The sequence below is a fragment of the Pteronotus mesoamericanus genome, unplaced genomic scaffold (assembly GCF_021234165.1).
Source record: "Pteronotus mesoamericanus isolate MK-2021 breed Mesoamerican mustached bat unplaced genomic scaffold, CSHL_Meso_final contig_347, whole genome shotgun sequence".
Lineage (NCBI taxonomy): Eukaryota > Metazoa > Chordata > Mammalia > Chiroptera > Mormoopidae > Pteronotus > Pteronotus mesoamericanus.
Genome location: NW_026555137.1, coordinates 1,996,678 through 2,137,950, shown reverse-complemented (window position 1 = coordinate 2,137,950; position 141,273 = coordinate 1,996,678). Strand labels below are relative to the sequence as shown.

General features: G+C 52.1%; 1 protein-coding gene across 3 annotated transcripts; it reads left to right on the top strand.

The window, feature by feature from the left end:
• Positions 1–25,160: 25,160 nt before the first annotated feature.
• NEK7 (NIMA related kinase 7) lies at positions 25,161–100,710 on the top strand. 3 transcript variants are annotated; one of them, XM_054576551.1, is made up of 10 exons: positions 25,161–25,235; positions 55,584–55,668; positions 63,262–63,402; positions 68,724–68,786; positions 70,324–70,434; positions 80,553–80,661; positions 81,564–81,671; positions 90,790–90,884; positions 94,890–95,003; positions 100,310–100,710. In XM_054576551.1, the coding sequence occupies exons 2-10, from the start codon at positions 55,612–55,614 to the stop codon at positions 100,418–100,420; spliced, it is 909 nt and encodes a 302-aa protein (XP_054432526.1). In that variant the 5' UTR covers positions 25,161–25,235; positions 55,584–55,611; the 3' UTR covers positions 100,421–100,710. The 3 variants fall into 3 exon arrangements, with proteins under 3 accessions (XP_054432526.1, XP_054432525.1, XP_054432527.1); XM_054576550.1 differs by lacking the exon at positions 25,161–25,235 and adding an exon at positions 26,639–26,911; XM_054576552.1 differs by lacking the exons at positions 25,161–25,235; positions 63,262–63,402 and adding an exon at positions 26,639–26,911.
• Positions 100,711–141,273: the final 40,563 nt, after the last annotated feature.

Below are 141,273 nucleotides of genomic sequence, written 5' to 3'. Positions count from 1 at the left end.
CCAGACGGGGGGCTTCTAATCAACAGAAACGTACTCCTCACGGTCCTGGAGGCCGGGGCGTCCCCGGGCAAGGTGCTGGCAGGGTGGCCGTCGGGTGAGAGCCCCTTGCTAGATGGCTGTCCTCCTGCTGCGACGTCACATGGGGGAAGGGACAAAGGGACCCTCCTCGGGCCTGTTTTATTCGAGCACTCACCTGTTCGCGAAGGCTCTGCTCTCTGACTCAATGGCCACCCCAAGGCCCTGCCGCCCTCCCCACCTCCCGAAGGGCCGCAGACCTTCAGCCACAGCCGCCGCCAGCCCCCGGTGATGCGCGAGATCGGAGCGCGGATCAGACGCGACAGGGGGGCAGCCTTTTGATCAGACCGATGCTGACAGACTGGGAAACCCGTTCACAGGGTCCAGCCGTCTCGCCCCGACGGGGCTGGAAGGTGGCTGGCCCCGGGGAGAGCTGAGTAAATGCCGGCTGAGTTGAATTAAGAAAACACATGTGGCTCGAGCGCGACTCCTTCCCTCAGCAATGGATTTACGAGAAGAGGAGCCCGCGGTTTTCCTGAAGAGGCGGCGGGGTGACCGGGAGCTGGGTCCACACCGGGAGGCCGATTCGAATCCCCTTTGTCACACTTCTCTGACACAACAGAGCAACAAAGGGCCATTGTTTTGCGCAGGGGAGGCAGCTGCAGTGCAGACTCCCCTTGGCCTGCGGGCCGTGGAGACTGGTGTCTCCCAGTTTGCAGAAAAGCTGGGTTGAGAAACGCAGAATTCCTTCGGTGACCCTGGCCACACCACTTCCCGGAGGCGTGATAGGAATCAAGCGAACAGCCTCCCCTGCCTCCTCACAGGTACTAGGAGTATAAAACAACACGGTGCAGAGTTTGGGGGTAACGCCCTGTACTCCCCAAAGTCCAGAGCTGGGATGGGCATGGGCGGAATCCCTTTGTTTTTCTCAAGTGAACCAAATCATTCCTGGAAAGATAATAGTCATCTCTCCGTCTGACACCAACATCATCCGTCTTCTGCGGTTTGGAACCTCCGAGCACTGTCTGTCCAAGAGTTACAGCCGTTGCTCACTCCCTCGTCGCCGAGGACACACCCAGCCCCTGAGGGAGGGAGAGCCAGGTACATTTCAATGAAAAAGCAAAGAGCCGGACTTTACGAAGACCTTTTGCCAATAGAGTTGAGTCCCAATAATAACTCCTCTGAACTAAATGGCTATATATGCTGCAGAAAATAAAACTCGTTTGACACGTTACCTCTATGGCTTCTCTTTCCTGCTGTTATTTTAAGACACGTAAGAGGACGGTCAGAAACATCCACGCGTTCACGGGTCAGTGTGCCCTCCGAGAAAAGTCGCGGTTAGCCTGCGGCGCGACCCCCGGGCCTGTCCCGTCACCCTTGGAATGCCGTCCCCAGAGAGCGGCACAACGGGGGATGAAGATGCGGGCTCCCGCCGGCATAGGACGGCCCGGTTCTGCCGCCACCCACCCAGCTTGGGAACCCAGTCCTTCGCGAGTGTGCTGTGCATTGAAACCCAACACAAACTGCTTTTGCCAGCCATCTTTATGGTTTAGCAATTTCTCTAAGAATTTGAAGATCACACAGCAAAGGATGCAGCCTTTTTCTCAGTCGGTTGTCTCCTCCGTACTCCTTTCCCCCCCTCATTTTCTGCCTCATTCTTCAAGAAAACATCATTCTCCTTGTCTTCCGTGGACCGGCCCACCCGCTTGGAGCACACTGGAGGTCTCAGAATCCCAAGGGAATTTATTAATCATTTTTCCCAACCAAGATTCCTCACTCAAATTATCCCCGTGTGAGCCAGTAAGTGAATAAAAACATCTCTATCTGTAAGCATTATTTCATCCCAAGTTTCCACGGTATGAGCTGAAGCCTATGTTCTGTTTTATTCATCCAGCTTTCCAGTGGCATCTTATGAAAAGAAAAGTTCATGGGGAGTTATGCGCCCGTAAGATGCGATGTGGCCGTGCGGCAGTTTGTCGTGAACCCCAGCCCTTCCCCCCTCCGACACGGTCACGCTTCTCCGGCCGCCTCTTCCTTCTCACCCTCCGCCCGTGACCTTCTTTCTGAGTTCACAGAGAAAACAGAGGGCACGGGACCTCAAGCCCTAAACTCGGTGCTCCTGCCTCTAGAAGTGTATTTATATTGGTGCCCAAACCTTCCGGCTGGTGTCCTAGGAAGGGGTCCCTTTTCAGCTCAGGGTTCATTCTCCATTGCCCCCTTGACCCCTCTGGTGTAGTTCCCCCTCCTCGGACATGCCAGCCCCTCGTTCAAGTGTCTCCCCTGAAAGGCACAGCCAGACCTGCTCTCACGAGAGCACTTTCTTCCTGCTTCTGCAGCCAGACATCCTGGACGCCAGTTCCTGTCCAGGCGTGACTGACTGCTGTTGTCGCTAATGGCATTTCATCTTCTTCCTTCGGGGTGCCCTGTCTGATTTCTCTCCCAGGAACCCTCCTCCCCTGCCTGCTGGTGACTGCAGCCTTATCTCTCCAGTCGCTCGGTTTACACGGGCAGTTCTGGTGGGTTCAGCGACGGATGCGTCACCCAACTCAGGCCAATCAGAGCCGATGGGACTCAGCTGTGGGCTTTTGCTTGCCTTCCGGAGAAAGTAGATTCCCTGTTCCTAGGGCTCAGAGCTGGACGCACCCAAGTGTTGGGGCTGCCATAGGCTGTCCCCCAAGACCGGGGGCCGAGCCCGCGGATGACAGGAAGAAAGGAGAAATGGGAGCCGGGTGACATCACCTGGCTGCTGAGCCCAGCAGTGACTAAAGCCAGAAATACTTGGTATTTTAGTTACATGAGCCAGTAGATAGCTTTTTGCCTAAGTCATTGCAGTTGTGTCATTTTGCCTGTTATTTTTAAGCAAAAAAAAAAAAAAATCTTACGTGACGCTCCTCACTGTTTCCAAGTTCTTGCTCCTCCTTCGCTCTTCAGTCCTCTGTGGCCCATCTCCAGTCTGGGTGCCCACAAAACGCTCCATCGAGAAGGTCACCTCCTGTTTGCCAGAAATTATTTCACTTGCCCTTTTTGAAGAATTTGAAAACATTGGCCAATCTCCCCTTTTTAAAAACTACCTTATCCCTTGAATTTCGTTATTTTGTTTTTTATTGGTTTTCTTCCCGCCTCACTGCATTTTCTTTCCTCCTTTGTCCATCAAATCTTAACTATTGTCCTGATGAGACTATCACCCTCTTCTTATTCCCTAAATTGACTTACTCTTCTGGTGCAATTTCATCAACGGCCCAGGTTTTAATGATCATTTATGTCCTAGTAGTTTCCAAATTTCTATCTCCAGCTCCAAGTTCTGCTTGGACTCTAGACTCAGAGCCAAATGCTCTTAGGCTCCCTCCCGTGAAGGTCCAAAGCTACACGGAGCACCTCCCCCTCCCACGCTGACTTACCCTAACCCTGCATTTCCTATCATTTCCTGTGTTCTTCTATTTCTTGTCAGGCGATGACAACACTACCACCCAGTCAGCCACCACCAATGGCTCTGTCCCCTTCAACCTCTCTATTATTCAACATCTAGTCCTCCACCAATTAGTTATACGACCTTGGGAAAATGCTCTAGGCTTCAGGTTTCTCATAAGCACAATGGGATATTTGTACTGTTGGTTAAGAAGACCAAGTGAAATATTTGCACAAAGCACTTGGAACCGTGTTTATAATGTCTTACGTAGATACTAGGTTGTGTCGCGGTTATCTACTGATGTGTAACAGGCCACCGCCTACCTTAGTGGCTGAGAACCAACATCTCATGAGTTTACGTTGCTCATGAACCTGTAACGTGTTGGCGCGTGGAAGAGGCAGCTGTCTCTGCCCCGTTGAGCATCGGCTGGGGTGACGGCCCAGGGCCTGCACCGCCCACCCCCAGATGGCTCCCTGAAGCGGCCGGCACGGGGGTGTCCGTGGCCGAGCTTAGCTGGGACTGTGGCCCAGAGACTTGGCCTCTTCTCCACCGGCACCTCTCTGCCCCTTAGCTTCCCTCGCAGTAGGAAGCTTGAGACAGGAAGTGAGTCCAAAAACAAACACCCCAAGGACAGGAAGTGGGAGCTGTCTGCTTCTTAGGGCCTGGGCCCAGACACTGGCTCTCTCTCACTTGTACCACATTTGATCGCTCAAGCAGCCTCGGAACCCAGGTTCGAGGCTATGGGACGTCGCACTTTTTGAGAAGAAGTTTGTCAAAGAATTGAGGGGCCAAGTTATACAACCACCATAGTTTTTCCCCTCTATACCACCGCCCCCTCCTCTCCAGAGCTACCACCCCTACTTTGCTTCAACCTTTCGTATATTTCCTGAACTTTTGTTACTGCTCATTAACTTGTCAGCTGGCTCCTCCAGTCTCTCCCCCAGACGGATATGTCTAAGACTATGTCACTCCCTCCTTTAAAAACCCTTGGATGGCTCCCTGTAATATGAATATCATTGAATCCTTTAGCATAGTGCCACAGTTCCCAAACTGGGCACTTAGGCACCTGGGGACATTCTCTGGTGGGAGACTTAAAAATCTCAAGGCAAGCACAGAGACGCCTATCCGCTCCTGTACAAAACTCTAGCACAAGGTCAACAACAGCGTCAACATCAGGTTGAGCTCCCCTTCTTTACATGATGTCATACCTTTGCAAAGCTTGGTGTTGGGCGGTTTCTATTACAAAAAAAAACAAGTACTATGTGAAACTCAATGTGAAACAAAAAATGAGCGTGAGAATGTCCGATCTGATTCCAAAGTCCGAGATGTTGCTATTAATTAATGACAATGATATAAAAATTACTTTTTCAACGTTCAAATACCTGTTGTTAGGCCACAACTACTTAGGGAATTGTTTGGACCTAATTACTTAATAAAAGGAGCTGTTAAGTATTTCACATGTCTTAGGAGTCATTGGGGACTTTGCATATAATGTAGGAGACAGAAATGTAAGAAAAGATATTTAAAAATGGTTGGCCATCTTTCCCTTCTGAACCCTGCCCCCCAGACGCCAAGACCCCCAGCGGGGAGGAAGGATGCTGGTTTGTTTGGGTTTGTCGGGATCACTTTGCCGCCTGCCTCAGGGCCTGTTTCCTGTCTCTGCCCAAAATGTCACCCCCTCTGGCCAACTTCATTCTTCCAAGTTCCCAGTCTCGTAATGCTTTGTGCTTTCTCTCCTCTCATCTAGGTTCCCGTGCCTCAGTTCTTTCTTCCAGGGCACCCTCCGGAACTTCCTCTGTGGCCTAAGAACTGTCCGACATCGCGAGCTTCGTCACAGCGCGCATCATGCTCTTGAGTCACACCCAGCTTCTCCCTGAGCCCTGGCGTCACCAGCAGGCTTCTTAGTGCAAGTGTCTCATTCCCTTCTCTTAGGAATAACTCCTTACATATTCTCCTAGGGATCCCCTTGCTTTTCCAAGCCTTGACTTTCTAGTCTTTTGGGGACACTCCTGCCTCTGTAAGACTGTGGCCGTTGCGTCATAGCTCTTCCCTGCGCCCCGCCTCCCGTGATGGAACGCGCGTTGCCCTGTCCCCCTCACTGCCCCTCCCCCCACGCATCGATGACTTTGCCCTCTGGCTCCCTGTCCCTCACTCCACCCTGTCTAGTGTCTATCCTGAGTGACCTCAACGGCCGCGTGGGTGAGTCACCCCACAGCCAGGGCTCTCGGTTGCTTCCACTGTCCGTCACAGAGACGGAGCTGGAGTCCAGGCCAGAGTTCTGAGCGTGGGCCGGGGACCGGCCACATTGAGACTGCCTAGGAGGCTGACAAAGCATGAATTCGAAGGCCAGCTGCCCAGTTCGACTGAAGCACATTTTTGAGAACAGGTCCTGGAAATCTGCATTTTCACAATCTCCCCAAGCGATTCTGAGACAAAATAACCGTTGAGATCTACTGCGCTATGAACTTGGTTCTCATTGAGAAAAACTACCCCACAATTTAATTTAATAACTTGGAAATCACAGTCTCTAGCCAGAATCTCCTGTCTTTCCAGAGAATTCTCTCAATTATTCTGACTACAACTTGTCTTTAGAGAATGAGGCCCCCGCTTTTGCTTCTTTCTCCTTTCTCCTTGTGTGCTGACTTCATTTCCTCCTCTCTTTAGTTTAGACTTTTTAAATTATTATTATTAATAACAAGCTTCCCCTGAGCACCTACTATACGGCAGGTACAATTCTCAGTCTTATTCTGTATTAATTTCTTTAACCCCCTCACAACAACGCAAGGTAGGGACTCATTTTCATCCTCGCGTTTTTCTTGCCCCAGTTTTCAGTCGCTTTCCCCCTGTGGCCTTTCCTTCCTTCCATCTGGCCATTTCCCCCGCCCCAGCCCCCCGCAGGCCGCACCTCCCTCCAAGGCCCATGCCCCGGCCCTGCACACAGTGTCTGTCCAGGGCCACCTGTTCTAGTGGGCCCTGAACCCCAAGTCTCTGGAGCTGGCCCCCTCCTCTTCCTACCCAAGTTGGAGAAACTACTCTCTCATTTCTCATGGCCCTTTGATAAAAGGCCCCCTCTGATCCCAGCTTCTGATGCCGGGGCTGGGGGTTACGATCCGCTTCGTGGACCTTGGGGAATCCATTTGCTTTCTCTGCTGGTTGACAACCACAGGACCAATCACGGCAAAGATCTGCCGCGTCATCCTGGAAGCTTCAGGCCAAGTGCCAGCTCTCTAAGGCCCTTGGGGCTGATGTACCTGTGGTCTTTTCTCTTTGGTTTTCACTCTTCCTGCTAAATCCGTTTTTTCCTTCATCGGTCCAGATGCTTTAGTATGTGAAACATTTAAAAATCTGCAACAGCCAATGCGCAATCAAGCGTAAGGAAGTAAATACAAGACGCGCAGTCTTTTCAGCCACTGCCTTCCAGGCGAGCTGGGCGCCTCTGGCCCGGGAACCAAAGTTTGGAGAACTGGGCAGAGCCTGGGGCCCCCACCTGGACTTTTGTCCACATTCAAACATAGGGGTCACGACTTAGCGATTTAAGAAAATCGGGATTCCTCTTTCTTTTAGGTCTTTAGAGTGCTTGTTACTTTCACAACTAATTTACGGCTCGTATATAGAAAGGAATTTATTCTGTGGACCTCTTCCCTGAATAATCAGCTTCACTAGGTCATTAGCATGTGGTAAGCATTCAGGAGGGCCCTCCACCTCTGTCCAGGTGACTGCTTATTACTTGGGAAAGGTCATGCACGCAGTTCTGTGTTACTTAAAAAAATGTTACGGCCACACAGGAAGCTCCCAAAATAAAAACGTATACGATAATGTTTTATAAAGAGGAAACGCGAAGAGGCACTCAATCAACCCTCCGAATACGGAGCGCCAGCCATACGCCAGGCCAGCTCTGGGTGCCGAGGATCCGGTGCTAAAACACACAGGCAGCTTCTCTGTGACCTAGGAACATAGGCCCTGCTCAGCCCCAAATATGGTCCTGTTTGAGAAGGACGCAGCCCATCAGAAAATCAGTGCGCATGGACAAGCTTACTTATTTAAAGACTATATCCAGTAAGCATGGCCACGACAAAAAAATGCTATTCCTAAATATTCATATTATTAGGGTACAGCCCTTTCCGTGAAGCGTGATCTGCTTTGAATATTCATACTGAGTAGCTCAGCGTAATGATCCACGTAGATACTTGAGAATTCCTTTCATTTTTTATTTGCTCAAAGGCATACTGGGTAGCTTATTGAAATAAATCTGTTTTTTTAAAAAAAAATTTAAGTAGAAAGCGCAGGATGCTGTTCTTTTTTCCCCACCCTTGAACTGAAGCCTTTTTCCCCCAATGATTTACACGAGTAAAGGAGTGTGTAGTCTTATGAACTCTTGAGCGTTGAGGGATCATGCATGAATATTAGAACTATCACCATAAACTAGCTGCAAAAAAAGGAGAAGTGTTATTCTAAAAACATTTCAGATGTAAGACAAGAGGGAGGACGTACTTCCTTTACATACAATATAAAGAATGTTAAGTATGCTTCAGCCACTTTTATCTGAACCACAAGGTTTACTTCTTACAGTTTTGCTTTTCTGTCTCCTTTTTCTAATTTGACCTCCTCGTTTACTCTCTCTCCAATTTTTCGAACACATCCCCCAACAAAATAAATAATTAAACTGTAGATGAACTGTCGGCAGGGGGACATTATTTTAATGCAACATTAACATTTTGGTAATTAACATGGAAGTTAATGCATTTAGCAGATGTAACAACATTAGACTTGTAGATTTTAATTAAATTAATGGTTCGTGATGGCTGTAGGGAGCAGGCGTTCTCTCTAGGCGCCAAAAACACACCGAGCACGATTACAAATACTGACTGTAGAGAAAGGGTGTTACTGGGAACGACTCACCTGCGTTTTGTACAGAATCAGTTACTGGAAAGTCCTGCGTGAGAAACCGGCAAGCAACTAGAAGTTAGTAGAAGAGGTGATAATAATATTTAAAGGACTAAATCTGAACAGACCAACTGCTCCGGTGTACTTCCCTTCCTGTGGGAAGTTACCCGATATAATTCTAAGAAAAGCCAGGACAATATTTAGTAATTTTGACCCAGGACCGAGGTGCCATCTTTAATTCTTCCTACCATTCTAGCGGAGAGCTGCCATTCAACATTATATTCAAGTGGCTCAGTCTAGATTTTTTTTAAAAAACAGTCAGTTACTTTGAGTGGCAAGGAAACAGACAGAACCTCTCAACAGCACAATTTAGCTAAAATGATGAAAATGATAGTTGATAGGTAGTCACACTTATTAACCAACCAAAAGTGCACATAATATTCAAAGGTAGTGCCAATGATAGATTCTTCACACGTGAAGATCAAGTTTGTCTACTTACAAATGGGGGTCATATTCCTTTAATATTTCTCCAAGTATCTTCATGTTCACTCCTGCCCAATTAAGGTTACTAATTTTAACCAATTCACTTAAGTTACTGTATATCTTCAATTCTAGGACATATCCTTTCTATTTACTAGAATATAAATTTCTTGTCTGTCTTGCTCAAAGAGCGCTTGGCAAAAATAGAAACTCGATAGATGTGAGTTGAAGGAAAGACTGAATTGAATAAATTTAAAGTTAAATTAGAATGCCAAATATTTTAATATTTTTAGAGGAACTTAAATTTGTAAATTAGAATAGATTTACAATTAACGTCTACATTTAATGTTGGTTAATGCTTGCATACTTTGTACATTATTTTCTATATACAGTTAATATTGCTTTCTTCTTTTGTCTCCCACGCCATCTTAAAGTCCACCGTGCCTTACAAGGTGGTGGTGTGGAATCACAATGTGGGAGGTTAAACGTATCCATCAAGTAATTATTCTCTTAAGAGCACACGGAAGGCCCCAGGCAATAAATCATGCCCGCTCTCCAAGAAGCTCTGAGTGAAAAAATTTTCTGAATCTTCAGCGAGAGTTCAAAAGGCAGAGGGCTCAGTCGGGATAAGCTTTAAATGCCAGGGGCTTTAGCTGCTGGCCCCCCACCAAAGGAGCCACAGTCCGGGACATCAGGGCGTGCTTGTCACTGTCACATTCCTCCGCGGGGACGGCACGCCCGGGGCAGCGCCGACACCGGCCTCGCTCTGTGCTCGGACGGGGGCCCGGGCTGCGGGGCAGGAACTGGGGACGAAGCAGCGACTGACCGTTTCAACTTCTTTTCACACGAGCGTCTTGGCTTGGTTTCCAGCCTGGAGGTAGACAGGCTCGTTTGCTGAGCTAGTGAAAGCTGGTAGCCCTGTGGTTTATTGCGCATTATAAATCCGATGGAATGTTGAGAATTAAAACTCACCTTCCAATTGGTTACTCTAGGACTCTAAACTCCTTTTTTAAAGAAAATGACAAGCGTTGCAACCCGGACAGAGTCTGTTGGCTAATGACCATTCAGCTTCTCACATTTCAACACATAAAATGTTGATTATGTAATATTTTCGTTATGAATTTTAAGCCTCTTTCAATAATAACAGTCACCCCTAGGTCAGGTATTTTCTGGTAATTAGTCACTTGCTGGGTTAGGAGTCCAAAGCTCATAAAATATTGTTAAGATGATTTTACGTTTTTATAATTCAGAAAGGTCAACCCGTGGAGTTAGGTCGTCCTCTGTTGGGTTCTGTTTTTTTTTTGAATGGTGAATATGAACTTACATCTCACGTAACATCTCTTGTCATTTCATAAAACGTGGATTCCTACTCTCATTAGGGACAGAAAAATACAGTTATGAAAATACACATATTTGAAAACACAGTGAAGGTAAATAAGACATTTACTGGGCAGCAGAATTTTAAGCCAAAGCACAACGCATCGGCCCATCCAGCGCAGACACAGCGATGCCCCCAGCCGCCCCTGTCTGCGTGAAAACAATGTCTCAGCCGGGCACAGAGTTACCAGGTTTAGCAAAGAAAAACATGGATGCCCAGCTAAACTGGAATTTTTGATAAATAAAGGACTTTTTTTTTTTTTTAGTATAACACGTCTTACATCATAGTTATATAAAAAAAATAACCACATCTTGATCTGCCCATTTCTGCTCTCCTGTTAACGGCCGGCCAGGCTGTCCTTACAGGGAGGCCCGGATGTGCAAAACCTTCCTGGCCCGCCCTCTTGGAGCCACTCCTGGCCACTTCCAATGCATTCTTCCCTAATCAGCTGAAGCCATCTTTTAAAGATACTACATTTAGCTCAGTCCAAAATTAGCTGTGAGATCTGAAGGGTCCTTGGAAAGAAGTTTGAATTTTATTCCAAATGCGAAGGAAGACCCCAGAAGGGTTTGGGGATGCGAAAGTCACTCCGATGACCTAAACATGTCACCGCTTTCTCTGATTGCTGTGTGGGGAACCAGTGGGAGGGGACACGATGGAAGCAGGGACGAACCAGGGGGCTTGAGTGCTGGGCCAGCCCGATGGAGGCGCAGAGGCTGGGCCGGGGTACGAGCGGCAGTGGGGGGCTGCGTGAGCTCCCCAGGTGCGTTGCAGGGTTGATTGACAGGACTCTTCGGCGGGTGGGGTGTGGCCAGTGAAGTAACTTGGACTCTACTTGGCAAAAAGGAATCATTAGAATTCATTGCGAATCTAACACTGAGAGTCTAGCTTCAGAAGGGCTTTAAAAACATAGGCTTGAGGCCGTTCCCTAGAGAAATAGTCAAAACTTGTCACAGAACAGGTCTGATGACAATAGTCCTTGGTGCCACCCACCGGACCCTAGAAGGACCTCCCTCTGCTTTCCATCAAAGCACAATTGTGTGCCAGGAACTCGGGTACACAACGCTGGGAGACCACTGCCGCACTCAACACACACACACACACACACACACGTGCGCACACGGAAGCCCCAAGGAAGCCTGTTTCTTTTCCCTGTTGGGAAAGGTCATCAAGAAGACGTGACCAGAGGTTGACCCATAAGCTAGACCTGGGTCATTGCAGCCTCCTCCCCCCGCCCCTGTGCTGTGGAATGTGCCCGATGCTTGTCTTCCCTGCTCCCAGCAGCTGCTCCAAGGACATAACCTTGGGATAGAAACGTGGGGTTGACACTGCCTGGCCTGGGGACGTGACTGACCCCAGTTAAGTCACCCTGGGGACGTGACTGAACCCACATGAGTCTCCTATATAAACTTTTAAGATTCTGTTTAGCAGGTATGGAGACCTAGCTGTCTCACAGCCACCCAACACCAGCCTCATGAGCTCCCTTGCTTATCAGAGCTGCCACCTACCCATCCGCCAGCTACCCACCTCTCTCTCGGGTCACTCCCTGACCCTCCCGTATGGGGGCCTGTTTCAGGTCACACCTGGGAAGTCCCCCAAGAGGTTGCAACCCAACATTTGCTTGTGTTGTTCATGTACAAATCAGATTTAGAATAGATACAACTGATTGGCAGAAACTAGGTCATGTGGTTCTGTTATAGGTGCCAGGGAAACGGGACTGAATTAGATTCTTGTGTGGGAGAGGAGGGGATTCACCGCACTGGTGTTTTCCCAAATGTGATAGTCAGAAGTGTCCCGAGAGCGAGTGACAGTTGTCTCCTGCATCAATGGAACAACCCATGAAAGTACAAGTGCATTATTTAAAACTATGGGAATAATTTAGAGTCTGCAATTATTGCTTTATCATTTATTTGTCTTTTTCTTACAACCTGAACCCTATTCAGGAGGACACTCTGTTGGCTCCCTTTTCAAAATACACACAGAGAATGGCTTCCCTTAATGCCTTTACTCCCGTCCACGGCAGCCGGTGCCCAAAGTCACCAAAATGGCCTCCCCGCCGGTGCCCCAGCTTCATCCTCTGTCCCTTTGCAGAGCATACGAGCTCCACAGCCAGAGGATGCCTTTCAGGATGTAGGAAAGGCCCTGCGTGTCCCTGCTCACAGCCGCGCGAGGACTTCGCAGATGCTGCGGCAGGCGCCTCAGAGCAGAGATCCAGGCTCCTGAGAGCCGGCCAGCCCTTCGCGACCCGCCGCTGCCCCTCTGCACTGCGGCTCGCCTCCCGCACCCCTGCCCTCGCCGGCCTGGCCGCCGAGGCCTCTTGTCCCTCGTCGGACATGAGTGACCCGCTCCTCAGCACCGGCCCTGCCGCGCGGCCAGCTCTCACACCCGAAGGCCGGCCCGCCCCGTCCTCGCTGCCTGAGCGCGTGACTTCTCTCCCAGCATTCTGACCGCCTCCTCACGCACCGCAGACACTTTACTTAATTATGTTTATTTTGTGTCTCAAGAAAGGCAGGAGTTTGGTCTCTTCTACTAGCTGATATACCCAGGCACCTCGAAAATCTCCTTGGGATGAAAAAATAACGAGCACTTACCTTAATATTCCTTTGAACAAAACAACTTGCTAAATTTACTTATTTTATTATGACAAATTTCAAGTGAAGAATGAATGTGCGTGCACTCACCTCTTCGTCCGCTCTTCCTTCACGTGACAGTCATTTTTAGGCTTCTGTTCTTTATTTGCCTGATGTGAGCCCTAAATATGGGTCTAGATGCTGCATGAACGGAAGAGTTTGCCTTTGGAAGATTGACAGATGGCTTCACAAATTCTTAACAGTCAAGGGGTAAAAACCCACGTTCCCCTCTGAAAGGAATTTTACACATCACGACTAGGGTGTTGTTGTTGAGTTCGGATGGGCAAAATAATGGTTCAGAAATGTGTTTCTAGATATATTTATAAGACATACTAGTCAGATCCGGAAGACAGCTTTTTTTTTTTCCTGGCAACTCAAAAGTGTGCAGAGTCTATAAGCCATGGGTGCAGAGGGGAGAACAGGATGTGAAAAATTCTCGTGTGAAGATGTTACGCAGCCTTGCACAGAGCTGCAACCCAGCTGAGGACTCCAGAAATCTGATTGCCGGCTGTCAATCTATCCTTTCAATAATAATAGCCATTAATGTCTATTGTTTCCATGGAAATTTGCAAGCCTCTCTCTTATCTGTTCTGCGGAATGCCATTTTGATAAGAAATGTATGACAATGCTATCCCCAAAGTACCCTATCGCTCCCCGCTGCTCGGCACGCCTTTTTGGAACATTTCTGTTATCTGGTTATCATCCACCACTCCGCGAAGACGGTGAGGAGCAGCTGAGTGATTTGGGGAATGAGGAAGCCACATCGCTCTTCAATCTGTCCTACTTGCCAAATTAATGAGCTGTGTGAGCTGCTGCCTCAGGGGAGAGCGTGTGATCGGGTCTGATAGCGCTGTCAGGAGGAAGAACGGCTGAGGGATCGGTTTTGGGGAAGGAAGCATAGTTCAGTTAAGAAAGAAGAGCCCAGCCTATTTTAATAAGAGCAAAATTAGTGTAGCACCTTGAACCATTTTGACTGACTGTAATTCTTAAAAATATTGAAGGGGAAGTCTTTACATGCTGGCCCTTCCAGCGTGACTTACGCGCCCTCCCCAGGAAGGATTCTGAGAGAGCCTGGGTTTCAAGCCCCCTGCTAACTGCAGAATTGACTAGGACAGGGAAAGACGTTCCTAAGCACAGTATCCTCCAGACCCTCCGGTGAATGCTCAGTAGAACACTATTAACATAAAATCCTTGGGAATTATAACATTCGACTCAAGTTTTTCTAAGCTCACAGTAAGAAGCAAAAATTTGGTTAGAGATAAGAGAAAGCATTTTTTTCTTCTTCTTGTGGAATCCTTAATGCTTAATATTCATCTGAATGTGACCTTAACCTTTTTAAGGACTTCAAGTCATGTACATTTTTGATTACAAAATACCAACTTCATTATTTTAATTATTCTTACTGAGAAAGATCTAAAAACTCCACGGAACTCCAAAACTGCTTTTCTTCTAAGTATCGCATTTTCATGGGGGAAACCACCCAAACTAGCCTGCCATGCAAATAGAAAATCAGAGAAAGCTATGAACATTGGAAAGAGCTATCAGGGTTTACTGTAAAATTTAACTAGATGTAGATGAAAGACCAGCGAAGCTCCGATTTAATAACTCAGCTTCGCTGCAAGTAGGGCGCGTGCCTCAAGAACACGCTACACTTGTGAGCGAGTGGGACAGTCACGTGCCCTGGAATTTTCAGAGCTTTGTTTCTCTCAGAATTTGGAGACAAAAGTAAACAAGTTCATTTTTATTCATTTTCTGAAATTCTACTCAGCATCTTATCAATGAGGGCTAACGGTTTTTATCGTGATTCTTAAAATACCATGGTCCCTTTGGGTTCCTTTAAAAAGGGCAGCTGCATCTGCTTATTTTTTAGAAAAGCTTCTCTAGAACAGACTGAGAAGTGGCTTAGCAACACTGTAAGATTTCCAATGTACCCCAGCTACAGTCGAAGCTGCCATATTAGTTGGCTAGAGCCGCCGGGGCAAAATGCCCCAGGCTGGATGGATTGGGCAGCAGAAATTCGTTTGCTCGCGGCTCCGGAGGCTGGACGTCCAAGGCCAGGAGGTGGGCGGGGCTGGCTTCCCGGGGGCCGTCTCCTTAGCTTGTGGATGCCACTGTCCTCCTGTGTCCTCCTGCGGCCCCTCTCTGGCGCCTCTCTTTATGGGTCTAAATTTCCTTTCAGGAGGACACCGGTCAGGCTCATGCTCGCCGCCTTATTTTAACTTAATCACCCCTTTAAAGGCCCATCTTCAAACGGTCACCTTCTGAGGCCCCGGAGGTCAGAGCGTCAACATTCGAAATGGGGGTGGGGGGGGTCTCAATCCATCCGGGAACAGGGGCCGAGGCAGCTCAGCATTTCCTAAGTAACAGCTTTGCAAATAGGCTTCTCCGCGCCCACTCCTGTTAAACACCTACCCACTACCTATCGATGCCACTTACGTTGAAAAGCGTTATCAATGGCCCTTAGGAAGTTGTGTAAGGAAATCTTTATAAACATTTTAAATGGGTAGTGGTTAGCATTTCCTCGGCAAATGAACAACACTTCATTGATCCTGGGATTCGGCGAATGGCCAATGAGTGCGGGAGCGGACAGATGCCCAGGGACGCCGGCAGGGACGTGGGAGCTTGGACACACGTGGGAAGCAAGGGAGACCCGTGACAAAGGCTGCTCGATTCTTTCCCACCCAGGTCTTGGTGGCCTCGGTTCGTGGCAGACTTCATTCAATGCAGGGAGTCTTTCGACGAGCCCCTTTACTAAAGGAGACTTCTGCAGGCTGAGCTGTTTTCTTCGACGCTGGAAATGGATGCGTATTTTCACGGGTGGGACCCTTCGGCACAGGGCAAAATTTTTCAGTGTCACCCTCCCATACTTCTCCTGCTTCTCCCCTTCCTTCCCCGCCTCCTTCTTCCATCTCTCTCCTCCCCTTCTTTTGCCATTTTCTTGGTAATTCAATAATTCAAAGTCTAGTTAGGAAATTGTAGAAGAAAACAGGACAGAGAGTTTTAAAAACTAAGGTTTTTTTCCAGTGTTTTGCTCTAAGTCCACATCTATGTCTTCGAAAGAAATCACAATAAATTTGGGGCTCAGGCAGTACTTTCAAGGGCTTGAAAGTGTTGGGGGGGCCCTTGGCCTGCACGGGCAATGGCCTGTGTGTCTGGCTACATGGAATAGAAAATAATTCTTTAATCACGTAAACCTTTCCTGGTATTAAATTTTCATCACTTTACTGTGGTATTTGGAGTCTTCCTGTTTAAAATGCTAGCGGCGTTACTCAGTTTTAGGGAAAAAAAAGAAAAAAAAAGAACGAGTAGAACTTTCTCAAGAGTGTCTATCCTGTGAGGTCAGATTGTTTCTGAAGCTGAGATTCTCCTTCCTGGTTCCCTAGCATATCTGGCAGGACTGGTCTGAAAGGCGACTGGCTGAGCTTTCACTCTTGACAGGGAGCCTGCCTTTCATTTCTTAGCCGCAAATGTCATCTTGCTACTTTGTCTGAAGCTATTGCCCTGATAGCTTTAAATTTTCTAGTGCATGGCCCAGGAAGTTTTCCTGAATTATTGATAAATCTGCATAATTTGGGGAAGCAGAAAATGGAAAATGTGCTAGAATTAATAGTTGTTCTAATTCTTTCTTCAGGGATACAGCATTTTACACATGTTCCACGGAAGGAAGATCTCATAATGAAACAGTCCATTGGTAGAAGGTATATTTGTGTAGACATATGTGAAGGATACTTAGAGGGGAAGTGCTGGTTTAAGATGAATTCTTCAACCTTGAATTTCAAATTTGGAAAACTAATATTAGAACTAATTGTTATAATAACTTTGATAGAATATTTGGATGAGTTTAATGATAAAACATGACAACTTGGGAATAAAGAGAAATAGTTTATTGAAGCCACAGTTGAATGTCACTGTATAGCCATTAGAATGGCGGAAAGTAAAAACACTGAAAATGCCAAATGTTGGCTTGGACGGCAGCGCCTGGAACTCAGAGAGATGGCTGGCAAAAGACACAAAAGTACAGGGTTGCATCTAATGGGAAAATATAGAACACGTAATACTAATCTCGGGTGAGAGAAGTCAGCTGGGGTAAGGGGATCGGCTGAAAGCGGTGATGAAAGGTATATTCTGGTTACACAGGTATAGACATTTGTCAAGAACCGTCAGTCTGTACAATTACTTTCATATATTTTACTGTTTATAATCAATCCTCCATACAGTGTATTAAAATATCACATGATCCGTGCATAACTATTTCATAAAATAACAAGGCAATAATTTCATATGATTTTAAAATTGGGGAAACCCAATATATCTATTTTTTATTTAGTATACTAGGATTGATCAGGTTTTATCTCATCCAACCCTCATAATCACTACCTGTGCTGAGCATCATTAAGCCCGTTTCAGTAGTGAGGAGGCTAAGATGTGGAGAGTGTTGCAGATTCCGGCTAATGAATAGGCGATGCATCCCAGCTTCATGGATGTTAAATGTTTTTAAGTGAAGTACATTAGAAACCATGAAGGGCCACCTTTACAGAATGCCATAGGGTCTTAATGCATAGGGGGCACTCAATAACTGTATCTGGGGAAGGAAAGGAAAGGCAAGGAGGGAAAAGGGAAGGAAGAGAGATTGTAGGAGGGGAGAGGAAGGGAAAGAGGAATCAAATCAAGAAAAAAGGCAGAAAAGAATAATTACGTATGCTCCCCAAAGCATCGGCATAATTCCGAGACTTTCTTGGCGGGAAACTTTTCCACTCTTGTCACTGATGAAAATTTTATTCCTTACATCGATAGTGAGTTGACTATTTCTAAGTTAATAAAAATGCAGCCACTGAGTTGCCATCTTTGTAACCCTTGATCTTTGAGCTCCTTCCTGCATTCCTTTCTTCCACGTGGACGCAGCTCCTTCACTCAGGTGGCTCCTGCGTATCCTTCGGATCCCACTTTAAATGCCACCTCCTCAGAGAAGCCTTCCTGGACTACCCAGCCCCCCAGGGCATCGTCTCCCTTGTCCTCTTCAGATGTCTCCCCACAGAGTGCGCATCGAGTCGGCCTGATGTGTAACTCATTTTCAAAAGCACATGTACTCTGACAGAGATGTCAAAGATCAAAAGAACACTTAGGAACCAAATGAATGAAAGCCTGTGTCTTCATTACAGAATTCAGACTGAAAAATAAATGCAGTGCCATGCCCTGCACTCATTAACCTCAACACTGCAAAACTAAAACCTTCTAGTTGCCGGGGCAAAATGCCACAGGCTTCTAGTTAATCTGTGATGGTAACTGAGAGCAAGGCTCAGTCCCAGGGACGTGGGAGTGAAGGGAGGGCTCTGTCTCCCACGCACTCCTGGGGCTGGCTGCGCGTCAGCTCACGTGCAAGTCCGTCGTCGTCTACTTGAGCTACTGGGTGAGCTTGCGTGATGGCAGCTCAGCCTCTTGCTTGTGGGCAGGTTACATGGAAAGCAGGCCGGAGGGATGAGCTCAGTTACATTGAAAGATTTTATGGGAGGACATTGGACATAAGAAAGCTCAGGAACACTTTCTTGCTGTTAATTCTGGGCCTTATCTCCTGGGTTTCATGTTTGACTGGAGACAGTGTCTTTCCAGGTCCCCAAGCTCATCCCAGGTGTGCAAGTCTCTTCCTACAGCAGCTGGGTTTCTCAGCGTACATGCTTAGCAGATAGGGGTACTCAGTCTGGGTTTTGTCCAGGTTATATACACCGGGCTTTAGAGGGTCATGAAACAGGAAAATACATGGAATATGATAAGAGGCATGAAAATATTAGATTCTGAAAGTGATGAAGGTACAATCCAGCCTTCAGGGGCCAAACAATCTTCGCCAAACATTCAGAAGATGTGACTGTTCTGACTTAACATAACCTCTCTACAGATCCAGGTTGCAGGACGAATATTCTCCTAGAGTGGAGCCAGCGGGGTATTCGTAAAACAGGTTTGGTTTTGTAATAAGGACAGAAATGTATTTTTAAAATTTTATACAGGAAATTAAAACTTCCCAATGTTGACATGACATGATTAATTTTCATGTTTATTTTTTTCCAGTCACCTCTAATTTACATTGTGATATTTCTACCAACTTCCTACGTAAAAGAGCAAAACATACTGAACTACTTAGAAAAAAGTTACAGGACGTAGACCCGGTGGAGTATTAATTTCACTTAATTTAGAACATAAAGAAGTAATATTTTTATTATTTACTTGTCTTCAGAAAAAGGTGATAATTATCTTTCCATTTGAGCAAGGCAAGGACAAATATAAACAAGACAGGATTTTAAACAGCTGCATACTTTGGTTGCCCAAATGGTACATTATGTGTGTGTATATTAATATACTTTAAAATAATGTGTAAAGGTTATTTACCTTAGTTAACTTGAAACATAATTTATATCTCAAAAATAGCAAATATTTAATAATAAAAATTATATAAAATAATTGTATTTTCTATAAATAATTTAAACGTCCTGCAGGTTAAACAAACTTCCTAGTTATAGAGCAATAAGCCACCGTGATGGGCGATTGTGACAACATTTGTCCAATTTGGACTGCCGGCGGGTGGCATTCTGCTGTTTGTTTTCCCCCATGCTTTCAAAGAACGGATTATCCCACCCGTCTGTAGATAAACGGGGACTCCCCCGCCCCAGGCCTCGAATGGCTGATGAAGTCACAGGACCCTGCCCTGACTGTTAAGGATGGTCACTTCATCGAGTGTTGACTATACACGTCTGATTTGGGACCCCAGTTCTCAAGCTTTAGAAGTGGCACCGTGTTATTCTGCAAAGCGTTGTTTCAGCTGCCCCCTACCCTGCCTGGTTCTACCTTCTGCGTGGAAACGCTGATATAGGAGAGTGAACAAGGAGATAAAACGTCTGCATCCTTCGGTTTTGCTCCGCAGTGAACTCGGGCAGAGGCGAGGCTGCGGGCCGCACCGGGCGGGCCTGCCTTCCGTGCGCCCTGGGCGCGTCGTGGCGCAATTCCGACACCGGTCTCGCTCAGACGCGCTGGGGTGTGGGCCGTCTCAGACGGACGACCTGTGTGCTGTAAGCAACCCGGGCTCAGGGATGAGCGCACAGGGTTAGGAAGCTGGGAACGCCACTTGTCACCTCTCCCCGGGGCTTTGTTAGAGAGGTGCTTTGGGACGTGCTGCCGCAGACTGGCCTCTTCATGTGACTGTGTGGCAACACGGAAGGTAAACGGAGATCCTGAATAATTTTCCGTTTTCCTTCCCAAGTAGGAAACACACAGCTGCGTTGGGCGCTCCAGCCAGAGTGCAGTCCGTGTGTCCCAGGAATGAAGTGAGGCGTCGGGAGAGGGACAAGCGGAGGGGTGAGGAAGGGCCCTTCCAGAGCAACCCGCCGGGCGGTGTGAGATCACAGGGTATCAGCGGGGAGCCGTGCACAAGGAATGTTCCAGGCACTGTTCTGGATTGTCGTTGGGGTTCACACTGTGGTGGCGGGAACATTGAAGAAGCGATCGGGCCGGCACCGTGAAAATGCTCCTGCGGCTGAGGACAGGGGTCCTGTGAACCGACCGCCAGTCTGGCTCAGCCTCCAGGATGCGGGCACGAGCGCGAGATCAAGAAAAAAGTCGCGAGAGAAGGGAGATCGTTTCTGGGCGTATTTCCTTCATGGCTTTGCCTTGCGGCCCGTGGCCAGTGGCCCGCTGGCTGTTGGGCCAAGAAACAAAAAGCATAAATGTCGCGGGTTTCTGGTGACCATAGGCCATCGTGACATGGGCCTAAACTGCTAGTTGGACTTCCTTTCCTGTTGTGCAACTGATGAGGACTGTTACATTTCCGTACACTTTATATACATAGTTTATATATAGGACTGAAATGTTTCCTCAGTTTTCTAACCCCCGCAAATCGAGCCGGGGAGCAGCCACCATCAGGCTGCCGCTGTTCTTACCCATGACCCCTGTTCTCAAAGCACCGCAACTAAGTAACTAATCGGGACACAGCAGGCCCCTCTTTCTGCGCTTCGGAGTGCCAGCGATTTGATGTAAGGACGCAATCGGGGCTCAGCTAATTGTTTTATTTTATTTGATTTTTCTTCCATATTACTTTTTAAAAATTATATTCAATTGATTATGCAATTACATTTCTCCTGATTTTCCCCCTTTGTCCCCCTCCACCCAGCACCCCCCACTCCCTCAGGCCACCCCCCCCACCGTTCATGTCCATGGGTCACGTGTACAAGTTCTTTGGCCGCTCCCTTTCCTATACAGCACATCCCCATGGCCACCCTGTAAGAACCTAGTGGTGCTCCTTAACCCCCTCCCCTCTCACCTGTTCTCCCGGTCCTGCCTCCTGCCTGGCAGCCTTCTGGTAACTAACTTATGTTTTCTTGCATTTAAGAGTCTCTGTTTCGCTTAAACCATTGGCCTGTTAATAATGACATGTCTTGGCGTGGGCCTCTTTGCATCCATCATAATTGGGATTCTCTGAGCTTGGACTTGCATGTCTATTTCCTTCACCAAATTTGGGAAGTTTTCTTTCACTATTTTGTCAGATAGATTTCCAATTTCTTGCTCTCTCTCTTTTCCTACTGACACCCCTATGAGGCGAATGTTGGACCTCATAACGTTGTCCCAGAGTCTGTTTATACGTACCTCGTTTTTGGGGATTCTTTTTTCTTCTCATTGTTCTGATTGGTTGTTTTTTGCTTCCTTAGGTTCCAAATCATTGACTTGATTCTCGGCTTCATCCATTCAACTGTCGTTTCACCATAAATAGTTCTTTATTTCAATTAGTGTATCCTTTGTTTCTGACTGGGTCTTTTCTACGCTGCTGAGGTCCTCGCTAAGTTCCTTGAGCATCCTTACAAACATCCTTATAAAAGTGCATCTGATAGATTGCTTATCTCCATTTCATTTAGCTCTTTTTCTGGAGTTTTGATCTGTTCTTTCATTTGGGACATGTTTCTTTGTCTCCTCATTTTGGCAGCCTCCCTTTGTTTGTTCCTATGTGTTAGGGAGAGCTGATTTGACTTTGTGTCTTGGTAGGGTGGCCTCATGTAGTAGGTGTCCTGTAGGGTCCAGTGGCTCAGCCTCCCCAGTCATTTAAGCTGGGTAGTCAAGGTGCATCTTTTGCGTGGGCTGAGTATACCGCCCTCTTGTAGTTGAGCCTTGATTGCTGTTGGCAGATCCATGGGAGGGATCTACCCAGGCCAGTCAGCTGCAAGGACTGGCTGGGACCACTGACCGCCAGCCTCCGCCCTCTGCAGAGGATCGGCTGCGCAGGGGCAGGGTGGCGGTGCTCTGACGCGGTCTGTAGCTGCTGTGTTGGCTCTGGGGTTTCCCAGGTGGTGCAGGCCAAGGTCGGCTTCTACCAGTGTGTTGCCCGGGACACCCTGCCTGAGCTGTAAAGCAATCTGAGACGGCTGCTGCTCCTGCTGGGCTTGGAGATTCCCAGGTGAAGTCAAGCTGTGATTCTAATCCGATTAACTGAAGCCAGCTGTGGCCTGCGTGAGGGGAAGTGGGAGCCGAGGCCAGCCATTGTTGTGGAAAAGCAGCTGCAGCCGGCCAGCAGTTGGGTGGGGCAGAGCCTCTGCGGGCCTCCAGGGCGGGCCCCGCCGCGGGAGCCAGGTTGACGGAATCTCAGGTATGGCACCAGCTTGCCATCTCTGTGGGGGGAGGGTTTGGAAAAAGGACAATGGCCTCTGCTGGCCTTCATGCCAGACACTTCCGTTTCTCCCAGTAGCTATGGGTGCCCTTCAAGCTGTCACCGCAGTGCTGGAGCCCAGAGGGAGCGCGTCTGAGTAGGGGAGTCCGTGTGGGGGGTCCCCAAGAGGAGCTGCCTGGGGCTCCAGCAGCCTCCTCCACCGACTCAACCCCTGCTGGTTTTCACAGCCAGAAGTTGTGGGGACTTACCTCCCTGGCACTGGAACCCTGGGCCGGGGGGCCTGCTGTGGGGCTGGGGCTCCTCGCGCCTGAGATGTCCCTCCCGAATTTTTATCCACGTGGGTGTGGGGCCAGCCTGTTCCGCGCCCGCACCCCTCCTACCAGTTTGGATGGATGTGGTTTCTTTAGTTCTGTGGTTGTCAGACTTCCATTCAACTCGATTTCTGACGTCCTGAGTGATGGTGGTTCTACATTTTAGCTGTGATTTTGATGTGGTTGTGTGAAGAGGTGAGCCATGTCTGCCTGTGCCACCATCTGGACTGGAAGCCCTGTTATTTTATTTTTAAATCTCTTTTTAATCCTCACCTGAGGATATGATTATTGATTTTAGAGCGAGAGGAAGGTAGGGGAGGGAGAGGGGAGAGAGAGAGAGAGAAACATTGATTGGTTGCCTCCCAAACACACCCCAACTGGGATCGAACCCACAACCTTCTGGTGTACGGGATGACGCTCCAACCAACTGAGCCACCCAGACAGGGCTTATCTGACTGTTTTAATTGAAAGCTCATCTTCGTGATCTGTGAACAATGAAACGCATGGGGCCATTCGCGTGAAAACGTCGCTTTCTAATATTTTTCATGGGTGTTTTCAAAGCAAGAGAAAGATTTATTTTCTGACACTGTGCAGTGCCCACAGCCAGGGCCAGACAGAAAGAAGTGACCTCGCTTGGGCTGTCTGTCGTCTGCACATTGACTTCCTCCTCTTGGCCGGGCTTAGTCCAGACATTTCAACAGCTTGACGAAGCCTCATCGCGACGTAGCTGCCAAATTCAGTGGCTGCCAGTATCCCCAGTAGCTTTTTAAATCCGCGTGTTGCCAGCACTGTGTTTGAGTCTGGTCTTACCCTCGGCGGTTAGGATCTTTTTCAAAGGAGAATTATTTTTAATATTACCTCATCAGCCTTCATCAGGAAAAAATGTTTCCAGCAAGCTTCTCTCCTTACAGAGAAGTTGCATTCATGCTGAACGAGGGCCGGGTTTGCCTATGGATTAAAAAAAAAAAAAAAAAAGGTTTTGGTAATTAATGCTTCCTCTGATTTTTTATTTTTAATTGTGTGGGCCCAGCAAGCTGTGTAATTAACAAAACATGGTGACTTGCTATAAATGGACAGGGTTTTAGTGCAATAATCAAGAGCCATTTACAGCGAAGTTAATCTGATAGTGAATGGTATGTATTGTATTACCTGGCAGTGAGGTAAAGCACTAAATTGCTCCTATAAAAAGAACTATTACTAATGCCTTTTGTGGAGCCAAACAAGCATTTTTGGAGTGAACTTTGTGGGGAGATAACTAGAAAAGAGTTAAAGCTGTACTCGCTGGGACCAAAGGAGTTTCCTTGGCCAGACTTCTGTTTTTCCATTAGCACTTGCTCCAGGCCAGGGGCCAGCGGCTGGGGACAACATTCCCCACCCGCCACACAGGTGATAAAAACGTCACAAAGAGAAAGTTCAGCAGATTCCGTTTTGACAGTCTTCACAACTTCGAAAACACTATCCTACTACTTAGCTGTAACTTTGTGGTCTCTCAAGGTGAAGAATAGGACACGTGTAGATGATTTCAACACGGCGGCCGCCCCGTCGCCGCTGATGGGCAAAGTCTGCGGCCACGAGGGCCGCATGAGCTCACTTTGATCCAGTTGCCTGTTAGTGTTCAGAAAGGGCATGTTTTCCTTACACCAGTGAAACATCTGGTCCAGAGATAAATATGAAGGTTATTTAAACGGGGCTGTCTTATTGGCCCTCTGTTGATCTACATGTTCTAAAGGTACTATAATAGATAAATACTTTGTGTATTAGCTTGAAATGTTTCACCCTGGGGATGCCTGGTTATTTTCCCTGTAGGAAGTGCCTGTGAGGGACGCAGGGGCACTGTTCATATCTGACTGTCCGATTTTGTGTGACCTGATAGATGATCCGGTTCAAAGGCCAGCGTCACCAGCTGCATCCTTGCCTCCTTTCTACCCGCCCCCCCCCCATCTGGGCCACTGGCCCAGTGTCTTAGAAATGCATTTGGAGTCTGACCATTCCCATCACCTCTTCTGTTAGTGCAAGAGCCTAGGTCCTCAGTGTCTTCTACACAACCATCGGAATCGCCTTCCCTTCTAGCACTTTCTGCCCCAGGCTCTTCTCCACGGTACAGCTGTGCTCTCCCCCAGCCAGGCCCTGTTGGGTCCCTCCTGCTATGATTCTCCCTGTCATTCAGAATAACTTCTGAAAGTTTCAAGGTCCTGCATCTGTCCCCTTTCCGTACCCCACCCCCTCTTCTGATGTCACCTGCTAGTGCTCACCCATTGTTCACTGGATTTCAGCTACGCTGACCTCTGTCCTCAATCATTTCTCAAACAAGCCACACCTGCTCCCAGCAGGGTCTGTCCTTTGCTGTAAATGCTCTGCTCCTGGACAGAAAGGGGCTCATTTTCTCGCTGCCTTTAGGTCTCTGCTCAAACATCAGATAAACATTCCAAATGGCATCCTGCCTCTCCAGTCTCCCTACCCTGCTTCATTTCTGTGTGAGTCACCCTCTGACATAGTACGTATTTACAGGCTTATTATCATTCTGTTATTGCCTTTTCTACTGCGGGGGGTGGGGGGGCCCAGTAGGGCAGGCACTGTGTATCTTGTTAGCAGTTGGAACTCATTGATCTGGTGCTTCTTGAGCAACTGGACTCAACATCTCCTCTTGAGATCTTTAACTATTTTCTTTCTAAAATTAAACTTTCCAAACCTCAATTCCATAGTCTTAACCTTTTAAGTGTTTGAGCTGTAGTCTACTCATTCGCGGCTCGGATCCCCTCGGTAGGGAAATCAAACTGGTGAAAAGACCTAGGGTCAATAGCACCTATGGAATCGTGCCCTGTTTCATGTGCGCCCACATTTTTGTGTGCATCATGCACAGGATTATTATACGCATGTATAATGTGCATTCTTATTTTTCCCTCAAAAGTTTGGGTAAAAAAAGTACGCCTGATTCATGGCAAAATACGTGTATATACGTGTAATATATAATGAGTACTTACGTGCTGGGCTCTCGTGCTTACTGAGCACTTTGCATTATCTCAGGTAATCCTCGCCAGATGCTCAGAGATAAGTGTTTATTACTACTGTGGTCTCCTTTTGCACGGTAGTGAGAAGGGAGAGAAGTGAAAGAACTTGCGGCCGGGTCACAGAGTTAACAATCGCTGAGCTGAGATTAGAAATCAAGGCGTGGTTGACTCCACACTGCCTCCTAGCTGTTCCCCCCGCTACTGCGCATCCAGTGATTGAAGCAGGGAAGGGGCTGGAGGCGAAGCCTCCCCTCCGCGGCCCCTGTGCTAGGTTCTGGGCTATGTATGTGCATGTATATTATACTATATATTATGCACAGCCCCCTCCCTAAGAAGGCGGGTACAAGCCAGGTCGTTCACAGCTCTGACACGTCCCAACAGCCCCTGCCCTCCAGGTTGGGACTCCAACGCACGTTCGCTCAACGCACAGGTGGTTGAAACCCTATGGTAAGAGAGGATGGGATCCCAATGCTGCGACCCAGAAGAAAGGGGCCCTCACCCATTTGGTTCACCGCTTGCTAGGGGGGACATTTAAATATAGGTGAACAAAAACCAAGTTGTTCGAAAGCGGGAGGCCCGCCCCTCTGCCCCCCGACTGGGAGGAAAGTTGGCCCAAAGGCTGGGCGCGGGCAGAACGACGCTCCCCGCACCGCCAGGCGCGACAGCTGCAGTGATGTGCCGAGGAGAGGGCTGCCTCGGCTCCGGGGCAAAGCTGCGGGTCTCCCTCTGCTCTGCAGGGCGCTGGGCGGGTGCCAGCGGGGACCACCCGGGAGTCTGCGCTGGGCTGCGGGGTCGGGGTCGGGGGACGGAGGGGGCGTGGCCTGCGCGTGGTGGGCGTGGGCGAAGGACGCCCCGCCCTCTCCTCGGGGATGCCGGGATGTTTACACTCCTGACAGCAGCGTCCACCGGAGGAGGAGCGGGAGTCGCAGGAGGATGGGCTGCCTCTAGGCTCGCGCTCCAGACGCGTCGGGCTGTGAGAGGGTGGGTGGTCGCGCCTGCAGCGTCTGCGGCGGCGGCGCGGCGCGAGGTGGCATTCGGCTCGGGCCCCGCAGTCTCAGCCCCCGGCCCTGCGGGCCTTTCCGCGGCGCCGCCTGGCCGGGCCGCCTGGCCGTCTGCCCCGGGCCCCTCGCAGGCGGGAGAACGGACGACTCCGCACTTCCTGGTGAGTCGCTGCGGGGTCGCGGGCGCGGGGCGGGTGGGGATGGCGAGTCCGGGCCAGGCGGGCGGCCTCCGGGGCCCGCAGTTGGGAGGCCGGGCGGAGCGCGCCTCCCTTGAGCCGGGGGCTCAATCGTGCTTGTGAGCGGTACCGGCGGAGGCTTTGCTCCTGGCACCGGCTCTGGCTCCGGCGGCTGTGGCCGCGGTAACTAAGAAACTGCGCGCCCACGGCGGCGGCGGCGGCAACAGGTCTTCAGTTTCAGGACCTGAGGAACTTGGGTGAAGTCCCGCCTCCTGCCGCCCGGCGGATGCTGATTGGCGGCGCCGGTTATTTTTCCGTCGCTGATTGGTGAGGCCCAGCTGTCAGGATTCGGCCGCAGCCAGACTTGGCAGAGTGAAGTTCAGTGGCAGAGGGTGGCTGGTGGGTTCCCCAGTGGCTTGAGAAACGCGAGATGACCGGCCTGTTGGATAGCGAGTTTCGTGGGACTCCGTGAGGGTGAGGACTGCCAGAGACAGGGATGGCAAGGCCCTAGCCAACATGGGTGGCGATGGTGGCGGCAGAAAAGAACGAAACTGAAAATTAAGGCCGAAGCCAGAGAGACGAAGGGGAGCGCGAAGGAAGGAGGAGGAAAGTGGGAGGACCACGTTGCCCAGGACAGTGCCAGGAAGCGAATGCAGCCCTGAGGATGCAGCAGCCAGGTCGCCCCTTTCCTGCACTCTGTAGGCCTTGGCACATGCTGTGTATCCAGCAAATGAATTGTGACCTCACATGGCTGTTGTCCTTGTTAGGGATAAGTACTAACGATATACTTATTTGACAGTAAGATGTGCCCCCACCCTTGAGCAATGGTGGTGACGGAACTGAAAGTCAGAAACACATTACAGAAATGAAATGATTTCCCTGCTCCTTTGAGACGACCCTCAGGATGCAGTTGGAAAAGAAAAAAAAAAATCAGATGCCCCTAGTTTGTAGAGCATTGTGTACCCGTCGTAATTACAACCGCTGTTTCTAATTCCCCTTCCGAGGAATTCTGAGTTTCAACGAATGTGCACACTCCCGGCAGTTGACAGCAGTGTCGTGCCAGGTTGTACAGGATGCGTGTCGATCGGTCTGTTCAGGAGCTTGAGCCGCTGCGGGTCGGTCGAAGGGTGGCACCGGGCTTGTACTCAGCAAGTGTGTGGCGCGTTTGGACCACCCGACAACCTGGCAGCGGTGAATCATTAACAAGAGGCAATTAGCCCTGTGAGACTGGCTCAGTGTCCCTGGCCGCAGCAGTGGGGAAGGCCGGGTTAACGTAAAACGTCGTTATTTCGTGTCCCGGGGAAGGAGGCTTCTCTTGGCCTCGGGGAGATCTGGGCCACGCTGGTTCACTGCTGAGACCGCAGCATCCTCCGGCCCTGGCCTGGGAGCTGGCTGGGGTCGGGGGAGGGAGGGTGGAGCTTAAAAACTTTGCCTCCGTGAGGAGTCCAAGTGCAGAAACTGGGGGGACGATGGGAGACGGGCCCGAGAAATAAAGGGGTGAAAGACCCTCTCGTGAAGGCTGGTTGATTTCTCCCAGGTTGGGGAAGCCCCGGCACCCAGCCAGCTGCGGGCCCGAGATTCCGCCCTGCCTCGCGGGCCCCGCCCCCTCAGCACTGACGGCCTCCGCAGCCAATGAGTGGCGAGGACGGCGGGTTCCCGCTGGGGGCGGTACTTCCGGCCTCAGGCAGGGCGGAGGGAGCGAGAGGTCCCGCAGGAGGGAACTCTGCGGGAGGTGGGAGGTGGGGCGCAGTGCAGTGGGACTTGGGGCCCACAGCGGGCCTGTGGGATGTAACGTGGACGCGGGGGCGAGGAGGCTCCGATGTCCTCGGGCCCCGCCAGCACGTCCCGTCCCACAGGTAGGCTGCACGCACAGGAAACCGGGCTGGTCAGCAAACTACACGTGGCCCCAGGGACCGACCTGGTTTTCCTCAGCAGTCATCGCACAGGGTCAGAATCCGAATCCTTAGGCACTTCCACAGTGACCTGGGCTTCTTCCCACGGCTCGGTTAACCCGAGCGCAGACAGACCCATCCTGCGATCGGTGTGCCCTGTCCCGCCGGCGCAGGTTCCTGGTGGGCGACCCTCACCCCCTGCGCTCGGACGCGGTGGAGAGGGGCCGGGCCGGCCGAGTCCCCAGCCCAGGGAGCGGAGGTCAGCGTGGCCGGGGCAAGGACCTGAGTGCAATGCCGCGTGAGCTCCTGCTCCCCTCCCCCTCAGTGGACAGTTTGGGGCTCTGATTTATGCCAAACAGTTCATTATTCTTAACTATAGCGCATTTACTGTCGTCCCCCCCACCTTCCATATGTGGCTTGAGGTAGCATTAGAGACATTTACAATGTATCTAGAACCAAACACTGTTTTCCTAGGAACCGGAACTGATGTTTCAAAAAGTATCTGTATTGTATTAGTAATGTAGCCACCGCCATTCAGTGCATCTAAAGAGTGATGATTTAATGCAGTTTTCGAAGAGAAGTTGCTTAATTAGACAATGAATTCCAAAATTTCTTTCAGGTTTTGTTTCCTTTGATTTTTTTTAAAAATAGGATTTGGTATTTTAAAAATGTGCAGTGTAGCTGCGGCTGCACAGAGCAGCACTCTGTCCACGTTCCGGGTGTCATTAAAATTAAAATATTTGTCCCTTCAAATATTTGCTCGTTTAACGTGGTAGGTATTTTAGTACATTATATATAAAACATAATAGCAAACTTAATCTGATGCTTGAGGGTGTCTCAGAAATGACATGTATGATAACTCTTCCGTCTGAATTACTTTATCAGCAATTCATCAGCATTTCTATAAATATATAATAAGATGTTTCAGTGAGTGTTTCTTCACACTTTTAAATGCTTCAGTTTAATTCCTTCTCCCTTATTTTTATAGGGTATATGGGTGAATAACTTTATATAATTGGAATCAAATGTGTTTTATGTGCAGATAGTTGAGAATTTTTAAACTTACAATACATAAAACAAATGTAGGGCCATCCACTCAGAGTTATGAGACTTCTAAATTGCTGACTCCTTTTTTTGTGATTAATAGGTAGATTATTCTTATGTGTTATATATCTTCACCAAGTATTTTTTTCATTCTAAAGGAAGTACTTAGCAACTGTTTCTCATGATTTTTAGTAGCAGTGGGAAGGGGACATTCCTAAACTTGGAGCAGGTGACTTCTTTTTTTAACCTTTGTCAAAATAACAGCTCTGTCATACTATACATATTTTTATAATGAGCTTATACAATAAGCTATTTTGCAATAGTTATATATGCAGAGATAATCAGAATAGTGTATAAATGAACAGAACTTATTTAATTGGTCGATAAAATTTAGAAGTATATGTGTTTTCTGCTACTTAATGGAAATATATCTTTCTGTAAAAGATCTAAATATGGTTCTAGGTCATTGATATTTGGATCAATGTGGATTCTCCACAGCAGTGTTTTATAGCCGATTTTGTTCCTGAGGCAACTTGTGACGATCTCTCAATCTTCTCTAATCACCTCAGAAGAATGCGCAGTTATTCATTCCCAAATTTTGTGTTTTATCTCAGAGATTTCATAAATATATAAACCTCTTTCAGATGTATCCACCTTTGGAGGGTTTCCCGTGGTTCTTCACTGCTGGGAAACCCACCCCGCAGCCACCCGTTGACACTGAGTGAAGGCGCCGCTCGCCAGCCCCCTCCGTGCCAGACCAGGGCAGACCCCGGTGTCAGACCCTTATTTTTTCTTGGTTGGCTGGTAACACTTTAATACAAACGTTTTGGTGTGTTTCTTTGGTAGTTGTCACTTTAAGCTCACAGCAATGACTATTCCTTTCAGGGGGAATTTCTGGTGTGAGCAAGAGGGTGGGCTTTGAAAACAGTGACTTAGTCTTTCCTAAAAGACCCTTTTTCCACTAAAAAAATAGTCCCGTGAAAGGCCCATGTCTGTGGGGCGGGCCTTCGCTCAGGGCGCGCGCCCAGCCTCTGGTCCTCATCTGGCCCTGTGTCCCCTGACTGTCTCCTGCTTGAGGACCTAGGCGTCTGTTGGGACCACCGTTTCCTCGGCTCAGGCAAGGCTGCTGTGAGGGCAGGAGGGAAGCGCCTTTGTTGGGGGGGCGCAGGCTCCCGGGGTGTCAGCGGCGTGTCCTGTGCTGGGCCGCCCTGCCCCTGGCCTGGCCCTGCTCTGCCCTCCTGTTCTCCTTCCACTTCTCTCGCTCCCTCTTCGCTCTGTGATTTCCATATTCGTAAGCGAATGGCTTCCACATCCGAGCCAGGATTTTGGTGATTTCTTTGGTGGGGTGGCAAGGAGAGGCGGTCACCCTCAGTTCCTCAGGCCGGAGAAAACCGCAGACATCTAGGGGTTATATTTTAGACAACAAGCAATGGGAGACTAAAAGACCCTTAAATACTGATTACAAAATAGTTAAATTAAAAATACTGTTTCTCGTATGCTCCTAATGCTGTTATTGTTAAAATGTTTTCCTCATTGTTTCATATTTACCCAGAAAATTGCTCTTAGTTTTGTTACGGTTGTAACCATAACAAGGCCATATTGCCTTTATTATATTTTGAGTGGGAAAAATAAATAGATATGCTTATTAAAAATGGTTATATTTCTGAAATGTAACGCATTGAAAATCTTCCATGAACTCTTTTTTTTTTTTTTTTGAGAGAGAGAGAAGGGGGGAAGGGATGGGGGGGGGAATGTCAGTGCGAGAGAGAAACATTGATCAATTGCCTCCTGTACACACTTGACCAGGACTGAACCTGCAACCTGGGCATGTGCCCCGACCGGCAATCTAACCCGAGACCTTTCACTTTGCCGGATGACGCCCAACCGAGTCCCACCAGCCAGGTCTTCTGTTGCCTTTTCTATCTAACCGCTGGACTCTATATTAAAATAATGTGGTAGGTTTGCATACTGTCATGAAGCCACCCAAAACAGGACAACAGATCATTTATTTGAGGCAAACAGCATGTCCTTACTCTGAAGTTTATTTCTAGGCATGATTTGTTGTGCGCCAAATACAGGTAAATGGAAAGATATTTATTATACAGGAAGCATGTTTACCGATGGATTGATTTTATGGAAAGGAGCCCATGCCCTTGGTAGTAGGCACTGCGTCCTTTTTCTTCTCCAGTTCTCCTGAATCCGCAGGGTCTTGCCCCGTTCCTGACGCACGCTCCCTGCCGACCTGCCGGTGGAGCGACGACCCTGTGCCCCGGTGGCCCGCAGTGGGGCTGGGGCTCCAGCGGGCAGCTGCTCGAGTGCCTGGCAGTCCCGTGCCGGAGCGCTGCTGCAGCCTCTGAGACGACCCTCGCTGTGAAATGGGATCAGAGAAGGAGCAGGAGTTGGTTCCCGTTGTGGAGGCTGGTCCGAGGAGGAGCCCTCAGGTACAGGCGGCCGACAGGACAGGGAAGGCCAGGGGTCCCGGCTGGCCGCAGGCTGGTCGGGCCAGTTTTTCATAAGTACACATTTTGTTATACCAGTTACCCTGACTCATAAGAGCCAGCCTTCCTGTCGTTTTTCATCTTGGTCTCTGGAGCATAACCGACGTGCCCGTGGCTCCTGCCGTGCGCGCCGGAAGCGCGCGGCGAGCCTGCTGGCCGGCTTCGCGTCCGGCTGCTGCTCCTCTCGGGTTCAGAGGTTCCTCTCACTCGCTAGCCGCGCCGCTCCAAAAATGAAAAGTTGCTTCTCATTGATTGCATGCGTTCCCTGTTTCCGTGAAAATTCAAACTTACAAAGCAGAACAATTAGCGTTTAATCAAATTAATGCTAAACAATTTACTTCGTGAATTCCTTGAAATAGTTCTATTGCTTCCACATTGAAAATAACTTCTGCAAAATGTGTATAGCTGCTCAAGAATGTACGGGTGACAGTTACCTGTCAGGATAGGCTGCCTTTTCTAGGCCCCTGTCCCGCTGTCCTGTGTCCCCGACGACGGGCCTCCAGGTGCCCGGCGGAGGCTGAGCGGCTGGGCACGAGCCCTTGGAGGCCTGCGCCCGGTCCCCGGCGCGGACAGCGGTGCTGCGCCCCCGTTTGGACGGGTAGTGCAGGCGCTGCCCCGGCCACAGTAACAAATGCTCGTGGCCTTTAGAAAGTACATGTGTTAACTGAAGACAGTCTGGGTTTACTTCTAGTGTCCATTCCTACTGCCGTGTGTTCCTGGCCAGGGGTGTGTGGCCTTTGTAGTAGCTGAGGTGTGAGAACCAACCTCTTCCACCGCTTGTGACCAGTACCAAATGCTGGCTGTGTGTTCTGGACGTCACTATGCTAAATCACTTAAAATACATTTGATAAAGAAGTACAAGTGCTTTATAAATAACCACTGAGTAATAACAGAAGAGAAAACCCCACTTCGAACCTGTGAAAGAAAAGAGTACAGCTAAGTGTCAGTTTTTGTTCCTTCGCAGCCAAACGGCCCCGCCCACGTCCCGCTTACGCAGCACTTTCTCGCCTCTTCGGGCGCTGCCGCAGCATCGCAGCCGCAGAAGTGAATGCGGCCACTGCCTGCCCCCCTGAGGCGGCTGCGGTCCCCACTGCCCGCGGCCGGGCGGCCCTCCGCTCCAGGGCCTGGCGGCGCCCGGCTTTTCCGTCTTGCGTACCTGGCTGTGTGGATGGTTTCAGGAACGTCATGATGAGTAACTGGTTCCTTTTCCATGACTGTCCTCTTTCCACTGATAGCAACTGCTGGTCCTTGAGTCCCTTCTAACTGCCCTCCTTGTCAGCACACACAGGCAGGCCGTTGCATGTAAGTTAGGTGCGTCTTGCGGGAGGCTTACCTGGTGGGTTCAGATCTCCTTTTTGCCAGTGGCTGTGGTTTTGGGTTTTTCTTTCTTTCTTTCTTTTCTTTTTTTTTTTTTTTTTTACCTTTTTCACTGATTTGGAGTTTTTGGATTGTATGCCCACATGAAGAAGCCCTTGGACAAGAAGGCTGAGCTCCTGGATGAATCCCAGGTTTATTTTTATGTCTTTTCAAGTGTCAGCCGCAGGGTCTGAGACTCAGCGTGAGCTAAATTGACACCCGTGGAGCTCAGCTCAGGAGGTGGGCCTGGCCGAGGCCAGGGCGTTGCTGGCCTGCTGAATGGGCAGCCTGGGCTGGAGGGTGGGATGCGGGGTCGAGTGAGGCAACGTGGGGACTGGGGCCGGGCCCTGGGCGTGGCCCCTGACGCCCTTTCGTTCACGTGCTGGGTCGTCATCTCTCGAATTGCCCTAGTAGGACACGCAGGCCGTTTTCTTCCGTGTGAATGTGGTGGGAGTTGGCGTAGGCCGCTCCAAAGACGGCCCAGCTCGCCGCCCGGCGTGTTGTTGCTTCGCGTCAAGGTCGGCCTTCTCTGAACTCGGAGGGCACGCAGCCCTGATCTCGGGAGAGTGTGGCAGCAGCGGGAGGCGAAGGACCCCGCGACTCCAATCACTCTGCGCTCCTTCCCTGGGTCTCTCTATTCCCCCCACTCTGCTGCGGGGTCCCACCAGTCACAGGTTGAGGAGAGAGGTTTGGGGGTTGCTGGCAGGTAGCTGAAAGCGAGTAAGCAGACCAAACAAAGATCTAGCTTTACACTTCGAGAAATAGTTCGGTTTTTATGAAGTGTGGGACACGGGGCCACCGGGACGACCAGCCGCTGCCCCGTGCTGCCTGGCTCGCCCGCTTGCTGCGGCTCTGCATTCGCCTGGGCCCTGACCCGCCTTTCGAGATTCATTCCTCTGTGCTGCCCTACGTTGTAGTCACATCTGACCAATGACTTTTTTTTTTTTTTTTTTTTTTTTTGGGAAAAATGTTGTACCCTTTCTGCCTTCTCTGGTTCATCTTTATGCTTTTTTTCACCACTTTTAATGCCTATTTTCTGCACTTCAACTATTCAAGCTTAGTGTATTAAAATCATCTTCGTTATTTAAGGTTCTGCTCAAATATGATACAGGCAGGACAAAGACGTTCTTCTGTGCCTTCCTCAGGCCTGGAGGACTACCGGCTCTGCCCAGAGCTATGCTTGAATCAGCTCCCGTCCGGGAAGATGAGCTTCTGGAAGGTGTGAATCATGTCCTGTGCGTCTTGTGTTTCCTCTGAGGCCATTCTTGTCAGGACTGGCTCCCCAGGGGCCGGCAGAGGACGCCCCCCACCGGCGATGCGGGGGCAGAAGGCCAGCGGGCTCCGGCAGTGCTACAGCGTCCGGGCAGTTGAGCAGTTGGCTTCGGGGACGTCTGGGAGGAGCGCCAGGCACATGTCCCTACAAGTCCCAAGGCAGGACACGGTCTGAGGGAGGTCTCGTGTGGCAGGGATAAAGGTCCGATCTTCAGGTGGTCACTGTGGGACATTCAGAGACCTCGTGGCAGAGCCTGGGCCGGCGTCTGGACTGCACGTCCTGGAAGGTCTCCGGGTGCAGGAAGGGGCCAGGACCAGCGAGACAGGGCGGCTGGCCGGGGACTGGGGAGGGGTGGGGCCCATGCAGGGACAGGCGTGGCGATGAGACACGGGAGGCTTGAGCCACAAGGGACTGGGAACCGATTCTGGGATTTAGGGCAGCAGGTTGAAAGGGGATGGGTAGTCGACGGCACTGACAGGAAGCTGGCTGGCTCAGCTCTGTGGCGAGGGGCCTGCGTGTCCCCTCCTCAGGGGTGGCCCCCACGGAGGGGCAGCGGCCTCTCTGCCCGCGAACGGTGCTCACTGCCTCTGTGGGCCGAATTAACCCTGCCCGGTGCCCCAGCGCTCCCCTCACGAGGAGAGCAGTGGACCGAGGGAGGCGAGGAAATGACTAGCTCGGTACCGGAATCGTTCCCTTCTTGAGCAAAAGCACCAAATTGCGAATGGATGGGCGGTTACCGTGGGGCCCGCAGCCGCCGGACGCTGACAGCGGAGTGAGCTTGCTTCGCTTCCCAACTGGGGCATTTTACGTAGCACCTTTCGTGGTTCTAGTTGCTGGAAGTTTAAAGGAAAGTTACAGTGTCAACAATTGTCTTTAAAAACAAATCGTAAAGGGCCTGTGCCAAATGGGCCCAAGATACGCTGTCTACGCTCGGATCAGTGAGGCAGCGAGCAGGAAGCTTCCCTGGGGCGGCCGCGGAGGATGCGTCCCTGACGCCCTGTGCGCAGAGGAGAGCAGATCCCCCCCCCCCGCCCCGCCCGCCTGGCGCTTGCAGGTGTTACTTGTGCCTTTATGCTTTTAAAGTTTTGATTCGAGTGGCAATATGAGCTGTAGGCCTTTGATATCTCTTCATCTGGTTCTCAGTTAATGGCAGATCAGGAACTAGCATCAAAAGACAATCGAGGTTATTATTGCTATAAAGGGCACCTCAGGTGGATTTGTTAAAAATCACGGATTATGATAAATTTTGTTTATGAGTTGTATGGAGGAATTAAGTTTAGATTGGAAAATGGACTTCTGTTATACTGTAGTGCAGTTGAAAATTGCCAAGAAAAGAGATTGTTTCATATTTTATGAAGAATCCCCTGTAGTGTCTCCTTCCTCGCCTGACCCCACTTTTAGCATTTAGGAGTGAGGTAATTTTGTGAACGCACGTGCACATGCATCTCTGTATTCATCTATCTCACGCATGCATGCATGTATTCACCTGTCTCCCTGTGCATTTTTGAAAAGAAACATGCCCCACCCCCACCGCCTGCCTCCTGGCGGGGGGAGGAGGGGCTTTTCCTTATGGAAAGAGACCCTTCCTCTGCCGCCTTCTGGAGGTGCCCGGACTGCCAGCCCCTGCGGTCCTCCTCCCCGACCCGCAGCCCGGGTGCGCTCCAAGAGGCTGACAGCGCGGCCAGCGGGGAGGCGAGGCGAGGTGGGCCCTGACAGCCCCTTCAGAGGGGTCTCCGTGGACTCTCCTGTCTCCGCCCAGCCCCACCCCCCCACCTGGGAGACCCGTGGCTCCTGTGGAAACGGGAGGCAATGGGGAAACGAGCCCTGGCGTTCTCTCAGCGTCTCAGGCCACCCACTCTGCGCGCAGGACCGCCGCCTCGCCGGAGGCGGGTGTTCATGTCCTCGCTGAGCGCGAGCGCCCAGCTGCCCGTGCATCGGGCTGTTTCTAACCAGTGGGCGGGCCTGGCGCCCGGTTGCCTCTCGGAGCAGCAGGCGCGGGCGCTGGGGGGCCGCTCCGTCTTTGTGCAAGACGTGCCTGTCGCTGGCCCAGGCCTGTCGCCCTGGCGCCCAGACCAGCAAAATGGTGCAAACTTGAGCTGGTGGGTCAGGGGAAGTGGCAGGTGATAGACTTTTAAGATACACGGGGATACAGGTTTTACCTCGTTTTCACATGAAGTCGTCCCGGTGCCTGGAGCTGGAGAACAAGCAGGGACTACTGACCCCATCGACCGGCTGGGAATTCAGAGAACCCAGAGTGCGCGCTGGGCAGCGAGGGCAGGACAGCCGCCTCCGTGCCCCCTAGGTGAGCTCCCCTCAGAGCCACCCGAGTGGAGGCTGAGTTAGGGTTTCGCTGCGAGGCGGCCTGCGCGTCTGTCCCCAAGCGTGCGTCTGGCCCCGTGGCCCTGGCGCAGGGGAAGGGCTGAAGGCGCGGCTGCCCTCGGGGCCGGGCTTCGCCGGGAGTACGAATGGACGGCATTTTCTTGTGAACACCGAAGTAATGCCATTTACGAGTTTTATACACCTGTGCTTTTAAAGCTGCTCACTAAATGCCGCCTAAGATTATTTTTTTAGAGGAATGGATTGTCTCAGATTTAGAAGGCTCCTGAAAACAAAGTTGAAATAGATATCATCAGTTACGTTATTAGTGTCTGTAAGACTATAATCACTATCAACTAGATTTTCAGTTTTTGCCTGTGAGTCCTTTCCAGTCTCTCCCATACAATCCTAGGCAGCTTCATCCGCGTGACATCATGCTTGTCATTCCCACTATTAACTTAGAGTCATAACGCTTGTTCTCTGGAGAGTATCTCCATGAAACGGTAGCTTCATGGGGTGAGCAGGCCCGAGCAGGCCCTTTGCTCCACTGCACGTGTGTCCACACGCGTGAAAGGGCGCACAGGCGCCGTGGGGCACGGTTGTGAGCCTGGCCTGCGCCCGGCGGAGAGGCGTGCGGCGGGAGGTGACGTGTGATGCGTGAGGGTTTGCTCAGCGGCCGCCTCGGCGAGCCGTGCGCCTCCGTCCACGCCCTGGTCCGGCTCTGTGATGTCAAGGAGAATATGACAGCAAGTGAATTAGACTCAGGCGGTAAATTTTAAAACATAAAATGTAATCATGACCTACCTGGTAAGTACCTCTTTTTTTTTTTTTTTAAAAAAAAGATGTTATTTATTTTTAGAGAGAGGAGCGGGAGGGAGAAAGAGAAGGAGAGAGACATCGATCAGGTGGCCTCTCACGCGCCCGCTGCGGGGGACCCGGCCCGCAGCCCAGGCCTGCGCCCGGACCGGGAATCAGCCTGGCGACCTTTTGGTTTGCGGGAAGACATGCGACCCACTGAGCCACACGAGCCAGGGCAAAAACTATGTTTATTAAAAGTTGGGACAGTTTTGAGTGACTTGGGTCAGTAGCTTTTACATACTTGTTTTTCCCTCTCCTTTCTTTTCTCATAATTCCAATTTATATCGGAAGTCTGTGCCCCGTGAACGAGAGATCCAGCAAGCTCAGGGGTCCCGTGATTGTGCCTCTTTCTGTGTTTGAGAAGAAGGGAGAAGGCGGCGGCAGGAGTAAGGTGACCGCCAGATGTGCTGCGCGAGCTGTCGCGTCCGCCCCGTCCCCCTCACCGAACCACCCGCTAAACGGTGCGCGGACCGACGGGCTCCGATCCCTGAGGCCGAGAGGCAGCGAGCGGCTCCCTGGGGGGCGGCCGGGGGTGGGGCGGCTCTGGGCCCGGCCCCCTGGTGCATGGGCAGCAGCGCCCAGAGAGGCGACGGGTGGGAAGGAAGTCTTTTCAAACTGCTGATGGTTCACTGTAAAGTGCGTCACAAAAAAAGAAAAGAAGGTTTTGGGAGTTCAGCAGGAATGGATGCTTAGAAAGTGCCTGTGATAGGGCAGGCGTGCAAAACAAAGGAGTAACAGCTTTCCATGCAGATAAAATGTTAACTCCTGTGTTAATTCAGTAAGACCTATTGCATTTTTTCTTGATTTTATTTAAATGAGAAGTTTTTTTTTTTTTTTCTCCTGATTTCTTTTTTTCGGTAAGTACTTGTTACAGAGCAGAGGCTGTTAAACAAATGACCTTACCATAAATAATTCATACTAATGAAAGCCCTTCCGAGCACTAGCCTGTGTTCCATTGGGCCTCATCAGCTTTGCTGTGATAGGGTCCGCCGTGAATTATTTAGAACAAGGAGTTCAGCAGACTGTTTTTACAGTCAGGGTTAGAAGAGGGGCCCGCGCTGTTTATCTTGGCTCTTCGGGGACATCCACGCTGGCCATGGGTGGTCCTAGGGTGGTGGCCCTGATGTTTCTCCTTTTACGACGGGATGGATGGCCTGGTCACCGTGCTGTGCCCGGCTTTAGTTGTCGCTATGTGAGTAAGCGGACGACGTGGCAGGAATGTAAGGGCCATTCACTGTGTCTGTAACGGCATCTCACGCCCACAGTTAGCCTTTTAGGAACTAGGAAGCCCATCAAAGCCTTTTTTGGACAGACCTCGAAAGGGCTGAGTGGAGTCCCCTGTCCTCTCGCTGGCCGTCCTCCGGCAGACACTGGTGGAGGGAGCAGCGCAGCCTCGCACTGGGCGCCTTTTGCCCTCGAGAGGTGGTGTCCTCGACCCTGCCGGCCCCTCCTCGCTGCGGAAAGTCCCCGGCCTGCTCCGCTGGGTCGGGGCGTGCGTCCCTGCCCTGCCGCCGCGCACTGTGCGCATCTGAGGGGTGGGCCGGCCTGGCGGCGGCGCTGGTCTCACCCTTCCAGCGGGCACCTGGCGAGGCTGTGGTCTTTACCGCTTCTTGTTTCCTAAATTGAGTTGTTCGGCAGTATTTATTGGACTTTAATAGGTACTGGAGATCAAAACAAACCAACAAACAAATGAGGCAGAAGCAGATTCTTCCCCTAAGTAGTAATTGCTGGTGTCGTTGATGGCTAGGCGCTGAGACAGACGGGGAGCTGAGCACCGAGCGAGGCGGCCCAGGCAGCGTGGCCGGGGGTCGGGGGGCTAGGGCCGCGTGGTCTGAGGGCGCAGCCTGAGGCAGACATGCGGGCGCGGTGTGGCCTGGTGTGCGAGGGACGTGTAAGCGGCTCACGAAAGCCAGAGCACACAATTTATGGGGGACATGTAGGCAGGCTGGGAGCAAGGCTGAGAGAGTGTGCTCCACCCATTAAAGGGTTTTAAGCAGAAGTGTGTTACAGTTAGATTTTCATTTTAGATAGGTGGTTATGGTGAGTGTACAGAGCAGGGATTAAATTACCGGAGTCAGGAAGAGCAGCTGACTGGTTAGAGCAGCAGCAAGAGTCCGGAGGCTCTGGGATAAGGAGGTAGAATTTATAGTTGCTGACTTTTATGGACGTGAGGGAGGAAAGGGGACTGTGAGCGCAGAACTCCATGGGGTGGCGTGGCGGGGGCGGTGCTGCTCAGGAGGGAGAGGCTGTGGTGTGGAGCGGGCGCAGGGTGCTGGAGGCGAGGCCTTTCTGGCCTGGCTTTCCCTCTGCAGAGAGACCCACGGCAGGGGCGAGGCCCGGGAGCTGTGGGTGCGTAAACCGTCAGGACTGGGAGGCAGGCCGGGGCCGGCTCCACATGCACGGACCTGGATTTAAATCACTGAGGACCGACCGTCAAACGAAACTCGAGCAGGAGACTCAGCAGAGCTGCTCGCAGCTCACAGAGCAGAAGACGTATTCCGTGTGGAAACGAGAAAAGCCGATGAAGGACTTCCTGAGCATGCCCTTCACGGCGATCCACATCTCCAGCTCGGGTTATTTCGAGGAGGCACGAGACGAGGTGGCGAAGCCCTTAACCAGCACAGGGTCAGGGCAAGTCACTGGCATGAGCGTCTCCACCCGAGAAATCAGGAGGGGTCAGAGTGCTCGTTCGCGCCACCACATGACAGAAGTAATGGCACAGCCACTGCAGGGGCCTGCAGGGGACGAGGCAGAGGGCTGCGGCTAAAAGCCGTACGCGCGGCCAAATTGTCGCTCCTGTGTGATGACGAGGCCGTGGCACTTTTAGACGTTCAAGGGCCGGAGACCACGTATCACATGTGTGTCCTTTAAACGGTTACTAGAAGATGTTCTGAAGGAGAAAAGTCCAAAGTCCAAGCCCGGGATGGCGCTGAGAGTGAGCCTTGACCCAGGTGAGCGCAAGAGCAAGACGGGACAGTCTCAAGACACAAGCGGAGCCAGTGCCGAGGGCCGGAGCGGCCCAGACGAGCAGGGAAGGGCTCCCTGCCACACTCCACGGACCGGGGGCCCAGCTGCTGGGTGAGGCTCGGGGGCCCGACCGGTCCTGGGGCCGAGGGCCGGGCTGGGTATCACAAGACGGGCTTCAGTTTTCCATTGAGGCAGAACCGGGTTCAAGGAGGACCTAAACGAACTCAGAGGCCACCATTAGCAGAATTTAAAATACAGAAGGGGTTCATCGGGGCCCATAAAGATGTCCTCCGCACTGCTTGCCACAGGGGCTGCACCCTTTTACCATCCCGCCAACAGTGCGCAAGGCTCCCTTTTCTCCCCATTCTTGCCAACACTTGGTATCTCTTGTCTTTTTGATGACAGCCATTCTAACAGGTGTGGGGCGCTATCTCTGGGTAATTTTAATTTCTGTTTGCGACAACAAGGATGAACGTTGAGGGCATTATGCAGAGTGAAATAAGTCAGCCAGAGAGACAAATGCTACATGATCTCACTTACGTGGAATCAAAAGACAAACAAACAAGAAAACAAACAAAAAAACCCCCGAAACCCGCCCAAGCTTATAGAAAAAGAGGCCAGAGCTGCGGCGACCAGAGGCAGGGGCGGGGCGTTGGCCGAAGGTCCTCAGAGGCACAGGCTCCCGGTTCTGCCGCCCGTGCCGGGCCGCGAGTGCTACCGGGCCGCTGCGGCCGGCGTTCAGAGCACACCCTGACGGTTCCCATCCTTTTTCCTTTCTTGTTTTCCTTTTATTGTATCTCTGTGAGAAGATGGATGAGGCTGGACCTCTTGCGGTAGTCATTTCGCCACACGTGTACATGGCAATGTCATGCTGTCATGCTGTCTGCCTTCGGTGTCCACGGTGACGTGTGTTGGTTGTTTCTGAGTAAAACAGAAGAAAAAGGATTGTCCTGGCCAGAGGTCTGTCTTGGCGGAACAGGATTCCCAGGAAGGACTCCTGTAATGGCCCGAGGGTCCGCGCAGGGAACCCAGCGCGGGGGGCGGGGGGGGGCGGGGACGGGGAGGGTGGTTGGTGGGGGCCGGTGTCTAGCTCCGCAGGATGTGGTTGGGCGTGGAGCCGCCCACGTGGTCTGGGGGACGCTGCCCAGACCGTGAGAGCAGGCCGCGGGCTGTGGCTTTGCAGGGCTGGGGTGCACTTTGTGTGCGCGCAGATTCCTGCGGCCTCTCGGCTTCCAGGAAGAGGCTGCAGCTACACAGGCCTTGGCACGTGCTCGTGTGTGTGTGGGTGTGTGTGAGCACAAGAAAATACGCTGGACTTAATACTGATTTATAGGCGTCCGGAAATCTGCGTTTTGTTGTTTTCTCCTTGTGTAATCTTGGGTAAGTCATATAGCTTCTCTGGCGTTTTCTGTCCTGTAATGTGGAAATAATTCCCCACTTGCCCCGCTGTGATGTTTTGGGAAGATACTCGTAGAAACTGTTTAAGGTGTTAGCGAGGCATAGCTGTATCATTTTGCTGGAAGAGTTCATATCCACATGGAATTGGGAAACCCTAAAAATCATGGCACAGGGACACCTGCAGATCTCCGTCCCTTTTTTCTTTTGGGTTTACCGTTTAAAATTAAGCCTATAGTTTTCTCTCAGTGTTTAAAGGCTTTGGCACTGCAGGGAGGAAATTAACCAGCGGTGCGGTCCGTAGTGTCCTGATTCAGAGTCAGCTCTTATGCCTTATCATTTCGTTAAAGTAACTTATCTGCGCGTACACTGAGGCTTATGGTTGTTACTATGTAGCTCGATGAAAATGCGAGAACAGAGGGCGGAAGGAGGTTTCCCCGCTGCCGGTGGCTGGAGGCCTGCGGCCAGGTGGTAGTGAGTGGGCAGGGAGGCCGGAGGGGCTCCGAGCTCGCATCTGCTGGGTGGGGACAGAGGCAGGGCGAAACTCCTCACGTTTATTGTTACTTAACACGATTCCTCCCTTTGGTCATAGATAGCAAATTTTTTTGCTGATAATTATGACCCTGTAATAATTTTTGATAATTATCATAATCTTCTAGGAAGAACGTCAAATGGTATCTGGCTTTTGGTTAGTGAAGAGTCACAGTGAGAACCCACATGGAGTATTTTCAATCAGAGGACATTAGTTTTTCTTTGAGAAAACAGGCTTATTAAATTTTCAGGCTTATTAAATAAACTGATGTTTGTATTGTCATTAACTAAAAATAAAAGTGTGAATAAGAAATGGGCTCGTAACTCACACGTTTTCAATGTTGATTTATAATGGGGAAAACTGTGTATGAAAGACCTCATGAAACGCTGCCCTCAACGTACATCTCCAACGCGACTGGATTCTTCTCTGTGGGCAGAAAGCTCTGTGTGGGACAGGCGAGAAGTGGGTAGACAAGCTAGGAAACTGAGCACGCCGCCTGTTTTGTAAAGTTTTCCCATTAACTTTAAACACGTACTAGTTCCCGTGCTACTTTGGTGAGATAAATAATTATAAATTGGAATCTCAGAGCATCGTACCATCTTTAGAGAGCTCAGAAAACAGACCCAGAAGCACGGACTCAGCTTCCTTGTGAGGTCCGCTGCACGCGGGGGCTCGCCGTTCTGCGCAGTGACGGGGGAGTGTCCTTAGCCGTGTGACGAAGTCCTCCGTGCTTCCGGAGTGTCTGTGTCGCCAGGTGCTTGGAGGGGAAGCCGCCGTGTTAGGTGGAATTAGGATTCCAAAGCAGAAAAATGGGCCAGTTTGGCAAAAGTGGTTGAACACGAGGCTCTGACTCACTCTCTTTATAGCTGCCAAAGTGGTATTTGCAGGATGAAGAACCAACTCCATAGCCCCTCTCTGAGAAGCTGCGGTCAGAGGCCGCACCGACTAGCCTGGAACCTGAGACGGGGCGGCCTTTCTGGGCTGGGTCCCCGCAGGTGCTTCGGGACACTCCTTCGCTGGGCGAGGAGCTCGCTCTTCCGTGGAAGGGCACACTGCGGTCCGCCCCTCTATCCTCAGCGCCTACCCTCCTCCAAGGAGGGATCCCGCGGATCTCGGCGGGACGAAGAGGGGCCTGCGACTCCAGGCTAAGGAATTTGGGCTTTACGCGAAGACAGGAGAGGGCGATTGGAAGTTCTTAAACAAGGAAGGATGAAGCGAAAAGCGCCTCAAGACGATTAACTCAATAGTGGGGAACTGATTGTTATCATCCTGCCTTCGGGACACACTCTGACACACTTCTGAGTCATAGTGAACGGTATGTGTCGCGCTGGCGGCCCAGACACCTGTGTGAATAGCTGATGGAACCAGGGTTCGAACATCTGCTGCTTTTTTTTTTTTTTTACTCGAAATTAGCGTGTGTAGTTAGTTTTTAACCGCTTGCTTTAAGTTCACAGAGGCCAAGCAGGATTAGGTCGGCTGTATTTTATCATTCAGCAAACAGTCTCATGCCTACCGTGTGTCTGTTGTGTTGGAAGCACCAGGGACGCTGACGACAAGATGGACGCAGAGCGTCCGTGACTCCAGGGCGCATTTGCAATGGTCCAGTGTCACTGAGAGCGCTGGTTCAAAAGTCACCTGAGCAGAGTATAAAGACGCCGGCCCTCCTCATTCTGCTCCTCCTGTGGCGTGTCGCGGGCAGACGCCCGGGAGCTCACGGCCTGCCTGGACGCCCCCAGACGTCGTGTGTCCCCGCTGGTGTTGGGCCCTCCACAGCGCCATGCCTAACGGACAGCGGCTTTCTCTAAAATGATTTTATAATGAGGCGCACACGTGCCAGACTTTAGTTCTTAAAAAGTGTATTCATTGATTGCTGCCTAGGAGTCACTGATTTTCCACCATACACGGCTCTAGCAGCATGCGAGGCTTTGACTTTATTCACTGGGCAGTTTTTACACATGGCAAATCCATGATAAATAAACGCCTAATAGCATTTCTCTTAGGCGTAGAGTTTTTTAATAAGTTTATGGCTTTATGACTAAGTGCCATTTTTTGAAGGAGTATATGAAAAAGCCCCTTAAACTTCTGAGCTTTATTTCTGCATTCGATAGGCTCGGCCTATTTCCTGTCACCCTGTTTGAGAGAGAAGTTTTACATGGCTGTTGCTGGAAAATTCTGAATATTTTTTGCATGTTAAATAGTCACCCTACTTATATATTTGTAGAACTATTTTATCATTTTCTAGATCATTCAGAACCCTAGAAGGTGTGTGGCGAATGGCTGACTTGAGGATTTTTAAGGGAAATTTGGTTTGTGCCTGCTCCACCAGCTTTAAGTCACACCCGCCCACAACACAGCGAGGTGACAGCAAGGCTAGCAAAACACTGTGTCCTCACTGGTGAAGCCACGGGACACGCAGAGCCACACAGAAGGGCCCTGGCGGCTCTGGGCAGGCCTGGTGAGAAGCCACCTTTGAACCGCGGTAGGAAAGTCTGTATCCGAAACAGCCTGTGGGTTAACGGGAAAGCGCGCCGTCTGGGCGGGGATGGGAGTCTGGCTGCTGGTGCTGGACAGGTGTCGCGTTGCCCTGTGGCGCACGGGAACTTAGGTTGCAAACCAGTGCCACCTCCATCAAAAGAGCGGTCTAACGGAAAGGCCTGGAGAGCTACGAAGGACCCTGTTCCCACGCGTTGAAAGGTGTGGCGCGGTGCCCCGGGCACTGTGGCCCGCCTGCCTGCGAGGCGCCCGAGCGTGGGCGGACGGAACTGCGGGTCTGTGGGCGGCCTGCCTCGCGCCTCCTGTCCTCCCCTGTTGAGGTCCTGCCCCACGTGCCCCTCCTCCGTTCTGCTGCGCTGGCAGTCACCCGGCCTTTTCCACCTGTCACCACCCACGTGCGGCTGCCTTTGGGCCGAGAAGGCAGCCTCCCCAGGGCAGAGGTCAGGCCCGTGTCTTGCCTCGGCCCGAGGCGGAGGGCCAAGCTCCGGGCCGCGCTCCCGCTGCCGGCACGGCGGCCCCGCTCGCACGCTGCGTCGGTCTCCCTGTTGGGTCGGCGCCCCGCTCGCTGTCCCCGCCAGCCCCGCGTCTCCGCGGCCTGGCAGCCTGGTTGGCTTGCGCGGTAGCTGGCGAATCGCGCCGAAGGAAACCCGCCGCCGGTTCTGGGCTCCCTTCCTGGCGCCACCACCTTCCAAGGCAAAGGTGAGAGGCGCTCAGCAAATGAGCAAGCACAGCTGGTGACAAGCCTGCCACCCTCCACTTGGGGCGGGCAGTCGCACTGAGGGCACACGGCCGCGACGTCGACGGTGAGCTGCCGAAGGCCCCGAGGTCGGAGGGCGAGCTGGGCGAGGGCCTGCAGGGACCCATGGGCCCGCCACGCGCTGGCTCTTCAGTGTTTCATCATAAACGCGAACGCCCGACCTGCTGTAAGAAGGCGTGTTCTCCAGGTGCCACCTACGGAGCCGGGCGTGGGGGCGAATCCGTGGCGCGCGCTCTCTGCTTCCCGAGCGAGCCGCGCGCCGCTCACAGAGTCGCTGGGCCTCCTGGCCGCTCCGAGCCGGTCGGGCAGCGGCGCCTCCGAGCTGCGCACGCAGCCTGGAGCCCAGCGCCCGAGAGGCAGGCGGCCGGCCGGGCCCGCGGCTGCCGCCGCCCGCGCTTTCTCGCTCCTCTCCTGGCCGCCTGTGCTTCACGGGGAAGGAAACAGTGACTCGTAGGCCGTGAATCATATTTGTATGCCAGGGAATATTTCAGTGAAATTACTGCTCTCTCGGGGCTTCTTTCAAAATCCTAAGTTAACAACTTCCTTCATGTTAAAATATTAGTTCAGTTCATATGTGGCTTATTACATATTTCGAATGTAATTCTGAATTAAGATTTTTATGGGTTTTAGTGCCATATAGGAAGAAAGCGAAAAAGACTGTCATTTGAAATAGACATTTGAAAATTTTATTTCTGGTGAATGATGATATAATAAATCCCTGATTGTATGAACCGACATCTTATAATTTGATTCTACTTAAAGCGCAATTGAGAGAGAAAGGAGATGTTTGCACCTTTCAAGTTAAAAGCACAGAGGATTCACGCTGACTCTGAGTAGTATAGCTCTCCGGCTGATGTTAAGTCACACTTTCCATTATTAATCCTTCTTTGGGCTTTTAGAACTTTTGGTTGAAAATTCTTTGCAGGGAACAGTTTGTATACAGAGTTTTAGCCTGGGAGCAAATATCTCATGACCCACTAATAGGTCTCTTTAAACAGTCAGATGAATGCTAAGGGGTTTTATGAGGAAAGCAAATTTTATGTTTCAAAATGTTTACTCTTTGGGGACCAGCAAGTTAAAATGAACTTAATTCATTTTTGTGGGACTGCATTGTTTTTAGTATTATACTCAGAAAAGTTACTCAGTTCAGATGATAAACTTCCAAAACTTATCAAGTGGAACGCCTCAGTTCAACAGCATTTAATCCATTTTAAGGAGCTGTTAGAATGAATACAGAATTTGTATTCTAATTGATTTAAGAGCTGAACTTTAGGTTTTGATGGTTAGGAAAAAGAGAAGGGGGTTCTTATTTTGTGTTCTAATTGTGTGATTTGTGTGCTCTGAAAACAAACGTGCGAATGGAGAGCGCGCCACCACGCCGGCCAGGGTTCTCCAGAGAGGGCAGGCGTAGGCTGCGTGTGCAGAGGCACCCCCCCCCCCGCCCCCAGTTTATTTTAAGGAGTTGGCTGCTGTGATTATGGAGGCTTGGGAGTCCCCATCTGCCTGCAAGCAGGAGACCCAGCAAAGCTGGTGGTGCGGTCCCCGCCTGCATCCAAAGGCCGGAGAACCGGGAACACTGGCAGATTAAGTTCTGATCCAGGTCCAGAGGCCTGAGAGCCGGGAGTGGCAGGCGCCTAAGGCCTCGTCCAAGGGCCGGCGAAGACCAGGGTCCCCGCCCCCTCAGTGGGTCAGAGCCAGGGAGCCTTTCCTCCCTGCGCCGCCTGCCTCACGCGGGGCCCAGTGGGCAGGCCGATGCTCGCCGTGCAGGCGGAGGGCATCTTCCCGGCCCGGGCCGCCAGTCCAGTGCCGCTCTCCTCCGGAAACACCCTCAGAAGCCCTGTCTGAGCAAATATCCGGCGCCTGTGGCCCGGCCGGCTTGACATGCACAATGAGCCATTCCAAGCGCCGTGAGTGGTTCTCTCCTATGCCCTGGTCCTATTATTTCCAAAAAGCACTCGTATTGTACATGAAACAGATGAAAATGTTCTGATGAAAATATTACTGTAGCATTAACTTTCTTTTTCCTGAGGTTGTGTTAAGAAGTATCCAGCGATCCCCCCACCCCCTGCAGAGACCCCTAATACCAGTCAGAACCGCTGCGCAAACCTGTAATCGAGTCCGTCTTAGGGTTCTCGTCTGGGGACGGTGCCTGCTGTTGGTCCGCCGAAACAGACGCCGCCAGCTTTCAGCCGCGCCCGGGCCTCCTGCATGCCTCATCTTCCCAACCAGCTCGCGCTGCCCAAGCGGAGGAGTCTCATGCTGTTATTTTTCTTTAATGTGTTTAGAGAGGACTTACGCAGTAACAGAAAGAATATTTATTGAGCGTGCTGTTTACGGAAAGCTAGAATTACGATGCAGCTTTTTCTGGTGGGCACGTCACGTCCCGCGTGGTCAAGTGGAGGCCGGTCTGTCTGGGGCCTGCGCTGTCTCCCGGTCCTGCCCCTGCGGCCGAGTCTGTGGCATTGCCGCTCTGCTGTCCGTCCCTCAGCGCCGGCCTCCCCCAGGGCCCCTGGGTCACGGTCACCGGCGCGGCAGACGTGCTGAGTGCCCTCCCTGTCTCGCGCTTGCTCACGTTGAGCTGTCGAGATCCGTAGAGCTTCAGGTCACGATTCTACCCCAGTAGGGGATGCGCAGCTTGGGGTGTGCCTCGTTGTGGAGAACTCCGCTTCTTGGGGGCGTTTTAGGCAGAGTTGCGTGTGTGTGGGAGGAGGGAGTTACAGATGTGTGGACTGAGCTGCACCGGCATGTGTTCCATTGCTCATATCTGAGTTGATAAGGTAGTTGGTGTAGCCGCAAAAGTATTTCCGTCTTATTTTAGTATGAGTTAACAGGTCTCTACTCCGTTTTGTCTCAAGGACTGTTTTTATGAATTCCATGGGAAAAACCAGGACTATATAGCGGAAGTGGGCACAAGAGGGTTTCAGATAAGCTGGGCCAGTGCAATATTTCTCAGGTCCCAGATTTTCACTGGGCCAAAATGTGAAATGTGAGAGACGTGGCTCCTGTCAAGGGTTGGCAGCCTCTGGCCTGCGGGCCAGGCGTGGCCACGGCCTGTTTCTGTCAATAAAGCTTTATTGGAACGCGGCCTGTGCTCGTGTGCGGCCGCGGAGCCATCACCGCAGCCGCGGGGCTGTAGCAGCCTGCGTGGCCCGCGCAGCGTCTGTTACCGGCCCAGCACGCGGCAGCTGCCGACCCCGCCCCGCCGGACACAGCGGCTCCTGCGGGACACTCCAAGGTGTGGGCTAGAGCGCGGAAGCGTCTCTCTCCTCTCTTCGTGCCCTTACTTGATGGTTTAAATTGCTTCTCGACTCCGGTTTCTTCCTTCTGGAGCCCGCCCTGGTGCGAGCTGGCGACCTGGGGACACTCAGGCTTCCTGTGCTGGAGGCGGCGGCGCGGCGCGGGCGCTCGACCAGGAACGCGGCACGGGGGTGGGGGGACCCACGCGAGCTCCGGGTCAGAGGTGGCGTCTGCGAAGGCGGAGGCGGACATACACCCTGGTCGAGCTCTGGGAGCCGGCTTGAGCAGGCCGCGGCCGGCAGAGAAGGCCGCAGTTGCACTTAGCACCAGGCTCAGGACATCCCTGTGCCAGGACAGCGTATGACCGTCATTCATCCCGGCCGGCCATCTGCTGACTCCTTTTGGCTGCACCTAAAAAGTCAGAGGTGCTTCGTCTGTTTCCAAACCAGAAATAACTCAGACGCAGCCTCAGCAGCACTCGAGTTCCCCGGTGTCGCCCTGGCTCGGACTTAGCCGTCCCCACGCACTGGTCACCGGCAAGCGCCCGTCCCCCGGAGGTGGTGTCAGGCGGTGGTGTCAGGCCTCCTGCACCGCCGTGGTCACAGGAGGGCTGCCGGCGGCCGGGCTCCCGCGCGGGCCGCCTGTCTGTCAGGGGCGAGCCCCTGGCCGCCGCCGCCGCCAGAGACACATTCCTGGGGAAGGTGATATCTCTGGGCCCGGAGCAGGAGGCAGCGGGGCTCCTGCGGCGCCGAGGGCGCAGCGTCCTGCCCGGCCGCCGGTCGGCGCCCCGTGTCCTTCGGGACAGGGCTCGGGGCGGGGGTGGGCAGGCTGGAAAAAAGAGAAACCAAAATCCGTTGGGAAAAGGCCTTCCTGCCACTTCTCTCTAAAAGACCAGAATTGACACGTGTGAATTTCAAGTGCTTTTAGAACAAAACTACTTAATATACAGTTTTTAATGAATTCTCACATAACATTTATAACCATTTGTTCCCGCTGCCAATACTTGCTAAAGTCTGTTGATGTTTGTGACGGAAGTATTTTATAAAATCGAAGGGGGTTGAAATAGAGCAGCGATTTTCACCCTTTCTCACCTCATGGCACACGTAAACTAATTTCTAAAATTCTGCGACACACGAAAAATGTTCTTTTTGCCAATCTGACAAAAAAAAGGTGTAATTTTGATTCATTCATACCAGATGGCTACCGTTGTGTTGGCTGTGGTTATTTTTTAATTTGGCAGTGTAAGGAAAAAGAAGTCAGCGGCACTGACTAAATAGTCAGGTATGGCAGGTTTGAAAAATTCTTGCAGCGCACCAGTTGGAAATCCCTGAAATGGGTACTCCGTCACATCCATTTTGACTCGGAAGAGCCGCGATCGGATGTGGGGTCAGAAGCTTCAGTTCCTGTGCGCCTGCGGCTGCCTCTCCCAGCCTGGTGCTTGACATCGTCTCCTGGAATGTCCGTTCCATGTGAAGATTGTTTTTGAAAAAATGTTTGGTCAAATGAAGAGGCAAACAAAAGCTTCTCATCTTTTAGAAGGAAAAGAATGCTTTGAACGAATTTCTCGCTCACCCGGACCTGCCCCTAGCGCCTCCCCCACTCCCAGGAGGAGGCCGGTGCTCACCCGCATGAAGGCCGCTGCGCGGCCGGACGCCAGGCGAACGTGCCAGAGCCCTGCGGCCTCAGTGTCCAAGAGGCGCAGGGCTTCTGTCTGCGAGGCCGCTGCTGTCGGCCGCGGGCTTTCATAGTGGCTGTGGGGGAGAGGAGAGGAAAGAGTGAAATTTTGAGGACGTAGCCAGGGCCATATATTTACTGTCTTTGTTTACAAGTACAGTATAGGTTTTTGAGTTTGCAAAAACAAATACAAATATTTATATAATATTTTTAGAGATTTCCATGTTTTGGCATTTTGGGGTTTTAATAACATGTCCCGCTGGCTTTTGCAGTTTAAGTTAAAAAATGTAACATTAGGCTCAGAATTAAAAAATAAGGCAGAAGCAAAATATCAGGTAACAGAAGGCTTGTGGTGAGCGCGCGCCTTGGGCGCCGAGCTACCGGGCCGGCCGGTTTCCGGGAGCCGCGGGCGTGGGAGCTGATCGGTGGGCTGCTGTGCGCTCCCGTGCAGTTTGGGTCTCTGGTCCCTCCGTCAATCGAAGGGCCCTGTTTCATGTGCTACAAATACAAAGCCTTTGTATCTAAGACTCTTAACATATAAATGTTCATTAAGGAGGAATGTAAACCGAACCAGCAGGTGTCACCAAGGACCGTAATAACATTATTAGCTGTGATTCACCTTTTATTGTTACTCTGCAGAGATGCCTCAGTGCGCACAGCTGTACGGTGATGTTGCGGGGGTCCTCTGTCCTCTGTGCGGAGTCCCCCGCTCTCCATGCTGCCCGAGCAGGACACGGGCCGTGTTTTAGAGAACACGTCTGACGCATAGCAGCAGCTCTGACAAGGTGTAGTTCAAAGGATGTTATGAACTTTCCTTCATTTCAGTGTCTTGAAAAAAATTCCACATACATTATTCTGTGTCAGTAAAGCTTATATTTAACAGTTTGAAGGTTTCTTTCATTCTCTGTGTTGTATTTTTTCCAAAATTCTAATCCTGTTGACTAGTTAACAACCATACTCATTTGATAGGAATAGAAGTAGGAATTCCTAAACATTGGTTCTAATAATGGGCCTAATTTCCCAATGAAAACGGTATTCACATTCTTTCCGCACACAATGAGCTATTTTATTTTAGACCTATTCCAGTCCATTGAGTGGTCAAGGGAAGTAATGTCTGTCTTTCTACGAAATGGAAAGGTTCATTACATTTCTCAGCTGATCGTACATTTTATTGGAAGTGCTCTCTCTTATTTCTTGTCACGTGATGACTTGCCAGAACTGCAAACCCAGGAGGCAAACACGGGTCCGGTCCTGTGCGAAGGCCTCCGGAGGGACGGAAGCGAGGAGGGAGTCCGGGCGGAGGGTGGGGGCCCTCAGGAAAGGCTGCGGAGTCCGGACCGCCTGAGCTGCTTTCATTTTCTCGTCGCGCCACGTAGCACTGGCGTGTCTGACACGCACGCGTGACGCGGCAGGCTCGAGCATTCCTCGGCCGTCCCACTCCTGGATATTCCCTCAAGGGAGATGAAGATGCGGACCTGTGTGCCGGCCTTCAGAGCGGCTCTCTTTGTCCTTCCCCAAACTGGGAACCAGCGTGTCCTGAGTCGGGTTCCTCTGTGTTGGCAGTTTTGGCAAGCGCGGCACGGAGGTGTTTTCTCCCAAGGGGCTCATGCTCGGAGGCATGAGATGTGTGTTGAGCTTGCTCTCCTGGCTGACTGCGGCCTGCCAGGCCCTCCGCCGCAGGGTTGCCTTTTCCCCTTGTCACTGATAAATAATTGTGTGGGGGGGGATATTTTCAGACACTCTAAATAACTTGTTCCACTAGTTAACATCCATCGATGAGCCTTGCCTGAATCAGTTAACTTCCCTGAAGACTGGCGAAGAGTGTTTTTTTAATTCCATCACAGTTTTTCTTCGTAAGGTGACATTATCTTGTAAGGAGCAGTTCCTCTCTTCTCTGCTGTTTATTAATTTATATCTTTATGACTCACGGGTTTTCTTTTATTCAGTGGATTATGAGTGACTCTTAAACGGTTCCAAATGCGGCCGTGGGACCCCGTGTCCGCGGGCTGGGCCCCCTGGACGCGGCCGCACTGCTCCTTCCGCAGCCCGGTGGGGTCGGGCTCCGTGGGTCCTTCCCGGCCCCGCCCTGTGATTGGCCCCTCCCTCTGGAGGGCCCCGGCTCCTGCAGGGGGAGGAGGGCACGTGGAAACCAAGAGCGGGGGCCGGGTCAGGTGCGTGGTTTTCGCTGTCATCGGGGAGCTGGTGACGCTCCAGAAGCAGACATCGTTCTCTTCGAAGATCTGATAGCGATCTTCGCTGCTCTTAAATGTGACTCATAAGGACAGAGATGCATGAATGAACTGTTGATACCAGTGCAGCTGCTTGACTTTCTTTGTCGTGTTCGATATGGAAACCCTGCTTGCCTGACTGTGGGAAACGCTGCGTGACTCAGTCAGTGCAACAGAGACCAGGGGTGAGGTCAGGAATGGTCCTGCTGAATGGGGAGTGTGGGGCCAAGAAAAATATTTAGCTCTGGATTTGAGCTTTGAGACTCTGCCAAGCATCAGTCACCCTACAAGTTCCCTGGCGCCCTTTTGCCGTCTGTAGGTGTTGCGTGCACAGGGCCCTAAGCCACTGACCTTCTTTGGGACGAGAGCTGTTTTAATACAGTCAGTCCTCTTTACTGCTATTCATAAGTTGTAGCTTTTTTGATCGACAAAATATAGCATTAACATTTTTTTCATAGACTATTTAGATGTTATACATAACTTGAGATTTTGTGGATAACCTTGATGATTGAAGGGCACCTTCATTTCAAGAAAAGGAAGCCGTTGAGTAAGTTTGAACGAGTATACTTCAGCTCTTCAGAATTCTAAAAAATCAAGAAAAGAAAAACTTCTAAAACTGTTAATCTGAAATCTTCAGAGTGGTGTGCGCAATAGCTTCATATTGAAGATTTCATGTTGTGTCAAGAATCTATAGAGATTCATGCTATAAACTGTAAAGCATGATGGAATTATCTAAATATATGTTTGAAAGCAGAAAATATTTCGAAATGAGTAGAATCTATGCTTACTCTTTGTTAGTGCAATTGGATTTACTCTAAGCTTTGGATTAAGTTAGAAGATGAATTTGAAAGATTTTAAGATTGGCCTTTATGTCTTCAGGTAAATAATTTTTGTTGTAACATGAGGGGAATAGTCTCCTTTAGCTAAGCCTTCTTCAATATTAACTATAATTTTAAAATGCTTTCTATCTAATGGCTGGAGATATATATATTTTTTTTGAAATGAAGGTCACAAAGAAAATGCATGAAATGATTTTCTTTCAAATATATATTTAAGCCTCATCTTTTTTTACTCTATATGTTTTAATTCTATATTTTATAATCGATAAAGAATCAAGTTAGTATTTTTAAATTTATGCTAGTTTATTTTGTCAATTTCTCCAAAAAATACTGAACTTTTAAAGTTGGCTATCACAGAGGGTGTCTATAGCATAGAATAAAGTTTCTTACTTTGATGACCATGTTGGCTATGGCGAATACATTAACTGTGCTTGTTCAAATAATTTTTAGGAAAAAGTACACAGCATGATTTAATTTGCTTTTAATTATCTCAGCTTTAGAAACTTTATAAATATGTTACAATATGGGGACTGGGAAGGGTGAAAGGAATGTAAATGTAGGGACTGAAATGCTGCTTCCGTGCTCAAATTCGGACGAGCACCTAAATAGCGTGTCTGAGGATGACGTGATTTATTGTATGATTCGTAATACATACGGGACACTTAATTCATAAATGTTTACTAGGGTCATATGAACGCTAAAAATTTAGCCCACTGATAGGGTTTCTTAACACTACATAGTTTTTTTCGTTGAGTTAGCTTTTATTTCTGAAATTCAGATTCCTAATTATATAGTTTTATTTTCTGCAAAACATGTGGCTGTACACAAGAATAGGGGAAGATTGTTTTACTTTACCATGTGCTGGGTTTGTGAATATATGTCAAAATATTTGTCGTCGTTGAACAATCGGGGTGGGGGGGGGACCGGAACGTGTCCTGGAGAGCCGCTTCCGGCGCAGCAGAAGCGCTCGCTTTCTCAGATACAGCCGAGTGGCAGGAGAGGACCAGGCGGCGCGCCGAGCCCCTCCGCTGCCGCAGGGACGAGGTGCGGCACAGGTGTGGCTGTCGGACACGTGATACGTGCGCCCTTTCTCCCGGCGGTTCACCGCGAGGCGTCCGCGCCGCATCCTCGTCCTGCGCCTGGCCCTTCCTAACACCCACCCGGCTCGATTGTCTTCTCTTCCCCTCGTGTGTGTGAGGTTGCCTTTCCTGTCTCCCACCGTGTCTAATCAGTCAATGATGAGCGATATGAATTGGGAATGCTGTCTTTACTTAAATTTCAACTTTGCGTCTTTGCAGGTTTCTGAAGTGCTTGTCGCTTGGGACGATGGATGAGCAATCGCAAGGCATGCAAGGGCCACCTGTTCCTCAGTTCCAACCGCAGGTAATGAATGGGTCCTCGTGAGCGCCGGCGCAAGAGCGCGTGTCTGTATTCAACCCATGGATTTACAGCTCCGTTGGGAAATATGGTGGCCCGGATGCTTGTTATGAAGGTCCCAGTTTTACTGCGAGTAGTTTATGTTTTCAGGTAGTACTTTAGAATACTTTGTTCTCCTGCACAAAGATGAAAGAAAAGTTGCAGCTTTAGCTTTTAGCTCTGATGGAATAACCTTTAAAGACTTTGAGGGTCAGCGTGAGGCTTGGGGAGAGAAGTCGAAGGCGCGGCCCCACCCAGGCTGTGGCTGTGCCTGTGGAATTTGTGCCTGTCTTTGCTTTGGCCGGTGACCCTGCGTTGTCCCCAGTACCTTCAATCAGTGCCACTTCTCTCGTTCTCTGACGAGTACTGTGCTTCTCCTGTTAGGTAGTTGCTTGGTTTTTTGTAACATAATGAGATAAGAGGAATATCTTAGCAAAAAATGTCCACACACCCTTGAAATTCATTACATGGCTGTGTGGCCTTCGGCTCAGCATTTGGCGACATTTAAAACACTCCCCCGCGCGGCGGCTCCTCGTGCGGGGGGCCCTCTCAGGGGCCGCGTGGCTCAGCACGTCTTGGCTCTGCTGCTCTGGGAACGCTGCGGCGTGTGAGGGGCGGCCGCTCTTTCCGAGGAGCCCGTGGCCCGGCGGCTTCGGGAGACGAGAGCCAAGCCTGGGCCCATGCCCCCCAGGCCCCCCGGCGGGCGAGCGCCGTGTGCTGTGCTCTCCCCGTCCCGGCCACGGGGCCCTCTCCTTCCTACCTTGCAGGACACCTGCTGACTTCTCCCAGGCCCAGGTCTGTGAAGCATAGTTCAGGAAGTACTGCCACCAGCGATCGTCTTAGCTTCGTGAATGGCCTCTGTGTCTTCGTTCCTCGTGCCCCAGCCCCATCCCGCCGCCTCCAATTTCAGAAATCCTGCCCGTCCTTCAAAGGCCGCCCCAAATGCCTTTGCTCTGTGAAGGCCTCCCGCGTTTCCGAATGTAGCATCTTTTCTCGGAAACCTAGGACGCACGCTTCGCGTGTCTCTGCTGCTGCCTCCGGCACCGCGGCGTCCCTTCCCGTGCACCGTCCCCTCGCCTGCTCCGTCGGGCGGAGGAGAGTCCTCTCCACTGAGGCGGTGGAGTCCCGTCCTCGCCTGGAGCTGGGTGCCAGCCCAGCCCAGCCCGGCCGGGCTCTGCCCTGCTTGCTGCTGTCCCTGTCCCGGTTCCCTGCAATCGCTGGGGGGGCCCTGCAGCTTAGAGTGAGGCCAGCGCTTCGGTGTCAGGATGGTTGTCTGTGCTCTTAAGTCTACTCTCTTCCTTTGGCGTTGTGGCCATAAACTACCAAGATTACAGGACGCGGCATCTATTAGATATAAGTGTAGCTTCGTGCCGATTTTACACACAGACACAAACACTATCATTGCCTGTTACGTTGCTTCTAGCAAAGATGGCAAAAGAAACACCTCTAAAAAGGAGGCCACTCAGGTTGTAGTTTTGAAATTCACAGGTTTGAACTGTCCTCGGTTGCGAAGGAACAAAGCCAGGCACTTTCACTTTGCCTCCTGCCGGCCCACCAGCGGGGGCGGGGGGCGGCCGTGGGGTGGCCGTGGGGGCCGAGAGTGAAAGCCGTTGTTTCCGGGGCTGCTGGCTGCCCTGCGGCGCCCGTTCGGGGTTCCCCGCCCGCCTCGCCTCTCCGCACGGCCCCTGCTCGCGCCCCTGCCGCTGCTCCTGTGCGGGGGGGCCCTGGGGCTGGCCCCAGGGGGCGGGGGGGGGGCGGGCGGGGAGGGGGAGCTGCTTCCCCCTCTGCCTCCAGACGGGGGTGAGAGGCAGCGAGAGAAAGATGGCCTGACAGGCGCGCCGAGGCCCCAGTGCCTATTAAGTCTTTGACGAATGTGGCCCCTCTCAGTCGCATTAGTTCAACAGGCCGGGGAGGGATGGCCCTTGCTCAGGGCGACAGCTGTCCTTTGCTTTGTTCACACCGTTGGCCTGATCACAGGGCCGATGGGCCACATGTGGGCAGCCAGGGACTCGGGTCCCCCTGTGCCGCTGATGTCGGCGTGGACGCCCACAGAAAACCGAGGGCGTGGCGGTCTGTCCCGTGATGGGCGACGCGCGTCCCGGCCTGTCTTCCTTTCCTCGTTCTGAGATGGGTGCTCTGACCCCAGGATGCAGAACACCTGGTCCCCTTTTCAGAACAGTAAGAATTTCATTAAGTTTTAGAATGTAAGATGGAGAGATTTCTGTATCTTCATTAGTTTTTCTGCATTACTATCATTTCTTGAGCTCGAGGGGTAACTTTTTCCTGTCGGGTTCTCTTTCCTCCTTTCTCCTTTTTCTCTTTCCTCCCCCCGCCCTCCGCCTTCCTTTCCTTTGAACCCCCCACCGAAGCCTAGAAGCTGCTGACAGGCATTTTGGGATGCTTCTCCTGTGTATTCTCATTGCTTCAGGGCCCTTGTTTATGGGATAATGGATTTAGCTTAATTTTTTAACACACACAGACTGTAAAAAGACGATGACAGAGAAAGAGTAAAATATTTACTTTCTACCGAGACTAATTCTGAGCAGTGGAAGTTCCCACCCAACATTACGTGGCATTTTGATTCATGGTCATTGCATGACAAAGGCTGCGGTGCATTCGCTTTTTTAATGTAAAGTGGAGATAAAACACTTACCATCCAAGTGCGACCCTAAGGCTTTCTGGGAGTGATAGGGGGGAGCAGTAATGGCCAGGGCTTGGCTGTAACGATTCTTCGTGAACGCAAAGGGCCCTGGCGTGACCCTTTGGCTGCCTGAGATGGGGGAAGGCGTCCAGGTCCTCGGGGAGACAAAAGGCCACCCCTGCCTTTGCCCCCTTGGCAGGCGTGAGGACCGTGTCGTCTTAGAGTCGTCAGTTCAGGGGCAGGCGATGACCCCTCCTTCAGCTCCGTGGCAGCCCCAGCGATGGCCGCCCCCAGGTCCCGCATCCTGGGAAGGGAGCGCGGTGGGGGGAATGGAGGGGACCCCCCAGCAGGGCCAGGCGGTCCCCGGGGCCGGCGGGCCAGACGCAGCGCGCCCAGGGGCGTGCGTGGAGGGGGTCGGATTTGGGACAGGGCCGCGCTGTGACCGTCCCCTCTCAGCTGGTCTTGCGGAGCTGCTGGATGCGGTGAGGGTCACCGCTCTGCTGACTTCGTTTGATCCGTTGATTTTGCCAAGTCCTTGTCATGTAGCGTTGACAGCGAACACCTGCTTGTAGGAGTTGAGATGTAACGTTCTCCTTTAAACAGTTTACTTCGGTGAATGAGCAGCAGCTGTTCGGGGGACAGAAGGGCCTTGCTTGCGGGTCATTCCTGACCTGGGCCCTCGAGTCACCCTGCGGGCCGCCCGCGGCCCTGCCAGGCCGGCCCTCCCGCCCCCAGCACTGCTCCCCCTCCTCACGCTCGCGGCGGCTTCCTGCTTCGCTGGGAGAACCGAGCCGCCAGGAACGACTGCCCAGACCCCGCCCGTGGGTGTCCCGCTCGCCGGTCGGCCCCTGCCTCCCATCGGACGGACGAGTGGGTGACCCAGGCCAGCCCTCGGGCGCTCCAGCCGCCTCCACGCCTTCCCCCTCCGCTCTGCCGGATGAGCTTTGTTGACAAATAAAATCGAAGGACATGTTGAAATTTTGTTACTTTTAAATTTTGGAGAAATTCAGTGACATTAATGTAAAATATAAAGTAATTTATTAATTTGCACAATTGGTAATGTGAAAGTCCTTCGTAAGAGTTGATTGCAGTAACAATGAAAACCTTATTAATGACGGGAAATATTATAATTAACACTGGCTTGTGTATTGGATCATTGATAACAATACCTCTAGGAATTATCAGGACATGATTTCCTCTCTGGGGATTCTGTTGAGTCCATGATGCGGCTCTTTAATTTCCCTGGAGAGAGTCCTCGACATGATGTTACCCTGATTTATCTTATTGCTCCGTCAATGTCCTTGGATCAAGTTTAAAGCGAACTAATTAATTTAGTCCCAGCGAGTTGTCTGAAGAGCCTGCGCCTGTGAGAAGAGGAGCCTGCGGCGCAGCAGAAGGAACCGCACCTTCAGGAGGAAAGTGCGTGGGCGGGGGCGCAGCGGCGCGGGCTGCGGGCGCAGGCGCGCCCCACAGCGTCGGCAGGCGCGCGTGGCGTCAGGAGGGCACGTCGGCTGCCAGGATTCGCTGGGAAGAGCATCCTTCACCCCGGGGGTTGGTGTCCCCGTTGTCATGTGTGACTTTCAGTATTTATTTTGCTTCTGAGATGTCAGGATGCTTTTGTAGTACAACCTGTTAGTGTATAGATTTAGACCTCTCAAGAGGCTAAACATAATAATCTACTGCAAAAATAGAATAAAAATGCTTCCAAAATCAGTTTTGATTATGCCATTTAAGTAAGAGTTGTGGATGTCTCATAGTTAGTCATTACGAAATAGAGTCACACGAAAAACCAAGGTACAGGCTTACGGGATCTGTGCTAATCAATTACGGTTTGAGACTTCTTCCCCAAACGAAGTGTGTTTGGAATAGCGCCGCGGGCGTCGGGCCTCTTGTTAGCCGGCGACCGTCACTGCCGGCGCGCTCCAGCCCGATGCCCGGCGGCCGCCCGGCGTGGCCTTAGGGGCAGCACCGCCCCTCCGCCATGATTCCTAGGAGGACTCTGGGCGGAGTCGCCGTAGTTAGAGGCACCGCATTGTCGCCCGGGGCCCTGCTCGGGGCCAGACTGTCTTCTCTTGCGAACCAGGAAGCCAGGCCGCATGGAAATGGGGCCCCCAGTTGGAGGCAGAGCCCGCTGTCACAAGGTCACGCAGTGACAGACCAAAGCACACACCAGGCGTGGCCTAGAGAAAGAGGGTCGAGGCAAGAAGGTCGAGGTGGAAACTACAGGATTCTAGCCTTGAAAACTCGAGGATGTCCCAGGAGTCCGCGCACACGCAAGCGCTGCCAGGAGCCCTGGGGGAGGCAGGGTCTAGGGGGCCGCACACCTGCGCAGGCTGGGCTCTGTCCAAGGCGCTTTACCCCACTGCCTCACGTGGACACTGGGCTTGCAGGCGCGGCCCCGATCTGGCCGAGGGGGGCAACAAGGTTGGGACGCTCACGCAGCCAGGAAGGGACTGGGCGTCCGGACGGGACTTTGACTCCCAAGCCTGCGCCTCTTCTCCTGGGCATTCGGGGGACTCGTGGGCTCTTTGACGGCGCCAGGCCTCGGCCAGGTTCGTGGAGGGGGCTGCTGGGAAGCACAGGCTCAGCGCTGCCCGAGTCGCGCTGACAGGGTGGTGGGGCGCGAGCGAAGTCTCGGGGAGCCCGGGTGTAAAGGGGGCTCTGTATTGCCTGTGGGGGTGCTGCTGGAGGCGGAGGCAGTCGCAGGCCCTGGGCACCGCCCGCCGCTCCTCCCGGTTCCGCGAGGCCGTGGCTGGCGCAGGGCGGGCTGTGGCGCAGGGCACACTTGGGAAACAAAAGGCGTGGCCGGCGGGTGGGGCCCAAGGCCAGGTGCGGAAGTGACTCAGAAGCCCTCCTTCATTGGTGGCACCATTGTCTTTATTGTGTAAGAAACAGAGTAGTAGCTTTTACTTTTATAAAAACTGAAGATCCTTTAGGTGAGTCATAGTATTCAAAAGCCATTGTGTGCGGCTCAGAACAATGCCTGGTCATTAAGGGACTGCAGGGGATTGAGACCGTTTATACGCCCAACTGAGAAGAGAAAAAAAAAGGCAATTTAGTGATTTTATTTGGTTTATAATTCACTCTGATTTGAATCACTTTAGTTGCTGAGTTATTTTATTCCCAGGATAACTCCAACGCTAAGCTAGGACCACGCTCCCCGCGATGGACGGCCCCCGTCAGAGCGAGGGGTGGCGCCGCGTGCAGCCAGATGGGCTCATCGCGGAGGTGAGCGACTTGCCTGCGTCCGACGGCCTCCCAGGGCCCCTCCCGCACACGCTTGCTCTCCTGCAGGCTGCAGTGCGGCGAGGAGACCAGGGGCAGCTGGAGACGCGCGGCCGGGACCCTGCTCCTGTCAGCCCTGCGCGTGCACCTGGGCGACAGCCCCGGGAGCAGACACGACGGGCTGTCACTCAGCCACGCTGCCCTCTGAGGCGAGGCCGTGGGGGAGGCCCTGCAAATGGGCTGCGGAGTTCACATGCGCTGCCCACCGTGGAACAGATTACACCCAACGAAGTGTCTAGTGCTCAGGCCGTATCAGCCTAATCCTCGGCGGCAGTTCATCCCTCGGTGGCCAGAAAACGCCGCCCTCTGGCCCTCTCGCCACGCTGGCCGCCGCGTGCAGGGCGGCGCCCAGCCGTAATAAACCCAGGCCGTGTGCGATCTGACATGCAGATGTAGGTCATTGCATATGTAAATGTGCGATTACCAGCCTGCATGCCAGGACACATTAGCGAGCCCCTGCTCCCGGCGGGCAGCCGTCACGCCGCCTCAGCGGTTCACACCGACGTTTGTCAGCTGTCACGCCGACGGAAGACGGAATTCCCAGTCACGCTTAAAGCACAGGGACCATCGGACAGTGCTCCCGGGGAGGAAGCTGCGTCTTACCGTGGAGACCGCTGCCGTGTTGTCACCCTGAGAAAGCTCAGTCTGTGCTGGGGCGGAAGAGGAAGGAGTTCGGTGTCTGAGATGTTGGAAGCCATTTATAAACACAAATATTTCTTAGAAAAGCACAGGGAGAGCGCAGCCCGGCCCTTGGCTCCCGGGGGTCAGTGGGGGAGGGCGGCTGCGTAGCCGGAGCACCGGAGACTTGCAGGGCGGGGAGACTGTCCTGTAGGTACTGACACGGGTGCGTGTCCCTGTACATTTGTCCCAGCCCGTGAATGTGCAACACCAGGAGCAAACCATAATGTCTGCGGGAGCCTCTGCCTCATGGTGATGTCAGTGCAGGGCACGAGCTGCAGGAAACGCAGCGTCCGGGGGGACGCGGTGACGGGGAGGCTGTGTGCGTGGGCGGAGCCAAGGGTGCCTGGGAGATCTCTGCGCCTGCCTCTGCTTTGCTGCGGACCTGCACCTGCTCTAGAAACATAAAGGCGCTCTCACAAACTGTCGTGCAGTGGCAGCGAACCCCCGCCCTGCCCCGGAAAGGCCCTGCGCGCGTCACACAGCGTCGGGGAGCTCCGCGCTTGTGTGTTGCGTGGCAGGTTGGGCTAAATGAATATGCATATTTATTTACTCCATTTCAGCTCAAGGCTACTTTGAAAAAGAAAAGAGTTATCAAAGAAGTACTAGATTGCACAGGGCATGTGTATGTTCTGTGAACGAAAGACCCCTTTTAAAATGCCAGACTCTTCCCCCTTCCTTGTGCCCTGACTTGTCCTCTCCTTCTTCCATGACTGGTTTTCTTCCATATGACATAATAGGTACATGTGTTCGCAGTGGGCTTGGTGATTGTCGTTCTCCCCCAGCATCGCCGGTGGGGCCCGCGGCCGTGTCTGTAGGTGGAGGCCGGAGCCGGGTCGGGATGGGGGTCCGGGACACCAAGTCCCGCTGCCGCAGGGCCGGCCTGCTGATGTGAAAACCGTCGATGTGTGTGTATATCGTGCGATTGAAAACTTTTCTGACTTTTTTAATTACAGAAGGCCTTACGACCGGATATGGGCTATAATACGTTAGCCAACTTTCGAATAGAAAAGAAAATTGGTCGCGGGCAATTTAGTGAAGTTTATAGAGCAGCCTGTCTCTTGGATGGAGTACCCGTAGCTTTAAAAAAAGTGCAGGTAAGATGATTTCAATTTTATAAATCATTGTAACCTCCTGCTGTGTGAATGATCAATAATCGGTGGACAAGTCTGTCCTGACTGATTGGGTGGCATCTGTCCTACGCAGGGAATTCTGGGGAAGAATAACAAGTGTCTTTTGTATCTGCAGGCTGATGGGGGCTGGGGGGTGGTGTGGGGGGATGGTGTGGGGCGCATAGTGGAAATTATGTTTCGGTGTCGCTGCGGCCTCTAGGCTTTCCGATGAGGCAGTTTGGTGCCCCCAACTCGGCGATGACCACAGAGACCCCGGAACAGCGTCCACAGCGCTCGGCTTCCCAAGGCGGCCTCAGGGTCGGCCCGCGCCTTGCGGGACAGGGCCAGGCGCGGTGGGCCCGCAGGAGCTGGGCGGCTCCGGGCGCGCGATGGGTGAGGAGACCCCGGGAGGGGCTGCCTCCCTCAATCAGTGGCCCTGGGGTCCGGGCGGGGCGGGGGATGAATGCGGAGGCCACGTTCATGGCGATGAATGACAGACACCGAGGCGGCCCGTGCGGGAGCCGGTGTCCTGCCTGAGACCCCGGTGCTGGGTGCTGTGCGGGTGTCACCCCGGCTCAGCTGAGACCCCCGGGCTGGCGGGGCTTTGCCTGCGCCTCCTGCTGCACCCTGCCCTGAGCTGGTGGCCCGCCCCACCCCCCGTGCTCGCTTTTCCCGACAGGCCCAGAGAGTCTGATTTTTCCCACCCTCTCGCCCGGGCGACTGGCCTCTGCGCCCCGTGTACCTTCGGCCCTTCCAGCCTCACCCACCCCTGCAGTTGCCCTGCTGCACCTGGCAACCTGTTCTCTTTTCTGGAGGGACGCCTGTGAAACCTAAGTTTCCTTGTTTTTAAAAACCGATTATGAAAAATCACCAGGCCTCAGCTGCAGCCTGCACGTGCCCGTCCCAGCGGAAGGCGTCCCCTCCTGCCCGGCGGCGTCCTCCGCTCTCTGCCGGCTTCTCCATCGCAGGCTGCCCTCCCCTGTGCCCCGGCGACACCCTTCTCCTGGGCCCCCGTGGGGACCCCCCCGTGGCCGCCTTCCCCGCCTCGGCTGACTTGTCGCCACGGCCTGGAGCTTGCCTCTCCGGTGGCCGGGGATCGTGCTCGGCGCTTCTCCTGCGGCGTTGGCTTCCCCTTTCTGTCCCCTTCCGTGGCTCCTCGTGGCTCCACTGCTTCGGTGCCTTCCTTCCTCACGGTGATAATTGGGGATCCTTTGCATCTCCTGCACCCCTGGTCCTCACCCACAGCTTCCGCGGCCCCGACCAGGCGGTTTCTGACGCCGTGCAAGGCCTGACTGGGCTCCACTGAGCTTCCAGCCCTCGTGAGTCTGAGCGCCAGAGGCGGCCCCGCGGTCTTCCCGGAGGCCGTTCGGTGTGGGGAGCCCTGCTGGGCGGTGCCGCTGCCTGGCCGAGTCCGCGAGCAGTGAGCTGGCCTGCGGGGTCGAAGGGCGCCCCGTGCAAGCGAGGGCCGTCACGGGTGTGGGGCGCTTGGTCTTGCCGACAGGCGTCTCGCGCCAGAGCGCCACTGCCCGGGCCTCAGGGGACCCGCCAGGACAGCGGGGAGGCCCGGCTGTGAGGCTGCGGTTCAGGCGTGCGGGCGCCCTGAGAAGGGGGTGGACGCCGGGCAGCGGTGAGAGTGGAGTGGACGCGGGCAAGGGCGCCGGGGGCCGGGACAGGGCCGAAGGGGCGCAATCCCGGGCCGAGATGGGGAGGAGGAGGGGGCGGAGGGCCTGTTGCCGGGCTCCTGTGGGGCCGGGCCGCGCCCTCACTTCCCGGGGCTCTGCGGAGCCCGGCGGCCGGAGGGGCCCGGGAGGCGTGCGGTCAGGGTGGCCCCTGCGTGAGCGTCGTCTGAAGCGACGTGTGCCAGGTGGGCCGGACTCTCTCGGGGGCCCTCTTAGCGCGTTCTGTGCGACGCGGTAGGCGTTTTCCTTCTAACGAATTGACACCTGCCTTTCGAGGACATGCCTGCCAAGTCCCTGGAAGCCTTCGCACGCTTCGAAAGCTCTCTGGTGTTATCCTCCTCATCCTTGGCCGTCGGCGGCAGTTTTGGCAGAATTTGAAGGTGACAAAAGAAAATTTTTTAAATGGTCCGGAAAACTCTTGTCAGCCAGTACTTGCCTCGATGCTGCTAATAACTTTGCTCTTCCCAAGTATAAAATAAATTTAAAAACTCAAAGACACTTTGGTAGAGCTGAAAAAGATGGCTTCTGAAGACAGCTTGTAAATATTTTATGAAAATATTTCACAAAATCTAGATTCTACCCTCCCCCCCCATCCCATGTGCTGCCTTTTCTTGCTCATGAAATGAGACAGCTTTGAATCTGTGTCTGGGAATTATTTAATCTAAAGGTTCAGTTTTTATTTTATCTTGACTTGCTGGCTAAGAGAAAAAGAAAGATAAGATACTTCTGAATTTCCAATTAAATGTATTTATTCATGGAATTGGTTCAGAACTTAGTTTTGCCATAAATTTACCAGCAGCGCTCATTTCCCTCTGTTGGAGGACTGGCCGCCGGTTACAGGTTGATTTGTGACTCTGAGGTGGCCTAGGTGGGGTCAGAGGGCGGTGATTTCCACGTGGCCGCTCTGCCGGGGAGTGGCGTGTCCGTGGCGGCGTCCGAGAGCTCTCGTGCACATCTCACGCGCGTCCCACGGGCTTTTCGCTGAAGTGTTTTTTCCAGCACGAAGACAGCACGTACCGAGGGACCAGATCTATCCACGTCTCCAGGCTTGTGGCATTTCAGTTTAGCTGCTAGTACCAGAATCATCCTTTCTCTGCGTTCCGGGGGAAAAAAATTCCCAGGGGTTCCTTTAAGGTCTGAGACGGTTAAAACCTCGCGCCTCCCTCCATTTCCCTGAGCCGTCTCAAGTGCTGTGACGCGTCGTTCCCGGGAAGAGCGCCGGCTCCCATGATTCGGCAAGAGCCGTGACTGCTCCTGCCCCTTGGATTTTTCACGCGCAGGCAGCCTGGGCCTGTGTGTGTTTCCTGCCCACAACGCCAAGCCCAGAATGTTCTGTTCACATGAATACATGTTATTGTTAACGTGTCCTACGCCGACACCGTTTCTTGGCATCACTTGCAGAGATGAGTGGCTTTTCTCTGTGCCGTTGCCGAATGCCGGGCTTGCCCCTTTCCGCCGCGACCTTCCGGCGTGACTTACTCCTAAGAGCCCTTCGCCGGGCGTCTCGCACGCTGTGGATCCGAGGGTCCGTCCCTGCCTGGCTGAGGCGGCCCCGTGTGCGTGCGAGTCCTCTGCGCGCCTGTCTGCACCTGCCTCCTATGGGGCGGTGCTGCTCCCTCCCTTGTTTCTACACTACAGCCTAACCGCGAGTCAGAATGCAGCACGGTTTTGTGAAGGATAGGAGCGCGGCCGTGGGCAGGGGGCCGGGCCTACGCGTTTCCTCCTGGTCTTCCCGCCGTCCCAGCCTCCCCGCCGCAGCCATCTGGTCCCAGCCTTGCCGTTCGCGTCCCTCGAACCGCGTATAGTGCCTCATCTCCCAAACGACTGCACGCAGGAGCTTGATGGCTGCAAAACAGCTTCTTCCTGCTGCTTCAGGCCGGCTTTCGGAGGGGGTCTGCCTCCCCCGTCCTTTCTCTCCTGTCTCCCCTCCTTTCCGCCCCGTTCCATTCTGTTCCGCTCTGAAACCGCAGAGGTTGGCAAGTTCGCGGTGGCCAGGAGGGGGCCGTCAGAGCAGGGGGAGGGAGGAGAAGTCGCTGTTTCTGGTCCGGCACCGGGAGAAAGTGGGACGGACTGTGAGGCCGTCAGCTTTGCTGGCTCTTTGTGAGCCGTTAACTAGGATGGAAGCCTGTGTTTTTCCCCAAATCATACTACGCAGTGCTCAGCTGATTCGCATTAAACTGGAAAAACGTAAACTCGGTATTTGAAGTTTTCATCAGAAACAGTACCATCGCGAGACAGTTGAAGGCTGGAGGAATAGGAAAAGCGTGGTGCTGAAGCGTTCGGTGAGAGAGCATAAGCCAGTTTGTGCACTGCTGTTCCTCTCGCCACGTGAAAGACAGGGCTTGTACGAGAGATGGACGGACGGAAGCAAGAGCCAACGTTGTTTAGGGACGTGAGTGCATGGATTCGTTTTTGCTTTATTTTGTACGTTTTCTTCATCAGTTGTTTTACATTGAGGGAGCAGCAAAGACACGCGCGTGTTGGTGGTCGCGACGCTGCCGCTCGCAGCCCAAACGGTGCTTTCGGGACGCATCTGGCGGTGGAGCTGGGATTCCTCAGGGCTGAGCTTCGGGGTCACCCTTCCACGTGGGGGCTCCGTTTCTGGGTGTCTGTCACTGCCCTTTGCGCCCACGGGCGCTGTGGAAGTCAGTGGCTAGTGGTGTGTGTCGGGGGAGGTCACAGCATCTGGGGCCAGCGGAGGCGGTGCAGGCGCTGGGCCTGGACCGCCGGACGCGGCCCGGGTGCTGCCGCGGACAGCGCTCGGCCACGAGGGCCTGCCCGCTCCCCAGCTCGGTCCTCACTGCTGCCTCCCGGCGGGCCGGTGGGTGGGACGCAGAGCCCGCGCCCTCTAGTGCCCCGCCGGCGCTCAGCGCTGCCTTCTCCTGCCACCGCGGCCTCGCGGCCTTTTTCTTCATTATCACCCCCAGGGGTCTCTGCCGGCATTTTCCCCCGCGTGTCCCCCCCCACCCCCACGTCACTTGCGCAGATACGTCTGCTTCTGCGTTGGACTGTGTCTGTGCCTCCTCCCAGCGAGAGGAGGGTTGTGTTGCCATCACCGCTGCCTCCGGAGGGCCCGTTTCTGCCCCAGGCGGTGGCAGTGCCCGCCAGGGATGCGGGCCCGAGGCGTGGCCCCCGCGCCGTGACCGATGGGGCTGCGCAGGGCGCGGGCGGCAGCAGGTGGCTGTGGGAAGGGATCCCGGCCGCTCCGGGCCCTCGCCCTGTGGACGCTGCTCAGCGTCTACGCTTTCTGCGCCGGCTCTTCTTCTTCTGCAGGAGGGGAATGCTCGCGTCCCCCGGGATCAAACGAGAATTAAATGAGTAGTCCATCTAGCACGTCGCAATTGCTCGATGGATACCGAGCAGTGTTCTGTCCCGCTGACCCAAGACCTGGAACGTGTAGCTGTTCTCTTCCCGCTTCTTGCGCTGGTTGCCGTTGGAGGGAGAGCCGCGTGCTCCAGCGGTGACATGAAATAAAATACCCGCGGGTCCCTGCAGCTCCTGAGAGCTCATCGGAGAGAGAACCTTGGAGTGTGTATATAGTTATATGTGAAATAGCATAATGAGTTTGCATGGTAGCTTGAACCGTAGATTACTGTTTTATTAAGTAACCCTGGATTCTGTTTTTAGATATTCGATCTGATGGATGCCAAAGCCCGTGCTGATTGTATCAAGGAGATCGATCTCCTGAAGGTAAACTGCCAACTGGCCGTCGCCTCTTTTGAACGTAGCTGGATATGCGGAAGAAAGTGGTCTATTGCAATGGAGCACTTTCAAGCAAAAGGATTTATATGGCCCCTGTGCCACTCTAGTTTTAAGGGACCGTCGGGGTTCGGATCTCAGTATGCTGAAAAATGCAGTTACCTTTTGGAATCACTGTACAATAATTTAACTGGCACATTTGGTAGGATAGCTCCCCCCACTTCCCCCATTTCACACTGGGAATACATTAAAGGGGCGTAAAACATTGCACAAATTGTGTTCTGGACCATCCCAGACATTTTCTAAAGATTAAGTAATAATATAAATGCATATTAGTATTATCTCAAGATAGGACACGTTGAGAATGTGGACTGATCCTAACAGCTCCCACATTTTTAATATTTTTGTATCTTTTTTTTCCAGGTTTAGAAAGGGTAATATAGGAGTATGTCAGGATTAGCTTTTCAGTTTCTTGCCCACTCAAAGAATATGACCGACATTTCAGTTATCTCTGCGCTGCTTTTGTTCTGGTGAAATGCCGTCTGAGGAATGCTGTGCCTTACATGTTCAGCTTTCAGAAGAGGCTTGGGTGTTCCTTATGCCGCCCATTTTTGTTGGTGCCTAAAATGAATCAGATTAATCCAAGATGATAACAGTGAGATAAAAATGGCCTGTGTTTTTAAACTGCTCTATTAGTTGTAGCTACTTCCTGGGAAAGGAGTAACTACTTTAAAAATATATGTAAGCTTTGTGGGGAAGACGCCCCCTAAGTGGAAAGAAGAGAAGACGCTCATGCATACACTCTTCTGGGATAATTTTTGAATAATTTTCTTTGAGAAACTATTTGTCTTATGTCAACTTGTTTAAAGGTTAAAAAAGGATTGTACAAGATCATACATGTGTATGAAATGATACATGTATTTCTCGGTGGTGACATTTTCCTTAGGGGATTCTGTGACTCAGTTCCATAGATAAGTGTAGACTGTTCATGCCATTTGGTGTAGGCAGTATTTGGATACAATATAACAGATGCTATTTGTTAAAGTTTCTATTTTATTTTTTGTTTGTTTTAGCTTTTGACGACTTGATGTAGTTATACTAGGACCATCCGTAACTTCAAAATAGGAGTGAAAAGAAAAACTTTATTTACCATGGAGTGCCCTAAAATGACAGTTCTCATTTTGAAGGATATATTGTAATTTTTAGCATTGATGACCGGATTATGCCATTCATTTATATGCATATGTAGATATGTTTATCGGACATGGCAATACTTTAAAAAATTTAAAGTGTGTGAATTACTAAATTACTTCTAATTAAGGATATTAAAATAAAATAGATACCTAGTTTTACTTTCAAAACTTATGATAGTTGTTTTAAAATTGACAACATTAAGGAAAAAGACACTACCCTCTTAAGATTTCTGTAACTGAAAAATGAAACCAGTAACTAAATTTATTCTGAAGTTATGAAACTATTGAGAATTTTCAGTGAGAAAACTTTTTGATGCCTTTTTTTTTCTCCTTAGCAACTCAACCATCCAAATGTAATTAAATATTACGCATCATTCATTGAAGATAATGAATTAAACATAGTTTTGGAATTAGCCGATGCTGGTGATCTATCCAGGATGATAAAGGTAAGGTTTAAAAAAAGACAAACTACAGACTTCTTGTTGTTTAGTAGGATTGCCTGCCAGACATGCAGGTCTGTCTCATACGTTAGATGAAGACCTCGGTGCATGTCTCAGCCTCTGACGGACAGGCCACCGGTGACAGGCAGCGGCTGTGCCTGTGAAGCCGTTCTGCCTGGTGAAGTCCACGCTGGGCAACCTGGAGGCGCGGACGCTCCAGAACCGACCCGGAAAGCGGCCACAAGGCGTGTCTCCTGTGAGCTGAAGTTGCGGTTCCGCAGCTGGGTTCCCCCGAGCACCGGCTTTGCTGCTCTGCCTTGGGCGCCAGGCACAGCGGGGCAGAAAGAGGTGGCCGAGCAGCCCGGCCGTTCCTGAGGGCTGTTCATCGGAGGGGAGCGCATCTAGGCCTTGCCTATCAAACCCTGACACAGCCCCTATTTTTTTCCCCCAAAGGCTTATAAATGGGGTTTAAGTTTAGCCACAAGTCATAGAAACCCCCGCGGAACGGTAGCCCCAAAACTGCCTGTTCTTGGGCGGCTTCTTTCTGTGTGCCTCATTTTCTGAAAATCAGAATAAGAGAGCCTACTTCCTAGGGCACTTTAATGGATTAATAAATTGATATTTATTAAGAGCTTAGGACAGTGTCTCACACATAGGAAGGTGTGTATGTAAGGGGAAGCCACAGCTGTATTACTATTCTTACGTGTATTTCTGTGTTACATAAAAATTGTGGGCCTGATAGGGCAGTTCTGACGGATCAGATCCTCAGAGACCAAGCCTGTGTACAGCTGGTCGAGGCAGCGTCCCAAGGGGAAGGCACCAAGGGCCCTTGCTGGCTGTGTCCCCGGACGCCCTGCTGGACGCTGCCGCTCGGCGTTTCTGGTCTTAGCCCACTGGCCCGGGCGTAGTCACCACCGCGTCCGGCTGCCTTGGGGGCTGGAACGTGGCGTCTGCCTTCAGCCGGGCCTGTGCTGCGCCCGCCTCCTGCTCTGGGAGATGAGTGGACCAGGGTGGGAGTCAACGAAAACCAGCCACAGTAGCCGAGGACGGCTGTTTATTCTGAGCCCCCCGTAGCGAGGGAGTCAGCCACGGTCCCCGACGCTGGGGCAGAGTTCACAGGCAGGCGGAGGGGCAGGGCACCTTCGCAGGGGGACAGAGCAAGGCTGCGGATGCGCCCTGGTTACGGGCTGTCAGCTGGGGAGGCTGTCGGTGACCGGGAAGCTGGGCATCTCCTAGGGCTGGCTAGAGATGTACTTGGCTTTCTCTGGTTGGTTCTGAGTTGGAAGCAGGGACAAAACTTAGAAAAGCTGTCAGTTGTTAAAGAATTCCTGGCCATGGGGGGCTGATAGTCAGAGAAGCCACTGTTTAGCTTCCTGGGTCGTCCCTAGAGGTGGCAGTCTGACTTCCTACCGGCCCGACGCGGCAGACCGGCTTCCTGGGTTGTTTGGTAGAGATAAAAGCCTGGCTTTCTGTTCAGGCTGCCGAAGGCTGCGGTTCAGAGTTCTATTTTTATCTGTGGTCTGGCCATTGTCTGCTTGTGCGTTCAGCCCCTCGGCAGGTCCCCGAACGCGAGGAGCAGCTTCAGCACGTGGGGTCGTTGTGGGGGGTGGGGGGACATTTACAAACAGCGCTGGGTGTTCCGCCCGCGTGGCCCCGCTTAGCGTGCGCGAGGGTTCTGAGAGGCAGATCGGCCCTCGGGGAACTGGGGGCCGTCGCCCGTAAGCAGGGGTGCCGGCGTTGGAAATAGGTCTGGCTCGTGCCGAAACCTCGTGTTTCCCTTCGGTGGCCCTGAAGGACGTGTATCACAGGACTCCTTTGAAAAATCAGATGAGAACCCAACGTCTGCCTTTCGGGACAAAGCCTTCCCCGGCTTCTGAGCCAGGCGTCGGCCGACCCCCCAGCGGCGGCCAGAACCCTGCCCTTCCCGAGAGCTCGGAGCCAGCCTCGTGGCACCGCCGCCACGTCCCTTCTGCCAGGCGCAGGGTGCTCGCCTGCGAGGCGGAGACGGCCTCCAGCTGCTTTCTGAATAGTAGCTGCGCTGCAGAAAAGGAAGCTAATATTCTTATTATCACAGAATGCCATCAAGCTGACTCTGAAGTCCCATGGTCGGCGTGACTCACTTCTGATGGGTTATCTGGTTTTCCGTTTTAGGGACTTCCCACTGTGAGCACAGCTAACCACCAACAAAATGTCCTTGTGAGTTAATGGACAATAAAAAAATTAGAGTGCTAATTTTAAGAAGACATGCAAATACACAAATGCAAACTTTTGCCAAGCAGCTGTCTCTCGCTAGGAAACACATAAAGAGAGAGACGACTAAAGAAAATTCCGTGCCGAGCCCTCTGGAGACAAGAGTTAGTTCCCGCGGAAGGAAGGAGGGCGGACCCTGCCGAAGGGCCCCGCCGCGGGCCCCGCGCCCCGCTGACCGGGCGGTGGCGGCCGCGCAGCCTTTCGCTCCTGCCCACACCGGTTTCCTTCCTTTGCTGCTCCTGCCCCACGCACAGGCGAGGCCCTCCTCCGTGGGCCGTGGGAATGTGCTGCCCCCACCCCCAGGAGCACAAGCGCAGGCCCCGCCTCCGCCTGCAGCAGAGGCGCCGCCCAGGCCCGCGAGAGGCAGGTGCTGTCGGGCTGATGGCGTGTCTGTCGTGTGGCGGACTCAGCTCTCCTCTGAGTGGGCCTCGCCACCCGTCGACATTCTCAAGGGAACGTTTTCGTCGGCTGACCCCGTGGAGGTAGGGAGACGGGCTCAGAACCACAGGATTCTGTTTGGTAACGAGTAGGCGCCGACTGACGGAGAATTGATAACCGTGCTCTTAGGATGCGCTGGGGGCTTCTGACTAGAACTCGAAGGGATCCATCATGTGAAAGAGTAATTAGGAAACTTTTTAAAAAATACAAGATATCAGCGGATTCTTAGTAAGTCCTCAGCTTACAGAGCAACTGAACGTACTTGGGTAGAGGTCTGCAGTGCTTCCTCCGTAGAGGATCGGCAGCACCGCTCCTCTGCCGCCCCTGCAGGCTTGCGGTGTGACCCTTCGGAGTGTCTGGTCTTTCTCACAAGGACCACCTGTGTGCCCCGTCGCCATGCAAGGCCTCTGGGGCAGGTGTCGCCAATCCTCGCGGGACCCGTCTGAAGACCGACGGCCACGCTGCCGAACCTGTACATCTTGCAAGAGTCTCAGCCTAGTGACCGCAGCAGCAGGCTTGGCCAGTCAGTTGCACGCGAGCAGAATGTCTTCATGGCCTGGTTGCACACACGCATGTCTTCTGCAGCGCGACAGTTTAGATCTGACCGAATACCCGAGTGCATTGAAAGAGAGGAATTTAACAACCCGGCAGGGTCCGACAGGCGAGCCTTCTCCTGGTCCTTCCATACATAGAATCGGTTGCATTATGGACCAATGCATTTCAGTAGCACACAGAGTTATGGCTTTTCTCTCGGTTTGTTCAATAGAAATGAAAGAATTTGACTCAAGCTGAGCGTTTATTTTGAAATGTAAACAGAGGTCCCTCTTGTCACGCGTGCGTTTCTTGCCACCTCCTGCGCCCGGGCGTCCGGCTCTGGTGCCGTCCCCGGGCCCTGAGGCTCCCCCGCCCTCGGGCCGCAGGCCGCATCAGTGTTGTCCAGCTGCCCGCGCGGAGGTCCCTGTCACAGGCCGGGCCTTGCAGCCCGCACGCGGCCTGACACCCCAGCACACTTGGGACAGTCCCCTTGCATGGCACTCGGGAACGCGGCCAGCGGGTGGAATTGCGGTGTTTACGGGTCGGGCTGTGTCACGGGTACTGCCGTTTCCCACCCGGCCCGAAGCTCTGCTGAGCTCAGGGACCCTGTCTGCTTTGCTCGCCGGTCCGTTTCCAGCGAGGGGCCTGGCTGATGGCCACAGCTCATACGCAGGCGCCGATGCGTGCGTGGCAGCGGATTGCTCTACGCGCGGGACCCTTCTCTGTCCCGGGCCCATGCCCGGCTCCCGCTCCGCTCTGCGCCCACGGGAGCGGCTGGGCTGCTGAGAGTGAGAGGGTGTGGCCGGCTGGCAGGAGGGGGCTTTTCCTTGTCGGCCCTGAGAACTTTTGTAGGTGTTTTCTCATTGTTTGTGCTGTGAGCTGATCTGTGTAAAATAGGCTCCCTTAGGAGAACTCACAGGAACTTCTGCTCGGAAGGAGCTTGCCGTGACTTAGTGCTGCGGGACCGACAGCAGTAGGCGCTGGAGTTGTAAGGGATGCGACTCGTGTCTTTGTGCTGAGGAGTGTTGTAAATCATCACAACAAAATAGTTCACTGCCTCGAATCTTCAGCTTAATTGGGGTAGAAGACAGAAGAGGGGCTACAGCTCCTGGTCTGCATTCCAGAAGCGAACCTACGCGTCGCCTCAAAGAGTTTTCAAGTAAATAATTAATTGGCTTAGAGCAGGCTGACAAATGTAATTAAGCAATTTATAGTTGAAATATTCAGTATTTCTCTAATTAGTGACAAAGGGATACCTGAGGCTGTGGTCAGATGAAATCGTTCCCAGATGAGCTTTAACATGAAAGGAAATCCGGGACTTTTCACATTATACTTCTTTATCACCAGCAATCAGAATTTTAAAGGAAAATACACTTTTACACACCAGATTTCAGTCGATCCAGTTGTGACACAGGGGCTGTAAAGCCTCTGTTCTGGGCCCTAAAGTGGGCCGACACGCGTGCCCCGTTGTGCAGCATGGCTCGTGAGTGCCTCTCGCTTCACTCTGGCAGCGTCGAGAAACGTGCTTGGTGATGGCGACGCGGTGCGGCGGGGACGCGGGGCCGGGCTCGGGGACGTGCGAGCCAGCCTTCGTCTTGGCCGGCCGGGCCAGGCGCCCTTTTGGGAAACAGAGCAGCTGCCGCGGAGCCTTCGCCCCACCCGCAGCGTCCTCCCTGCCACGGGCCGCTCTCCGGCCGCCCCAGGCCCTGGCCCGGAGCGCGCGGAGGGCCAGTCGCCTGAGATGCGGGCCCGCTCAGGAGCCTCAGGGCGACAGCTCCGCGGCGCTCTCGGAAAACCACCGTGTGCTGCGCGCGGGACCCTGCACGTGGTGCGCGCGCCCCCGTGTGAGTGCCCACCCGCACCTCTGTGCGCGGCATGTGTGTGCAGGCGTGTCACACGGCGCAGTCTCATAGGCGCGGCGATACGGACCGATGGCGCTCAGGGCTCCTCCGCTCCTTAAGCAGTTTGGTGGTGAGGGAGTGCGGAGCTTAAGGGCTTTAGTAACTTGAAGCTGACGGACTGTGACGACCATGATGCCACCCTGTGAGCACGGCGACGGGGGGGTGTACACGTTCTGAGCTTTGCTGGCTTGGGGAGGACGAGAAGGCCGTCCTCAGGGAGCGTTCTGCCCCTCGTGTCGGCAGCCGGGGTGACCTGCAGCTGCCCGGGCGCAGCGGGCGCGCCAAGTGCTGGGCTGGCGGGGGAGATGGCCAAGGCCCGGCCCTCCCTGCCGCCTGGGTTTCTGCCAAGAGGCTGACTTCTCAGCGTTGTCCCGCTGCGCTGTCCTTGTGAGGAGTGTTGGCCTCGCTTCCCAGCGAGCTGCATGCTGTCCGGCGTAACGTGGCCAGAGAGGACACATTGCAGGGCCGTGTCGGGCTCGCGGACTCCGACGCTGGAGAGGATGCGCCCGCGGGATTCCCACGTGTTGGCTCTCCGGGCAGGGCCCCGCCTTGCAAGTAACTCGGACGTATTCAGTCATTCTTTATTGACTTAAAAGATATTTTGACTTCATTCCTTGGTGTTAATGCCCCAGTGTTCAGAAGACACCTTTTGTGGGGGGAGAACTTTGTGACATTATAGGAACTTATTTTCCTTGTTTGCTAAATAGTTGAAGTTTTTGTTTTTCCAAGGCTTAATCACTCAGAAAAATCTTCACCTGTTTCACATTTTCCGCGTTAAGATGAAATATATTTTCAGCTTCCATTAATAACCTATATAGTTGGGGAATGGAGAGATTCCATGGATAAGTCTATTATGAATTATAATGCGGAGGCAGCTGAGTACTCAGTGGGTTTTCCACTTACAGGGCTTGGGTGGAAATATTTTATCACAGCAGAGAAAACCAGATGCCTGGGAGAAGCGTGCTCGGCGGTCTCACGGCTGCCAGGCCTGCTCTGCTTGGCACCTTCTAAAGCGAGTTAGGATGCGCGAATTTTATGCAGAGTGCCAACAGCGAGAATTCTCACACGCTGTAAATTAGGATTATTTACCAAAATTCTAATTGAGACATAACTGTTTTACTGTTTATGTAATTCCCAAAATTGTGTATAGCAAATATTTGTGCAGCTTAACATGGTGAGAACTCATGTCTCTGAAGAAAAATGTTTCCATAAAAGGAGGGATATTTAATAAAAATCACACTCAGAACTGTCAGTTTTGCTTTCCGAAGCACCCTGTCTTTTCCATAGCCCCGTCTCTGTGCACTTAATTCTTTGAAATAACCACGTCAGAACGTGTAGTCTTAAAAGTGCATTGTAATTACAGAGGTATGTTTGTCTGGGAACGTAACATCCCTTCTGATGGTAAATGTTTGACCTAATTACAAATTTATAACAAAGAACAAAGGACTCTAACTACCTGTCTTCTCGTGTGAAGACCGTTTATAGCACTAACTGGGCCTGTGGGCATCTCTGAGCTATAATCATCATTATTATTATTTCCTTTGTTCTTATTAACTGGAGATTTGGAGGATACTATATTCCTGTAAAATATCACAAGTTTTAAGTGCGGAAACGTACGTTAGCTGCAGCTGGGTTTGTGGAGCCTTGGCGTCTACTCTACTGGAGACTCTAGTTTCGAGGTGGTGGCCCCAGGCTGGTCACCTCCAACCCCTCTGCCTCACGCGGGGGCAGGCGGAAGCCCCCCAGACGGCCACGCGGGGCTGGCTCGGGCCCCACAGCCAGCTCCTGCCAGCCTCCCAGTCAGCTCTGTGGTTAACAGGGGCCGTGGCTTGTGTTAGTGGCACATTGGACGTGCGACAACACCCCCCGAGCAGGAAATCTGCCCTCGTCCTGAACAAAAGTCACATCGTCACGCCCGCCCTCGGGTGTGACACTTGGAAGCGGCCGAGGCTGGCGGCTGCCTGGTCCCAGTTTTTGTGACATCCCTGTTTCTCTCTGTTTCTATCACGTCTCTAATCCCCTTCCAAGTGCCTGGCACGCCCGGAGCACGCTTGCTGCTTTTTGTTTTTGTCCGGACTACAGCAGTGCGTGTCTAACGGGCGCTTGGCCGCAGGCCACGTGTGCTCGCTGCCGGTGTCGCGTCCCGGGTGCAGGCGCTGGTCCGGCTGAGTCCAGAAGAGGGCGCTCGGGTGCGCGTGTCCCCCGAGCGCGCGTTTGCTCTCGGGCAGTTATCGGGCAGGGGAGGACGTCCGATGATTAAAAAAAAAAAGAAAGATTTGACTATTTTGCCAAAATCGTATTTAAATAGCTTATTTAAATAGTGTAGATGGAAGATAGAAAATATGCTCTAAAATAGTTTTTGAAGCTCTGCATAGAGAAAAGAGTAGCTTACTGAAAAAAAAGAATTAAATGAAAATTATGTCCACGTGACCAGGTATACCTGAGTGCTCGTTTCTGCCTCTTTATTAATTTTTAGATATTTAATTATAATGACAGTTACAGTTCTGTTTCATAACATAAACATAGTAAAGGTGCCATATCACATAATCTTATTCACATAAATCTTTACTAATACTAACCTTGAAAACTTTTAGTTGTGTTATTGATTATTTTGCTAAAGACTGAGTGCATGACAAATACGTGCACGTTTTTATTTCTGCACGTTGGCGTGAGATGCTCACGCCACTCTAGAGCTAAGTTTGTATGGCGGGCTGGCTGTTTTCGGGGAGGACAGGGTTCGGGGCTGTGCGGACGGCGGGCTGGGGAATGAGGCTTTCCCAGAGACGCGCACGTGCGCGCCCGCTTCCGGGAGCGCCGCCCCGGGTCTCGCGGGGCGGTGGCCTGGCGGGCCTGCCCGCCCCGCGGCGCTCGTGCGCGCTGCCAGCGAACGAAGAGCTCGGGTCCTGCCGCCTCTTCGGCCCCCTCTTTCTGGGAGGCAGCCAGCGGGGCCCCCAGCAGAGCGGCCAGGCTCGCTCCTCATGCGGCCGGCCGGCCGGCTCCACAGCGGAATCCCGCACCGAAGGGACCGGCAGCCAAAAGCATGTGTTTAAACAGGCGCATACAAATATTGGGAGATACCAAAGACGCAATGAAACCGCCTTTGATTTATTTTATGATCAAATCAGATTTATAAAATTCTTCTTCAACAGCCTGTCACGAATTTGGACTCTTAGGCTCCAGCAGGTCCTTCTGTCCAGGCTGCGTTAGATGGAGGCCGAGCTGTTGTCAGTCCCTGCGGTGCGTGTCCAAAGAGAACGTCCCGAAGAGGAGCGTAAGGCCGTGCACGCTCAGGCCACGTGGGCCCGGGAAAACCAGCTTCCCCGATGCGCATTTTGAGGGCAGTTGTCTCATTCTGCCGTGTCCTATAGATTTGATGAATTTTTAAAATAATGGGACTTTGAGAGAGTAAACTGCCAAGATAATTGTAATTATGATGATTTTAGAGTCTATATTAAAGAACAAAATTTCTCTCCCATGGTGTGATACTAACACAACATAGTTTTTTTTCCTGAATGAGAAGATCCCTGGTCCCTGTCCTGTTGATGCCAGACAGCCCTCTGATAGGCTCCTCTGCGCCAGGGTGCGCACGCAGACGGCCTTCACCTGGACTCGTCCCAGGCCCCCAGGAAATTCTGGGTACAGCAGCGAGTGCGGCCTTGCCCCCTAGAACAAAGCCGGTGTTGACCCAGCCCGCAGTTAGAAATACTGGGTGCTGAAACATGATGCGGGAGGTTTGTAACATTTTAGCGATGCTCCGATTGGCCCTTTAGTGCCTGGTCATCTCACTGGTACTCACTGTTGGCTGCTGATGCCACTGCCACTGGAAGTGCTAATAAGTCTGTGGCTGTGGCACGTGTTGTCACAAAGACTTAACTGTCGCATGTCGGCCTCGCGTGCTTGGAGACCAGAGGCATGACGCTCCTGCTAACTGGGGAGGAGGGGTATTGGCAGATTTCTCTGAGTTGATTTCCCACCAGCCTGCCCTTGGCTGGGCACCGGGACCAACGGTGACCAAGGCACTTGTCCTGGAAGCATCTGGGAGTACAGTTTCTCCACACTCGGTAACAAACAGCCGCATCAGCTGAACTTCCAAAAATGGTATCTGTTCCTAACTGTACGTTTTAACAAGTTATCGGAAAATTCTGCGAAAACGTGTCTAAATTCCATGCTTCATACTGGTCATTAATAAATATTGTTAAGTAGCAAACCAATTGCATTTTTGTTTTTGGAAAAAGAATTTATACAATACATCTTTATGGTTCTTATGCAACCAAGCGCTTGGTTCTCGAATGAGCACGTTGCTCGTTAATCCCTCCGGCAAATGCTGCGCAGGAGGCGGAAGCCGGCCCGTGCCGCCGGCGGCCAGTGCGTTGGGGCGCTGGCCTTTCTCCCAGCTGCCGGGCGTCTGCGCAGCGTTGGCCGCCTCCCTGTGATTTTCCTCATCCGTGGAGTTTCGTTTCATTCATTCAGCCAACTGCAAGCTTGACTTGTAATGTGCTATAGAAATATTCATGAGAACTTTTTACTTAAATCCCTTGAATGTTTTATAAGTTAAGTGGTATTTCAAATCACCAAGGTGGTTCAATATTTATTTAAAAGGGATTCTGTAGTGAAACCTCTATCAGCAGAAGAGTTGTCTTTTCATGAACGTAATTACCTTCCGGTTTCTAGACTCTTTTATTCTTGCTTTTTCTCACATGAAATTCGACATCTTCCTTGTAGGATAAGAAACTATTTTATATAGCAGTTAATATTTTGAAATAGTTGGGTATCGCAAAGACAGCGTTCTTTGGCCTGTGCTCAATTTAGATACAAGTGGGAGAAATCAAAGCTATTATGTCAGGTAAAATTCTTGAAATCATTTCACACTGGAAAACCATAGACTTTTTCATTGGTATTAGGGAGATAAAGTAGGTGTTTTTCTCACTCACGGCTTTTGCATGTCAGAATCTAGTCCTAAGGAGTTTTTGTACTCATCATTCTATTTTTCATTTTCAAAAGCATTTTAAGAAACAAAAGCGGCTGATCCCGGAGAGGACCGTCTGGAAGTACTTTGTCCAGCTCTGCAGCGCGCTGGAGCACATGCACTCCCGCCGCGTCATGCACCGAGGTGAGTGGCGTCCCGGGCTCAGGGGCCGGGCTGGCTGCGTTGCGTTGCAGCGGCTGCCTCCTGGCGGGGGTGGGGGGCAGTGGCTTGCTTCCCGGGTACCGGTGCGCTCGAGTGATGAGCCTTTGAGGGAAGCCCTCCCTCGTTTCCAGTAAGAATGAGGATTCGTTATTTTGTTGCTTGACTCTCTTGAGCATCTTACGGATTTGGTAGGTAAAGAAAAAAACCAGATGCAGGAAAACATAAGAGGTTGGTTTTTGTTTGTTTGTTTTTGTTTTTAACCAAATGAACAGCATATATTATGGCTGCTTAGATTTTTAATTTTCAGCATTCGTTGTCAGTATGTTCTTGGTGATTAGTCAAATGGTTGGACATGATGCGAAGGCTACATCACTCAGCAATTGACCCCTTGAATTTCGGTCATGAAAAATGTGATTTAACATTTAATATTTATTTAAGCAATGAAGATTTCTAAGGATGTCTATGTAAATTATATGTATGTAGAGTTATTCTATATTTTATGTAAATATGTGTATACATTAATACTGAATACAATATTTTATTTAAAATTGATGTAAAAGGGGCACGAATTTATTTTGTGTTTCAAATTTTACAAGTTTACCTGAATGGGAAAATGGGAAACAGAAATGTGTTGTAAATGGAAATTAATCCTGACCTTTATCACGCTGCCTTAGTGATTATTTGTCTCTCCGAGGACTGAGAACACAGTTTTTGGAGAGACAAATTAAGATACAGAAAAATTACCCAAAGTAAAGTAGTTGCTTCAAAATTCAGGCAGACTTATTTTCAGGGGACACTTTAAATTCTACCATAAAAAGTGTTTTTTAACCCTTGAAAATGGCTGAACTGACCTCACCTTTCCCCCGCGGCCTCACTGTCCCCAGATATCAAACCAGCAAACGTGTTCATCACGGCCACTGGCGTCGTCAAGCTTGGGGACCTGGGCCTGGGCCGCTTCTTCAGCTCCAAAACCACGGCGGCACATTCTTTAGGTGAGCGGGCAGGAGGGGCCCCTCCGGCGAGCGGGTGAGTTGCCCCCAACCCCCCGCTGCGGGCTGCCCCAGTCACGCTCTGGATCCGAGGGTGGGGCGCTGCCCCGGCGGCTGGACCAGGGCGGTGCTAACGAGCAAACCCGGTTTCACCTCTCGCCATTAACCTCCCTTTACCTGGAACGCCAGGGAGAGAAGCGTCAGGAAGGATTCTGTGCCGACAAAGAGTATGTACCAAACCCGGGGAGAAGCCCGGATGCGACTTATCATTGTTGACAAGTTGACTCTGATCTTTTGCTTTTAAAGAATTGTGAGCCTCGTCTGTTGTTATTGTATGTTTTTAAGAGCAAATTTAGGAGGCTGCTTTTAAGAGTTGGTGGCCACCTATACAAAATAAACCTGCTTACAGACAATATGGTAGGACAATAGGTTTTATTGTATGGTTTTTTAAAAAATTTTACTGAGGTTAAAATCTTTAGGGCATGGTTTATCCATAGAGCAGGTCTAGATTTTAGTGAAACTATGAATAAACCAGATCTGTATGAAGTTTACAAAGAAAATTCTGAATAAGCTTGCGTAAATGAAGTCTATCTTGGAGCCAAATTTTATTTAACTTTGTAAAGATAGCTTTAGGAATTTAGTTCCAAAAGGTAAGAAACATCTTGTAATGATTATACTCTGTTTTTTAAAAAAACACAGTTTGTTTTTCAAACATCAACTAAAGGAAACTGTTTTCTAATATTGATTAAGAGGGACACACACCACCAAATTTTACATATGCATCAATCCTTAAGAGATTGGGAAGGCTCTGAATTTTTAAATGGTGTATTTACTTTGCATCTCTTATTTGTATTATTTGACTCCATGAGCACAAATCAACACACGATAAAATCTGTTCTCTCATGTTTTCGGTAGTGGATAAAATTGTATAGGTGGCCATGTTTCCAGTTTTCAAAATGAGTTCTTTAAAGACAATGTGTGTCAGCACAGAATAGAATAATTTCTGCATGCAGTGTTAAACATCACAAATATTAAAGCTCAAGCTGCTGGATGTTCAAATCCTCAAAGCTGAAAAGCAAAGCCTCGAAGCCCCCGCACTGTCCTTGGCCCCCAGCTCTCCCGCTGTCTGCACGGAGGCGCGGGCTCTCTGGTTTCGGGCCCCTCTCCCGCACCCCAGTCACTTCGCACCTGCCTTAGGAAGACGCCCCTGTGCTTTCTAAGGTGCTGTCCCTGCGGAAATGGAACGGCACGAAAGTCCTGCCGTCACTGAGCAGTGTTTCCCAGGCAGGTCATAACCCCTTAATGAGTTGTGAAATCAATGTAGTGCGTCGCAGCGAGCATCATTCTTAGTGAAATAAAATATAACAGAGCCGACAGTATCAGAATGCACTGCAGGCGCAATAGCAAACACTGGTACTTGAAACCTTTGATCAGTGACAGCGTGTGTTCCCATCGGGTCTCAGCGTTACTGGGGGGTCATCGTCACGAAATTTGAAAGCCACTTCCCTAGACGACCAAGAAGCTTGATTCAAGGGGCAGATGTGTTCTTATCATAAAATTGAAAGATGGAGACATACGCGTAACACCTGTTACATCTGTAAGGCTGATGCACAATATGCAAGGGCAGAATGCGCGAGGACAGGCCCGATCCGGCGGTCAGTGTCCCCAGCCGCAGGCGTTCCGGAAGAGCGAGGTGTGGGGTCCCAGGTGGTTTGGTTTTCATCCCCCTGACAGCTGTTGATGCTGAGCATCTCTTTATGGCTTGTTGGCCTCTGTATGTCCCCTCTGGGAAAATGTCTGTTCTGGTCCCCTGCCCATTTTTTAAATCGGATTGTTTTTTCTTAAATCTATTTTATGAGTTCTTTATCTATTTTGGATGATAACCCCTTGTCAGATAAATCTTGTGTAAATACCTTTTCCCTTTCAGTAGGTTAGCTTTTCTTTTTGTTGATGGTTTCCTTTCCTGTGCAAAATCTTTTCGGTTTGACCTGGTCCCATTTGTTTCCTGGGCTTTCGTCGCTCTTGCCGGAGGAGGCAGGCCTGAGGAGGCAGGCCGTGAGTGCTGCTAACGCTGATGTCGAAGGGCTTACAGCCCGTGTTTTCTTCTAGAAGTTTTATGCTTTCGGGTCTTACAGTCAAGCCTGTGATCCATTTATTTACATCTGATATCTAGTCATTAATATATAGAAATACAATGAAATTCTGTATATTAACTTTATATCCTGCAAATTTAATGAATTCGTACATTAGTTCTGGTAACTTTTTGGTGGAATCGTTGGGGTTTTCTGTGTATAGCGTCATGTCATCTGCAATAAGTGACAGTCTTACTTCCTCCTTTCCAGTCTGGGTGACTTTTATATATTTTTGCCTTGTCTGATTGCTGCAGCTAGAACTTCTAATAATGTGAGTAAAAGGGGCAAACATAGGTGTCCTTGTCTTGTTTCTGACCTTAGAGGAAAAGCTGCCAGCTTTTTCCTGTTATACTAGCTGTGGGTTTGTGATACATGAAGGGCTTTATTCTGTTGAGGTGTTTTTCCTTTATATCTACTTTGTTGAGAGTTTTTGCTATAAATTGGTATTGAGTTTTGCCAAATGCTTTTTTTTTTGCATATATTTCAATGATTATATGATTTTTATCTTTTGTTAATGTGGGATATCAGGTTGATTTGTGGATATTAAAATGTCCTTGCAGCCATCGAATAAATCCTACTTGGTCATGCTTATGATTTTTTTAAATGTATTTTTTTAATTTGATGAATTTAGTATTTTGTTGAAGATTTTTCCATTCTACGTCCTTCCTGGATTGCAACCTGTATGTATATGCGTATGTGTGTGTTTTTGTGCCTTTGGTTTTGGTGTCTGGGTAATGTTCACCTTATAGAGTGAGTTTGGAGGTGTTGGTCTGTCTTTAGTTTTCTAAAATAATTTGGAGGATGTTAAAATCCTCTTTAAATATTTGGTAGCATTTACCTGTGAAGCCATCTGGACCTGATCTCTTGATTGTTGGGAGATTTTTGATCGCTGACTCAATTTCATTACTAGTAATCTATCTGTTCAGGTTTTCTCTTTCTTCATAGGCAGGTTTTCGAAGATTGGATGTTTCTAGAAATTTATTCATTTCTTGTCGATTGTACTATTTGTTGGCGAATAAGTGTTCATAGTGATCTCTTACGATTTTTTGTGTTTCTATGGTATCAGTTGTGATTTCTCCTGTTTCATTTCTGATTTTATTCATTTTGGCCTTTTCTTTTTTCTCTTGATGAGCCTGGCTAAAGGTTTATCAATTTTGCTTTTCTTTTCAAAGAATCAGCTTTTATTTTCATTGGTGATTTCTATTTTTTGACTCTAGTTCATTTTCTCTCTAATCTTTATGATTTCCTGTCTTGTGCTAATGTGGGCTTTGTTTAATCTTCTTTTTCTAGTTCCTTTCACTGTAAAGTTATTTGAGATTCTGTTTCTGGAGGTGGGCCTCTCTCACTATAAACTTCCCTCTTACTGCTTACTAAAGATATTGGAGTGTTGTGCTTTTATTTTCATTTGTCTCAAGATATATTTTGATTTCCTTTGATATCTTTGTTGATCCATTGGTTGTTAATAGCATATTGCTTAATCTCTACATGCTTGTGTTATTTCCAATTTTCTCCTTGTAATTGATTTCTAGTTTTATATCCTTTTGTTCGGTAAAGATGCTTGCTATGATTTTTGTCTTTTTAAATTTATTGAGAGTTGGTTATGTCCTGCCATGTGATCGATCCTGGAGAATGTTCTGTGTGCATTTGAAAAGAATGTGTATTCTGATGCTTTTGGATGGGATGTTTCATGAACAGGGGGTGTGTCCGCCTGGTCTATTGTGTTGTCGAAAGGCCGTTGTTTCCTGATTGATTTTCTGTCTGAATGATCCATCCATTGATGTCAGCGGGCTATTAAAGTCCCTTACTATTATTGTACTGCTGTCCATTTTCTCCTTTCTTCCCTGTTAATATTTGCTTTATAGATGCATATTTTGTGGGGCTCCCACAAATGTTATATCCTCGTGTTGGGTTGACCCTTTATTTGCATTGTGATGTACACTTATTTTTTAAGGAAGAAAATAACCACATTTGGCAAAATCTAAATTTTATAAACAACCCCTTTTCTATCATTACTGTTTATTATTAGTTCTTTTTTTTTAAATAAAGAAGTTTATTTCATTCTCAAGGGGCTTCTCTTCTCAGTAGCAACCCTGCGCCTGAGTGGCCCACTCCGTCATGACTGAAGCGGAGGAGCAGGTAAAAAGTGACCTTAACAAAACTTAGAAAAATTAATCTGCTGTAACGTCACACCACATGGTATACTCCGAAGGTGTGTACCAGTAACTGGGGTGGTTATCTGCTGTCACAGCAAATCTATTTCCACCGAGTACCGTGGAGGATTAGGGCGGAGTGCTTCCAGTCTGCGCGCTCACCTGTGAAGGGAGACAAAGCAGGTGGGAGAGGTAGATTGATAAGGTTCCAGTATGGAGTTTCGCTTGCTTTCATAGTGTCCCCCAGAAGGGGGAACATGGAGAATTTTCTCTTTGCACGCACCTTTGTGACTTTAGTTACCCTGTGTGCTTCCATAGGCTGAAAATAGAGTGAGTGGATTTTTTAAGCCAGCCAGAGTGCTCTGGTACTGGCCCCCGCGCTGACAAACGTTCGAAACCCCTCGGGGGCGGCTGTTGTCAGCGGTAAAGATGGAACCGCTCCCCGCCATTCCCAGGGCGGCGCGCTGTTCTCTGGCTTGGCGACCGCGCCAGCCGAGCGGCGCAGGGCTGCCTTCCGACCAGCATGCGCGTTTCCGTGCCGGGATCTCCCGAGGGTACGGTCACGCTCCGCACACCGTTTCCGAGTGTGACACGTGCTCTGATGTCAGCTCGGGAAACGAGCGGCCTCGAACAGCTGCGGTCCCGCGGCGGCTGGCCCGCCCCTGGCCCGGCGCCTCCGCGGGCGCGCGCTCCCGCCGCCCGCGCGGTTTGGAGCTGCCAGGGCAGCTGTGTGTGGTCTGCGCTGCGGGCTACTCCGAACATTTTATTTTTACCTTTCCTCCTGTCTTGAAAGAAACAGGTGCCCTGGGAAGGAGCTGCTCTCTAATTCTGCCTCTCGGCCACCGCCGCAAGTGTTTATTGAAGGCGGCAGTGGCCACGCCGCGTCGTTTTCCCAGCACCGCTGAGCCCGGCTGCCCGTCCCTGGCGGAGGCCTGGCGGGCCCGGGTAGACGTCCAGCAGGGCCGGCGCTGTGATGCGCTTGACACGGGCCGGGGCAGACCCCGGCGACGCTGCAGGTTCCTGGGTTTCCCTCGCGTTAACGCAAGCCCTTCCGTGTTAGCAGTCGCCCGTAACAGGTGACAACTTTTATTTACCGCATGACTTTTGTAGAGGTGCTGGTCTGCCGCTGAGCCGCTCTGAGCTGCGCCCCAGTAACCCCCTCAGCCCTGAGTAAGCTCGGCCTGCTCGGCCCGCCCGGCGGCGTGGCCGCGCGCCCCCTGGGCGGCGGGAGTAGGAGGGGCAGTGGCAGCCAGTCGCTTGGCCCTGAGGCTGTGTCCGTCTGTGTTTTTTGAAGTCAAACCAAAGTATAAGGCGACCTGTGTCCTGTGCTTTTCCAGCAAGGGCTGTTCGTAGCCTCCTGTTCCGCGCTTGCTCTGGTTTGTGCGTTTGTGCCTCGTTAGTGGCACAGGTGAGATGAGACCAGATGTCCCAACCCTTGATCGATATTGTCCCGCCTCTCATTTAAAAAATAACAAAACAGCAACACAGATCTAACCATATAAAAGATGCTTCAGTGGGTCTATTTTTTTTTTCTCATTCAAATGTGTGCAGGGAATGTAGTGCTGAATTGTAAGCTACAGTGTTGAAAAAATTCTGTATATAACTTCTGATAAGATGAAAGTGACTAATTAACTTAGTCATATATTCCATAATAGCAGAATGTAAGCAGAAATTTTTCTTTTCATTATCTTGAAAGATAATTTCATATCTACAGTATGAAACTGTGGAACTTTAGACAATCCGTCTTCCTTTGGTCAGGAGAAATTTTAGAACACATTTATTATTAGAGTACATACACCACATAACACGTTTCTCTGATAGCTAGATAAGGCAAGCCACGTAATGAAAGATTTTCTATGTTTAAATAACTGTCTTAGTATATTCTTAAAAAGCGCAGAGAGCATTTTCAGTTGTTAGCTATTTTCCCTTAATATTAGACTTTCTCTGGGTTTTTTAAATGTCATTTACTTTTACTCGTGTCAGGAGGTTAAGATGACGTGGTATCAGCGGTAGTAAAACAGTCCCGTGCTACCTGCAGCCGTGCGCTCTCGCAGGCTCCGTGCGGTGCTGCGCCTGCCTTCCCCGCCCCCGAGTCCCCGGGCCCCCGCGGGGTCGGGTTCCTGTCACAGCGCGTCGCCCGCAGCGAGCCCTTTCCCCGGGCGGCCGCCTCGGTGGCCATGTCCTGGAGCCTGGTGCTAACAGCCGCCGCTGTCGCAGGCTTTGGAGAACTTGCTGAGTCGTTACACAGTCACTAAGTTTGCGTTGCGGGGAAGCACAGTGCCGCGTTTCCCGTACCTGGATTTCCCCGAACAGTGAACGGTCGGCCTCTGTGCCCGGTGGGGAGGAAGGACGGATCGGTGGGGGTGACGAGGTGCCCGCCCTGCTCGGCGTGGAGCCCGGCGCAGACGCGGCGCCGCGGGGTGCGTGGGCGCGGCCGGGCCTCCTCGCCTGAGCCGCGCGGCGCCGTGCCAACCGGCCCAACACGCGCTAGCCGCATTGGGGTCGCGAGACTCGGTCCCTGCTGTTTACGTAAGGACACCGCTGGAAACGTGGCACTCAAGGAGCTGAGCAGCATGCTTAGATTTACATTTCAGTATTTTGGGGGGATGTATGTAGTTGAAATATTAAACATGCATATTTAGTATCAAGGAGTTTGTGGCTTATAATGTGAAGAATCCTGCCGCAGCTCCAAGCCGCAGTGTTAAAAGTATGTAACTTTTTGTAATGACCTCCAGCAGCTCCCAAGCAAAGGCTTTCTTGCCCATTCAGTTATTTGACATTTTAAGTTTAGTTTTATAGAAAACCCCATTGCCCTCCTCCTCTGTCCCCTCCATCTGCAGGCGGTCGGCGGGTTCGTTTTTGTGCCTTTCCGGTGGGTGCCGGGCTGACTGTCCGCTGCCAGCGTGTGTCCTTCCCCGCCGGTCACCGGCCTCTCACACCCATCCCTCCCCGACGGATCCGCGGGTTTCCCAGGGCTGCCGGGGAAGTCGCCGTTGCTTTCCGTCAACCCTGCACCTGTGCACCTCAGTGCCAGGTGCCCCCCGGGCTGCGCCGGGCCCGTCTCTCTGCCCCTCCCGCCCCGCCGGCCGCCTGCCCCTGCCCCGGGACGCGGAGCCTGGAAACAGCCTTCACTGGCCCAGCTTCCTACCGCCCTGCGGGCACGTCCCGATCCACAGTCCTCGCTTTCTTGGCTCAGGCAAGCGACAGGGGAAGGTGCCGGATTGCCCGACGCCGGAGAGCTCGCCCCCGTTTCGCCCAGGGACGGGACAGGTGCCCCCTGCCCCGCTGCTCCGGGGCTGCTCGGCTCTTCTTTTTCTGACCCAGACCGCAGTTGTCAAACGTGCGCGTGTGTCTTCAAAGCAAACGCTGTAGTTGAAGAATTTAGTTCTTAACGTTGGCCCCATTTATGTCATATCCGAAGACTCTGCGTTTTGTTTAAGCTTCGTTTATTCCCCGTTTGCCTGTTCTTTTCCCTGTTCTTCACCTTCACTAACGCTCGCTTTGCTTGCGTTCTGACGGGGACTGTGGGTTTTTAGGGAAAACAGACTCCCGTACAGATCCCGTTTCTTGTGCCTGTGCGGCTCGTGACGTTCTCACCTTGAGCACAGTGTCGCTTCCTCACCTGGCTATGAGGCTGTCACTTTATTCTAATCTTGGAAAACTGACGCCTGCCCCTGAGGTGGAGGCCGGGGTTGTGAGGGCAGGGCTCTCCTCCTCCTCCCACCAGACACCGCCGCCCCCCACCCCCAGCCTGGTTGCGAGAGCTACGGTCTTAATAGGATTTGCAGTAAATGCCTGGGTGTTCCTGAAAATTCATAGAAAAAGGAGAATTTCCTTTTCTCCATGGGTAGCAGTGGATTTTTGGTAGCTCTTCCTTCAGGCAACTAAGATCCCCAAATATTGTTCTCAAACTTTGATTTTCTGTTTGGGAAAAAAATAGCCTTAGGCCAATGATAATGACGAGGTCGGTATCTAAGGTGCAAATTTAACATATTCATGCTGAAAGTCACAAATGTTTTTACCCTTCAAAATAGAATGTATATGCCTTTGTTTATTTTTATGTGTTTAATAAACATTAACATTTGTTCGCATTATGTAAAGTGGTCATAGGAAAGAGAAAAAGGTATTAACACATCAAAACAAGCAAAATGAAATATTATCTCGAGCACCCTGCCTCTACGAAGGTCTCAGTAGTCAGGTAGTAACTGACATTTTTTTCAGAGATTTCCGTGGCCTTTCACATACGTTACTATATAACCCTTTGATGTACAAAAGTCTATTATATTCTTTCTAAAGTAGGAGTAGGAAAGTAGTGAATGTTAATGATTGTACAGTTTGTAATTTTAAGAGTTGCCTTGTGTTCTAAGAGATGTCTCTGTAAAAGTTAATGAGTATGATTTATCTGTGCATATCCACTAAATTATTATAGGTTCATATTTAAGTGAAGTACTGCATTACTGTGTGCTTATTTGGGGCATGCAATCCTTTTTTTTTTTTTTTTTTTTTAAGGAAAGAAACGAAGCCCACGTGACCCACTTGCCCAGGTGTTCTCGCCAGGGTTCCTCCCCGACCCCCCGGTCCATCCCTAGATCCCCTCAGAGTGGCGGTCGGGGGAGAGGGATCGGAGCCGAGCCCACCCCGCCCTTGCTAGCAGGGGTGGGCGTCCAAGCGCTGCGTGAGGGCCAGGGAGTGAGGAGGGGACGGAAGAGTGTTCTCCAGAACCGTTTTCTGATTATAATCGCCTTGGCGGCCTTTTCAATCCAGAATTTGGAAAGTGGTCTCTTGCCCCAGCGGCACCTTCATGTCATGCCCTCTTGTCTCCCCCGCTTTGTGCTGCAGTGGGTACGCCGTACTACATGTCGCCCGAGCGAATCCACGAGAACGGGTACAACTTCAAGTCCGACATCTGGTCCCTCGGCTGTCTCCTCTACGAGGTGGGTGCTGCGGGTGAGCTTCGGCCACCCGGTCGTGGCCCTCGCTGAGACCCGGTGCCCCGTGCCCCGTGCCTGCGGCGGGCGCCTGTTTTTCCTGGGTGACGATTGGAAGGTTTTGATTATGGAGAGTTAATTCATTGAGTTGGTAACTGATTTTATAATAGAAGTTAGTAAATGATACATTCTTGCATGTTTAATATATTTTTTTAATTGTTCTGTTCATAAGATTTTTATTTTTAAATGTTTACGTTAACCTGCTGTTTTCCAGCATCTCTCAGTCATAAAAATATGCATGTGAACACCTGAGAAAAGACTTGCCCTCCGTGCCTTGCAGGAGGGCGTGGGGGATGGGCTCACACTACGAAGGCTCCGCGAAGGCCTTGTCGCTGCCCGTTTTTGCACTTCCGCACGGAGCGGCCGGGCTTGGAGCAGAGCGTGCCGGCCAGTCGTGCTTCCAGGCTGCCGCTTCGTCTCCTCCCCACGAGTGACAGCTTGTCCTGGGCCAGCTCCACGGAGGACTCGCTCTGCTCTGCGGCTGCCAGTGCGCCGACGGGACACCGGGTCCTGGAGGTGGGACCCCGGCAGACACTGCGGGGCCGTGACCTCGGTGGGCCCTCGCCCCGCGCAGGCTGAGGCAGCAGGAGGGACCTTTGGCCAGCGACCCAGTCACCTTATTGAAGGGCAGTCTTCCCCGGGTTCTAGGCTTTGAGTTAAAGGGGTCACTTTAAAATGAGCATACTTTTCAGTTACTCTTTTAATAAAATGAAATGAAGGGAAAGAATACATGGAGTCATCTTCCTGGTGTAATGTATACAAAGGAAAGGAAGTCGTAGAAACCAATTTATTTCTTACTCTATATCGTGTCTCTTGGCCTCTTCATGTAAATACAACACAGAGCGAGGCCATCGCTTGTCATTGCTCCCCGCTACTTGGAAGTGGCGCCTAAGAGAGTGGGCTTTTTGTTTTTTTTTTTAACGTGTGCCATGATCTTTAATTATTATTTTACTGATTGTGGTTCCAAGTTTCCAAATTTTAAGAGATTAGTTATTTTGAGATCATTTGTTTTGTTCTCCCTACTAAAGTGACTCATGATTATTTAAAAGGAAGGTTTTTTAAATGTTCTTGAATTACATCTCTAGTAAAATTTTTATTATAAGAAGTCATGAGTTAGTTATATAACAAATATTTTTATGTATGCATATGAGATTAGAAGAGTTATGCTTACTGTGTTTTGTTCTGCTAATAATTTTGTACAATGTTAAAAAGAACTAAATTGATTATATTAAGTTACTATAATGTTTAAAAGTCACTATACATTTTAAAACATTTTATACCTGTTTAGGTCACCTTTGATTCTTTCAGGCCATAGTCTGATATTACCAAGGCCACATTTTCCCTTCAAACACCTAAAATAAACAGCCGCATTGAATCCCACTGATGCGATTAAATTTAGCAATGAAAACATTCGGTTGAAGTTATAAGTGTTTTTTGTGAAGTTTGCATAATTCTTTTAGGGCCAGCAGCCTCTCCTGTCAAACTGCAGCCGTTCTTTACGTTCTGAATTCGCCTTTGAGAGGCAGAGGCCCGCTCTTCTGTCCTCCAGGTGATCTCCCAAGTGCACATCGTTTCTTCTCCCGTGTCCACGAGTTTTCTGTGTCGTGGATGGTCTTAAATTCAGGTAGTTCTCACGTTAACATGAGTTTTCATGTTGGTGCATTTTCTCAATTCCCGCATGCAAGTCACTTGGCAGAACTAGAATTTTTCTAAACATTTAATTTACATTTATGTTGTATCTGCTTCCAGTTAGGTTTTAATATCACTTTCCTGGAAACACCCAGTAATTGAGCTTTAAAAAATCGGCCCTAAGATTTCCCTAGGTATTTTACATTGCGTCCCACTGAGAATTTACAATAAAGGAGTCGGAAGCCTTTTTTTGAAAATGTATTTGAAACTCAGAAAATTAGACTTTCAAATATTCCTGAAACCTCAAAAAAAAAAAAAAAAAAAAAAAAAAGCCCTGGCAGTGCCGTTTTAATTGATATGCAACAAAGTAGACTTTACTAATTAAAACCGAGATGCTGTGCTTTTGCTACACGCCCTTTACATGGAAAAGTCGGTTCTACACGTTTCCTTTATTGTTCAGCTCAGCAACCGCATCCTTCCAGGGTTGTAGGTTGGTGGCTTACAGTTCAAAAAAAGAGAAAGCTGCCACCAGCCCCGAAGACAGACAGTGGGCTCCCGTCCCTCCCACGCCCCCGGAATACTAATCAGGAAAGTCGGACCCTGGAGGTCAGGGAGCAAGTCAATCATCCCGCGGCCGCCTCAGTGCGGAGGATCAAATTAGCCTGAAAAATTCAGCTGCCGGGCGCGCGGCCGAGCAGCTGTCAGGGCAGCGCCGAGATGCACTAATGAACCAGATGAATAGTGCAAAAGCTGGAAAATAAAAACAGGACAGTTGACATTTTTCATCTGTCAAAGCAGGAGATGCATGAAAATAGACCGTTCCTGTTTAACTCCTTAGGGGATGTTCCCTTTCTTTTTTTTTTTCTTTCTTTTTTTTTTCTTTCTTTCTTTCTTTTATTTTTTAACACTCTGCAGTGTTGAGACAGCAGTCCTGCCAGGAACCCCGGCACACGGGGGTAGGTCGCGGACCCAGCCGCGGACACCCACGGCCAACCCCGTCAGAGTCCGGTTCGTCCCTAAGTGCCCTTGCGTTTTGAACAAAAACCAAAAATGGGATGACGCTGGGAGGCCCTCCCTTGGACATACCCTCCGCGATGGGGCATCTTCTGTGCTTGGGGACATTCAGATTTTCACGCGCCCTCGTTCCCAAGGGACAGCTCCCGCGGAGGCGGTTTTCCGGGGCCCGGGGGCCGTGCGTCCCCTCTGCGGGCGGGCCGAGCAGGCCGGCCCCCTCGCCGCGGCTGCGAAGGGGTTAAGCCGTGGGCCGCCGCAGACAGATGAGAGCCATTTTCAGCTGTCCTGTCCCCGCGGACGCCCACTGAGTAGCGCGGCGCGGACCGGCGTGTTTCACACGCGCTCCGCCTGTCTGGGGAGTGTACGCACTGTCCTCCCCCAATCAAACTTATTAGCGCGCGCGGAGAAGGGTGACTGGTTGCAGGGCCGCCTGCGGCGCCGCCGCGCCCCTGCCGCCGCGGTTCAGAGGGTTCGGAGGTTCCGGACAGGACGCGAACATCTCAAATTGAATTTTTAGTTGTAACCCTGCTTACTGCGGTCCTTGCTTGCCCTTTAAATGTCAAAGTAGAACCTTATCTGGAAATACATTTAAATTCAATAATATCTTTTTAAAAGTTGTTCATTCTTGGAGTCATTCCGCGCTCCCCCCTCCCCCGCGTTAAAAACCTCATTTGGATGCCTCGAGGTAGCGTCCCTGAGTCGTAGGGCTTTTGAACATTTTGAGCGCTTTTTTGAGACGACATGGAAAGAAAAAATAAAAAGCTCTGAGTCCCTGCGACCTGCGTGAGACCAGCTATTGGAGTCGGACGGTCTTCTCCCCACCGAAGCTGCTCTCCCCGGGAAAACGCCGCGCCTCCCCTTCCCTGCGCCGTTGCCAGACAGGGCCTCGGGGTTCACTTTGGTTTTGTTTCTGCTCTTCTTTGGCCGTTGCCTGTTTGACGTGAACCGTCGAGGTCTGTTCGGTCACGAGATGACCCCAGTGCTTTCATGGCGTTGCAGGGACAAAGAATTTTAAGTTACTTCATGTTCTTTTTCCTACTGTTTTATGTCATGTGTGTATATAAAGAAACATTGCTCACCATTTCTCCTCTTCAGGGAATTTTAAATGTTGGGGGGAAATAACCAAAAATTGAAGTAAGATTTTTAGAAGTTACTAAGTAATTGCCAGAAAGAGCTTTTCATGAGAATCGAAAGGCCCAGCTCACTTTCCTTCGAGCGCACGGGTTCCTTCCTGTCCGCGTGAGCGCCTGGCCAAGCCGCCTTTGGAGTGACCTCGTCACTGTGCCCTGTCCTTGGGGCGTTTTGCAGATGGCGGCGTTGCAGAGTCCCTTCTACGGCGACAAGATGAACCTGTACTCGCTGTGCAAGAAGATCGAGCAGTGCGACTACCCCCCGCTTCCCTCGGACCACTACTCGGAGGAAGTAAGTCGCCCCGGGCCGCGAGGCCGGCCACTGTCCCTGCCGACACCCGCGCGGCGCTAACAAACGCCCCTTTGCCCCGGGCACCCAGGGAGGGCTTCCAGCACCGCGGCACGAGGGGCCCTTTTCGTTACTCCCCGTCCCTCGGGGGCGCCGGCCTTCGGAACCTGCTCTCCCGGCGGAGCTCCCCTCCTGTTCCTGGTTTTCAAAACCCGACCCGGGCGTCCCTCCGCCGCCTGCCCTTTGGCCTGTGCGTCCCGCTCTGCCCTCTCTCGCGACAGCACCTGTCCTGCCTGCACCGCACCGTCGCGCCGGACTCCTCCGCCGCGTGCGTCAGTGTGCGGGGTGGGAGGGGCTCTTTGAGGCCATTCCCCCGCCCCCCCCCTCCCACCTAGCCAAGATCGGGGTCTGAAACCGCACTCGCTTTGGTGCCGGGTTCACATGAGTTGTTTTGGCTCAACCCAGCGTCTCCTGTGTTAGCTGGAAAGGCCCTGGCCTCCCCGGTTCCGTCCTCATTTTGCCGGTTCCGTCCCCACTTTGCCAGTTTAGAAGGAGCTGGCGGGACAGCAGGTCCCCGCCACCTCGGGCGCCCAGCGCCCCTTTGGAAGCTCATTGGCCGCCCACGCGGAGGAAGCACGGGCTTGAGCGGCCCCCTCACCTCCGCGTGCGCAGTCGCCCGGTTTCTCCCGAGGAGGAAGGGAGGCGCGAGGGCGGGTGTAAAGCGTCCGTGGCGCTCACTCGCGCAGCGGCCGGCCGCGCGTCCCTCTCTCTGTTTTGAAGAGAACGGCGCTCAGTGTGTTTTTGTGCAGGGAAAACTGAGTCGGTGTAACCTGAACAGTGAACATCCTACAGAATTTCTGCACAGAAAGCGCTGGGGGCCCTGGGACGTCGCGAGCGTCCCCTTGGCTGGGAGCTTAGAGGCCGCCCATCGGCGCTGGCGGGCCCTTGTTCCGCAGCGCGGGCGTGGGTGACGGGGCTGCGCTCTTCCCCGGCGGGGCGGTCGCTGGAAGCAGCATGTCCGTCTTCTGCTCCGGCTGCTCCGCTGGCCGTTTGAATTGCTCTGTCGGGGGCGGCACAGAATCCCGGCCTTCCCTGCACCGGCCTCAGAGCCCCGGCCGCCGAGCAGGACGGTCGCGCGGGTGTCAGGCGCCCCGCTTTGTTGTGTCACTCACGCTGCTGCCTTTCCCCGCGAAGCGCATGAATATTTCACGTCTCGGCGTCCTCATCCCCTATTCTTCTTGACTAATTTTCAGACTGTCTGCATTTGCATTTCACATGCTGGCTGATTAGGAGCTGCCGAGCCGTGCGAGGCCCCGCGGGCGGTTGCCATGGCGACCTGCGGCGGGATTGTAATGACGGGGGCGCGCGTGCGCGCGCCCTGCCAGCACCTGCCCGCGGGGTCGTTGCGCCAAGACCGGGTGCGAGGCAGGCGCTTGGGGCAGCATCGAGGCTTTTCGCCCCCCAACCGCGTTCCCGGCTTCAAAAAGGGAGGCCAAGCAAACCGTGTTGTATGGGGTGCTTTCCAGAGATAAAAAACAAAACAAGTCCGCTCCCTCCCAGCGGTGAAATCTGCTGGGCCTGGGAAGACGGAAAGCTGCACCGACTGGGCAAACACGGCAACGCATTCTTCCTGCAGAATGAGATGTAGAAGGTGCGGGCTAATAATGCCGCTTCTGCCTGCGCAGCTCTGCAGAAAAGTTCTCAGAGCGAGAGCTTTGAAGTGCAGATGTGCTGATAAATATTTTCTCTCCTTAAGCGGGAGCTCTGTGAAATAATTATTCAGAATTTATGATAGAAAAATAAAAGAAACCCTCAGACAGAGTCAGCGCTGCCACACCTGAGCGCGACCTTAAACCTGTCTTTATGGGGCAGGCCTCTAGCTCGGCTCGTTTGAACTCCACGCAGATTTACCGCTTTTGCGTGGCCAAGTGTGCGGAACAGCCAAGACTGGAGTATGAAGTTTTTAAGCTGGACTTTCCATCAAAGGACGGGCTCATTAAGCGTCAGTTTTGTGGCTGAACCAGGGACAGGCCGTGCGACCCCCGTGGGCCGCCCTGTGGAGCCGCGAGAGGGTTGGCGGGTGGCCCTGTCTTTAGGGACCCGCGTGCCTTTTCTGAAATGCCGCTTCTGGCTCCTCGGCCTCCCTCCCGTTAGTTTCGTTCTCCTTCCTGAGATAGTGCTGCGGGCCTGTCCTGTTTGTCGTCCGGTTTTGGGGGGCCACCAGGAGCGGAGGGCCCCTCCTGCTCCCCAGGCGCTGGAGGCGCTCCGAGCAGAGAGGCCCCGCGTCACTCCCGTCTGGGACAGGGGCCACGGCGCTTTCTCCTGCTTGGCTCCGTGTGAACGACAGAGTGATAATAATAGTAAATTTTAATTCAGCTGAAAGGGTCCCAGGTGTCTGCGGGCCATTTTTGAGAATAAACGTGCACAGGCTTGACTAGCGCTGGTGCACAGGGTTGTCCTCAGACTTCGGACGCTCCGTTTTGGTCAACGCATCCCAGGGCGCCTCTGTGGGCGAGTGGGCGAGGCCGCCCTCCCTTTCACGGGGGCAAATAGGGGCGGCGGGGCGCGGGGGTGGCGCGCCCTGGGTCAGACACCCGAGTCCCGCAGTCAGCGGGGCCCAGCACCCGCAGGCATCGCGCGGTGACCAGGGGCCAGGACCGGTGACAGGACGAGAGGAGGAGACGCAAGGGCGGGCGTTCTTCTTACGCATCCGCCCGGGAGCCGAGCCACAGGAGCGCTCGAGTTTGCAGGACTGTGCCCGTCCCTGACGCCCCGACGGCCGCCCTCAAGGAAAGGAAGACGCCACGTGAAAGCTTTAGAAACGGTAGCCGGCATTTTTACCTAATCTTTATGAATCATTTCTATTTGGATTCGGAATGTGCTTTAAAAAGCTTTTTAACGAAGTCGGGTCAGTCACAAAACACAGGACCCTTGTGTTAGCTCATAAAAGAGCTACTTTCTGTAAATAAGAAAAAAAGATGAAAAGAATAAAGGGGATTATTTTTACATATTTTGAAGTCAAATTAAGTTTATAAAACTTTTTTATTCATTCGAGCAACCTAAATGGTTCTGTCTTACATTTGCTGATTCACTGCTTTTAACAGAACTGTGTGAATTCCCCGGTGCCCCCGCCCAGCATTGGCTGATGCCGTTTAAATCGGTGCTGGGAGGCTGTTCCCAGCACCCTGTCCCGGGGACATTGAAATGGGGGACATTCGACCATGTGGCACCAGTTATGTTTGGAGGTAAATGTGTCGCACATTTTGTAGTCCTTATAATTATGTAATCAATGCGAGGGGAGAAGAGAATACTTTAAAATGTAGAAAAAGACATATACTAATACCAAATATAATACATAGCTGCACGGCTTATTAAAATCATCTCAGCGTTGTGTGTTTTCTCAAACATACTGACAGAATTTGGCTTTCTCTCCTAAAACGGTTTTAGTAAGTTTCATATTCTCACCATTTATGATACCAGTTGACCTCCTCACTTAAAAGTTGCCACATAAGAGTTGATCTGTAAGCTTCAAAAGTTCCATCTCTGCTTAAAAAAATAGTTAAGTGGGCCCTTTGTCCATTTATGCTTCTGAGGTGACCTTGGGGACTTGCTCCTTAAAGACATGCGTCCAGCATGGGGCCCTGTCCCCGTGTCCTGTGGGGTCCTCTGGAACCAGGGGACTCTGTGACTCTCCCAGGTTTGGAAGGACACGCACGGAGCTTCATTTGTGATACAAACGTGGTGTTCCCTCACATCTGGGTGAGGCGGCTCCCCCCCCCCCGCCCCCCTGACACCATCCGTCACTGCGACACGGCTTGCAAGCGGGATGCACCTAATCATTCTGTATGAATGTCTAAAGCTCCGGGTACGGGCTGCTTTAATGCAGCAGACCCCTCCGGGTGCCGAAGTGTGCGCTTGAATAGGCGGGGGCTGGGCACGTCTGGGAGGCCGACGTGGTAATTGGTCTCGGAGGGATGGAGATGGGGTGAAGGGGATGCAGGGCCCGCGCTGCAGCCTTCATTACTCTGCGGGGGACTGGGCTGCTGGCCGGGAGCTGTAGTGCACAAAGAGCCTGTCGCCCTTGCCTGCGCGCGCCGGAGCCTGGGAGCAACCGGGTTAGCGCCCGAACAGCGCCTGCGAACACGCTCGTCTGGGTCACGTTTTTGGTACCAACCTGTACGCTTTGATACTTCTTCAGAAATACATAGGTCAAAATAGATTAGGATCTTCCCACCTTATTGACAACAAATAGTCATTAATTTTCATATGGCTTATGATTTTATAATCCTTTGGGTATGTTATAAATAATTCATTTTATTTTCACTTTCTGTGCTTTGTCTCATTTAAATGTTTGTATGCTGCTTTTTAAATTTCCTTTCAGCATCTGAATTAAACAGCTCTTTCTGCTCCGGTTTTGTAAAGGCTTCTGCGCGGTCAGACCGTCGCGGCCTGGTCTCCGCCTCCCTGCCCTGCCCCTCCGGCCCGCCCCTCCGCCCGCTCCCGGCCGGGCATGGCCTCGCCTTTCCCTGGCCCAAAGCGCAGGTCACCCTGCTGCTGTTTCCTCTAGATGAACAGGTTTTATGGTAGACGTTGATGACTATGCAGAATTACAGTAACTGGATAATTTAAAAAGTGCTACTCTACTGGCCAGAAAAAGTTGATGCAAGTTTTCAAAAGATCTGAATTATTCCTAAGGACATACTTACAAGGTGAACCCCCCCCCCGCCCCAAAACCTGGCTCCTGGTTTTGGAAGAAGTACCACTCACCGCCGGACACTGGCTAACAGCGTGACGCAGGGGGCACGGCGCCGCGAGCCTTGGCCTGTGCGTGCGGGCCGGGCCTGCCGGCCGGAGGCAGGTGTGCTGCGCCCCCACCACGCGGTCGGTCCCCTCGCCCGTTACTCCCCCCACCCCCTTCCGCTGGTGACCACCACGCTGTTGTCTGTGTCCATGAGGTTTTGTTTCTCTTGTCTGTTCATCTGTCGTTTTCAGTTTTACACCCCACGTTTGAGTGAAATCATATGGTTCCTGGCTTTTTCTGTCCGACCTATCTCGCTTAGCACGATGTTCTCAGGTTCCGCCCACGGTGGCGCAAAGGGGAGCGTTTCATCTGGAAAATGCCCCTTGCTTGCCATTAATGCTCACCCGTAAACATGCTTCTTAGAACATTCAACAAACTGCGAGGTCTTTGACAGCAGTCACGTACGTTTCTGGGCAAAGGAGTACGTAGCCGAAAACGCGCTTTCCCCGCCAACCCCAGCTGCTCAGGCTCTGTCCGCCCGTAACGCGCCCGTGTCCTGTCTCCGTAGCTCCGGCAGCTGGTGAACATGTGCATCAACCCAGACCCCGAGAAGCGACCGGACATCACCTACGTGTACGACGTTGCCAAGAGGATGCACGCGTGCACCGCGAGCAGCTGAGCGCCCAGGCGGCGAGCCGACCGCCCTGTGTGCGCGCAGCCCGCCCCGCCCGCCCGCCGGAGCTCGCGCGCCCGGCGCCTTCCCCAGTCCTCTAAGCTTCATTTTGTACCAATTTAAGTCGCCTTCTTGCAAAGCCCAAATGACTTTGGAATAATCGAATTGCATGCTAGGAGAGTAAACGGGACATGATAGTTATTAACGGCTGAAGACTTGTATCCTTATTTAGAGTTTTGTGCGGAGAAATTGTGTTCAGCTTGACTCTCGGTGCCAAACGCTAGGGGCCCTTGGCGCGGGCGGGGACGGCCCTGCCGAGCGGCGCGCCTGGCACCGGGCGGGGCGGGGCGGGGCGCCGCGCCTCCGGCCCTTCGCGGGCAGTGGAGATGAACACAATTGTGAACTTGGGTGATTATTTTATCTCTAAAAGTTGACGTCTGTGTTTTAGTTCTTAGCCTTGTAGCATTTAAATAATTCTTAAGGTAAATGTCAACCTAAAGTATTTGAGAAACATTTACAATTCTTCGCTTATACATTGAAAATGCAACTCTTAAATGTGAAAACATTTGGGGACAAAATGTGAGTCAGACACTGAAGAGTTTTTCACTTTATTTTGTTTTGTCTTCATAGCTTTGATATTCTCTTTGCATTAAAATGGCATAAATGAATCCATATAAAAACCAGTTAAGGGTTTGTTTGGCTGTTGTGACAGTAATTTTGAAGGTTGCACTTTGCCCAAGGCTTTTTTGTGTGTTTTTATTATTGTTTGTACATTTGAAAAATACCCTTTCAGTAACCTTTCAGTGCTCTCTTTCAGTTTCTTTATACATTTAAATGCTCCACTCACAATTGTACACAATAGTGTAAGCATATGTTTTTATTCATAGATTTTATTGAAGTTCTGATTGGTCCCCTTCAGAAAGTTTTTTTTTATATTCTTCAAGTTACCCTCTTATTTATATTGTATGTGCATTTTATCCATGACTATTTCAGGTTCTCTGACAACAAGATACTCTTAAAAAGTATTTGGAGCTCACCCCTCTCCCTGGATCGAAAACATTTTTCCGAAATTTTTCACCGCGTGGCCCGCCCTGTGTCCTGCGTGTTGTCCAGCTGGGCGGGCGGGGTGGGCGGCGCGAGGTCGCCAGCGGCGCCTGCGAACGGGCGCGGCCTCGGGGCTGTGCACAAGGCTGTCGTTTGAGGTGGTTTAACGGCATGGAGACTGGCCGTTCCCGCAGCCCGAGTTTTTCCCTGCTAACAGTTCTGTGGTGACGCATTTAAGCAGAGCGCTGTGTTCAGGCAGGACGATGACAGGTGGCGACCGTGTGTTGAGGGTGAGGAAGGGGCAGAGCCGCCCACCTGGGGCGAGGCGCGGTCTTTCCCGGGGCGCCCTCGAGTGCGTGGTCCCCAGTCCTTCCAGCACCGTGAGGCCAGAGGCCACGGGCCGGCACCGCTGAAGGACGCCGCGCCGCCGGGACCTGCGACGGATACTCGCGCCCGCTGGAGGCCTCTCTTCGGACACCACCTGCCTGTGGCCCGCTGCACTGCCGGGCTTGGTTTTTTTTCCTGTAAGTATTTTTCTTACCACAATTTGCATACATCCAAGTCATTTATAAACTTTTAAAATGTATAAAGGGCAAAAAAGTATAAACTGTTCCTTTTCCCAAGTGGCATCATCAGGCTTGGGGTTTGCGTTGGTTCTGCGCGGGCAGAGGGATTTCCTCTCGGGCTGGGCAGCCACTCCTCCCTCCCAGGGCCGGAGCCGCTTCCCGCGGATCCCGGTGGCTGCCAGCACATCTCACGCCCACGGAGCTCCGTCTGCAGAACGAGGACTAGAATTGCGTCTGTGGCCCACTCGTGCTGTGTGCACCTCCCTGCCGGGGGCTGACTGGGACGAATGTCCTTCACTCGGGACAGGTGCTCCTTTCTCGTAAACCCTTGTGGATGTCACTCTCGCTGGCTCCACCCTCGCGGTGACATGCAGGCAAAGGTTTAAGCTTTTCTTTCCAGGGACGCTCCGCCGGAAGGAACGAGCCGGGAAGAGCCGTGTGGTCAGGGAAATCCGTTACTATTTGCTGCATGGGCAAGCTTTATTTTGGCTCTTCTATCTTTTTTTTTTTTTTTTTTTTTTTTTTTTTATCTAAGTGTTCTTATTTTTTCCTGAAGAAACCACTGTGTAAAAAAACAAATTTTAATTTTGAGTGGGATCATTTCAAAGAATTATGATCATTAGAAGTTTTACTTTTTATAATCACATAGAAAGTATTCTTTATATGCTTCTGTTTGTAAGTGAATTTTGTATTGATTAAGTAAGACATTCGGGTTGACTCGAAAAATAGTAAAATGAAAGGTACATCTGATTCTAAGCCTTATTTAGACGTCGGTACCGGTTCCCCAGGGGAGGATGCGGGGTGACGCTGCCTTGTAAGCCGAGGCTGGGAGCAGTGGATGGAGGGCACCCCCATGTGCAGAAAGGACCCCGCAACGTGCAATGATGTAAATGCAGGAAGACACCCAACCGCTCCCGGAGCGCCTCCCCGCTCTGCACAGCGGCCTGCTACAAAACACCTTTCTTGTATCAATATACTTCAGGTGTTGCTGTTAACATTTACATGGTATTTATTTTAACCAAAATGTTATCCATATTAAATGTTCTTTTCCCTTTAAAGTGAATGTATGATGCCTATAACCCGCAGTGCATAATCGCTCTATGCCTCATATTTCAATAGTACTGTAACACGGACTTCTTTTGTGAAATACTTTTATTTTGTTACGCTTTAAATACACATACTAAAAAATCTCTGATGTTAGCTTTGAAAATTGTATAATATCCTAATAAAATATAAAATTAAAAAGCAAGCATAATAAAACTTGTATGTACCGCTGACTTTTTCCCCCTGGAGGCGGCCGTCCTTTATTTCACTGACCACGCTGCCCGCGGAAGCAGCCCTTCTGCACCCACGTCGCCCCCTGCTCCCCTGCGGGCGCCGAGAGCCGAAGCGGCGCAGGCGGCGGGGGCTCGGGCGGCCCGGGACGAGGCGCTCCCCGGGGTCCGCGTTAAGCGAGGCGCACGCCCGCGGGCCCCTGTTCCCCTCGGCGCGTCGCTGTCTGTCTGCACCCAGAAAAAGTCCTCGGAAGTCGTGCAAAGTCTAAGATTGAGGCACCAGGTGGGTTCGCGTCGCTGCCATGTGCCGCTGACAGCGCTGCGCACCGGCTGGAAGTTCTTTTCACGGAGCGAGTGAAGGTTCTCCCCGCGCCTGGGACCGCGGGGCGAGCCGAGCTCCGTGCGCGCGGCCTGCGGGGCTGCGGGGCGCGACCGCTCGTGGGCGTCCCTTCTGTGGACCTGCGGGCGTAGGGCCAGTGACTCTCAGGTGCAAGATGGTGCTGGGTAGTTACAAATTTTGTTTCACAAGCATAACCAGCAGAGTCAGCACCAGGCGTTCATGTTGACCTGCGTTACTCAGTGGTGCGACCGCGGCCCCGCCAGGCGGAGGCCACGACGTCACAACTGAACGACGGTGTCACTAGCTTGGACGAACACGCGAAAGCCTGGACCCAAACCTTCGTGGGGCCGTTGCGGCATCGCTTTTTGAGACCAGCGACGCCTCACACAATTGATGACGGAGGAAAACAGATGCACCGCGGCAGTTTCCAGAGAAAGAAGGGAAAGCGTGTGACGTTTATTTTCCTTGAGTCGAGAGGTTCCTCCGCGGGTGTCCCTGGTCGTCTCGCACACGCATTTCATTGTCCCCTTGGCTTTAAAAGCGATTTAAATAAAACTAAGAATCACAGGTGGGACCTTGGAAACGCGTTTTCAGATTCTGTCCCTGTGCGCTGCAACGCACAGCAAGTCCATCTCTCCGCTCCTTTCCAGAAGTGACGCCCTGAGAGTCAGTTACTTAATTTCTCCGATTGCCGCATTGCCAGGCGAACGGGGCTGGGGCGCCCTCGGTGGGGGCCCGGCTCAGCCCAGGGAGGGCCTGGCCGCAGGCCCCGGAGCTCCTGGCGTAGAGGCCCAGGAGGCCTTTTTGGTTCCAATGAACGGCTGGGTGAGCCAAACGCTGAAAGCTTCTGGCGGCCGCGTCCGCCCGGTTCCTAATGCCTCCGAGATATATATGTATTACGGGGTAACGTCTGCGCCGTTCTCCATCGTGGACGTACGTACACTCGCACGTCCTCAGCAGCCCCCGACGCAGGCACGGACGCCTCGGTCATCAGAAAGGCAGCCTCGGATCCTTCCCCAGAGCCGCGCGTGTGTGGGAAGCCATAGGCTCTTCTCACACTGCACTGCCAAGTGGCACGGAAGTCAGTGGCGTCCTCGGGAGGCATCTCTCCCTTTTAATGGTCGTGGGAGTTCTAGATGCAGAAACAATAAAATTCACTCTTTAGAAGTGAATTGGGAAGGAAGCCAGCGTTGTGATCCTTGTCTCACCCAGCGTCCCCGACATTCCCAACTTCAAACGTGCTCTGGCAACACGCTCTGTCTCTTCATAATCCGCCTCGCCCTTGTTATTAAATATCCTGCCTTTCTTTAACGTTGGCTCTCCCTGCAAAGCTCTCGGCCCCCTGAGAGCAGGGCACTGTCGTGACACCATTACGTCCTCAGTGCTCAGCAGAGCACCCGGGGCCGATGCACCCTAAGTGCCCCGTAAGTGCCCCGTTTAAGTGGATGTGTTCGCTGCATGAACTTGTCCACGAGTGCGCGTGCTCCATGTCCCCGGGAGAGGGAGGGTCCTGCCCCAAGGAGCAGGAGAGAGGGTCTTCCCGGGGTCCCCTGGGAGTCGGGCTTCCTTCCAGTTCTACGCCAGGTCTCGTGCTGTCATCTCTTGTTCCAGACGCGTCATCTGAGGAAACCCAGTACTGCATTCAAGAGCTGAAACGCAGGTAAGTGAGGACACTTGCTGTACTTGTCACTGTTCCGCGCTCGGTGGCGGTTCGCTGATAGGGACGCTCGGTGGAGGCCGAGCGGAGGAAGGCCTGCCCGGCGGGTTGGCTGGAGTTTGATGAATGAATAGATGACCTGGAGGTATGGGGGCGGGGGGAGGAGAAAGCCCAGGAAGGGGCTCCCCCCACATCCGCGAAGGCCTCTCTCCCGGGGGATCAGAGGAGCGGGAGAGGGGGCGTGTGTCCGTTGGGTCTGTGGTCACCCGGGGTGCTCTGTGCACCCAGCCTGATGCTTAGACACGTTTCCCTCTACTTGCTTTTGTCAATTGTCACAATGACTTCAATAAGGTAGTTGTTAATATTACCCCCATTTGAAACAAGAGTAAGCTCAAAATGTTGACTTACTGAAGGTCACAGCTTGGAAATGGGATAGGAATTATATTTTCATGGGAAAACTAATGGGTGCAAAAAATGGGAGGAAGACAAGAAAACCAGGGGACTATGGAAAGAATATTGAGATGCTGACCATGTTCAAGGAGGTTGAGTGGCCATCCCTTTGAGTTCATACTCTGTCCCTCTAAGACTGGAGAGCGGCGCGGGTCGCTACTGTTCAGCTTGTTACAGCAACGGGGGTGTTTCGAAGCTCGAGGTCCACGTTGGATACTTATCAGGCACGTAGTGAAGAACTGATTCACCCTAAGGCTGAAAAGCAAGCACAGCGCGTTTGTCCTCAGATGCACAGTGAGCTGTGGTGCAGAAATCTGAAAACAGGCTTGAATGCCACGGATGGGGTCCAAATCCCTAATTTCAGGCTGCGTTGTGCTTATATCCCAGAGAAATCGTGCCACCCTTTAAGTCTCAGGAACATTCAGAAACAGACCTTTAAAGAGGATAGAACTGCCTCATCATCTAGCAGCTATGACAAAGGAAGTTCAAGGGAATTCAAGCAAATTTCAGCGCGACGTCGCCTCCATTTCCCTTTGAACTCTCCAGTGTATGCCAGATACAGTTTTGGGGGTGCCCTACCGAGACTCCCCCATAATAATGAGGAATCACGGGATCCAGCCGGTGTAAGTCACCTCAGTTGGCGGGTTTTCCTGCTTCTATGGGTTTAGCAAAACCCTTTGTGGCAGCCAAGCACAAACAGAAACCACTGTCCCCGGGCTGGGAGGCCGCCCTGGGGTGGGAGTCGCGTGCACGGGCCGCTGAGCACAGCCCCGTTCCCGGCGCCCGGCGCTGCGTCCTGCGCAGGCGAGGCTCCCCTCCAGGTCAGGGAGTGAGGCTGGCTCTCGCGCTCACAAAAACCCCACGGACGTCTTTGTGCCACAGCACGGAGTAGTCATTTGTCTTCCCGCAGATCGCGCGGCCTCGTTAGCCAGAGCCCCGCTGCTCGAGCATCCGCGCCGGGGCTCAGGTGTGCGCGGCCGCGGTGGCCCGGCTCTGCGCGGGGCTTCTCTCCAGGGACAGCCGATGGCAGGGCACGGCCCACAGGCCCAGTGTGGGGAGAGGCAGGGAGCAGTTCGATTGCAGTCGCCAGCCGGCCCCACGCTTGGCAAACCCGACTTCACTTTCCGAGGGGCAGAACGAGCAGGCAGCCTGTGTGCGTGTGTGCGCGGACATCCGTTCACGTGTGTGTGCATGAGCATGCGTGAGCGTGCGTGTGTGCGCACACTGCACTCTAAGATGCCGTCTTAGACCTCATCAGAGACCACAGGTTAAACCAAGGCTTCACCTGGTCACTCAAAAACGGGGGCGTCGCAAGCGTCCGCCGTCTGGCAGGGAGAGCGGGGGTTGTCGCTGCGCCAGCATCCCCTGCAGTCCCAGACCACGCGGCCGCCGCCCGCGGCGTGAACCCAGGAGGCTCAGCGCTGCCCCACGTCGTTGCAGAAAGCCGCCCCTGCTTCACGTGCGTGGTGGTGGAGCAGGGAGAAGGTTGGTTTTGTAAAACCAGTATCTCTGCTGGGTCATCAGTCTAGGGTATGGATTTCTTCCCGTAAAACTTCAAATAAAGGCCATTTGCCCCCAGTGTCCGCTCCTGGGAGACCCAGGGATGACACATCCGGCCACGGGCCTGGCCGCAGTGTGCGTGGGGCACGGGGTCGGGGCTGCGGGGCCCTGCCCGCTCCCGGGCTTTCTGCGCGCGTGCTCCTTCCTCTGAAGCGGCTCTGCTCGGCTCCAATCGGCCGGGCGTGCGCCCTTCCTGGTCCGCAAGCACCAGCTATAAGTCCGGCGGCTCTGCCCCTGGGGAGGGTTGGCTCTTCGTGTGTCTTTAGAGACGGAACCCGATCCAGATTTTGAAAAGGACAAGTCGCTGCTCCACGCCCTCGCCGGTAGCGTTGGAAATCGCCCCCCAGGTCAGTGAGGTTCCAGAAGGAATAGAAATGACCTTGGCCTGGACAGGGCCCCCCGGACCCCCGCTTCCTGCCCGCAGCTGTTCACGCTGTCCCCTCCTCTGCACGGGGCATCTGTATGGAAACTGACGACAATAAAAACTGAATTCTATGTACGTTTCTGTTTGTATTTTTTAATTGCTCTTCAGTTACGGTTGTCCCAGTTTCCCCCGTGGCTGCCCCCGCCCCGACAGGAAGTTAAACTTGGCATCTCCCTAAGGCTCTCTGCATGCCCTGTTGACAGATTTTAGAAGTCCTCATCCTTGATAATGCGTATGACATGTAATGCTTTTATATACATTGAGACAATCCAGACTTCTTAAATCATTTTTTTAGTATCATCTGTGGCAGTCTACAAAGTGCTTTGGAAGGGTGACCCACAGACTAACTTGATTTTGCTAGAAATGGCCGGTATATTCAGAGTTTTACTTCAATTCTGGCTGTGCAGATGTTCGATCATGGCAAGGAAGCGTCTGTCTGTGCCCCGTGAATGGCCCCACGTGACAGGCTGACCCGCGGAGGGCCCCCTGGCCTTGCTGATGGAAGTCAATGACAGGACGCATGGCCCTGAATTTGCGAGGTGGCCTCGTGCCTCCAAAGGTTTTTCTGTTTCCGCCGTTGCATGAATGGCTGGTGGTCACTTGGGCTGATGTTTCTCAGCCGAGCAGACTTTACCCCGAGAGACACTGGCAATGTCTGGGGACATTTTTGATTGTCAAAACCAGGCGTTGGGCTGAGCGGGGAGAAGCTACTCCTGGTATCGAGTAGGTAAAGGCCGGAGACGCTGCTAAACGTTACAACACACAGGACAGCCCTCCCTCAGATGGCGCGACCCCAAGGCCAGGAGTGGAGGCTGAGGAATCCGTCGGAGACCGGAGAGGCAGGATGGTGGGCGTTAGAACGAGGCTGAGCTTCCACGTGCACACGGTGCCTATAGAAACTCTCAGTGTGAGATCTCTTCGTTCGGTGATGTAGGAGAGCTGTCCTTGTAAAGAGTGGTCCTTAGTGGTCTACTGAGGTCAGAGAGAGGCTCATTTCTCTGAGTCTACCCTCTAGAAACACCCTGTCTCCTTTCTAGTTTATCCTCACACAAGTGAGGATGCATTTTTACAAAGAGGCATGCTGTTTGTTGAGCATACTAATCTGCAGCCAAAAAAAAAAAAAAAACAAAAAAACAAAACAAAAAAAAAACGTTGAAAGAAAAACAGCCAGTTATTTCCATGGTCGGTCTTCCCAGCTCAGCAGAAGCCGTCCACGCGGAGCTTTACGTAACTGCTCTGAGAATCGCTCGCCTGTGCCGCCGGCTCACACGCCCCTGGGCTTCGGCGCCCGAGAACGATGCTCCTCTGCAGCTCGCGCGCGCTCCCGTTGGCTTGCTCCCTCCTGCGGCTGGAAGGAGGGCGGTCTCCTCTGCCGTTTCACCTCTGAGTCCCCTGGTCCTGGCGGGAGCCACGCGGAGCCCCCGGACCGTCTTCTCAGTGTCTCTGGGAGGAGGTTAAACAACGCGTACCTACCTAGAGCGGGAGGCACGATTTCTTGGGAGGAGCTGTGTGTTCTAGGATGCTTTTCGGTTTTGAAAACGCCGGCAGGCACGGCTTTGGGGCACGTCCGGCAGGCAGGATGACACGTAAGGAGGGCGGCCACGTGGCAGCTGCTGATGCCGAGGAGAGGGGCGGAGTCCACGCTTGGTCACTTAGAAGGGGAGTGGGGCTCAGGCTTACAGCTTAGCAGACAGGGAAAAAGGTTAGTTTTCTGAGGGGTAAATAGCCCTTCGCTCCTGGCGGCCATCAGCTGGCAGAGAATGCAGAGCAATGGTTGAAAACGATCGCTTCTCCGGTCGAACAACCTGACAACAGGTAAAACCAGGAAGTACCGCTAGTGGGCTCCCTGCCCGGGTCCAAAGCAGAGCCGTGAGGGTGCCCGCGGGCCTGGTGTCCTGGGGTCTGTGCCCCGCCCCGGGGTCTGCCCCACCCAGCCCCGCAGCTCAGGTCAGGCCATGGTGACGCCCGCGTCGCGCGCCGCGGCCAAGCCACCACACTCTCAGCCACGGGGGATCAGGCCGGAATGGTGCGGCTCTGCGAGGAGAAGCTCGTCCCCCTGCCCCCCGGCGACCCCACTGCAGGAGCGAGGCTGGAAAGAGGGGCGGGAAGTGACCGTCGACCAGACTGCGAAACAACCAGAAGGGACTGGGCGGATTTCCTTAGGCCTTGAAGGGCTGAGCGGCAGCAGGGGACACTGCAGAGCAGCAGCGTCACGGAGTTCGGGGGGGGGGGGGTGTGCTCCAAGCAGACCCCCCAGATGGGCGCTTACAGCCCCCGGCATCCCGAGCCCACGGGCCTTTGTGCGTGTGCTTCCGAGCACAGACAAGGTGCACAAACAGGCATCCATTTGTGGCCTCGCCGGGGGGAGGTGGGGACAGACCTCGGCTCTCCTTTGACTCTTCCTCCCAGTTACGTCTGAGGTGCCACGGGTCCCGCGAGCCAGCTCAGCCCGTCCTTATCAGTGCTACCGACAGGGCCTCCGAGGACGCCTGCAACCAAGAGAGGAGACCCGTGGTTTGCCAAATTCCCCCCTTTTCCGCATTTTGCGGCGGACAAGCTCTCGGCTGCAAACCCTTCGCCGTCACGAACGGAACCCGATTGTTTGGGACGTTGTCGTTAGGTGACAGGGTGGGAAGCCGGGCCCACTCCTGGGGGCCCCATCGCGCGACTCATTAAATGGTTACTAGAAATGACCCGCCCCTGCAACGCGGGATCATAAATCGCGCTTTTCAGGCGTCTCAATTATTGCCCGCACGTCTGCTCCAAAAGGCCTCCGAGGCCGAAACGCAATATTTCATTTCCGACACTTAATCTATGAGGGTGCCCTCGGAGATCTATTAGGCCTTTAAAATAATTCACGGACGTCGCCTCACTGGGCGACGCGAAGTTGCTATCGGAAGCTTTGGGTTTTATCGATAGGCTGGGCGGGAACGTTGGCGCAGAACTCCCGTCGTCGGCGTCGTCAGGGGTCCCTGGAGCGAGGCGGTCCACCGGGCAAGGCGAGGCCTCCGCAGCCGTGCAGGGCGGGGGGGCGGGGCTTGGGGTTCTGTCTCCGCCCCCCAGAACTGTGTGCTGGAGTCACCTCTCTAAGCCTCAGTTTCTCCATCTCTAGCTCAGCGGTAAAAAAACTATGCACTTCACACTTGGGTTGTGAGGCCCACGCTCGCCGCCTTGCGCAGCCCCCGTTTTATCGGTGGCGAAGCTAGAAACTTGTTTGTTTTCAAGATAAATCATGCAGGGGACAGTCAGCTCGCCCACGCTTCCGCGCGCTGATTCTTCCCTGCGGGCTATTTGGGGGGCCACATCGGCCCGAATTGCCTGCCTTGGTCTCGGGGACGGTGTGTGAGCAGCTGCAGGAAGGGCACAGAGGTGCAGGGTGTGGTGGCTGCCGCTAAGAAGACGATGTCCTTCACGTCTAGGAGGTGGCAGTTACAGTTGTCCCCAAGGCACCAAACGCCACACTGAGGACGCTGATGAGACTTCCAAGTCTGCAACGTCTTCATGGGGGGGGGGACTCCGTCGGCGCCTCCCAGCACAGCCGGCCGGGGCTCACCGCCTCCCTGAGCTCGGGGTTGGGGCGTGAGTCTCTGCCGAGCAGGCGTGTGCACAGGTCGGCGGCGGGGACTGACTCACCGGCCGCCTTGTCTGTCCGTCGCCCTCTCTGCTCTGACACCGAGTGGCCGTGGCTGCTTCTCCAGGACAAGCCGCCAGGATCCCGGGTTCAGTGGGGCCTCTTAAAAAAATACAAAAGGAAATTGCAACATGAGATAAGAAAGGAAACAATCAGCATGTAAAATCACAATGAATTTTGACAATGAAAAATTTGATGGAGACCACAAACATGATAGATTTCAGAAAAACAACCTAGTATTTTTATCACTGGCTGCTTAACCCTCATTTGCAATATTGCTTCCTTTCTTGCCTTTTTTGGCCTCATATTACTTTGGACATCTCGAGGGGACAACAGCCTCGAAATTTCATTTTCTATAGAAAATAGTTTAAGAATTGTTTTAAAATAGTTCTTATTTTTAGAAGTTATTGGTAGTTTAGTAAAGCTTTCCTTGGCTTCATGAATTATTTTTAGTAACATGGAGTAAATTTTAGAGTAGCTATCTATGTATATTTTTCTTCAAATTTGAGCTATAACATTTGGGAGAAAAACTTGACGTCTCTCTTCTGGTTTCAAACGCTTTGAATTTTGTTTCTCTGGAGTCGCGTGCACGCTTCCCGCGGAGGGTGCTTAGGGGCCGCCCTGGGGCCGCCACCTTTTTCCGTTTCTTTCTTCATTTCGCAGCATCCGAGGAGCCGGCACCGGGAGGTGGGCGTGGTTCTGGACGGCTGTCCTAAACCCACAGGGGCAGCTGCGCTCTGTGACCAGGGGCGACGGCGACCCACATAAATCCATTCCACTAAATATATTCCCAGCTCCCTGCCTCTCAACTGCGCCTCAGTGGCACTCAGCCCAAGGGGGCACGTGGCCAGAGGAGACGGAAGTGGAACGGGAATGGTTCTCAAGACCTTTCGGTTATGACCCCCCACTTTCGTAAATGTGACCAAAAACAAAACAGAAAACCAAAACGACATGCTGACCTCAATAGATTGTTCCACCCCTTTTGTGACTCTGGAAGCTGGTTTCCCGAGTGTCCCGGGAAAGGTGGTTCTGGGGACAGCGTCCCGGGACCGGCTGTCTCCAGGGTCCCCGGGGGACCCAGCCAGGCCCCTGACTTCGCAGCCTTGGAGCTCGGATTCCAGCTCCCCGCCTCCCCGCCTGGTCCCTGCCCCCCGGGACGCCTCCCCGGCCCCTGCTGCCGGGCAGTCCTCTCAGGCCAGGTTCCTGCGAGGCTGGGACGCTGTCCTCATCGACCCCTAGATGCGCGGAGCAGTCACCTCACCGCCTGCGAAGTGTGTGGCCGCTACGCAGCTGCGCTGCCCCTGCCCCCTCTCCCCACCTCTCCCCACTCTCTTCTCCGTCTCGAATCCGCACGGCAGACGGGGGATCCGCACGGCAAAACCGGCTCCAGGAACCGCGCGGACTTCCCTGCTCCGTGATGTCAGCACTGGCCGGCATCAGCCCACCCGCCGTGCACTTGCAGCGCAGGCCGCTTCTGGGTGTCTAAGCCACACATCTAGTAACGCTAGTCCCGCATGTGTGCAGGTAGCGGGCACACACACGCGCGCGCGTGTGAAAATAAAGACTCCAGATGTAACTGAAAGCAGTAGCAGGTCCAAATGAATATCACGGCGAGCGTGTCTTGAGTAGCTTTAATATTCAGTGAAAGTTTGAGCTGAGAGTTACCAGCCATTAGAGCTTAACAGATGAGTTCTTTTCCGAGAGTTGTGTTGACTTGATCCGATAAAACACTCCCTCCCCAGGGAGATGACAAGATTCTCCCTGGAGAAACAATATGTTCCCTCCAATATGCGGCCCCTTCGCCTCCATCCTGTTCCACGACAAGAATATCCCCAGCTCTGGGGAGCTTTGCCTGTCGCCAGGCTCATAGGATTGAATTTCCATCTGAGTTTTAGGTGGGAGTTCTCTTACCCCTGGTGCAGCTCAGCATGACCATTGGCCCTCAGAGGGTCCGCGTGTCAACCGCAAAAAAGCCTGTCCTAGGGACACCTCATCCTCATCTGTCAGCCATTGTTACCACGTACTAACTGATTTTTAGAGTGAGACTCTTTACTGCCACCTGCTGGAAGAAATATCACAATAGTAGGCAAATCGACCCCTAAAGGGCACACAGTGGCTTGCGGGGGACCTGGGGTGAGCCTTGGGACCCCGCAAGTTTTTTCAGTTTTCCATCAAGTGCAAATTTTCTTGTTAAAAGCAGACTACTGTAACAGAAGAAAGGCCACGGCCTTTGCTCACGGGAGCTGGTCTCTGTGCAGAGTGTAGTCTTTGTTGGAGCAGCATTGCATTTACATAATCATTCAGAATCTTAGAGTCCCTTTCATGCCTTAAGATTTTAAAAAGTCTCAAATTAGCACATACCTACCTCTTTAAAAGGTGCCTGATCTTAACCGCGCGAGTACCAAAACACAATTTATTTGGCAAGTTGCAAATCTATCTTTTCCCCCCTTTTTCCTTAATTTGTATTGCATTTATCTGTGTGACGTTGGAAGCACAGTTGTACAGGTGTCAGGAGTAAATGCTACACCACGTCATGGGCACCCTGTGCTGCGCGTCCGCCGCCCCAGTCCCGTCTCCCCCGTCACCACGGACCCCCCTTTACCTCCTCCCCCGCCCCCTTTCCCTCTGGCCGTCACGAGGCCGTTGTCTGTCTGTGGGTTGTTGCCTTTGCTTAATCCCTTCCCCTTTCTCACCCAGCCCCCACCCCCTCCCCGCTGCCAGCTGCCAGCCTGTTCTCTCTGTCTCTGTGCCGTTTCTGTTTTGTCAGCGTACGTTGTTCCTTGGATTCCACATAGAAGTGAAGCCGTGCAGCGCTTGTCTCTCTGTTGGCTCATTGCGCTTGGCATACTGCCCTCCAGGTCTGCCCGTGCTGTCGCGGAAGGTAAGAGGCCCTTCTTTTTCATGGCTGAGTAGTATTCCTCTGTGTAAACACACTGCTGTTTTTTTATCCACTCACCTACTTCTGGGCGCTTGGGCCGCTTCCAGAGCTTGGCCCTTGTAGAGGACGCCACGATGCGCCCCAGGGAACGTGCCGGAGGAGGAAGTGTCCTGTCCGCTCGCCTGGCGCGGAGCCGTCAGCCCTCCTGCGGGCCGGCCGTGGGCGCGGGCCGGGGCGCCCTCCGCGGCTTGCGCGTCTCTCGGGTAAGTGTTACTGTTACTGGATATGCATTTATATTTGGACACAGCTTATTTAAAGCAAATGTTTGCCTAGAAGATCTACTACGCCTAAGTGGAGAGGAATTTATGAATTACGGTAAGTACGGAGCTTTTAGTGGGAATCGTTAACGACCCTGTAGCCTCTCTCTGTACCTCTCGTTTCTACCTTCTCCCAACTGCCCTATTCTTATTCGTTCTTTGAACGGAAGCATCCAGAGCTCATCCTGCATCCTGCATCAGACCGTGGCTGAATTCCTTCCTTTCTCCCCCCGACCCACTCGAGCAAGTCAAAACACTATTTCTGACTTAAACTTCTCTGAGTCTCTACCCCTGACATCAGCAGATGAAAAAAGCAGCTTTGGGCAGTGATGTTCATTCATTACCAAAAATGCATAAGCGTCGGCCACAGTGTTAACAAAACCGCCCCCTTTATCATCGTCCCTGAATGGCGGAAAGTGGCCAGCAGCCAAACACGGTAAAATATAAAGCACCGGTTACTGTCGGACGCATTTTAAAATGTTTTGAATGTTTCCTTTCGAGGCAGTGCAGACGGTATTCTAATTCTTTTGTGGGTTGCGAGCCGGCGGTGTTTCGATGACAGCCCAAAAGTGAGCCGGTTGGAGAGCGGGTGCGCCCGGCTTGGTGGCTTAAATGCTTTTCCAGCCTTTACTCCCCATCTCGTGCCGAGAGCTTTGCTGTCAAGGATTCGGGAGCCGGGGACAGATCCGTGGCGGAAAACAAACAAGAGATGCCACGTCCTCCCACGGTGAAGTCAGGCCCGGCACACGGAACTGGAACGGAACAGAGGGGGTATGATTTACTTCATCACATCCTGTTGAGGGCCTGGTTCGTGTTACTTTGCAGGTTAGAAGGAGCGGCACTGATCTGACCGAAGTAGCTAACACGTCAGTGAGAGCTTGTGGCGGGGCGGGGGTCTCCTTTCCCTGGGACTGTGTGGACGGATGGTTCCAGCTCTGAATAATTCGGGCCCCAATACCTGTGACGGAGGAAGGAAAATGCCACGTGTGAGCCTGGAAATGACCCCACGGTTTGAACAGACTATTCATGTTTGCAAGCTCCCATTTCCGTCCAGAGCTGAGAGGATTCAATGAGACAATGCTCAGAAAGTACTTAGCACGTGCCAGACGCATGTCAAATTTTCAAAACTCACTGGCGATTATGGTATTTTAATTGCAAGAAAAAAAATAACGTGCTTTGTACATAAGGCCTGTTCCTCCGCTCCTGAATTTCACGTGAATACTGCATTGAGTACTTGGGTAATAGTAACATTATTTTTTTTCCTTACCCAAAAATTTGAATGATTTTTGTTTTGTTTGCTTTAGAAAAGGTGCTAATTCCCTTTCTGACCTCTAAGTTGTTTCTGTAATACCACAGACAAATCAGACCTAGCCAGAACCTTTTAATCAGAACATTTATTAGCACAACCCATGGCCTTAGAGAAGTAATTTGTGCTTGTAATTCCTTGCTGAATAATTGTATACAGAGGCTTCGGAAAAATGAGGAGGCCCGTGTTTCACTCCGGTGTGGAACCGCTGTGGTCAAATAGAAACTCACTGTGTGTGCGCGCCTCTAGCTCCAAAGTCACAGGAGGCTGGACGCCCCGCAATCGGCCGCCACCTGAGCTCCGCGCCGTGCCCCCCAGCCGCGCGGGATCCCCAAGAACTGCAGGGACTGTAGAGGGCGCCGGCTCCGCCCGCACCGGGCTGCCTGCGTCTCATCCCTCACCGGGGTTCTCCCCTCTCGCTTCCCCGGTTTTACCGAGGAGAAGTGGGGGCCCGGAGAGTGTAAAGGGCTTGAGCCGCTCTCTGGGCCCCGCAAGAGGCGGAACCGGGGTCTGCGGCCCCGCCACGCGGCCACAGCCACTGTCCCCGTCTCGGGCAGACGGAGCCCCGCCTGAACCCAGCGGTGGCTCTGCCCGGGCCTCCCAGGCGGCCACCATTCCCGCTCGGCCCATGTGCCCGGACCTATCCGGCACATTCGCCGCTGAGCATCGCACAACGATACACGTTGAGGTTGCCTGGAAAAACAGAATCAGTGAGAGGCGAGTGTGGTCCGATCAAAGAGAGACAGAGAGATGGCATGAGGGGACAGTAACCCCGGGGTCGTGCAGGACTCGTAAGGCATTCCCATGCCCGGAGGGTTCAGAGACGGCGGGCGTCCCGCTAGGCAGTGACGCGGCGCGGGGAGCGACCGAACGGGTCTCAGCCATTACGGCTTCCCTAAATTGATTCCTGGAGAAGTTACAGGCGAATAGCACCTTCCCTGTTGTGCTTTTTTCTGCTCTAAGATAAGGATTAAGGAACCCCGTGGCCCCGTCAGAAACCTATTTTGTAGTCTCTTTGTACCGATAAAATTTCTTCTGGCACTGAACTCCCACTGTCAAAAATACTATAACATTTTACTAGTTTGCAAAAGATGAAAATGTTACCAGATGTTAACGTCAAGGAGCACGTTAACAACTTCTGTTTTCAAATGCGCTGGTTTCCATCTTAAAAAGAAAGACAGAGAGACTCCGCTGGCCTGCCACTGTGTGTAAAAAAAAAAAAAAAGAGTCGAGTCATTTCTGACTTGAATTTTATAATTATTCAGTCTCAGGGGCTGGAGCGTTTGAATAATGGGATATGTGCTAATGGCCTTAATTCCCGGGAGGCTTTATAAATGCCGCTTTTGAACCCCCAAGTCTTGGGTTTCCAGAACAAAGTAATTAAATAACTTTCACCCACTGACATCCTGGCCACAGACAGGCCGGGCCTCGCGGGAAACCGTGCCATTGTTCGCGTGGTCCGTAGCTTTCGCTCGGCCGTGACCCTGTGCCGCCTGCCCTGGCCCGGCTCTGCGGCATAAAAGGTTTATTGAAATGAAAGCATTTTGGACTGTCGTCCCCCGCCCCCCGACTCCCTCCTCGGGGCTGGCATTTTTCCCTCACCCAGCCACGCTCCCCGGGAGGACGAGGGGACGGCAGCTACTCCGGAAACGCGGGCGGAGAATAGGAAAGGAAGGCCCGTCTGAGTGAGCGCAGCCTGCGTGTTTCTCAGCCTTTGGCTGGGTCGCCCGGGATACGCGGGGAAGCGTGCCTGTGGCATTTTTCATCGCATCCCAGAAGGATTTTTCTACGTTCCCCCTTAGGTTCTTCGAAGACGGAGCCTTTGGTCTGTAATGGCTATAGAAAGCGTCTCCTTTGATGTCCAAGGGTGGCAAGGAACTCTCCTTTTGATTAAGCGACACTCGGGTGGCTGATGAATGTGACAATGGACGAAACAGGGAGAGGACCCCTTCCCCCGCAGGAGTGAGGCCGCGGCGAAGACAAGACCGCGCTGGGTGCAAGGGCGTAGCTGACCCAAAGCAGCGCAGGCGGCATGCGCCCTGCACGCGCCTGCTGTAGCGTTTCCTTCTCTCTGTCTCCCCGGGACGCGCTAAACTCTTCAATCCTCACTCCCGCCCTTGCTGGCGGGGGCTGGGGTGAATGAGCCGAGCGGAGCGCCACACCGCCATCGCCAATTGGCCAAGTTGCGGGTGTTGCTTCGGGTTGCCTTCGTTGTGCATCCTGGAAGCTTTGGTTTCAGGGATTCATTTCTCCCATGGCGTCCGAGTGTCTGCAATTTCTGACCACTTGTATCTATCTTGTCCTTTGAGACGAGGCAGAGAAAATGTGTTACTGGGGACATTGCCGTGCCTGTACGGGAATGCAAAGAAACAATCCTTAGCTTGCCACAGCGGTTCCAGAATGCTTTACAATTAAGGGAGAATAATATTTCAGTTACAGATACTACCTTCAACGTGAGTCCTGCAGAGGCGACTTAGCTGGCAGTGGATATAAGCGCACATAGGAAGCCCACCCTTCTGCCAGGAGCCCTGGGCTGGTTCCCGAAGTCTGCACGGGACCGCGGGAGCCAACGCCACGTTGTCCGGCACCACTGAATCTGTGACTGTCCGGCCAAGGGCGGGTTCTCTGGGGACAATTCTATCTGCGGACCCAGGTGTGTCTCTCCTGAACGCTAGACTTTGTCCTGTATGACTGACTCTTGGTTTCTCCCCCTTTCTTCCCTCCCTCTCATCTTTCTTCTCTAAATAAAACTAAGCGCCTACTCCCTCCCCAGCGCTGTGTCCTGGGCAATAAGGCAGCTGTGGAGTTTAAAACCGAAAGGGGAAACGTACTGAAGCTACAACTTCATACACACACGTATCATTACTCAAGGGACAGGGACAAACACGATGTCCCCATAGAAATGTGATCCTCCTGTTCGCCTTTTCCTCTCCGTTGCAGGCACCACTGTCTGGGGACTCCGGCAAATGTGAAACGCAGCAGCTCCAGACCCTTCCTCTCCGGGACACCCAGGCCCGAAGCTGGTCGGCCGGAGGCGCCTCTCGGCACGTGCTGGGCCAGGCCTCTCTGTCGATCTCCGTGCCCCCGTCTCTACGACGCCGTTTCTTTCACCTGCACGTCAACACTGTAAAACGAGTCCTCTCCTCTGGCACAGCCTCCTCTTCCTTCCCCATTACCTGCTCTGTACTGAGCGACCTCTTTTTAAATTTAAAAATCCTCTCTTTAGCATGGAGGTCCCCTAACGCCTCCCTGCCTGAGCTTGTAAACGCCCTGGGCAGTCAGGGCCCCGGCCCGAACGCCAGACTCCTCGGCGTGGGCCTGTCCTCTCCCAGACTAGGGCGCAACTTTCCTTTCCTTTTTCTCCTTTTTGTTTCCATCCGCCGGCTCGCTCACTCATTTGTTTACCCACCTTTGCCTCCTTTCCACAGTCGGTCTCCCTCACTCTTACCCAATTCCTTTACCCAAACTTTTCATGGCTCTGGGTCACTGCAAGCGTTGTTGGGCTCTGCGCTTCTATCTCTTCTCCAACTGGCAAGTTTCTTCTTGTCCTTAGGACCGCATTTTAACCCTCCCTTCCTTGCTGAAGGAGCCGCTGCCTTTCCACCTTGGCTGAGCCTCTACGGCACCATCACGTTGAACCTACGCCACCTGCCTGCCAAGCTCTTTGAGGCCTGGGGCTGTGTCTCCTTTGCTTCGGGGTCCCGAACACCCCTCTCACTCCCGACGCCTACGAGGTGCCCAACAAAAGCCGTGCCTCTGGCTCCGCCACTGAATGGGTGGACATTTCAGTTGTTTTCATTTATCAAACACTTGCCCGATGTTCTATCCCTTAATCAGAGTTTAAGTGGTAAAAAAAGATTATCTTTTTCAAAGCCAACACCACCTGTGTGTTGGTGTTTTCAGGAGCTGCCCTGTGGACGTGGCAGTGGAGACCCCGAGGTTATTCATGGAGGTGGGTTGATGGCGGCTACGTGCCCGTCCTTCTCTGTCCCGATTAGGAGGCAGGAGGCAGCTAGTGCGTGTCTGACGCGCCAGGAGCTGCCGGGTGGCGGCCGGCTCGGGGCAGGCCGTCATCTGTCCAGGGCTGAGGGAGCAGAGGGGATCTCTGGGGACACACTTCGGAACCCCCGTTTGCCGCCCCTCACGGATGCCTCCCCAAACTCGCCTCTTTTCCCCTTCCAAACGCGTCACGGTAAAAAGCTTCATTAGCCTCCAGAAGGAGCCACCTTGCTGTCCACCACTGTCAGCGTGACTCAGCTGTGACCGCCCTGAATCTGTGTTACAGGGCCGGCCACTTGCGGGGACGCCCCTGGGTGTGGGTTTCCCGACGCTGAGTGTGCGCGAGTCCCCCTGCACCCGCACCAGGGACGCAGACCTGGGCTGCGCCGGCCCTTCGGGCCCGCGTGGAAGAGGAGAGTTTGCCTTCCTGCGTTCCGATTACTCGCCACCCAAAGGACGATGCGGTTCCCTTGGGCCGTCACTATAGTTTTCATAGTCTTTTCAGCTGAAAATGGCAATGATTGCTCGACCCAAGGAAGGAAAGGCATCGGTGGATGTTACGGGATGAAGAAGGCAGGGAGCGCGGGGTTCCTTGAGGAGCGCGCAGGACCTGGCGGGTACACCGCCCGCGCCCGCTTCTCCATCAGCCTGGGGCTGACGACCGACGCCCAGACCAGGGCCGCTGTCTCTGTCCGGCCGGTCGCTCTCTCCGGTCAGTGCGGCGTGTGAAGGCCGTTTCTCTGAGTATGACAGCGGGGTTACTGGGGAGACCACAGTGGGTTCCGGGAATAGGTAATAAGAACTGAAACAGTAATCTCCTCCTCAAGTGCAAATCTGACAACTGAGCTATGTCTGACTAATATCGAACATCCGTATCGATCTGTTGAGGTCAATAGTTGGGCTTAGCTATGCTCTGTATTGACGTTTTACAGTTTCTAAATGAGAAAAAAATGCCAAATGGCCAAATTCAACAGCACCTGAAGAAAGGTTGTTTTTTGGGTTGTTTTTTTTTTCCAGGGTATCTAACTGTATATGGTAACTGAAGGCTCCCTTTTGAAACTGTGATCTTAGGTTTATTTTGTTCTCATGAATTAATCGTATAGAGATCAGTGCGTTTTTAGAGAAATTAAGATGAAAGGGTTGTTTTCATACGACTATAAATCATGGCCCAAAGTGCTTTTCATCATCCAGGAGATACGTGGTTTCATGGAAAGAGCCTTTGGCGTTAGATCCATAGAGATTTGTGGCTGAGCTTTGTCCCCATTTATTGCTAGATGATGACACCTTAATCCAAGTGCCTTAAGCGAGGTGGTTCTCCTTTTCTTAATTACGAATAATATAGCAAGGAGTCCTTTAATCCAATTAGAACTGGTCATTAATTAATGAAAACATAGTTTAATGGGCGACACATAAAAATGACATCTGTACAACGCCACATTTTGATTTTACCTGCAATGTGTAAAAGCGCACCCACTCAACAACCTCCCCCTGCCTGGCCGGAGCGGCTGCGCGGGCTCTGCCGATCAGCGGGCCGTCTCCTGCCTCGGTCCTGCCGCGCGCACGGCACAGACGCCTAGTTTTTATTTCTGTCAAGTGGGAATAATGAAGGGGCTCGCATAAGAAGCTCAGTAAAGTGGTCTTTGATATGTTTTACAATCGTCTTCATTTCTCACATTTGTCGCATTTACACCTAGTTTAATAGTAATTTATTTTAGCAACTGGCGTTTTCAAGTCTTTCCTGGAAATAACAAGCCTCTTTTGGTTCCTCCATTTGAATATTTAATCGGGCGGCGTGAGGACAATAGCAGGGCCGCGGGCCGTGGGCAGATGTGGGAAACGCCGCCGAGTCCCTGAGTCCCGGTGGCTGAGAGCGAAGTCACGCTGGGACAGCGGGCTCTCAGCTGCGAAAAGGACTTCAAATGTTCTAGAAGCCACCTGAGAAAGGGAAAAGGTAAAATAATTTCAGTAGTATCTTTATGTCCATATATTGCTTCCCCAGGTAATTGGTACAAAATAATCACGATATTCACCTTCTTTTCCATAAGGAGTCTCCCAGGGGGGTCTGTCGTTGACGCCTGCGGCGTGTCTCCGTTCGGACAGCCGTGCCGCCCGTGTCTGGGGGCCCCGCGTGGCCGGTGTCCACCCCACCGGAGAGCGCAGCCCTGGGCACAAGGCGCCGGGGTGCCCTGGCCGGCGGTCCTGATTGCTTCGAGGGAGACGGGCAGTCCACACACGGGGAAGGCCTCTCAGGACGGCTCCCCTCTTCCCTTGGGAGTATGTGCTCCTTCTATTCCCCTCGACTAGACTGCTGGCCCGAAGACTTAAATGCATATAGCACTGGGTTTGTTTCCTTATCGCTGCCTTGGCCGATGGCCACAAACTGGGTGGCGTTCACCACAGAAATGTGCTCCCACCTGGAGCCCAGAAACCCAGGCCGAGTCTTGTGGAGCTGAACCCAGGTGCGGGCAGGGCTGCGACCCTCAGGAGGGGGGCTCCGGGGAGGAATCTGCTCCTTTCCCCTCGGAACTTGCGGTGGCTGCGGCACAAAGAAGGGGTAGGGGTGAGCCTGGCCAAGGCCGCCGCAGGAGGGCAGAGGCGGCCAAGGCGGACGCACGCGGAGCCCCAGGGTCTGCTGGGTTAAGGGGCTGGAGAAGCCGTTGCTGCTAAAGATGAGACGAGGGGCTGACGTCGGGACAGAGACCTTCATATTGAAACCTTTTCACCCAAAGTTTAGCCTAAAACACACGTAAACACAACCATCTAACCCGTGACTTCAGGAAGGAATAAACAAATCAAGACGCCCACTATGTGCTCTATTTTGCTGCTGTTCTCGATGTTTTTTGATTTCCCCCACAAGTGTCTGAACGTGGGGGCGATGACCTATATAAGGTTCTTACTACAGCATGTAGGAAGAATGATTTCTCAAGGAACGGGAGCGTCTTGGTGACGCCGTGTGGTGTGACAAGACCGTCGCTGCGCACCTGATCCGCCATGGTGGCGACCGGCGACCCGCGCGCCGAGAAAGCGGGGCCTTCTCGTCAACAGAGATTCCTGGCTGACGGAGTCCTGGGTGACAGATCTCTTTTCTTTGTTTCTCCGTCAGTAACATTTTCTTTCAATGTTGGTATCCAGGGCTGCCCTGAGAATCAAGAGAAAGTCTTGGCATCAACCTGTCAGTGCGAAGCCCAACAAATTAATGGGTAAGTATGAAAAGTAAGTGCTCCGGGGCCTATTCGGACTTGCTTTGAGCGACGCCGATAGCCGGCCTGGTTGCGCTCCCCCGGGAGGACTGTGTCCCGGGAGCACGTGAGAGCTGGCTTTCCACGCCACCCGTGAAAGAGCCTCCGAAGAGGAGGGCTCCCTTCAGAAAGCGTGGAAGAGGTAAAGGGGATGAAATCAAAGGAGAGGAGGGAAAACCCTCTAATAAAAGGCTCCTGCCGTACGAGCTGTCACTTGCCCTTAGCGGATGGGATTGAAAGGAACATAGAAACACCGAGGATGGGGCGCAGCAAAGCCTCCTGAAGAAGGACCGGCTTCCGGGGAGCGGGCGGAGGCCGAGGGACCGACAAGGAGGGCTGTGCCCCATCCAAACACTCACGTAGACGAGCTGGCGCAGTAGAATGGAGGCGGGGTTTCCACCGTGTTTAGTGCGCAGGGACTTGAGCGTCAGCTGAACTGCAAAGCGGGGCCGTGAACACGGCGTTGGCGGTAAGTCCCACGACTGACTTTCTGGGAGACCTCAGGCGGGTCCGGTCGTATCTCTCCCAGTTCACGTTCCTTCCCTCCCTCGGAATCCGGGAATTGCGCAAAGGTAGGAATTCAAAGCTCAGATTGAGAAAAACGGGAGGAATTTTGCGAACGCCTTGTAAATGGAACTTGGGAAATACCGCTGGCTTCCGTTTACTGGCTACAAAGACCACGCTGCAATGTGGCTGTGTTGAGGGAAATGATAAAAGCAATTCAAGTGGTATATGTACCATGACTACAACCCAGAAAAAAAGCAGAAACGTTTGATGAGGCGGAGACAATGACCGATCTTCCTTTGCGTTGTTTTATCATAATGTATACAATTTCGTAAAGGCGATAGAAATCCACACACCGATGCTTGGGTGTAGACGTGTCTTCCTCCCTCACTTTGTCAAGTCCTCCCTCCACACACAATTTGAAAATGTCAAGACGACAGAGTTTTCACACTCTCGGTTTGTCAGAGGGAGCCTCTGTCCCCACACAGGAGAGATGAGATTCTTTAGGAAGAAAACAGGGGCAAAGCCCCCCACGCTCCCCCCCACCCGGTGGCCTCATCCCACTTCCATACGCCCACGGCCATCCACAGCCCCTTCGCCCCGATTTCTGTGCGCCACGAGGGCCTGGATCACACCCCAGAAATCTGCTAGGAAGGATAGTCTGAGTTGGTCCAGGAAGACGTGTTCCCAAGTCACCTCTCCTGCTGAGGAGTCCTCTGCTGTCTTCAGAACGGCTTTTCCTGAAGGTCTTCTTTGAAAAGATATGCTGCTCCAGGACAGGCAGCGCAGCAAACCGCCTGCCCCCCCGCGCGAATGGGTCCTTCCACCTGACGGCGGGAACGCTCTGCTCTGGCCCCTCGCACCCCGCATCTGCCGCCCGGGCCGCCTCCCCGACCATCCCGACCCCACTTCCTGCCTCCGATGCTCGGCGCATCGAACCACCTTCTCTCAGTCACCGGTTGGCTGCCTCGAGCGCAGACTAAATGTATTGGTCCCATTCCAAAGCCCACTGTCTAGAGCGAAATTTCTTTCACACTGAGGTCAGAGGCCATGTGGGGTCGTCACAGACCCTGAAGCATGAAGTAGGGTGCAGTGGGATAGAAATATGTGTTTGACAGAGGGAAAGGGTATGTCTCGTTAGGCGAGTCTTTTATTTTAATGATTACGTGAGTATTTGAACTGGCTGCCCATAGAAGGGACGTCTTTCTGTGCACGGTGGCTGGAATTTTGAACGTCCGGGCTTATAGACACATGCAGTGTGGCTTCCGTGGCCTTTCCCAAGCTGCCCGCTGTGTCTCCTCTGCACCGCCTCCTTCTAAACAGACGATCTAACCGCCGATGCCCCACGCAGCTCCCTGAACACGGCCCGGGTGTCTCGGGGCCTCTGCTCAGGGCCCCGCCCAGTGTCTCTGCTGGATGAGCCTTCAAGACCCAGCGCCCTTGTCAGCTCCTCTGTGACCCTCCCCGGTGGGATTAAGCACTTCCTGTTGCGTTTTGGACCTTTCTCTCTCTCTCCCCACCCTCCTCTCCCCAGCACTGCCACACCCTGAGATGTTTACCGGGTCATCTCTTTGAGACGACACACTCCTCGGAGAACAGCCGACTATCATGTCAGGCGCTTCATGGTCACTGGTTGGAGCAGGAACACAGATGAGAGCGTCGCTTCGGTGATGGCTGGGAAAGACGCCCTGACTTCCTCCTGACGGAGGTTTTGAGGGAATCTCGGTGTAAGTAACAGAGCGAAGGCGGCCCACGGGGAAGGAGGTTCTACCTGTCTAATTAATAGCGGATGACAAATTGACAGAGGAGGGAGACGTGAGGTCGACAGTTAGCTGCGAGGGTGAAAAAATTTTACATAAACTACTCATTTTCTTCAATCCAAGTCCAGGGTCCTTGGCACTTCTCAGCGTTTTCCTGAGCAGTAATAAAAATGTCTGCGGCAGAAAATAATTGGTAATAATTACCGACGTCCTGGAACGACCCAGGATCCCCGTGTTTGTCAGCGTCTCCTTCAGTGATTTTGCTTGTTCTTAGACACTATTTTTAAGTTACAAAGGTCATTTTGTTTACTTGTATTTCTGGCTTTTATTGTGTTTTTGGTATAAAACAAATTTTTATTTCGCAACTGTAAAGAATTCCCAGCTATTTTCTCACGAGAAAGGAAGCTCGCCCAGAGGTAGCTGGCCGTCATCTCTACCCTGACAGGCTTCCTCGGAGCCACCAGTGTCCCCGCGTCTGCTCGTTGACACAGGTCGCCCGAGATCTGTGTGTTTAGGCGTTTCCTCTTCCGTCCCTGAAATGTGTGGTCTTTCCCCTCTGTGCATATTGATTATCCCCAGACCTGTGGTTGGTCTCATTGGAGTGGAGTGACGCGGCACTGGATGCATTCCAGAAGGAATTAGGATTCCTAAGGACAAAAATCTTGTGGTCACACGTTATTTTAAGAAAAGCCCCACTCAAAGTAGAACACAGACATTGCAGTTTGCCATCCAAAGCATGTGAGGAGGAAAACAACCACCGCCACCGCAGGTCTTGGGTAGAAAAACAGATCTCTTTGTGGACATTATAAAACGTTTATAAAATATACCTGCACTTGCGTCTTTAACTTCTGTTTGCATTTTCCCCTCACTGTGGATTCCCTCCTCCCCTCCGTGGGTGTGGTTCTTTGCTTTTGCCTTCTTTCTTTCTTCTCCTTCGTGTTTATTTCCAATTTTCTCTCCTCCTCACCCTACTCGTTTCCTCTGCTCTCTGTTTTCCTTCGCCCTGCCCCCCCCCACGGTTGTTTAAGCATGCTGTAAACTCACTCATTCCCCGAGGCAAAGCCAGCTATCTGAGCAACACTTTGTCAGCATAATACATTTACAGAATGCATATTTATGAACCTTTGAGCTTTTATTGTTCCACCGGGCAAATAAAAAACATGAAAAGTAGCAATATAGTGTTTCAAAGGTCCCTCAAGGAAAACAAAACTCGCTGGAAATAAATTTGGAAAAAGGTTCTTCTGTAAAAACAGAACCTTGCGTTTGTACATGCAAAAGGTGGAAGAGTAGAACCCATTTTGCTCTTCCTCCTAAATTAAGACTTAGGAAATTTTAAACTTTTTAATAGGTCTGGACTCTTAAAGTGTGGAAAAGAAAATAATTTTAAAAGAGGATTGGACATAAATGTTTATAATCCAGAGAATCTTAAAACAGCATGTTGCGTGGGGCCATAATAATAATAATAATAATAATAAAAAAAAGGCAAGGAGGCGACTTAAATGGAAAAGCCCGTCTTCGTCCCAAATTACAGTTTGGCTTCACACATGGAGCTTGGGCCAAATTAGCCAGATTAAAGAGTTTGGGAGTAGAAATGCACATCTTATAAAATGCCTTTTGAGAGTCTTATTTTAATTGATCTTAGCAGAGTAATTAAATTCACATTGTGTTCCCCAACTCCCCCGAATGGATAGATGATTAATATTTAATGCCTGGCTACATCTGCCACCACGTCCAGGCAGAGAGGGGTAAACGACGAGAGATGAGAGGCTCTGAGGCGAGAATTGGAAGGAATTCTGAGGGGTCCCTCCAGGCCCCGAAGGCTGATTCTGATGTCACGGAGTTGGGAGGGTATCTTTTTAGGGACATTCCATTTACTGCAGCTGAACTTCAGCTTCTCAAGCAACTGACTGTCATATGCCCAAGGTCTGTGTCTAAAAAGCAGCAAAATAGAGCCTCCAATGTCCGGGGCCCTGGCATTTGAACGGTTAGGAATGCAGGGTGCTCTCTAGAACATTTCTCCAAAGCCAACTGGACCACTGGGCACCAGGCCTCGGCTGTGGGCTGTACTCAACTGAGGGACTGAGGTCCAAACGGGAGATAAACTCAAACTAAGTTGCAAATTCTACTTGAAGTGGGGAAAACGGTGGACTTCTTGAACTGAGAACCTTTATGGTATCCAATGTCCACTGAAGAATGTTTGTTAGAGAGTGGTCCGTCCCTCACGGACCGCCTTGCCCTTGTATACCCCAGGTTTAAGCCCACAGTAAGGCTTGGAGATTTTTCTTTTTCTTCTTCTTTTTTAATAGAGGGCAGAAGAGGAGCCCTGTTCCCTAGCCTTGTGCCGTCCTTGTCTTCAACTTCTTTCCCATGAACTTGTTGCCTTCCAGATAAATGAAAAACAAACACCCCCCCCCCCCGCCATGATATGACCATACGCAAGTCCTCACAGCATCTGAGCCGAGCCAAGGTTAGGAGGAGCTTCTGTTAATTCTTAAGTTCCCTGGGAAAAGTCCCATGTTTTTCTGTCTCACTTTATTGGTAAGGACATCAGGTTTGGCAATGAATTACAAGCTTTCCATCAAACACCAACTGGCAGAAGAACAGTTAGAACCAAGACCGCAGAATCGTCTACTACTTCGTTCATCACTCTGTCGCTTGGGTCTACCGGTGTGCCGGTAGGCCATGAGTGTGGCTTATGTTAGTTAATGTAGCGGAGTCTTTACGAATTGCCCTCCCTCCTTGCCACTTGGCTAACTCTTATCACACGCATTATGTTTGTTCTGCTGGGATGTTAGGCTGCTGCCTCTGCACAGAACAGAGGAATTGGTTTTTATGTCTCTGATGTTAAGGCATGTTGCATTTCCTTCTCTTTCTCTGTTTTACCTGCTTCTTCCCCTTTTCTACCTCCATGGCTCTGATGCTGGTTCTAGGTGTGACGTTAAGGATCCTGCCCACTGCCTCCCCAAGCTCGGCCACACTGCACGAAGACTCGAGGGTCCCCGCCGTCTCACACTCACGGGAGGAGGAGATTTTGAAGAGCGGTAACTAAATGATGTTGGTTAGCGCTGGGCAGCATTTAATAGACTCTCTGTCCACAGCGTTGCTCTCTGCGGCGGGGAGCGATCCGGGGGTGCTGGTGCTCAGGACAGAGAAGAGAGCCACCGTGACCCTCAGGACCGGGGTGGCTTGGGAGTGCCCCTTCTGGTCCTCGGTGCCCTTATCTCTGTGTACACCGTTAAAATGGAGCTTCTCAGGATGCCATGGAGTCGTGCCTGTATCTCTGGCTTTACTACCAGTTCGCTTCCCGTGCGCACCATCTTCACCGCTTCACACTGAGCGACTTGGTTTTCTGGGCGCCGGCTCTTTTCTTGCCTCCCTGACTTCACACGCGTTCTGTGCTCCCCGCAGACCCCTAGCCACCTTGCAAAGGCCGGGCTACGTTCCCGCAGGCATCTCGTCTCACAGCACGGCCCTGCCGAGGCTGGGGGACGACCTCCCGGCCCCTTCCGTCGCGCCGTAGGTTCTATTGTCATCGCAGAATTGCCGGCCCCTTGAAGGGCGTGGCCGTGTGTTGTTCTTTGCCACATTGCTGGTGTCCAGCACAACATCTGTCACATGAAAGGTGCTCAACAGTGTGTGCTGGGTGACTGGGTAGCTGGGTGGGAGGATGGATTAACGACGGATTAAGGACTCGGCGCGGCGATGTCACGACGGTGAGAGAGAGCCGACTATTCAGGGTGATGGCGTGTGAGAAAGGCAGAGTTGGAAGTGCCTCCTCCATTCCCCATGCGTGTGTCTCATGCCTTTTTTTTAGATCTCACGCACACCGTTGCCATCTCTTTGCATGACGTCTCTCCTTGTCCCTTACAGATTCTCTTACAGTGTCACTTACTAGCCACTTGCTAAGCTGGACTTCCGAGGCCCTGAGAGGCTCAGCATGGCCGAGAGGGTGCGGCCACACCGAGGCTGGTGTTTTTCAGAGGTAACATGGCACACAAGGCCATTTAAGACTCACCTGGCGCGTAGAGGGTGGCTGTGCATTCTCTGTGGCTTGCCCCTTGGAGAAGCACAGCCTGTCCCCCGCCCTGGCCCCTGGGCTGGCAGCGTCACTTGCACTCACTCCAGCACGTGGTGCGAGTGGGGCCGTGCCCCTTCTGTGTCTGAGACCTGGCGTCTCCGGGGTCTCCTGGAGCCCTGGCAGGGATCACGTGGAAAGAAGGAGACAGCCAGCACGGCCCCGCCCTCCTCGCCCAGGTGACAGATGCTGAAGGAAGCCACCGTCAATGGGTGACCCTGGATGATCACGTGCAGCCTCAGGTTAGATCAAAAGAAGCACCGCCCCCCCGCCCCCGGCCTAGTCCAGACGGCAGAACGATGCTGGGGTAAATGGTTGTGGTCTGGACCCCTGCGTCTGAGGTGGTTTACTGCACAAAAGCTGACGGTGGGAGCGTTGCGGTGCTCACTTGCGATTCCCGAGCCTTGCAGGGACAGCCGGAGTGAAGTGCCCTGTAGCACCCAGGGTGCCGACCCGCGAGCGGCCGTCACAATTGAACAGTGACTGCGGTTAGGCTCGCCCCGTGGCCTCCTCTTGTCTCACTCCGCGGCTCCGCGGTTCCCTCTCGGGTTCGTGCCGATGCTTCAAGAATAAGGACTTTCCGGAATGTATAACTTAGGCATAAGCCTTTGACCCAGGCCGAACCTTGGTGTCCAAAGTGCCAGGAGGGGCGTTTCCACGTTTACCGCGTGCTGTGCTCGGCTCGGGTGCGCTCGCCTCATGTCCTTCCCCGCGCGTGCCCTCGGCAGAGCGGCTGTCGTGCCCGAGGACACGCGAGAACGTCTCGGTTTTATGGAACCACGGGTCCACTCGCCGCCCGCCTCGTTCGTTACGGTTCCGCTCGTTCCACCAGGAATGGTCAGTGGGGAACTTCGATGCAGAGGCAAGTTATACTTGATACGATTTTCCATCGCGAGTGCGCAGCTTCCCCTAAGGAAGCCGGGCCAAGCGGGGCTTCGGAACCCGGGCCCACGCCCGTTCCGGGCAACGAGAGAGTTTGGGTTGATGGAGATTTTATAAAGGGTTCGAAGAGGACGGAGCTGTGGGGCCTTCTGACAGAGGGGAAGAGTAGAAGGCGCTTCCCTGTGGACATGAAGCTCAGTGAGGGGACTCACTGGGTCACATTGTCATCCGTGGTAAAGTCTGCTCTCCCGCGCGTTGTGCGGTGGTGCGGGCCGCTTCCCGCCCTTTGGAGGGTCAAAGTTCACGGGTTTTCTCTTCGCTGGTGAAGGGGTGTCTGCTCCCCAGGGTTCGGCCAAGGGGACCAACCCCCGCGCTGTCTCTTTTCCATCCTTAAGAGGTTGGGTTGTAAGGGTGGGAGACCGGCCAAGAGGGTGTGTGGTCTATGCATTCACGGGGCGGGGCGTGGGGGGGGGCCCACCCTGGAGTCAGCGCAGTGGGTCACAAAGCCGCAGCTCGGCCGACCGGGGCTTGACCTACCAAGCGCTTTCACTGACTGGAACTTGGGCACCAACGACGTTGGCTGTTACGGAGAACGTTGCAAAAAGAGGACATTGCAGAAGATGTTACTATGTCCCTCAGTGTCCCTTTTAGGAAGACTTGGCGAAGACGTTTTTCTTAGTCCTTGGAAAATCTGTCCTCCCGACGGCTAAGGGAGGAGATTTTAGTCGAGGCAGCTTGGGGTGTGTTCTTACTTCCATTTCCCTCCTTCTCTGCTCGTGCCATCCGAGTGCTTTTAGGAATTAGAGTTGCATTAGGGTATCATATTCACAGCTGTATGGCCCGTAAACTGTATACACAGCATGGTTTCTCTCAGGTTTCAAACTGCTTAAATTTGCTTACCTTTTGCCACACCGAGTTCACGCAGCGTAAGTCGCAGAGACGTCTGAGGCTGGGGCAGACCCTCATTCCTGAACAGAAGGTCCCTCATGCCTAATGGTCTTTGCCCGTCACCCGGAGCCAAATGAGTTGAGGGGGAGAAGAAAGTGGGATGTGTCCAAACCAGGAGCGACGACAGCTCCTGGACGGTCGTTGAGTGTCCGCGAAGCCTCCTGTGAGTTTGGCGCTTGTTTTTACTCTTTATGAAAACCAATCAGTTTTGTTTCACGCACAAAATCTAATAGACACATCTCATAGATTTTAATTCTCATGAGATTTGGCCGATCCTTTTGTGGCCCCTAAAAATAAACTTTTTAAAAAAGATAAATGAAAGGGCTCCAAGTTGTGTTCTGATTCAGCTCTTGGAAAACTTGCCTTACTGGTATCCTTCTATAACTCTAAGTCACAAGGTGAGGTAAAGGATCCCCTATATTAAGATCAGTGACTATCCACAAAGGAATCTCTGGCTAGAGGTGTTACAAAATCTACTATTACAAAAATAATATGGACAATCCGATCCTTGATGTTTAAAAGAAATTCCATTACTTTAGAAGGAGACAAAGAGGGTCATTGACTACTTTAATGGGATTAGGATATAATTCTAAAAGTTAGACTCAAATCTGCAATAAATGTGTTTTAGGTTGATCTGATTTTTTATGCTTTTGAGAAGACGTTTATTTTTATTTTCTCACTGTATGATTTATGCAATATTAGGTGAGTCTTTTGCTAGTAAAGTGAGTTGACGTAATGTTTACCAAATTCTCATTAGCCTAAAACCGAAATGGCATCGCCTGCATGTTTTCAGTATATTTAATATGAGTTTTTAGCCCCAATTTTATTGGAATGCCTACAGTTTGATTATATATTGGCATGAGAAACCAGACATTTTTTGTCTGAGTACCTGAACCTCATTTGAAGAAACCACTTAATTAGGTAATTACATGGGGAGTTTTAAGTCATTCCAACTGTTCAAGTAAATAATGTGGTTTGTATGTGTAGTAAGGATGGAAGGGCTGTTAGACATTTATCATAGAAGCAACGTTTTATTTAAAATTAATATATTTGAGCACCTTAGATAAACGTCTTTTGTTACATAAACTTCAAGAGTTGAAAAATAAAGGTAAATTTTAACTTAAAAAACAAGTATCACGTAAGGACTGTATCATTCCATACATGTTAAAGTTAATTCTTTTGCAAACGGAAGGCAATGACTTAATCTGTTTGAAATAGTTCTCTTTCTCTAATGCAGAAAAGATCCCCAAATATTGTCACCCTGTCACTATGATGAAACTAATTCTTTAGTTTTAGTTGTAAATTCCATTAACGGGCTAAACTGCTTTCACCACAGTCTTAAAATATTTTATTTAATATGTTTCCCTTGAAATGCACATAGACCGTTCCATCAGCATATGCCTGAATTATGATCAGTTTAATTTCTAAAGTATTTTCTGTGGCTGTACAAGCAGGGTTTCCTGGGTACCAGTGTGATGGACTTCTCTTGGGGTGGTTTCTGAATGTTCTTAAGCGCACAGCTTCACCGGGCGATTTCAAGATGAGAGCTCATGCCGCATATTCGGAAATTTGGGTTCATCGGCCCTTCCGGCAGGCCTCGTCTCTCCTGGTGACGGTCCTCGAGCTCCCTGTCCGCCCGCCCAGCCAGCCATTCAGTTGCTCGTTCGTCCTGCGATGTTTCCACCGTCCCTGCTGCGCCAGCGGGACTCGGTCCCTCTGTGCACGCACGGCTGCTCAGACGCGCGCTTTTCCTCTCACGGGCCTTTCGTGTGGACACGAACCGGGAATCGTGCGAACAGGTACGTACTCTCCGCTGGGACAGAAGGGGCGGCGCGCCCTGAAGTGTTCACGGGAGGGAGCGAATAGCCTGCGGAGGAACGTAGCGCGGCGCCGCTCCCCTTCCCGTTTCTGCGCCTTTGCCTACTCTGTCCCCTCCGCCAGGGGTGCCCTCCTGCGCGCCCCTCCTCTCATCCTCCGGCCACGTCTGCGTCTGCGAGGGCGCAGCCCGGCCCCAACCCCCTCTCACGATCTCAAGGGCGGAGACGCCACCCCTGGGGGGCTGGGCCGGGGGTCTTAGGCTGACCTCTATCATAAAACCAGTGCGCGGTCGCTGGAAGAAATCAAACACAAAACCGTGAAACAAAACATGAAGGTCCCCTTTGCCAGGCCTGCCCTCAAGCCGACAGGCATTTCCAGGGCCGATGGTTTCTAAAAACATAAAGTATATCCTCCTACGTTGCTCTCTATGCATTGAGACCAGTAGTTAGATTTTTTTTTTTTTTTTTCCCAATGCACCCGGTCCCCTGTTGATGGGCAGTTTACGTTTGTGATGTTTACAATGACAAGGAAAAGTGGCGACTGCCAGCCCAGCCCATATGGAAAAGTCAAGGGGCAGAGGTGGCTCTCTGCGTCGTCCCACCCGGCCACGCTTCCCTGCGAAGGATGCTCAGGTGGCCTCGGTTGTTGGATGCAACTTGGGAACCTCGAAAGGAAGCGCATGGCGCGTCCCGGTTGCCACGTGGGCTCCCTGTGGCGCAGGTGGGCCCCCACAGGCGCGACTTCCGTGCAGAGGTGCCGGAGCCGCGCTGTTCCCCCGGGCGGGCCGGGGTCCCCTCCCCCCCCCGCCCCCGCGTTCCCACGCCCTCCCTCATTCCAGCCCGAGGCTTTGCGGGGCCCACACAGCGGCAGCCCCGCTTAGAAAAGCAGCCACGCCCGCCTCTCCGCACCCTAACCCTCCCCCGCCAGGCTGATGCTTCCACGCTGGGCTCCTGCTCGGAGGGGCCCGTGGAAGGGACGGTGGCCCTGACGCACTGCCGTGTTGACCAGGGATCCGACGCCTGCTTCCTCCGCTTTGGCGGGCGCGGACCCCCGCTTCGTCCTGGCCCCTCGCTGCCGCCCACGGGGGCCTCCGAGGCGGGGCTGGCGCGTCGTTGCGGCAGGACCCCCTTGCGGCCCGGATGCGGCCCATCCACGCCGGGCGGCCCCCCGCTGCGCCGGCGCCAACCCGGGGAGCGGCTGTGTCGGAGGGGCACGCTCGCCCCAGCCGTCCCGTCTTATTAATGCGTCAGGGTCGCATAAAGCTTCATTCATTATTCATAATACTCCAGTCAGAGGGCACCGGGAGCCCCGATAAATTCTCACCTAAGTGACAACGGCTGACAGGGCCTAGGGTTTTATAGCCCGTCTCCTGCCGTAGCAAGGTGCGGTGGGCAAAGGTCCAGAAAGATCCTCCGCTAATGACCAGCGTGATATACGAGCAGCTGCTGATTTCCTGACACCCGGCTCCCCCTGGGCCCCCACCTGCCGGCTGGACCTGCCGGGCTGTGAGACGCGGGGACAGGTCCCCGCCTGTCGCGCGCCGGGATCTCCCAGGTTGACTCGGGGCGCGGGGACGGAGGCAGGGAAGAGGCGAAGCCAGGGGCCGAGCCCGCCACCAAGTCGGGGTGAGGCTGGGACGGTGTCCGTGGGCTGCCGGACGGGCCTTCTCAGCTCTGCCAGCCCGGCTGGGCAGCCACGGGCTGGGTGCTCTCGATTCCTGAGGCCGGGTGGGGGGGTACACGCCCACCACCAGCCCTTGAAGAACGTGCGTTGCCATCTTCCTGAAGGGTAAAACCTTTGCGATATTTTGTTTGTTTTTGAAGCCATGTTCGCTATCACAGGATGTGAGACAAAAGCTATTATTTTTTGGGGGTGCTGTTTCAAGCAGACGTGCTTTCTTAAAAGCACAGCTTCCTCTCCTCTCCACGCTGCAGAGCCCGGGTGGGTGGGTGCCGGCGCGCCGTCTGGGCGCCCCTTGGTTCTGTGGGAGAAGGGCTCGCCTCTGCGACGGCCTTCGTTCCCATTTTTTAATTTTTAACTTTCACATTATATGGGTGTGCGTTTGGGTCTCTCTGAATTTTAAAACGAGATTTTTCGGGACTCACAGAAGCGATGCAGGAAAGCGAACTCCTCCTAGTACATGCCTGCTCTGATTTGGAACCTAATTCCAATTCTTTCTGCCGCACAAGACTTTTCCTTGACAGTCCGTCCAGAAGGAGCACCTCTTGACATGCCATTGTACTCACTGTTACTAGGCCTTAGGTGACTCTCTTTGCTACAAAGGGTAGTTACTTTTCAATGTGTTCAAGTTCCAAACCACTACCCAGTTTATATACCTGTTAACGGCAAGCACTTCTTGTCCTTTCACTTCAAGCAATTTTGGAAGCCTAAGAGTCTGCGTTCCGTGGGCCTTCAACACACAGGGCTGAGCATTTGTTAATGGAATTATTTTATAGTTTTTTTCATCTAAAAAGGATATCATTGACCTTTAAGTCACAACTCGGGATAAGCAATTTGAGGACAAGTATCTCCACCATCTTATTTCTTCCCCTGGTACCCTAAGCTTTCGAGACATTATTACCACTTTCAATCAAAGCTATTCCGAAGCACACTCAGAGCTTAGTCCCGACACCCTCGGTCCTTCACCATTTTAGAGTGATTTTTCCTGAGACTTTTGTTTCTGTTTAGAGTGTTTTACACTGGGAAACAAACAAACAAAAAAAGACAAAACTGACCCCAGAGAACAAAGGGGCTGAGGAGACATTCTTGACAAGGCGATTTTACCACTTTTTTTGAAAAGTTAAACAATGATACACTATGGTGGGGAAGCGACCAATTTCTTCAAATAGGTTCTCTGTAGGTTAGTGCTTTGTATGAAATTCTGGAGGCTTCTGGTCCTTTGGTGGAGGAAGGAAACACCACATTGTTGGTACACATGTGTTTTAATTTCTTTAAGAATTTTTATAGACTCCATGTCCCTGCAGGGCCTGAGTAGACACATTAAACAGGGATAATTTTCTTTCTCGTTCTGTCCTCTCCACTCATTTATTAGGCTAATTAATCTATTTTAATAAAGAACACTGCGTTCTCCTTCGGTCGGGGTCCCCCGGTGCTCGGGGCCGGGAATTCTCATTTTGGGCCGTTTCTTTGAGATTTCCTGGCCTAGCAGCGGCCGCTCCAGGGCCAGAGGGAATTGGGCTCACCTGGAGAAATTCTATCCTTGCACAAGAAAGGCCCCCACTTCTGGAGTCATGGCTAACACTGGTTTGGTGAGAATCTTTCCTGGGGATTCCCGGAGAGGGACAAGCCCTGTCTCGGAGTTAGCCCTGTGCCCAGAAGTGTCTGGTTTAGACGGGGAAGCCTTGAGTTGAAGCGGAAACTCCAGCGCAGCGTTGTTTGATCTTCCCCAAACTCACGGTGTAGTCATTAGATACGAGCGTTCCGACCAAATGAACGCACACGTGAACGGACACGGGCGGGTGGCCTTCCAGCCGTGGGCCCCTGAGAGGCGGCTGCTTCGGCGGGGCCGACACCGAAGGACCACAGACTTCTGTTTCGAAGACCAGACGCGGGAAGGCAGAACTAACGAGGACATTTCTCTCGGAAAGGCGCTGGGCCTGCCTGCAGCTGCTTCCTGTCCCCTCGCCAAGTCACCTGCAACCTCAGGACATGAAGCCAAGCTGAGTTCTCCTACGGGGACGCGGTCGCTTTCCCAGCCAATTCTCCTTTGTCCACCCCTGGCCTTGGCCTAATAGGTACAAAGCTCAGCCTCAAAAGGGTCGATGCTGATGAGAGAAAGAGAAACCACAGAAGAGAAAGGCGGCTGCAGTCTGCACCCGGGACCCCTGCCCGCGGGCTCCAGAGCACCGTCTGCCGGGGAGAGGCTCAGGCCGCGGCCTCCGCCGCCCTGCGCCCACCCCGGGCGGAGTGGCCCTGGCAGGGGAGCCTGGTGATGAGGCCCCGCAGCTGAGAAGCTGGGGAAACGGAAGGGTCCCCACACTGCTCTGTCTGTGCACGGGACTCCAGATCCATCCCGACCACCGGGAAGCGGTGAGTTTTCATCTGCAGAGCAGGCGGGCTTTTCTTCTTCTCGGCCCCAGAGGGGTAGACCGGCGAGAGGATGCCCTGCACAGCGCACAGCGGGGCGGGGAGAGGGGCCGAGGGCCTGCTGGGGCGTCGGGGAGGCCGGCGGCTTCCCTAGCGCAGGCTTTGCCATGGCGAGCAGGCGAGGCCCAGGGAGAGAATCCAACGGCGAGGAGCTCTGGGACTCAAAGAGTGTCCCCTGGTTGTCTCTGGGAAGATGGCAAGGGGGCCTGCAAGACCTTTCCCCGCCCTCCTCCCTCCCTTCCTCTGGGCCCCTCCCTCCCTCTCTCCTCCCTCCCTCTCTCCTCCCACCCCCAATGCGTATTTCCTGCCCATGCCTTGCCCCAGGCACAAGCTGCTGCCCGTCCATGACAGTGAGAGAGTAGGGACAGTCTTTGCCCTCAGGGAGCCCACGTGTTTCTTGGGGAGACCTGCTTCCAAAAACGTTCACAAAGGCCTAGGAAAGGGTCCCTTGGCCAGGCGCTGCCAAGGAGAGGGACGCCCCCCGCAGACCTGCCTGTGGTGGCCCATCTTTTGGAACCTCCACGTTGGTCGTGCCTCCAGGTGGGAGTCAGGCGAGGAGACGAGCGCCCAGGGCTGAGCCGCGGAGGGAGGAGGCCCCTGGACACACCGCCTTCGTCCCCGGGAAACGCGACCTGCCTCCTGCTCTGCTCTGACCCCGGCTCTCGGTCTCTTTCAGAGCGAACGGTGTCAAAAAGCAAATCAAAGCGCGCCTCGCGGAGGCAATATAATGGGTCGCTGGCAATTATCTGCCGAGTGGAACCAGCGGTGAAGAACAGGCATAAATTATAGAGGTCAAAAATCATTGTAAATGATGACAAAGTAGGAGTTTGGGAGACCTAGTTTATTCATTTAGTCTTGCTTCTCTTCGGAACTTCTAGTTAAATAGATACAACTTCAAAAGGCTCTTCGTGGCTTCAGGAAGGATATGAACCATTCTGTGTTTAAGTCTTCAATTCCCTGGCATGACTAGATGGTAATACTTACATTTACTAGTTATTCATTTTGTTTGCGTTGTATAATCACATGTGGAATTGGAGTAGCACTTCATTGAATCAAATTCCAGTAATGTAAAATCTGCAATGTTTCAAATATGCTTGACTCAAATGCACTTTTCTCTGCCTATATAAGTTTAATTAATTAACATATAGTTCCATAAGTTGCCAAAGCTTATATAATTTTAAAGGTAAATAAGCTATAAGCTTCAGCAATTTATCTCCTTTTTTAAAAGTTAAAGTCAATGATTCTCTCCTATTTATGGACTTAGAATTTAATACTATTGTAATTTGAGTCAATCTTTTATTCCTGTTGCAATAAAAGCATTTGAAACTAGGAGAATTTTAGTTCCCATTTTATTTGTATCTTCTCAACCTTCTGTAATGCACAGTTAGAAGCAACTTACATTTTTAAGGCAAATGTGCTCGTCGTAAGGCATGCTGGGTAAGAAGGACTTGTTACTTACACGGATCCCCTGTTCTGTATTTTTCTGTCTGGCTTCCTGGTACTCAGATTCAATTATTCTCTTATTAGGATTTTATTGGAAAAAACGAGGCAGGGAAGAGAAAGCTGTGTTGCATTTATTTCCAAAGTTGCAATAAGAAATGATGGCTGCACCCCGTGGCGTCGTGAAGAGAGTTCTCCCAGCCTCAGCCCACGGAGGCGGGAACAGGTGCCTTTATTTGTTTTGCATTGTGATTTGAATTCTGTGTGGCTGTCGCAGTCAGAGCCTCTTTATTAGGGCCGCACGTGCGTGCCTTCCCCCACCCCCCATTCCACGTCCTCCCTGCTTTTCCCTTTTTTTCTCACCCCTCCTCAGCAGTGGCAGGAAACAGCTGACAAGGGAGAGAATCTATTCTGTTCATTAAGAAACCTCAAAAAGAAAAAAAAAGAAAAAAAAACCCCAGAGAGGAAAAGTGTTCTTTATGTTTCAGACGAGAGAATCTTATTCCGCCTTGGGTAAATAAAAATCGAATCCCATTACCTCAAATTGTGTTTCAAATTTAAAGTCTTGAATAATTTTCAAACAAAAGGACTCATTTCCCTAATTTTAAAGGCCATAGAATTTGGTGAAAATAAGTGTTTTTAGTCCCCATGATATTCTTATAACGTTTCTACTCTCTGGGATTGGACATTTTTCTGTGGGTTCAGTGAGTTGCGCTCATAGTTAGAGTGTTTTTTAAAAGCAAGCATTGTGAATAGACAACACAATGTTCATTCAGCGGCTCTAGAGGGAACTTCGCTGGAGAAAGAAAATAACTTCTTTTTCTTAAGGCCAGAAACGACGTTCAGCTTGGGTTGCGCTTCAGCGGAGGCCGGAAGAGTGAGATGGGAACAGACAGGTCACGGCCGTCGCCGCGACACCCCGCTGGAAATGCCACCACGTGGTGTGGGGACACACAACGAAGACTGCAGGTTCGCATGCGTCATTCACCCGCCTCCTCCGGGCACTGGGAACTTCCCCGGGCCGGTTTGCATATTTTTTCCTGTGGTTCTCTCTCAGCGTCCCTTTTGGGAGCGCAGCCTGAAGGAAGCCCGTGTCAGAGACTGTGAAAGTCACAAGCACCTGGGGAGAAGCCGGCGCGCTCTGAAAGCCCAGCCGTGGGCCGGCCAGGGGCCTCCGAAGGCCACGGGTCCTGCTGGAGGTCTCGTGCCTTCGGGCCTTCAGACGCGCTTATTAGAAACACGAGAATTCGGAGGGATGCACATCGGGTGTCTCTCTCCCAACAGCAGATTTTGGAAAAGAAAAAAGTGACTTGCTAAGTGTTTGCTCCAATGTTCGGAACGGAGTCAAGTCTGTGAAGTTGGACTTTGAGATTCCCTTTCTCCATAAAGGCCCCCACTCCCCAGCCCAGGGGGACTCTGATCCTGTGCCCCTGACTTCCTGTCTGTCCCCACCCCCCGCCCACCCCCAATGCCTGAATTCTCCCTCTGGCAAACAGGACATACCAGTCTTCTTGGACTTTTTCCAAGGTGAAGGCAAACAGCAAAATGACTCATTAAGGACAAATCCTGCCACACAAGCCATATCTCCTTTTAAAAATAGGGCTGTTACCCTTAAGAATAGCAAAATACCTTAGCTAATTGGTTCTGATTGGTTGGCAGATGGGTTGAGGAAATACAGACTAAATGAGAGTGCCGTCACTTAAATTCACGATGTGTTGAACACTGAGACAGAAAGATTGTGGATGGACAGATTTATATCAAACTGGGGAGTTTCCTAACATCACTAAAACCCTACCCATTTAGTCTAGGCTACCCTTTGATGAATGACTCGAATGAAGATAGAATACTTATTACAATATGTTACACAGTTGATATGTACCGGCTTTCTTCTAAGCACTTAACATCTAGTAACTCGTTTGACCCCCATTCAACCCTGAGAGTTAGAGACCTTTCTTCCCCGAGCTGGCCCTTCCCTCGGTAAGAGAGGCCTCTCCCTGGACGCAGCGGAGCAGCAGCGCTGACTTGCGGGGAGAGGGGTAAAATGGGGGCGGCGTGTATTGAGGTGTTGCATCTGGTTCAAGGTGGGTCTTTGTAGGTGGAGGCTCAGTAAGGACTGCGTAGGGGACCGGGATGTAATAGCTTATACTTGGTAGTCATAGCCAGACAAGGATTTCGAGGCAAGGGTTCAAAGAGTTTGGGGGGGTATAAATTGTAACTGGATACTTTCCAGGGAAAAGTGGATGAGTCTTTAGGAAGCTCGTGAAATGGGCAAAGAAGTCGTTTGCAACTTAGCTTTCTGAGCAAGCGATGCCCGGAGCGTTAATGGGATGCCGATGCAGGCGAGGGGTAGTTGAGTCCTGTGGATACAGAGAGTATGCTGTAGAGATGGTCTTTATTCTCAAGCTCAACTTCTTATGACATATGAAATGGAGGAATGAAGATATTCCTATAAATGTCCTGGTCTTGATCGAAAGCTATAAAGTGAAATTTAACCAGTCCCATGCAAAGTGAAGTGAGCCACACAAGGACAGAGCAACAAGGTCCTGACAATGTTAATTCATTTGCTGAGGTTGGAGAGGAGAGAAGCCACACCAGAGTCTTGGTGTTTCATTTGACTGCGACTTAGAATGTCACCAATGT

Excerpts from the sequence above, each read along its gene's own strand:
- NEK7 (XM_054576551.1), top strand. The coding sequence starts at position 55,612 with ATGGATGAGCAATCGCAAGGCATGCAAGGGCCACCTGTTCCTCAGTTC. Across the intron at positions 63,403-68,723 it reads TAGCTTTAAAAAAAGTGCAG|ATATTCGATCTGATGGATGC; the intron begins GTAAGATGATTT and ends TTCTGTTTTTAG. Across the intron at positions 81,672-90,789 it reads CACGGCGGCACATTCTTTAG|TGGGTACGCCGTACTACATG; the intron begins GTGAGCGGGCAG and ends TTTGTGCTGCAG.